General features: G+C 46.3%; 1 protein-coding gene across 4 annotated transcripts; it reads right to left on the bottom strand.

The window, feature by feature from the left end:
* Window positions 1-28882: 28882 nt before the first annotated feature.
* On the bottom strand, window positions 28883-88655 carry LOC121282078 (sodium- and chloride-dependent neutral and basic amino acid transporter B(0+)-like). 4 transcript variants are annotated; one of them, XM_041195511.1, is made up of 14 exons: window positions 88354-88649; window positions 87960-88113; window positions 84009-84140; window positions 74072-74239; window positions 56203-56341; window positions 50427-50559; window positions 46893-47033; window positions 45921-46149; window positions 44734-44859; window positions 44111-44229; window positions 40221-40320; window positions 34039-34148; window positions 33771-33941; window positions 28883-30024 (listed from the first exon to the last, which is right to left on the bottom strand). In XM_041195511.1, the coding sequence occupies exons 1-14, from the start codon at window positions 88420-88422 to the stop codon at window positions 29875-29877; spliced, it is 1941 nt and encodes a 646-aa protein (XP_041051445.1). In that variant the 5' UTR covers window positions 88423-88649; the 3' UTR covers window positions 28883-29874. The 4 variants fall into 4 exon arrangements, with proteins under 4 accessions (XP_041051445.1, XP_041051446.1, XP_041051447.1 ...); XM_041195512.1 differs by lacking the exon at window positions 74072-74239 and having other exon boundaries at window positions 88354-88655; XM_041195513.1 differs by lacking the exon at window positions 87960-88113 and having other exon boundaries at window positions 88354-88507.
* Window positions 88656-144179: the final 55524 nt, after the last annotated feature.

The raw sequence follows: 144179 nt of genomic DNA, 5'->3' as shown, positions 1-144179 counted from the left end.
ACACGTGCACACTGACACATGCACACCAACACAGACACACACATAGGCACACACACATACGCATTGACACACACACACCCACACTGACACATATACTAAGACACTGACACAAAAACACTGACACGCACACAGGGACCCACACACAGAGACATACACAGGGACACACAGGCACAATGACACAGGCATGCAATGACACATGCATGCACACGCAATGACACACACACACACACTGACACAGACACACTGACAGACATACAGGCACAGACACACACACTGAAACACACACACTGACACAAATACCCACTGACACTCACAGACACAGATGCACTCTGATAAACACATAGATACACACACAGGCACAGACACACACAAACACACTGACCCACACAGACACACACACACACATACACACTGCCACACACACTGACAGTGACAGACACACTGACACTGACACACTCAGACACACACACTGACACAATGTTGCACACGCACACACTGACACAAATGCACACTAACAAATGAGCACTGACACACGAGCACTGACACACACAGGCACACACACTCTGACATATATATACTCTGACACAAAGACACAGACACACACACAGGCACACACATGCACAGACATAGAAACAGATACACACTGACACAGTCAGACACATATGCACTGACACACTCAGACACACAGACTCACACTGACACACTCAGACACACACATAGACACAGATACACACAGACACAGATACACACTGACACACTGACAGACACAGACAATGTTACACACATACACACTGACACACACTGACACACACAAGCACTGACACATGTGTGCACTGACACATACGCGCACACACTGACACAGATTAAGATACACATTGACGCACACACACTGATACATGCACTGACAGACACACACACACTGACCCACACAGGCACACACACACACTCTGACACATACACACTCTGACACAAAGACACAGACACACACACACGCAGACACAAAAACAAATACACACTGATACACTCAGATACACCCACACTGACACACTCAGATACATACACACACAAACACAGAAACTCACTGTCCCAGATACACACTGACACATACACTGACAGTCACAGACAATGTTACACACATACACACTGACACACGTACACATTCACAAACACTCACAGTAACACACACACAATGACACACTGGCACACACTGACACAAATGCACACTGACACATGAGCACTGACACATGTGCACTGACACACATGTGCACGCATTAACACAGATTAAGGTACACATTGACACACACATACTGATACACACACAGGCACAGACACACACATTGACACACACACACAGGCACAGACACACACACACACACATACTGACCCAGATAGACAGACAGACAGACACACCCACACACTGACACAGATAAAGATACACACTGGTACACATGGAGGTACAGGTACACACTGACAAACACGCACTGACTCGCACAGACTCTCTGACACAATCACTCTGACACACTGACACACACACTGACACACACATCAACACTCACTCTGACACACACACAGGCACAGACACACACACTGACACACACACACACACACAAACACACTGACCCACACAGGCACAAACATACTGCCACACAGACATACGCACTGACACAAACACATACTCAGAGGCACAGACACACACATACACACTGACACACACACACAATGACCCACACAAACACACACACTGACACAAACACACTGAAACAAACACAATGACATACACACACATAGACACACATTCTGACACAGACACATATGCACACTGAGACACACACACACAGATACACACACACACTGACACACAGACACATACACACTGACACAGAAATACACACACACTGACACACGCACACACACTGAACCACACAGACACACACTGACACATGCACACTCACACAGACACACTGAAACAAACACAATGACACACACACATAGACACACACTCTGACACAGACACATATACACACTGAGAAACACACACACAGATACACACACACACTGACACACAGACACATTCACACTGACACACACTGTCACCCACACACTTACCTCCCCCACACACACATACACAAACACACACAGTGTCACACACTAACACACATACACACACTGACACACACACAAACATATTGACACAGAAACACACACACATACTGATAGGCACACACTGTCAGACACACACACACACACACACACACATAAACACACAATGAACCACACAGACACACACTGACACACACACAAAGACACTGACACAAAGACACTGGCACACACACAGGGACTCACACACAGGTATACACACAGGCACAATGACACAGGCACGCAATGACACAGGCATGCAATGACACATGCATGCACATGCAATAACACACACACACACTGACACAGATACACACTGACACACACTGTCACACGCACACTGAACCCCCACACAAACATACACAAACACACACAGTGTCACACACTAACACACATACACACACTGACACACACAAACACACTGACACAGAAACACACATACACACTGACACACACACACACACACTGACACACACACACACACAATGAACCACACAGACACACACTGACACATGCACAATGACACAGACACGCTGAAACAAACACAATGACACACACACACATAGACACACTCTCTGACACAGGCACATATGCACACACATATACAAAGACACACAGTGTCACACACTAACACACATACACACACTGACACACATACAAATACACTGACACACACACACACAATGAACCACACAGACACACACTGACACATGCACACTGACACAGACACACACATAGACACACACACATACACACTGAAAAACACACAAAGACACAGACACAAAGACACTGACACACACACAGGGACACCCAGGCATAATGACACAGGCAGGCAATGAACAGGCATGCACATGCAATGACACACACACACTGACACAGATACACACTGACACACACAGGCACACACAATCTGACACAGACACATATTCACACTGAGACACACACACACAGATACACATTCACACACAAACACTCACAGTGACACACACAATGACACGTACGCACACACTGACACAAATGCACACTGACACATGAGCACTGATACGTGCACTGACACATGTGCACACACTGACACAGATTAAGGTACACATTGACACACACACACTGATACATACACAGACACAGACCACAGACACACACACTGACACAGATTAAGGTATACACTGACACATACAGGCACAGATACACATTGACACACACACAGTTGTTTTGTGTGGGGTAGTCCTGTAATGAAAAAGAAAGCGTGCTAGCTTGGTTGCCAAGGAATTGCCAGTTAGCTGTTTCATGCCTGCCTTGAACATTTGAACCTCCCTTTCAGCCAGTCTGTTTGAGGAAGGGTGGTATGGCGCAGCTTTCACATGAGTGATACCATTGAGGCTGATAAACCGTTGAAACTCAGCACTTGTAAATGCCATGCCATTATCGGAAACAACTACTTCTGGCAGTGCGTGAATGGCAAAACTCTGACGTAGTTTCTCAATTGTAGCGGCTGATGTTGATGACTTCACCTCATATACGTCCAACCATTTTGAATGGGCATCGACAATGAGCAGAAACATTGTTCTCAGGAAAGGTCCAACGTAGTCGATGTGTAACCACACCCTGGGTCTACCTGGCCACTCCCATGGGTGTAATGGAGCTGTCACTGGCAACTGTTGCAGTTGCTGACATTGCACATAGTGCTTTACTAAACTCTCTATTTCACCATCCATCCCAGGCCACCATAAATAGCTGTGTGCTATGGACTTCATTCGGGAAATTACTGGATGGGCACTGTGTAATTCAATTAAAAGTGACTCCCTTCCCTTTGGAGGAACATCTCACTCATGCTCCCCACAATAAGATGCTCTCCTGGCTGGTTATTTCATGTCTCCTGTTGAAGTACGGTTTCATTTCATCAGATACGGGCTCTTGTGACCAGCCATACAGTACCTGTTCTCATACTTGAGATAGGACTGGGTCCCGACTTGTCCAGTCTCTGGTCTGTTGAGCACATACCGGCAAGGAGTCTGAGAAATTTAACAGTAAGACAAGTTACTGAGGAACTGGGACGTGTTCATCATTTTCTTGTAAAGACAAACGACTAAGGGCGTCGGTGTTTGTGATTTGATTGCCAGGCCCGCGTATGAAAGTGTATCTGTATGCTGCCAGAATTAAAGCCCTATTAGAATTTCTGTATCTTCTTTCTATGTGATTTCTTCTTTCTAGCACAGACTTTAATCTCGGCCTTCTTTTTGACTTCACTATTGGCCAGACTTCTCTCAGATGTAAGCTCAACTTGTTTGAGCTCAGTGGTTGAGTCTCCAAAAATGTCATTATCTGTCTGCTTCTTGGGAAATTCTGAGACTTTTGCTTCCAAAACCTCTTTGGCTTCATTTAGCTGATTCTTAAGCTCTTCCCTCTCTTTTTTGTATTTGTTTGCTGCCTCCTGGAAAATTGAACATTGTTGTGTCTTCTCTGCCAACTCATTCTTCAGTTTGTTCAGAGAGGTGTTGAATTCTTTCTGTTTCTCTTCATACTTTTCCAGAGTTACAAACTCTGGCCTGAGGGAATCTTGCAGTGTGTGAAGCTCTTTCAACAGGTTTTCTTTTTCCGTTTGATGGTTGCTTACCTCATCTCGAACTCTGTCATCAAACAGGGTCTCTTCTAGTTTCTTCTGTTGTTCTTCTAGGCTCTGGATTAAGACAGCCTATATTTCTTCAGGTTATTGAGTCCTTACACAATCCTTTTTCAAAACAGGAACATTTCCAGTTTCCTTTTGGAATCTTAGAGGCCAATCAAGGTTGATTTCCCTTAGCCAATTTCTCCCTAGAAAGCCTCACAATACCAAGACTGGCAGCTTTGCCGATTAGCTTCCATAATGGACAGTTACTCTGTTTATGCCTTTTACTTGAATGTCTTCACCCGTATATATTTTGAGCTTGGCAGCTATTTCCTCTAAACCTAATTGATGTTCACCAATATTCAAATATCTGAAGGTATGTTCCCCAATTACTGTGGAAGCTCTCATGTCCACTTCCATTCTAACAGGTTTGCCATTTACTTTCACTGTGACAAATATTGGTTCTGTCTTTCCAACTTTCAGATTAAATGACGAGTAAACGTCTCAGGCTCTTCTATATTGTAGACTTCATTGGACTTCATGTTTTGTTTACAAGCCTGCCTGAATCTTTCCTTGCATTGCCTCGTCATATATCCATTTCTATGACAATAGAACATTCGATTTTTTTAGACTTCCAATCACTAAAAGACTGATTGTTTCCACCTCTATTAAAAACATTCTTCAATTTTACTGTTAAGTTATTTTTCTTTATTCTTCGGCTAGCTGGGCTATTTCCCGCTTCTTGCATTTTTGCGCCTCTTTTGGCTGAAGTTTCCTGCCCAATATGGAGGATGGTGCCATTTTGCACACTCTGTATTGCTTGTGAATCTCTTACTGAGCTTTCCATGGCCAGCGCTATCTCTAGCGCCTTCTTGAAATCCAGATTCACTTTGGACAATAATTTTTTATGAATAGTGTCCTCTTTCACACCACACACTAAACGATCTCTGAGCGTGTCGTTCAGGGTCATACCAAGTTCACAATATTCTATTGGCTGCTTTAGGTTTGCCATGTAGCATGCAATTGTCTCACCCAGGTCTCTAATTCACTAAATAAACCTGAACCTCTACATCATGACTGAGGGTTTTGGCTGAAAATAGCCCTTCATGAGATCCACCAATTCATCAAATTCCTTTGAATCTGGGTGCTGTCAAACTTTGAATCAAGCTGTAGGTTTTGCACCCACAAGTAATTGAGAGGATTGCTCACCTCTTCTCTTCCCCCATAATCTCATTCACTTGAAAAAAGAATGTGAGGCTTTCCATGTAATGAAACCAATTGTCTGTGGCTGGTTCAAAATAATCAATTCTCCCAAATTATGGCATTTTGAAGGAGGATAACTTCTTCAATTCTAATGGAGCTCACTACTTACAATCACTGGGTGAGGTACAGTGCTGATTTCTTTTTAACTTGATTTCTTCTGTTCAATCCTGTTTTATCCTTGTTTCAGTTTGTGGTAGGTTGGCCGAGTTGTACTATTAATGATAGAGTTGATGAGCAGACCCTTCTTGGGTGGAAATTTTGAGTTTATTTGTAACATACTCAGCAGTAACTATACGTGTGCCTTCAACTCCAAATCTAATCTCTACACTGACTCCTGAGTAGCCCATGCTACTCGTCTATTGTTACTACAGATCATGTGATCTTGCCTAACAAATATTATTCTTAAAGGTACATTGCACACTAAATAAAACCACAATTACTACAGATGTGTTCTCCCTTAGTGGTGGTAACCAATGATAAATGGTCCATATATTGCAGCAAACATTCAGGTTATGAAAATCTCTTAATAAGAGTGACCATATGCTGTGGAAAGTCATAGTGCATTATGACAGCCTTGCAGAAGGCAAGTCCCCATATAAGCCTGACCCTCAAATATAAAGGCAATTTAATACTGGTCTTCTCATCGAACAGGGATGCTCAAGAAACTGTTAACAATTTCCAATGCTGGAAAACACACTGGATGGGATATACCATCCCCACACACTGCCGGGAACATCTGGTCGCACCAAAAGTCAATGGACTTTTGGCTGGGCCGCCGAATCCCCTGCAACAGGTCCCACTACGATGGGGCTGGAAAATCCCAGCCATTGAGTCCGGTGGGATTTAGAGCGGGAAAGTTTGAGTTTCCCACACTAATGGTGTGAATGCCGGCATGACAGAACTTCAATTCTCGACTGAAAATAGTCAGGGCTCCAGCTATAATTGGGGCTTTCAAGCATATTGGTGAAGTTGTGAACATGACTTTTCTAATAACACTGTGCTATAATAGAGATCGTATGATAGCAGGGACTGAAGGATGGCTGTGTTTCAAAATAGGGTACTGTTTGGTGAATAAATTCTGAGATCTGTGAACAGTCTTCTTGATATTTGTGAATCCACAGGCATGTTTTGATTCTGCAAAACTTTCTTGTACTTTTGCGTGATCGATCACAGGGATTAGATTTCACAGTCTGCCTTTTAAATCGTAGATACTGAATGGACATTTGAGATTGGTGGAACATCCAAACCAGAGACGGTCATTACTATTGTCAGTCAGGACACCATATTCTCCCAGCACATCATCGCTAAGATAACTCTCCATAGTATACATAACTACCAACAGACAGTACTTCACATAGCACAGGATCAACATTAACCTGACACTAGGAACTTCTGTCACCTTCTGGACAGATCCATCAAGACTGATTTAAAAGCAAACTTTCCCCTCCTACTACGGATGGCGATCATGGACATATAGGGCAGAATTTTGCCCTCGGATGGCGTGTGGGCCCCACCGGCTTGGTGGCGGGCGGGCAGCCGACCCCCGCCACTGAAACGGGGCCCGCCGCCATTTTAAGCGGGCAGGCCAATTACGGCCCACCCAGCAGCATCTCTGACGGAAAGCGCTATGTGCTTCTTGTGCAATTGGGGGGGAGGGATTCCCCATTTGTCAAAGTGCGCTCTTTCACGCATGCGTGCGAAAGAGAGCACTGCTCCCTGAGGCAAAGTCCTATCTCAGGGAGATCACTGACAGTGGAAAAAACTTTAAAAATAGAAACAATAAAAAATCATTAACATGTTCCCCTCATGTGACAATGTCACATGAGATGGAACATGCTAATAAAGACCACATAAACTTTATTAACTTTTTACAAAACAGACATGAAATTTCATCCCACCAGTGGATGAAGTTTCATGAATAATCTGGAGCCCGCTGGGGCTCCTGGCCTGCCCGCCAGCCTTAATGTTGGCCGGGCAGGTCTTTAAGTACTTTAACTAGCTTGTCAATGGCCTCAATTGGCCATTGACAGGTCGGCGGGCAGACAGCTGATTTCACTGTCTGCCCGCCTTCCTAAACATTTAAAGGGGCTAGAGTGATGTCAGGGATTCCTCCCAACATCATCCCGTGTCATTTTCCTCTCGGCAACCAGGCCCCGCCCCCAAATCGCCAAGGGGAAAATCCTGGCCATAGGTTTTGATAAGATTCTTCTGCTGCTGGCCCTGTTCTTGACAGCAAGACACAACTGGTTGGGTAAAGCCAGCAGGTCAGAACTCTGCTGCCAACTGCATCTTTCATTGTTGCCTCATCTCTCTCCATCATTCCCATGGTGGAAGGAGGGCAGGTGAGGGTGTCGTCATCAAATAAACTGGGCATCCAGCTGTGCCCATGGTCATGCCTAAGGTCTTAACATAGCTATTATTTTAGCAAAACTTTCCTTTAGTTTGTCAACTGCTTCCCTCATCAAAGGATCCCCAAGGTTGCACCTGCATTAGACACGACACGGAGCAGGAGATTCTTTTTGCTCTTTTGGCATCTCTCCTCTCCCTTCTATGCATTAATCCTTTGTCATGTATCCCTGTTTTTTTCATCTATTGCAAGCTACTATCTGTCATTAAGGTCCTTCTACTCCATTTCACTTTATCAGTTTCCTAAGTTGGGTGATGTTATCTCACACCATGAACTAAGCCTGTTTAGCACAGCGCAGGATTTGGTCCCAGATGCTGGACTTATCAACAAACATGCCCACAGAGTGTTTTGAAGAGTGCTTGTAACTGGACCAAGAAACTGCATTTTAATTGCTCCGCTTTATCAAAGCTGTGGGGCGACTTGCCCAAAACTCTGAGGTGGATATGCTGAGTGTGATTGTACAGCTCCACCAGACTATTGGAAAAAGGCTTTCATTGGGACCTTGCGCCAGTCATGTGTATGCCCCTATCTTGTCAATATTGTTAGTGCCTAATGTGCATTATTGCCCCAACGACATAAAGGCTATTGGTGTCCACTGCCATCAAGACAGGATGAACTGTGACCCTAACTCCTGGGTCAAGGATCACCCTAACAGCCAACAATCTTTTTAAAAAAAGGAACATTTTTAAATCCTCACCCTGCAATTTTGGGTGGATCTGATTCAATCCTGTTGTTCGTATCGATGGGATATTGACCAGCATTTGGAGACCCTAGCCCAGTGGGCATGGCCTCAGCCTCTTCCATACTGATGCAATTAGAATTATAGCCTCAACAATGGTATCTGGGACACCAATTGCCATACCCAGAATGATTGTTTCCATGTAAGAAACAACATTAACAGGCCACTCCCCCAGCAATGGGGTGTCCAGATAAATCCCAGAGCTATTATCATCCAGCTGTACTCGGCCCCCAACCCTCCCCCCTCAACTGCTTCCCACTCATTTACAGCCAAGACCACAGCATCGTGTGGCCTCAGCTTACCCAGTACCTCATAACTTTTTAACTTGCATATACAATGGCCAGCCTCCCATGTGGTCTGGCTAGTCATCTTGCTCATATCTTTGGACTAGGGTTTCTAACTCTTGGTTCCATTTCTTTCAATGTCAGGGCCCTAGCACTTGGGCAGCTGCCATCACAATCCTTGCCTGGAGTTGTATCAGTGTGCATTTGTGGTCACTCAACTTGTCCTCTAACTCATGGTGTTCTAATACCCATTATTCCCTTATCTTTATAAAAATGTCATTTAATTGTTCCTTCTTTTGCACTCTTGTCTCTGTGTTGTGTGCACAAATGGTTCGCTCTCTCAAACAGACACTTGCCTTTATCCAATTTAAACCTGCCCTGGGTATTTTGACCCTCGACCCAATTGAGGTACAAGTTCCCGTCCAAACTTGCAGGAAATTAGTCTAAGCCATTGATATAGCTTCTGGAACACTTTGTCTCTGGTACACACAGTCTGGTCAGCCATACTTAGTCCCCTATGCTCACCACTGGCAGGTCAAATGCAAAGATTCCATTTCGAAGCTTCTCAGTGATTGACCAGACGCCTAGGGACCCACTTATATTGAATAAGATTTTAAATTATTATCCTTCCTCTCCACAGCTGATTCATGAGAATGGTTCCAGGGATGAGAAACATCAGCTACGTGGATAGATTGGAGAATGGAATGATTGGGATGTTTTCCTTGGAGAAGAGAAGATTAAGAGAAAATTTAACCGAAGTGTTCAAAATCATGAGGGGTCTGGACAGAGAAGATAGAGAGAAACTGTTCCTTTTGACAGGAGGGTCGAGAACCAGTGGGCACTGATTTAAGGTGATGAAGCGGTGGCAACATGAGGAAATCATTTTTACCCAGTGAGTGGCAAGGCCCTGGAATGCACTGGTGGGGGCAGATTTATACATGGCTTTAATTTGGGAATTAGAGCATTATCTGAAGAGAAAGAAATTGCAGATCCATGGGGAAATGGCAGAGGAGTGAGTCCATGTGAGTTACTGTTGCAGACTGTGGCATGGGTACAATTGGCTGATTGGCTTTATTCTGCGCTGTAACCATTCTATAGTTCTATTCTAAGGTTGATCTGCCAATTTTATTAGAACTAGGGAATGTCAGAGTCAACTAACCTTTTAACCCCTTCACTCTCAAGTTCCAAACTCATTCATTAATAGTGACAGTGGTTGTACTCTATTCACATAAGCAACTTATGACAGATACATAGGCCTGAATTTTACCCTTGGTGGGCAGGCACAATCGGCAGACCCGTGATCGGTTGGGAAACAGGCCACAGCCCACGATCGGCCCTTGACCGCGATTTCATGCTGGCTGGCTAATTAAGGCCCACCCAGCATGAACGCATCTTCCTAATGGCCGGGAAGGGGCGGTGGGGGCGGGGGCCTGTCAGGCACGGGTCCAAGGGTGACCCAGGGGCTGATTTAAAAATGGCACAGGCAACTCCTCGAAGGTTGCCAGGGAAGAACATATTTGCAGCATGCTGAACACTGAAGTTGTGGCCTCATTTGCAGCTGGAGATGCCAGGCTGGAGGGGAAGTCGGGTGGGAGCTTGGCCCCCCTGTTTTCGGATGAATGTCTCAGGGTTATCCTGGAGGAGGTGGCTGCCCGGAGGGACACCCTTGCCCTAGAGATGGAAGGAGGAGGCCACTGCACCTACCAATAGGAGCTTGGGTGGAGGTGGCAGCCGAGGTCACCAGCCATGATGTGCAGCGCATATGGGTGCAGTGTTACAAAAGGCTTAATGACTTGCTGCGCCTGGGAGAGGTGAGTACCGAGTTGGCATGGATCAGTGTGCTAAAGTGTTAAAGGTTAGCTATCACCCCGTGGAGCTCAGGGGTGTTAGAGTCTGAGTGCCAACTGTCAAGGAAGCTGGTGCTGGCCCAGGAGGTGAGCCCTGGCTGCTTGGACTGAGTGCCTTGTGGCTTGAGGGTCATGACTCAGATGTGCCCTGCAAGGTGCTTCTCAGGTAGAGTTGGCCAGGTTGCGATGAGCTGCAAGTAGAGAGTGGACTAATCAATGCTCCTCTGTCCTTCCAGGACAAGACAAGCCATAACAACATTGAAAGGTCGCGGACAGGCAGAGGTTCTCCAAACCTCCTAATCTTATCTAGGTTTGAGCAGGATGCCTTGGAACTGGAGAGACGCCATGCACCTCGGTCAACTGACCGCGGAGAGGTCAGGGTATCAGGCAAAGTTAAGAGTGCAGTGCACAGAGGTGAGAGTTTCGGATGGTGCAGACATTCTTGTGTAGTCTCATCATTGATAGGATCCTCAAACCTGGAGTCCTCATTGATCATTGAAAGACGATAGCACCATGTTGCAGATCTCCATTGTCTCACCAGGGTGCCTGGCATGCACAGTGACAGCGTGATGACTTAAACTAATGACATGTTGTTGTTCTCCCCTAGATTTGCCAGCATGCACTCAATTGCAGGACCCCGAAGAGACACCCTTGACACCAGAAGGCTGCCGGGCTTCAGATCCACCTGCATCACACCCACTCTCTGAACCAGGCACCTGCAAAGATACCAGCACCTCAGTGGGCATCAGATATTTGGCTAGAATGTCAGAACACAGCTGTGAGGGCACTTCACATTCACTTTGAGGAGCAGGTGAAGGCAAAGAGTGCTCACTGCTCCGGCAGTTGGAGAACTGCTGAGGACCAGGGCAATGCTCAGTTGAAGGCAGATGATGGGCCTCTGGAGTCGTCCGTTAGGTGGCAGATGCTGGATGTGCGGGAGGATCTGGCACAGATCCATGAGGGTATGTGTGCCATGGTCTCCATTATGGAGGTGTTCCTGTGGAGTGTGAGCACTGCGTTGACCCTCATGGCCGAGCACACTGCCTCCTCCATTGAAGGAGTGGCAACTCTCATGGAGAAGCAGCTCCAGGAACAGAATCAAGGGCTCCTGGGCTTGTGCTCAGACCTGCAAGCTGTCACACAGACAATAGTCTCAGGTGGTCAGTGCCAGTGTGGGAGATGAGTGAGGCACCCAGTATCCCAGCTAGGTGCCCGTCCATCTATGGTGAGCAGGGAGGTTCAGAGCAACATCACATTGGCTCACAAGCTGCTTGTTGTCTCCGTGGGCCACTCTCAACTTCAGATCATGAATTCTCTCCTCCATCCTCACCCCCTTTTGATCCACTTTTTCCAAATAATTATTTTTAAAATTTTTATATATACATTTTCCCCATCTATTTCTGTTATTATTTTTAAATTTTATTTTGGTTCATTGTTTTATCCCTACCTTTTAGTCTATTTTGATCCTTGGTCCCACGCCATCCCCTCCCCTCACCACACCCCCACTATGGCTGTCTGTCACTTGCTCATCCTGCTTTCTACTCTTAATGTCACCATTAGCACCTCCTTTAGCCAGTATCACCACCATTAACACACCTTTGTCCTTTTGTTTATGACATCTTTTGCAATCTCTCCTTTCCCTCCACCTATCATTGGCCTTCTATCCAGCTTCATCTGTCCCACCTCCCTTAAACAGTATATATGTCACCACATTTCTACTTCTCTTTAGTTCTGAAGAAGTGTCATCTGGACTCGAAATGTTAACTCTTCCTCTCCACAGATGCTGTCAGACCTGCTGAGTTTTTCCAGCAATTTTTGTTTTTGACTTAATCATTGCTTTGCTGTGATTTGAGCTGTGATCCTGTAGCCTACTCGGACCATGTAGAGTCTCATGATCACTGGCTTCAACTGTTTTCCTATGCTCAGAGCCCTATCAGCTCATAAACAATCCAATACCAAGTTTGACTCAAACAAGGAAATCATGATGGCCTTGTTACCCAGCTATCTTATCCAGGACTCAAGGTATTACGGTTTCCTCTGTCTTCTATCTAGGCCTCTAAAATGTTCACACACATTTCCACATCTGCTTCAATTCCTGATGAAGTCTACCTTTAGGCCATTTGCAGTCAATAATACATTTGGTCAAAGAAAGCCCAGGCCTTAGTTTCCTGTCATGTCACCTCTCATTCACTTCTAACCAGGGCATATCACAAGCAGTGTTAAAAATGTAGTTCAGTAAAAAAAAATTTGGCATAAGCTTTATCATATTGTAACCAGTGAAAGCTTTAACTTTAAATGATCTGTAAATCATTTGAAAAAAGCAATGATCAGCGAAGTCACATATAATGCAATGAAAGAAGCGTCACAGTATTTAATTTAGCTCGAGTTAAATAGCATGAAAATCCAAAGGGTTCTCATACTGAATGTTCAGCAAGGAGAGGATCAGGTCTGGTTGAGGCTGACCCACAAGACCGGTTGCTTGAGTGAGGTACTGGAAATGCCCATACAATCATCTCAGAATAAGGGCTTGGCCATTTAGGTCGGAGGCGAGAAAACATTTCTTTACTCAAAGGGTTGTGGATCTTTGGAATTCTCTACCCCTGAGAGGTGTGAGGCTCAGTCATTGAGTTTATTCAAAGTACAATGACATACTTGAACTGGCGTTGGAAGTCCTTATATTGACTCTGAATGTGGAGTAAAGGGTTAAAATCAGAAGCACACATAATGCTGATGTAATAATGATGTCAGATTACGTGAATGAGAAATAAGAGCGAGCCGGAAGTAAGAGAAACTCCAGCCTTGTGCAGAGTTCCAAATGTGTAAATGCTATCTGTAAATAAAAAGTAATGGTTTGAAGAAACTACAGCCTCAAGCAGCATACTTTGGGAGAATAAGCAAGCCCCAAAGAACCACGTCTAGACCCTGACCACACAGAAAAACATGGTGGCTGCAGAAAGCGAGTAAACGACACAGTGAACTTTAAAAAGGAGCTACAGGGCTGCCAAGGAAAGAGATCCTCAAAAGAACAAAAGGAACAGATTCAGGACTCACCAAGATGTTGGAACATCGCTGAAGCAGCAGATGCAGGCTGTGACACAGACCCAGTGTCCCTAACACACTGAGCACAGACCTGAAGCAACAAGCAGCATCAGTGAAACAGGAACAATTCCAGGGCTCGGTAGAAGCATGGAACCCATGCTACCACTCCCAGAAGCATTTCAGAGAGCAGAAAGCTTGCACAGAACTAGAAAAACTGGAGAAAAAGGTTCACAAGGTACAGAACTGCTTCAGGCTTACATAAAAAAGATAAAAAAGACCAGGTCAGTGCACTACTTTATGCAGAAGGATCTAGTGCTGGTGACATGGTAACCAGGCGGGGGATTTATAAGAGTTCAACATATTATGAAGAAGTCCTGCAAGCTTTCAACTCATATTTCAGCATCTGTCAGAATGTAATAATTGACAGGACTAAATTTAACAAAAGAAAGGGATGTACAACTGTGGAAAAGTAGGCCACTTCAAAACTCTATGTCACTTGAAAACACTGACAATTTGTAAAAAGAGGGAGAAAATTGTAAAACACAACCACATACAAGAAGTGAAAGCACCACAAACAAAGGAAGTAGGCTTCCTAGGGGAACTAAATGTCACTGAAAATAAATGCTGGAGTATTAAACCCGAAGTGGATGGACACCCCACAGAGTTTAACTTAGAGATAGGAGCAGGGGTTTCTGTTGTATCAGATGAAGTCAAATGGTGCCAACAGATTACATTGCAACCCTCCTCATCCACTAAATTACAGAGTCCTGGTGGTACTAAATTAGAAGTTAAAGGCCAACTCATGGCAAAGCTGAAATATAAAGATAGAGAAATCCTTGAACCTCTCTGTCATTCAGAATCAAGAATGCTCTTGACTAAGCAGAAAGACATGTTTACATTTAAATTTAATCTATAAAGTGAATGAAGTTGCTGATGAGCATTTTTTTTATTTGTTCATGGGATGTGGGCATTGTTGGTTAAGTCAGCATTTATTGCCCATCCTCAATTGCCCTTGTTCAGAGGGCAATTAAAAGTCAATCACATAGCTGTGGCCAGGCCAGGTAAGGACAGCGGATTTCCTTCCCTAAAGGATATTAGTGAACCAGATGAGTTTTTACAGCAATCAGCAATGGTTTCATTGTCATCATCTGGCTTTTAATTCTAGGTTTTTATTGGATACAAATTTCACCATGTGCTATGGTAAATTTGAACTCAGGACCCCAGAGCATTATCCTGGGTCTCTGGAATACTAGTCCAGCGATAAAACCACTATGCAATTGCCCACATTCATTACAGCATTACATTCAAAAATTAATTTCCAAAATTGTTTCCAGGGCTAGGAAAATTAAAGACTGAGTGCCATATCACCCTACGAGCAGATGCAAAACCAATTTTCCTTTTTACATTGAGGAAAGTCCCTCACCCACTCTTGGACAAAGTCAAGGGTGAAATACAAAAGATGTAGCAGTGGGTTATCTCACAGGTCACCTTGCCAACAAAATGGTGTTCAGGTATGGTCACTGGCCCAAAGCCAAATGACTCTGTAAGAATCTGTGTGGATTTAACTCAACTAAACAAATCAGTAGAACGTGAGGTCCAGATGATGGCCTCAGTGGATGAGAGGCTTTTCAAACTAGCCAAGAGTACTTTACTTACCAAACTAGATACATATAGTGGATTTTGGTCTCTGATCAAAGAAGCCAGTTTGCTGACACATTTATAATACCATTTGGTCATTATTGTTTCAAAAGATTGCCCTTTGGAATAGCGTCCGCTCTACAAATTTTCCAGAGAATAATGTCTCACATTCTAGAATGCATGGATGGAGTAATATGCCTTTTGGTGACATATTTATCCATGGCCCCATGAGCGGAGAGCGTGATCACAATCAGAGCAGTCCTGAGAGACTTACAGGATGCAGGTGTAACATTAAATGAAAAATTTGAGTTCGCCAACCTATGATTAAGTTTCCACGTCACACAGTACAAGCTGCTGGAATCACAAAACAAAAGTAAGCAGAGGATTTCCACAACGCAAGAACACAATTGAGTTTCAAAGGTTCCACAGGATGGCCAAAGAAGTGGGCAAATTCCTACAAAATTTAGCAGAGGTCAACGGGCTCTTGAGACAGCTATGAAACAGGGTCAACAGTGGTGCTGAAATGTGGACCAGCAAGATGCTTTCGAAAGGATTAAACAACTTTTAATCTCTTCTGAAATCTTGGCGCATTACGACCCAGAATTACTGATCATAGTAGCATCAGATACATCAACTACAGGACTGGGGACAGTTTGATTTCAAGTGTAAAGAGATGGTAAGCATAGACCAGTCTACTATGCCTCAAGGTTACAAACAGAAATAGAGCAAAGATACTCGGCGATTGAGAAAGAAGCTTGTCAGCAATGTGGGGGTGCAAAAGATTCTTAGACTGTTATGGGATTGCATTTCAAAATCAAAACAGAGAATAAGACGCTAGTCACTCTTCTGAATATGAAAAAATTGCGAAGATGCTGCCCAGAATCCAGCAATTCAGGTTAAGATTAATGAGATATGACTCTATCATGGAGTATGTTCAAGGAAAGTATCAAACAACAACAGATACACTGTCAAAATTACCATCAGAAGGAACTGAGCCAGAAGGTTTACACTGCACTAAGGAGGTTGAAGCGTATATATGCCTAAACACTCAGCATTTACCAGCTACTGAAAAACAGTTGCAGGAAATAAAACTAAGCATAATAACAAAATGAAGAATGTCTCCAAATAAGAGAAGGATGGTCTGGAGGATTACCAGACTATATCCTCAAAAATCCAGTACTACGCCAGCACAAGTCAACAATGTCACTGTCAACAACGACTTACCGGTCTTCAACAAGAGAATAGTCATACCATGAGCACTTCAGCTTGATATTCTTCAAAGACATCACCAACGTCATTCAGGGAAAGTCAAATGTCATGCAAGAGCATAGCAATCAGTCTGGTGACCAGGCATTACTCATTCCATTGAAGAAATGATTTCTAACTGTCTTACCTGTGCAGTAAACAGTTTGGAGCACAAAGAATCACTATTACCTTCATCTTTTCCATCAAGGCTGTGGGAGTGCCTAGGAATGAACTTATTTGAATTTAAGGGGAAAACCTTCCTTATTGTCATTGATTAGACTTGGATAGACTTGGGTTGTTTCCGTTGGAGCCGAGAAGACTGAGGTGCAACCTGATCGAGGTGTACAAGATTAGGAGAGGCATGGACAGGGTGGATAGGGAGCAGCTGTTCCCCTAAGTTGAAGGGTCAGTCACAAGGGACATCAGTTCAAGGTGAGGGGAAGGAGTTTTAGGAGGGATGTAAGGAAAAGCTTTTTTATCCAGAGGGTGGTGATGGTCTGGAATGCGCTACCTGGGAGGGTGGTGGAGGTGGGGTGCCTCACATCCTTTAAAAAGTACCTGGATGAGCACTTGGCATTCAAGGCTATGGGCCAAGTGCTGATAAATGGGATTAGGTGTTCCTCACGTTTCAGTGCAGACTCGATGGGCCAAAGGACCTCTTCTGCACTGTGTGATTCTATGATTCTGTGATTACTATTCACAGCACATTGAAGTAAACAGATTGAATACTATCACAGCAGAAGCAGTCATTCAATCACTGAAAAGAATATTCAACACATGATATTGCGGACATTGTTGTGTCAGACAATGGGCCACAATTTGTGAATGAGCTATTCCAAAATTTCACAAACAAACTTTGTTCATGTAAACAGTTCTTCTCATCCTCAAGCAAATGGAAAAGCCGAGAGATTTACAAAAGAAAAATGAAGACCTTCATCTAGCTCTTCTGAGTTATTGATCCTCATTACTATAAAATTGTTTCTCACTATCAGAGTTATGAATTGGAAGGAAATTAAGAACACAGCTTCCATCTCTGACACAGAAACGTAAACCCAATATTACCAAGAATGACTATGAGAAGGTAAAAACATATGAGGAAGAACAGAGAATCAACTATATTCGGAAGTTTAATTACAGACATAGAGCATGAGAATTACCAGTGCTGAAGCCCAGGCAGAGAGTATGGGTCCGATACCAACAGAGGAAAGGTACAATCATTTAAAGAACTCCACAACCAAGGCCATATAGGATTGAGACAGACTAGGATATCATAAGGAGAAAACACAGTGCCTTAATATCCTCGGAAAGAAAGCCAATAGAAACTTGGGGTGGAATTTTACCTGCCTATTTGCAGCGGGTATGATTGGCGCGCATGGATGATATGGCGTGATCAGTTTCACGACAGCCAGACAATATGGTCTTGTTTTCCACCAACGGTCATCGGGAGTTCATTGTAATACGTCAGCATACCAATAAAAGGCCATCCCTCCGGGCTCTTGCACCCCTACTGATCATCTGTCCATGTTGGCAGGAAAGCACGTCGACGTGTTTCACAACAGCATGCTGGCGACATGCACTTGGTGGCCTTCACTTTGGGGGAACTGGAGGTGAGTGAACAGCAGCATTTGCCACAGCTCCCTAGGCTCGCCTGTTGCTTTGCAGGCTTCAGGGGTGCTGGGGGGCCAGGGTGAAGTGCTGCCCTTCACGGAGGTGACTGTTATCAGGGGGTGGGAGTGGTTTCTGGGGGCAACTGCTGCCTAGCCTCGGAGGCAATTGTCAGGGGGTGGGGATAGTTTCCGAGGGCAACTGCTGCCCAGCCTCGGATGCAACTGTTGTCGGGGGTGGGCAAAGGAAGTGGCCAAACACCAAAGTGCCACCAAGTGTCCCAGTCCTCCCCCTCCCTCCACTTCTCCCCACCACTGGCACAGACTGTGAGTCTGCCACCACTTTATTAGACCGCAGAGCAGATGGACTGCACATGTTGTACAACCTCCTCTCCAACCCTGGCCATGTAGCTGTCACTGCTGGAGCCGCTCACAGCCCCTTGCAATCTCAGCATCCCGGTTTGGACCAGGGTCTCCCATGTCGCAGGTTGACAGGGCAGCCATGCAGCGCACTCAACTTTGGCCATCTGAGGGGTGAGCAGGACTCTCTGAGAAACATTAAGGGGCAGTCACACAGGACCAGGAAAGGTGCTAAGTACAGCCATGATAACCACATCTCTCTCTCTCTTTCATGCTGCAGGAGGACCAGGTCAGGATCATGGATCCTGGTAACCTAGCAGTATGCCTGATGGCCTACAGAGAGCGGAGAAGATGGAGGAGAGAGTGACTGACGCTCTTGGCCGTGCAAAGGCAGGAGCAGCAACCTCATGATGAAGGGGCAGCTGGGGCTCCCGCACACGCTGCCCAGGAGTGACAGTGAGCCGTGGCTGTTCAGCGCCTAGCGACACCCAGGGTCTATAGACGCCACCTGCCATTCCTGCAGATGACTGAGAACCAGCGTCACTGATGACTGTGCATATCTAGGGACCTGGTGGCTCACATCTGCCACTTACAGCAGGACTTGGTGCCAAGGGGACATGGAAGGCATCCACTGCCAGTGGCTGTGAAAGTGACTGTGGCGCTCAATGTTTATGCCAGTGGCTCCTTCCAGGTCTCCACAGGTGACCTCTGTGGGATTTCACAATCCGTCACCCACAAATACATCCATGAGGTCACAGATGCCATCTTCTCCATGGCACACAACTTTGTGCATTTCACCCGGGACTGGGACAGCCAGGATGCAAGGGCCATTGGATTCACCCTGATCTCAGGATTCCCACAGGTGCAGGGTGCGATTAACTGTGCTCATGTGGCGCTCAGGTCTCCATTGCTACACTCAGTGGACTTCACTAACTTCAGGGGCTTCCACTCACTGAACGTGCAGCTGGTATGTGACCACCAGAAACGCATCCTGCAGGTATGCGCAGGGCTTCCAGGGAGTGTGCAGGACGCTCACATCCTCTGTCAGTGACAGGTTCTGGAGTCTTCCAGGGTCCACAGAGGCTGCAGGGTTGGCTCCTTGAGAACAAGGGCTACCTGCAGAGGCCATGGCTGATAACACCTGTGCAGCGGCCTCAGGCTGCAGCAGAGCGACGCTATAATGAGGCTCATGCAGCAGCTCGCAACTTGGTGGAGCAAACCATCGGGATGCTGAAGATGCAGTTCCGGTGTCTGGTGGAGCCCAGCAAGACAGTCTGCAGAGAATGTCATGCATTGTCATCATCTGCTGTGCCCTTTACATCTGGCGCTGCAACTGGTAGATGAGCTGGCTGAGGAGGAGCTGCACATCTCCTCTGAGGAGGAGGACCCCGACGGGGATGAGGCTGAGAGAGGTCCTCGGAGGCAACGATGACAGGAATGAAGCCCTCACACTGGCTAGGCAAGGCAGGCACGCTCAGGAGGCCCTCATAGGTGTCAGATTTGTGGAGGATGATGACAACATGCAGTGAGGTGACCCCATAGATCCTCACAGCGCATCTGTGAATGTTTGCCTTCAGTCTGGCTTATGGTAGTGCGAATACTCGCTGTGAGAATGCTCCTGTCATGGAGATGCAGTGGAGGCCCTAATAGTCGCTCAATCGCAGGAGGATGATGACAACATGAAGTGAGGACACTCCATAGATCTTCACATAGCCTCTGAGAATGTCTGACTCCTGTCTGGCCAAGGGCAGCTTGCCTGTGCTACTTGATCAGGGCCATCTCAGAGACGCAGCTATGAAACTTTAGAAGCATCTGATGCTGTGTCTGCCTTCAGCACCTCAACCCTTCAGGAGCTGGTGCAGAGCATCACTGGTCACAGATGCTGGTGTGATGGGAGCCAGCCCCACCTTAAAGGTGCTGAGAGCACACAGAGAGTATGAGAGAACTCTGCGGTGCCTGCCCACTACACTCTGGCAGCAATGACCAGCACTGCCGAGATGCAGGTATCAGTAATGTTTCCAGAGAGTGTGAGGCTGGACCATCATTGTGGTCTGAAGACAGCACAGAGCACAGGAAAGAGGCCCTGGACTGAGACACCTGCCTTTATCTTGTGCAGAAAGTTTCACATCTGAGTGACAAGAACACTGCTCATCAGAACAAGGAGCCATAGGCAGAGAGACATTCTTAGAAATTTATTGACAATAGTGAACAGCACATACAAATGATTAACACCTGTGCCCAGGCTGTGCAACTACATCTTCTTATCTTTCCTAACCCTGCCGCTATGTCTTGGTGCTCCTTTGACATGCACAGTGGAGGTGAAGGCTGCCTGTTGACTGCAACGCTCTGTCTGTGATGACTTTGGTGGATATCCTCTGGAGGGTTGAGACCTTGAGGCTCCCTGCCTGCTTTCGGGGCCCTGCTGTGTGGCAGTGGCACCCTTCTTGGCCTGTGAAGCTGGAGCTGCTGAGGTCACAGGAAGCGGGAAGTCGAATGGGCCAGACACCGTCGGAGTCGTCTGGGTGAATGAGCCTGGAGTATGCTCCTGCTGATCCTCCTCCCGGTGCCTGAGTGGCTCTGGCTGACTCTTCACAGGGGTAGCTGGAGTGAGATCGAGGTGCCCAGCACCCCTCTCGCATACACACTGTTGGAGGACAAAGATGGAGTTAAGCCCGCGCAGCAGTACAGGAGTGACATCCTGGGCCGAGGTCTCCATGGCTACTGCCGTCCTGCCAGTGTTGGCCTTGGTGCGTTGACATGCCAGCGCTAGTGCCTCAGCCTGAAGATGGACAGACTCCTCCATTATGCCTTGCAATCTAAGGAGTGTAGCCAATGATGTTCCCAAGCTTGCCTTTGCAGCTCCAGCAACTGAGGTTTGACCAAGTCCAGAGACTCGTGATCTAACTCGGACTCAGCAAATGTCTGGTCTCCAGCGGTCTTCAGAGTGCCAGAAACCTGGGAAGTCACTGCCGCCACCTGCTGAGGAGCAAACAGTCCAACGCATTCACCAGATTGTGATCCTGAGGCTACTCTAAAGCTAGAACCCACTGAGGTCTGTGTCTCTGAGCTGGTGGAGGGTGTGGGTGAGCGCTGTGATGGGGATTCAGGGAGGGTGCCTTCAGATTCCTCTTCAGATGTTTCTTCGAGGCTTGATTGGAGGCCCTGGGTCATGGATTCTGTAGGCTGTTTGGCAGATGTGCCTGCGAAAGCAAGGAGAGATAACTAGTCCGTGGCAGTGGCCTGTGAAACAGGTCACATCACTCACAGCATGGTTCTCTGATGGATGTTGCACTGCTGGATCCTCACTTGGTAGAGCAGCGCCGACCTCACCATCAGCACAGGACCGGTCCCGGTCATTGCCGACCAGCTGGATGGTTCTGTTTTCAAAGTCTGTGAGGACCTTGGTTTCAGGCATTCCACCACCGCTCTGCAACCTCTCCCTCTTGTTGTGTGCCAGCTTGTTCTGTATCAATAGAGATAGAGCAAGTGTAAGCAGGGCGCTTGCTGGGCCAGATGATAAGTATGCCTGGCATGTATGGGTGGTGAATGGTCCCATGGACGGGATGAGGACAATGAAGGTGTGTGTGAGAGAGTGAATGGTGATGTCCCTTGAACTGGCAGTGAGTGTAAGCCCTGTGGATGTATGATGGGTTTGTGAGTGTGTGAGTTGGGAGTGATGAAAAGAGTGAGTTACACTGGTAGAATGGAGGAGATCATTCATCCTCCTGCGGCACTGGGTGGTTGTGCTCTTCTGAAGGGCATTGGTGCTGACCACCCCTGCCACCACCTCCCCAGCTGGATTGGTCACATTGCTACCCATCCTGTGGCTAGAGCGGAGGTACAAGACATCCCGGTGGGCCTCCAAGGCACCCAGCTTGAGGGACACGTCATTGAAGCGGGGGACTGCAGTCTTTGTTCCTTTGTTGGCCATGTCTTCCGTGCAGCAGTGGTGAGCTGGAAGCAATGAGCACTGTGCTTGCTGCTGGACTTTAAACATGGTGCCTGGCGTGATGTGCCAGCGGGGTGATGGCGGGTGGGCGAAAGAAAGCCCGCCCGTCATGGAAACCGCGTGTTTCCCGGGAGTGCATAAATAACGAGGCGGGTTTGGGACAATATGGTGCGAAAATCCACCATCGCGGCTGGTGTGTAAAATGTTGTTTTACCTGCTCACTACCACACTTAGCGTAAATCTGGGAAAATTTGATCCTTGGACCTACTACTCAAATCCTGAAGAGAAAGAAGAAAGATAAAACTCTACTGCCACCCAGGAGAAGAACACATACATCAACAGAAGAGAATACTGAATATCCTTGACCTCAAAAGGAGATCAGAACAAGATCAGGGAGATTGGTCAAGGCACATCAGGGACTAAACCTGTGAAGTCTGAGACTTTCGGGGAGATGTGGGAGGATGTAAATACAATGGGGATAAAGACTTGGGAGCAGACGTAGTGTAAAGGCTTAACATCAGAATCATACATGATATTGATGTAATAATGATGTCAAATCACACTACTAAGAAGTAAGAGAGACCTGGAAGGAGGAGAAGCCCCAATCTCGTGTAGAGGTCTAAGTGTGTAAATACTAAATGTATAAATAAAGACTAATAGTTTTGAGAAACTACAGTCATAAGTAGCATTCTTGGTAGAATAGGAAATCCCAAAGAACCTCATCTACACCTTGATCAATTGTCCCACCCTCCCCTTAAATTTATATTTCACCTCTCTTCTATTTTTACTTAGTTCTGTTGAAGGGTCATTCAGACTCGAAACATTAACTGTGTTCCTGTCCGCAGATGCTGCCAGACCTGCTGAGTTTTTCCAGGTATTTTTGTTTTTGTTTCACACAACAGAGCACTGGGCTCCATAAAGCCTTATGGCATTAGGTTGATAGATTTTTGGATATAAAGAGTGTTAAAGGATATGGGGATAATGTGGAAAGGTGGAGTTGAGGGACAAGATCAGCCTGGTCTGGCTGAACAGTGGAGAAGGATCCAAGTGCCCAGTGGCCTTCTCTAGCTCCTATTTCTTATATTCCTATGTCAGGCCTATATTCATATTACAGATGTAATGGAATAAGATTCTGCTGCCACAAGCACACTGCCTCATTGCGGTCCAATTTTGTGCTGCCATGTCTGTTCTTAATCAAACTTATTTAACTTAGTACCACACAGCACGATGGAGAGTGCCCTCAGTGTGAAGATGGAACTTTATGTCTATGAGGCCTGTGTGGTGCTAACTCCTACCAATACCATCATAGGTGAATGCAGTTCAACAGATAGATTGTTGAAGATAAGATCAAGTAGGTTTTTTCCTTGTTTTGCTTGTTTTGATTCCCTCCCTAGCTGCAGGTCCGGTTTGACAGCTATGTTCTTCAAGACTCAGCTGGCTCAATCAATAGTGTTGCTACTGGGCAGAAAACAGAGACACTCTCACAGAAATCTCTTATAGCAGAAGATGCAAACACTTTCCAGGAAAAGGTCTTTTCTATTTAGTAGAAAAGAGAATTGGGAGCAGAAAAACTCTGTGGAAAAGGTAGCTTTAACAGAGCCAACTAAACTGTTTAATAGGGCTTATTAAAGATATCAGATAAAGGAGTATCTGGGAGTCTGTGCGGTTAGGACCACGGTAACTGGAGAGAGAAAGAGCCTTGCTGGTGATAATAAAACGTGGAAAACTTGGACAGAGTGAAGCGGTTGGCAAAGGTCCTTGGAACATTTGACCTGGTGTGTTGAGGAATCATGCAACTCTACTGGAAAGCTGGGTAGAACTTTGGGACTTTGATGCCATAAGCATGCCAGTAGTATTTGGGATATTGGTTTAAAACGGTATTTATTGAGTTAATTGAAGCTTTATTTGCCTGTTAGTTGATGTTTGAATTATGTTGAGTTTAATTTGATTGTTACAGTTCAAGTTTTAAAAAGTGAAATCTTGTCCATTAGATTCTTTCTGTTGAAGTCGTTTGCAGGTTCCTTTCTTTTAAAAGTTTATCAGCTTCCAGGGATTCATAAAATGTTTGAGGCTCATCCAGGATTGATATACTGAGATGATAAAACGGGTTCGCTAGAATTTTCCAGAATTTAAACAAGCAAGATTTCATATTTAAATTTGCTGTATTCAGTGGGAAATCAATATGGCTACTTAATATTGCTCAGGACTTTTTGGAGGGAAAGTGTTTGTCTTTTAGTGCCTTGAAACAGTTAATGAAAGATGATTTGCAGACTGCAACAGAGGAATTAGGGGTCAACTTAAAATTTGGAGCGAAGTAGGCAGAAATCATTGAGAAATTAGTTCCTCATTTGAAGCTTAAGGAGCAAAAAGAATTTTCCTGTTGGTGATCAAGTGAAATTGGCAAAAAAGATTGTATTAGAAATAGGGAGGATGAAGTTCGAAAGAGAAGAAACAAATAGAGAGAGATTTAGATCAAGGAAAGCTAAAACTTGGATTTGAAAGAGAAAGAGAAAAATTAGAAAGGGAAAACCTTGAATTCCAAAGAGAAAGGAAAATGAGAAAATTGAAGTGGACGAAAAGAAAAGGTTGGATTACATGAATGGGGAATGGTGATGAAAGATGACGATAACCCTCAGCCATTTCCTCACACTCCTGATTTTCAAAGAGTATTCACTTAGTACCTAAACTTAGTGAGGAAGGAGTGGAAATGCACTTTGTGTCATTTGAGAAAGTTGCCAAAGAACTAAGGCAGCCTAAAGGAGATCGGATTATGCTCCTACAGAGTGTTTTCATAGGAGATGCGTTGGAGCTGTACTCATCTCTTTAGGAAGAGCACTCAGGTGACTATGACAGATTAAAGAACGCTGTTCTCAATGCCTATGAGTTGGTACCAGATGCCTATAGACTGACATTTAGAAATCTGAAAAAAAAACAGAGTCAGACCTTTGAGAAATTTTCCAGAGAGAATAGAATGATGTTTGATAGGTGGTAGAGAGCAATTCTGCTTAATCAGGACTTTGGGAACCTTAGGGAAGTGATTCTGGTGGAAGAATTTAAAACAAATAGTGTCTCCCTGGGAATAAGGCCTCACCTAGACAAACATAAAATTCATAAAATAAAGGAAACTGCAGTTGTAGCAGGTGATTACGAATTGACTCATAAACATATTAGTTAATTAAAAAAAGGATTATCATACTTTCTTAGCTAAGCATTGCAATAACCTCACTAAATTTCATAAAGCAACCAAAGAGGATATTCCTCAGCACAAAGGGAGGCAGCGTTAAACATGCTTTACCTGGAAAAGAAAAATAAAAGGTCAGAACATGAAAAAGAACTTTAAAAAACTTAAAATGATCCTGAATTTAATCCAGATGAGGTGAACTCAGTCATTATGAGGGACAATTTGAATATTTGACTGGCTGAAGCTATTTTCAAGACATTGCAAACCTCCAAACAGGGGAGAAAATGGAAATCAGGAGTTAAGACCTGAGTGGAACAGTTTGTAGCTTGTTTTAAAAGATAAAAGCTCTGAAACTAGCACCAAAGAAAGCCTCATTGGTAATCTGGTGTCCAGCTTTAAAGAAAAGCTGGTGAAATTGCTGAATCTGAAGGTTAAGAAGCAATATGATGGGGAATTTCTTCTTAGGTTCTGATTCATAACAGCCAGTACCCAGAAACCAGATATATTACCGACAATCAGAAATATTGTTCATGATAAATTTAACCAGACCAAACAAATTGTGAAACCTTTGGACTCCTTACAAATGCAATCCCAGGTTCAAACTGTGCACAAGCCTTTTAAAAACATGAAAAATATAAAACTTAAGTGCAACACCTCACCAGGGATATGGATAAACTACAAAGATTATGCAAAATGAGAAGGGAGAGCTAATGAGAAGATTGAAAAAAAGTGAATCAACCAGTAGTAAAATAAACTCTTGTTTATTGGAAAACTAGGACTCTAAGAATATACTCAAGTGGAACTGTGAAGTGTAACTATTACATTCAATTGTTTATTGTTAAGCCTTATGGTATTGCAATTACAATATATTTAATGGTGAAATGTGACAAAAGGAAAACAATGTTACTTGTACAGTGTATATATAAGTTAGTTGTTAAAATGTTCTTAAGGAGGGGAGGTGCCATGAACACTAAACCTTGCAAGATTCTCATGGGCTGCATCTTAGCTTTGTCGGTCAGCTGTGCGAGAGCGGGCTGGGGCAGGCGCAGAACCAATCACTGCCTGCGATCGGCTGCACGCTGCCATTTTATGCGGACGGGTCAATTAAAGCCCGCCCAGCGTAATGCACGGCCATTAGCACTCATGTTACTTGTGCGGGCGGGGGGAGGAGGGAGAGCGGGGGCCTGCACTCTTTCGCACATGCAAAAGCACGGAGCTGCCTCAGGGAGATTAAGTTGGCAATGAAAATTTTGAATAAATGATCTAAAAAATTTTTTGAATATGTCCCCTCATGTAACAGTGCGCATTTCACAAAATGTATTTAATTATTTTATTAAACCTCATCCCGTCTGTGGATAAGGTTTCCTGAAAAATTCAAAGGCCGATTGGGCTCCTCGCCTGTCCGCCAACCTTAAGGTTGGGCGGGCAGCGCAGTTAATTAGCTAAATTACTTTCCTAATGGCCTTAATAGGCCTTTGACAGTTCGGCAGGTGTGCAGCCGAATGCAATATCGAAATGATACACGATGACTTTGGGAAGCACGCCTGACGTGATCTCATGTCATTTTGCCGTCGGTGTGTTGGGCCCAGCCCCATAGGCCGACGGCAATATTCTGGCCCATGTTTCGAAATGCCCCTTTAAATCCAAAGTGAAACCAAGTTGTTTATGGGAGAATAAATAAAAGTCGGACCTGGAAATGTTGAGATTAGACTTATGAGATTTGCTCATATGGTCCAGGTTGGTATGAAAATGAGAGCTAGCTAAAGAAAATGCAACAGACAACTATTTGGGATATTGCGTTAAAACTGGTGTTCTGCTACAGCTGGGCAGAAAGAAAGGACATTCTCAAAGAAATCTCTTGTAGTAGAAGAAGTGAACCTCTGACAGGAAAAAGGTCTTTTCTGTCAGTAGAAAAGGGGTTGGAGAGAAGGAGCAACTTCTCTGTGGAAAAGGCAGTTTTACTAGAGCCAACTAGGACGGTTTAAGGGGGTTTGTTAAAGAGGTCAGATGAAGGGGAATGTTGGCATATTTGCTGTCAGGACCTAGTTGACTGGAGGGGGAGAGGGTTCATCGAAGTATACCTTGCGGATAATAATCGTATATGGAAAACTCCGACCGAGTGGAGTGGTTGCCAAAGATCCATGGAAGATTGTACCCGGTGTGGTGAGGAGTTGTGGAATGCTGCTGGAAAGCTAGGAAGAACTTGAAGCCATATGTATGCAGGGAGCATTTGTGGTATCAGCTTGGAATGAAATTGGTTGCATTAATTGAAGTATTACTTGTCTGTTACTTGATGTTTGAAGTATGTCGATTTTCGTGCTATTCCTACAGCAAAGTTTTAAGAAGTGAAATCTTGTCCATTGGATTCTTTCTGTTGGGGTTGTTTTCGGATTCATTGGCCTCAATTTTCCCATCGGTGATTTGAGGGCGGGGCCCGCTCACCAAGGGGAAAATGACACAGAATGACATCAGGAGGAACCTCCGACCTCATCCCAGTCCCTTTAAATTTTTATGATGGCGAGCGGACAGCGAAATCAGCTGTAAGCCCGCCGACCTGTCAATGGCCAATTGAGGACATTGACAGAATAATTAAGATAATTAAAGACCCTACCCGTCCAAACTTAAGGCAGGAGCCCCAGCGGGCTTCTGATAATACATGAAACCTCATCCACTGGCGGGATAAGGTGTCATGTCCGTTTTTTAAAGGCCCAATAAAGTTTATGCCTTTTTTATTAACATGTCCCATCTCGTGTGACATTGTCACATGAGGGGGACATGTTAATAATTTTTAAATTTTTCTGTTTTTGACTTATCTTACATGTCAGCGCTCTCCCTGAGACAGGACTTTGCCTCAGGGAGCTGTGCAATCTTTTGTGTGCATGCACAAAAGAGCGCACTTTGACAGTTGGGGATACGGCCCCCTCATCCCCTCCGCACAGGAAGCGCATAGCGCTTTCTGTCGGGCAGGCTGCTGGGCGGGCCTTAATTGGCCCGCCTACTCAAAATGGCTGCGGGTCCCGTTTCAGTGGTGGGGGTTGGCTGTCTGCCCGCTGCCGAGCCGGTGGGGCCCACACACCCACCAAGGGCAAAATTCTGCCCATTATCTTTGGCTATCCTAACAGAGTGATGACTGGATTCTCAATATATCTGTGGGTTATTAACCTGTGTTGTGCAAAAGTTAATGTGTAAAATATACATAACTTAGTCATTCAACAGGCAAAGTGTGGGCAGTGACTTGACTTAAAGCTCTCAACTGGGTCATCTGTAACAAACATTTTCCAAATTACTTGCTTGTGATTCAATCACAATTTTTTTCAAAAGCTCATGTAGATCTAGTAAGCCAGGTCATTTTTAACAGCACTGTAATAGAGAGTGGTGTTTGCCATTATCGTGCAAAATCAATGTAAACCTCTAGAAGTGCATCAGAAATGTGATTCTCAGCAGAAAAATTCCATAATTTTCACTTTGAACTATTGTTCAGAATGAAAAATATTTACAATAAGATATTTGTCTTCATAGTTTTCCAGCCTCTAAAATTATTGTTTAAAAATGAATTGCAAGTTAAACAGAAACATATTCCCTAGAAATTTGATGTTATTTCATGTATATCGCGAAGTTGCACATTGCTGATTTTTTGTTCAGGGTAGTGCTGGTTGTTGTATCTTTGCCCTCTGTGTTGTTTCAAGTATGGACCCCAGTCTGGTGCTGATGTGCAAGCAGCCGTAATTCTCTGTGAAAAGAAAGGTAAGAGGTTTAATAGTTTGTGTTTGGTGTTTCTGGACTGTAGGTGGGCTGAATGCTGACAATCTTACGTTTCATGCCTTTTAAAGATGAATCCCAGTGTGAAACAAAACCAGAAAATGCTGGAAAAGCTCAGCAGGTCTAACAGCATCTGTGCAGAGAAAAAAAAGCATTAACGTTTCAAGTCCTTATGACTCTTCTTCATAAAGGCTCGAAACGTTGACTGTTTATTTCTAATTAATTTCTCAAAGGGGCCTCAAACAGGCTTGAGGCCACTGAATTGCATATGCTGCTATGTGGTCTTGTTTTTTGCTTCCCAGATGTTATTAATAATCACACTTTAAACGGTGAAAGATCAGAACTCTTATAAACAAGGGGGACTAGCTTGAACTGATCCTGTTACACATCACATCAGTCTCATGTGCAGCTATGAAATGTGGCCCCCTAGAACACTTGCACATAACAATTTAGTTCCTAGCTAATTGGTTCGTACATCTTTACAGGTATTTACAGATAATACAGCAATATTTAACATATATTGAAGCAGTCCATGACCAAATGGACAATATCCACAGATAAAAACAAAAAAACTGCGGATGCTGGAAATTCAAAACAAAAACAGAATTACCTGGAAAAACTCAGCAGATCTGGCAGCGTCGGCGGAGAAGAAGAGTTGACGTTTCGTGTCCTCATGACCCTTCGACAGAACTTGAGTTCGAGTCCAAGAAAGAGTTGAAATATAAGCTGGTTTAAGGTGTGTGGGGGGTGGGGGAGAGAGAGAGAGAGAGAGAGAGAGAGAAGTGGAGGGGGTTGGTGTCGTTGTAGGGACAAACAAGCAGTGATAGAGTGATAGTGTTGTTTGTGACATCTTTTGATGATCTGCTTCTATCACTGCTTGTTTGTCCCTACAACCACACCAACCCTCTCCACTTCTCTCTCTCTCTCTCTCTCTCTCTCTCTCTCCCCCCCGCCCCCCCCCACACACCTTAAACCAGCTTATATTTCAACTCTTTATTGGACTCGAACTCAAGTTCTGTCGAAGGGTCATGAGGACTCGAAATGTCACTCTTTTCTTCTCCGCCGATGCTGCCAGACCTGCTGAGTTTTTCCAGGTAATTCTGTTTTTGTTTTGGACAATATCCAGGTTTGGGCTGGCAAGTGGCAAATAACATTTGTGCCACACAAGTGTCAGGCAATGCCCATCTCCAACAAGAGAGAATCCAACCAACACCCCTTGAGGTTCAGTGGCATTACCATCACTGGATCCCCCACTAGCAGTATCCTAGGGATTACCATTGACAAGAAATTTAACTGGACTAGCCATATAAATACCATGAGCTTCAAGAGCAGGTCAGAGGCTAGGAATCCTGCGATGAGTAACTCAGCCCCTGACTCCCCAAAGCCTGTCCACGATCTACAAGGCACAAGTCAGGAGTGTGATAATTTCAGTTCTCCAAACCAGGCCACACTGGGATCCAAAGCAAAAAGCAAAATACTGCGGATGTTGGAAATCTAAAACAAAACTTGAAAATGCTGGAAAAACTCTGTGTGGCCTGGTTTGGGGAACTGAAATGATTTGGCATTGCTGCGTTGATTGGATTAGATTGTTGATTCAAAATGCTAATGTCTGCTGGATTTCAAAAGGAGTGGGTGCTGGTCATTCCCCATTGGTCTGGATCCATTTGTCTACAAATGGGTAAAAATCGGTAGCAGTTACCTCAGTCGTTAACACAAGAAATTGTATTCCCCTGTGCCCATTTTACAGGTGTCATGGGATGTCAAAGACTTCAATAATCAAGTGGTTTGTATACTCTCATTCTGTGCTGATTGGACTTCTCAGTAGGTGCCAAAGACGCACATCTGAAACTACTGAAAGGTCCGTTGCATTTTTTTTATTCATTAATGGAATGTGGGCTTCGTTGCCTAGGCCAGCATTTATTGCCCATCCCTAATTGCCCTTGAGAAGGTGGTGGTGAGCTGCCTTCTTGAACCACTGCAGTCCATGTGGTGTAGGTACACCCACAGTGCTGTTAGGAATGGATTTTGACCCAGCAAAAGTGAAGGAACAGCGATATATTTCCAAGTCAGGATGGTCAGTGACTTGGATGGGAGCTTCCAGGTGGTGGTGTTCCCATGTGTCTGCTGCCCTTGTCCTTCTAGATGGTAGTGGTCATGGGTTTGGAAGGTGCTGTCGAAGGAGCCTTGGTGAATTCCTGCAGTGCATCTTGTAGATGGTACACACTGCTGCTACAGTGTGTTGGTAATGGAAGGAGTGAATGTTTGTGGATGTGGCGCCAATCAAGTGGGCAGCTTTTTCCTGGATGGTGTCAAGCTTCTTGAGTGTTGTAGAAGCTGCACTCATCCAGGCAAGTGGGGAGTATTCCATCACACTCCTGACTTGTGCCTTGTAGATCATGGACAGGCTTTGGGGAGTCAGGAGGTGAGTTACTCGTCGCAGGATTCCTAGCCTCTGACCTGCTCTTGTAGCCCATGGTATTTCTATGGATAGTCCAGTTCAGTTTCTGGTCAATGGTAATCCCCAGGATGCTGCTAGTGGGGGATTCAGTGATGGTAATGCCATTGAATGTCAAGGGTTGCTGGTTGGATTCTCTCTTGTTGGAGATGGGCGTTGCCTGACACTTGTGTGGCACAAATGTTATTTGCCACTTGTCAGCCCAAACCTGGATATTGTCCATTTGGCCATGGACTGCTTCAATATATGTTATATATTGTTGTATTATCTGTACATATCGGTAAAGAGGTGGGAACCAGTTAGCTAGGGACTAAATTGTTATGTGCAATGTTCCAGGGGGCCACATTTCATGGCTGCATGGAGACTGATGCGATGTGTAACAGGATCAGTTCAAGCCAGTCCTCCTTGTTTACAAGAGTTTTGATCTTTCAAAGTTTAAAGTGTGATTATTAATAACATCTGGGAAGCAAAAAAACAACAAGACCACATAGCAGCATATACAATTTAGTGGCCTCAAGCCTGTTTGAGGCCCCTTTGAGAAATTAACTAATGACTACCTGCAGCATGTACCTTATATCCTAATAAGGCTGAGGACCAATTTGCCGCGGCCTAATTGCTGACCTCATTAGGCCAATGCAATGTGCACTGCAAAGGGATGGCAACCTGATAGGGATATAGGGATCAGATTGAAAAGTGGACTTGATGTCAAAGGTCAGCCATGATGATGTTGAATGGCAGAGGAGACTTGAGGGGCAAAATCATCTATTCCCACTCCTATTTCTTCTGCTCTCATTTTTTTTTATGAATGAGGCCCAATTCAATTTCTAGATCATAATTCTTTCACCTCGGGGACCACAACCTGTATGCAGACCAGACAACGAGAAGAATAATCTCCTTTGTTTCCCCACTGAGCTCCATGAGTCCTGAATTTACTTTGAAAACATTGATTGTCCTTGGTACTAAATTGATAATTTCACACCGCAAGAAACTCAAGAATGAGTGGCATGAAGCATATTCTTATTGCAATTGTCAGTTGTTGGGTGCTCTTCAACGATGAGGTCAAGGCACATTGTTAGAGCAAAAAACAGGGCACAGAACAAATGCTCTCCAGCTCTCTTTAACATATCTGAGTTATGAATGCCTGGCGTTGACACTGGTTCATAAATGGGAAAGTTCTCTGCCACTCTGCACTGATACCCTCCATCTTTAAGAATTCAAGCCTTACCACAAGACAGTTTGATAATATCAAGTTGTTCCTTTACCTGGCACAAGGTGGAGCCCTTAGCTCGGATAATTTTCATTATGGCTACAATGGGGATCCACATAATACAGAAGATTATCATACACCAGCCAAGTGCTATTGCCCAGACAGGGTACTCAACAGGTCCATATGTTGGTGAGGCAAATGTTGCTAAGGACCAGATTAAAATTACCTGGACGAAATGAATGCACAAAACGAGATCAGAAATGGAGACTATCCGCAGTGATTATTTTCAGTTTAAATCACTAAAAGATGTAACATCTCCTTACTGCCAGCAAACACGGAGAGATAAAAATCCAACACACTCTCCACCACAGCCAGAAGAACCAATTCTTTTCCCCAATCATCATCTCAATGTCCTTGATGAATCTGTTTACCCCTGTGAACAACAAGAAAGCAGAGACACAGTCATTTGGTTCGTCCAGTCTTCAGGGCAGCTTAACAAAAACAGAATTACCTGGAAAAACTCAGCAGCTCTGGCAGCATCGGCAGAGAAGAAAAGAATTGACGTTTTGAGTCCTCATGACCCTTCAACAGAACTGGGTGAATCCAAGGAGAGGGGTGAAATATAAGCTGGTCAGGGCAGCTTGTTTACTGTAGAAGCTCGTCTCATACTGGGTGGCACTAATGAACAGGTTAAATCAGAGAAAGGATCACTCAGGACTTCACTCAGGATGAATAAGCTGGCTATTTCAGGTCTTTAGATTACATACAAACATATGAAATAGAAACAGGAGTAGGCCATTCGGCCCCTCTTGCCCTCTCCACTATTCAATAAGATCACGGCTGATCTGTTTGTGTTTTGATTTCCACATTCCCAACTACCTCCCAATAACCTTTGATCCCCTTTCCTAACAAGAATCTACCTATCTCTGCCTTAAAAATATTCAATGGCCCCGCCTCCACCGCCTTTTGAGGCAGAGAGTTCCAAAGTCGCACAGCCCTCTGAGAGAAAAAAATCCTCCTTATCTCTGTCCTAAGAAGGCAATCCATAATTTTAAAACAGCGGCCCTTGTTCTGGACTCACCCACAAGAGTAAATGTCCTTACCACATCCACCTTGTCAAGGTCATTCAGGATCTTGTATACTTCAATAAAGCCACCCCCCACTCTTCTAAACTCCAATGGAAACAAGCCCAATCTGTCCAACCTTTCCTCATAAGGCTACCCACACATTCCAGGTATCAGTCTAGTAAACCTCCTTTGAACCATGTCTAATGCATTCACATCCTTCCTTAAGTAAGGAGACTAAAACTGCACACAATATTCGAGATGCGGTCTCACCAATGCCCTGTATAACCAAAGCAAACATCCTTACTTTTATAAAAGCAAAAAACTGTGGATGCTGGAAATCCGAAACAAAAACAGAAACACCTGGAAAAACTCAGTAGGTCTGACAGCTTCTGCGGAGAGGAACACAGTTAACGTTTCGAGTCCATATGACTGTTCTGGTGAAGAGTCATACGGACTCAAAACGTTAACTGTGTTCCTCTCCACAGATGCTGTCAGACCTGCTGAGTTTCTCCAGGTAATTTTGTTTTTGATCCTTAATTTTATGTTCAATTCCCCTTGTAATAAAAGATAGTATTCCATCAGCATTTTTGATTATGTGCTGTACCTGCATACTAACTTTTTGTGACTCATGCCGAGAACACCTAGATCCCTCTGCACCTTGGAATTCTGCAGTTGTTCTTCATTTAAGTAACACTCTGCTTTTTTAATCTTCCTGCCAAAGTGAACAACTTTACATTTCTCCACATTATACTCCATCCGCCAGATTTTTGCCAACCCACTCGACTGATCTATCCATCTGGAAACTCTCTATGTCTTCTTCACAACATACTTTCCTACCTATCTTTGTGTCACCTGCAAATTTAGTTCCCATGGCTTCGCTCCCCTCATCTAAGTCATTGATGTAAATTGTAAAAAGTTCAGGCTCGAGTACAGACCCTTGCGAGAATCCACTCATCACATCCTGTCAATCAGACAAACAACCATTTATGCATACTCTCTGTTTTCTGCCAGCCAGTCAATATTATATCCAGGCTAATATGTTACTCCCTTCACTATGAGCTTTTATTTTCTGTAATGACCTTTGTTGTGGCACCTTATCAAATACTTTCTGGAAATCCCAGTACAGTATGCCTACAGGCTCCCCTCTATCCACCACACATGTTAATTGTAGTAATTACAGCTCTATTTAGTGTGTAATGTATCTTTAAGAATTATACTTGTTAAGGAAGACACATGATCTGGAATAACCATTAGAAGAGTAGTGCAGACTACCTGAGCAGTCACTGTAGAGATGGAGTTGGAGTTGAAACCACACGTGTGGTTGCTGCTGATTATATTGTAAATAAACTTAAGGTTTCCACCCAAGAAGTGTCTGCAGATCAACTCTATTACCAATAGTACAACTCGGCCACCCTACAACAAACTGGCAAAGAGGATAAAACAGGATTGAACGGAAGAAATCAAATAGAAAGAAATCAACACTGGACCTCACCCAGTGATTATAAGCAGAGAGCTCTGTTAGAATTGAAAAAGTTATCCCCTCTCAAAATGCCACAATTTGGGAAAATAGAGCAACTGTCCATTATGGAAGCCAATCAGCACAGCTACCCATGATGGAGGTGGCAGGTGAAGGACCAAGCCTCCTGGGGTGAGACTGGTTAAAAGAGATTAAGTTAGAATGGTCGAAATGTTGAGAGCAAGTGAGCTACCAGAACTAATTAAAAAGTATGCTGCCATACTGAAGAATGAACTAGAAAAAATCCAGGGCCTGCAGGCCAAGACTCATATGAATCCAGAAGGAACCCCTTGCTTCACGAAGGTGAGATTGGTGCCATATCCACTGCGAGGAAAAGTCAACATTGAACTGAAGAAGCTAGAGAAAGTGGGAGTTATACAACTTCTTCAGTTCTCAGAATGGGCAGCACCCATAGTCCCTGTCCTTAAACCCAACCAAAGTGTCCGAATTTGTAGAGAGTACAAACTGACAGTTAACAAAGTAGCCAAACTGAACAGGTACTCCATTCCAAAAATTGAAGATCTGTATGCTAAGCTGACAGGAGGGACAATGTGCACAAAGCTTGATATGAGTCATGCTTATCAACAACTAGAATTGGATAATGCCTATCGGGGATTTGTCACAACTAATACCCACAAAGGGTTGTACCAATATATACGATTGCCTTTCGGTGTCTCTTTCACTTGTGCCACCTTTCCGGGAACAATGGAAAGCTTACTGCAGGGACTGCCCCAGGCTGTAGTCTATTTAGACAAAGTATTGGTGATGGGCTTCACTGAAAAGTAGCATTTGGCAAACTTAGAAGACGTCTTAAAACGTTTCTTGCAAGCTGGAGTGTGACCAAAAAAAGAAAAGTGCACATTCCAAGTGAGGGAGGTAATCTATTTGGGTCACCAGGTAGATTCAGGGCCTTTACCCAGTTGAAGAGAAAGTGAGAGCCACAAGAGAGGCACCTATGCCAAAGAATGCCTCAGAGCTCAAATCATTCTTTGGAATGATCAACAATTATGGGCGGTTCTTACCCAATTTTTCTACAGTCTTGGCCCCCCAGCATTCTCTACTCAAAAAGAACCAAGGTTGGTCTTGGGAGGTGCCCCAGAAAGAAGCTTTCATAAAGCTGAAAGAATTGTTGCACTCATCCAATCTATTAGTGCATTATGACCAGACGAAAGAATTGGTGTCGACATGTGACACATCTCCCTACAGAGTGGGAGCAGTGCTCTCTCATTGGATGGATGACAGCACGGAACAGCCAATAGGATTTGTATCAAGGACGCTTGTCACAGCGGAAAATGGATATTCACAGATAGAAAAAGAAAGCCTGTCCATCATCTTTAGTGTCAAGAAATTTCACCAGTACGTACACGGCTGCCATTTTACAATTGTTTCAGATCACAAACCATTGCTAGGGCTGTTTAGTGAGGAAAAGGCTGTACCACCCATAGCCTCAGCAAGAATACAACGATGGGCTTTAATTCTGACAGCGTACGAATACACTTTCGTACATAGGCCTGGCAAGCAAATTGCAAACAACGACACCCTTAGTCATTTGCCTTTACAAGAAAATTTTGAGCATGTCCCAGTTCCACAGGAACTTGTTTTACTGTTAAATTTCTTAGATTCCTCACCAGTGTGCACTTGACAGATTAGAGACTGGACAAGTCAGGACTCAGTCCAATCTCAAGCACAAGAACAACTGCAACATGGCTGGTCACAGGAGCCTGTATCTGATTAAATGAAACCACACTTTAACAGGAGACATGAAATAACCAGCCAGGAGAGCATCTTATTATGAGAAGGACAAAGGGAAGACAGCCACTTTTAATTAATCTACACAGTGCCCATCCAGGAATTTCCCTAAAAACCATAGCACGCAGCTATTTATGGTGGCCTGGGATGGATGGCGAAATAGAGAGTTTAGTAAAGCACCGTGTGCAATGTCAGCAACTGCAACAGTTGCCAGCGATAGCTCCATTACACCCATGGGAGTGGCCAGGTAGACCCTGGGTGCAGTTACACATTGACTACGTTGGACCATTCCTGAGAACAATGTTTCTGCTCATTGTCGATGCCCATTCAAAATGGTTCGATGTATATGAGGTGAATTCCAAAAATTGAAGATGTGTATGCCAAGCTGACTGGAGGGACAATGTACACAAAGCTTGATATGAGTCATGCTTATCAACAACTAGAATTGGATAATGCCTATCAGGGATTTGTCACAACTAATACCTACAAAGGGTTGTACCAAAATATACGATTGCCTTCCGGTGTCTCTTCCACTTACGCCACCTTTCCGGGAACAACGGAAAGCTTACTGCAGGGACTGCCCCAGGCTGTAGTCTATTTAGACAATGTATTGGTGACGGGCTTCACTGAAAAGGAACATTGGACACTACAATTGAGAAACTACGTCGGATTTGCCATTCACGAACTACCAGAAGTAGTCATTTCTGATAGCAGCACAGCATTTACCAGTGCTAAATTGCAACGGTTTATCAGCCTCAATGGTATCACTCATGTGAAAACTGCACCGCACCACCCTTCCTCAAATGGACTGGTTGAAAGGGCGGTTCAAATGTTCAAGACAGGGATAAAAAAGCTATTTGGTGATTCCTTGCGACCAAGCTAGCACACTTTCTTTTTCATTGCAGGACTACCCCTCACACAACAACAGGTGCCACACCTGTGGAATTAGTGATGAGACGCCGTCTCAGGAAGAGATTCAGTTTAGTAATGCCAAATTTACTGGGGAAGGTAGAAAGGATCAGGGAAACCAAAAACTAGTAACAACTGGCATAGTCACGAGAGGAAATTTACCGTGGGAGAGCCAGTATACGTGAATTACTTCAGGGAAGGACCAAAGCAGTTACCAGATAAAATAAGTGCAGTGACTGGACTTCTATCTTACCGTGTAGAGGGGGGAAGCCGGATCATCCATAAACATGTGGACCATTTAACGTAGAGAGAGACAAATCACCAAAATATGTTTCCACCAGTGACCATGGCCAGGTCTGCATTTCCTGTTGAGGATACTCAGCCCAGAACAGACATATCTGATATTTCTGTAAGAGTTGAGGATGCAGAACTACAAGTGTCCACCAAAGCACCTGATGTTCAGGCAACTCTGGGAAAGGAGGTTCCTGACAAAGAATCTGAAGTTGTAGAGCTGCGATGTTCCACACGTACCAGGAAACCATCTGAAAGACTGAACTTGTAAATTCCTTACCCAGTGTAAATATTATGTTGTCTTGAAAAATATATGTTTGTAAATATAATATGTATAGCCAAGTTAATGGGGGAATAATGTAGTAATTCTGGTTTTATTTAGTGTGTAATGTACCTTTAAGAATAATACTGGTTAAAGAAAATCACGTAATCTGTAGTAACCAATAGGAGAGTATCACAGGCTGCCTGAGCAGTCAGTGTAGAGATAGAGTTGGAGTTAAAAGCGCTCGTGTAATTACTGCTGAGTATAATTGTAAATAAACTTAAAGCTTCCACCCAAGAAGTATCAGCAGTTCAACTCTAATACTAATTGTACAACTCAGCCACCCTACAACATTACTCTTTCAATGAACACTAATAAATTGGTTAAACATGAGTTCCCTTTCATAAAACCGTGCTGACTCTTTGTGATTACCTTGAGCTTTTCTGAGTTCCAGCTATTACCCCTTTAATGACCGACTCTAACTCCTCCTCCATGACAGATATCAAGCTAACTGGACTATAGTTTTTTGTTTTCTGCCTCCCTCCATTCTTGATTAGCCTGTTTCATGTACAGAAAGTTTTTTTTTTGCCAGCCATCTTTGAAGCGAAGGACAGCCAAGACCACAACATAATTTGACCGCTTCTTTTGAAGAAATATTAAAACCAGTACTTCTTTTATTTATGGATTCCATTTTGTTTCTGTTCAGCTTACCATAGATCCAGCTAATACCGATGAACTCCAGACCACCAGTTATAAGGAGACCCCAACCAGCACAGAAATGATCAATTAAATTCACCCAGTAAATCCCAGCCTGAGAAGATAATGGGAAAGAAAAAAAGACTGTTCAAAATACAGCATGTTATAACATCCAAACTGAGCACTTTTACTTCATTAAAAATCAATTATAACTTGTATTCCAATGAAGTTCAACTTGAGGATCAGCACCTCATGTTTTGGCCAGACATTTTACAGCCTTCCCTAGATTCAGCATTGAGTTCAACATTTTCAGACTGCAACCAATGCCCCCATTTTGTTTCCTTTCTCTTTACTGGTTTTGATTTTAACTCATTTTTTTTCCTCAATCAACATCACAAAAAAAATTGTCCAGGAGTCTGGGGATAACTTCTCCTTCTTCAAAATAGTGCCATGGAATCTTTCCTGTTTACCTGAGAAAACAGACTGGGCCTCGAGTTAACATCTAATCTGAAATATGGCACCTCCAACAGCACTTCCTCAGCACTGCACTGGAGTGTCAGTCTAGATTGTGGTGCTCAAGCCCTAGAGTGGGACCTGAACCAGTACTTGCTGATTCAGAGGTGAGAGTGCTACCAACTGAGCTACTGCTGACACCAACCAATCGTACAACCAATGGATCTTAGGAACATAGGAAATAGGAGCAGAAGTAGGCCATTTGGTCCCTTGAGCCTGCTTCATCAATGACTTTCCTTCTATCATAAAGTCAAAAGTGAGGATGTTCAATGATAATTGCACAGTATTCAGTTCCGTGAGCAACTCCTCAGATACCAGCAGTCTGTCTCCATGTGCAGCAAGTCTTTGACAACATCAGGCTTGAGCTGATACAAGTGCCGGGCAATGGCTATGTCCATAAGAAAGAATATAACAACCTCTTCTTGACATACAATAGTAGTACCATTATAGATTCCCCCTCTATCAACATTCCTTGGGGTTACCATTGACCAAAAACTTAGCTGGACCAGTCATATAAATACTTTGGCTAAAAGAGCAGATCAGAAGCTGGGGAGTCCAGGCAGTAACCACCTCCTGACCCTCCCAAAAACCTGTCCAACATCTACAAGGCACAAGTCAGGAGTGTGATGGAATACTCTCCACTTGCCTGGAGGGGTGCAGCTCCAACAATACTCAAGACAAAACAGCCTTCTTAATTGGCACCCCTCCTTAAACATTCACTCCCTCCACCAGCGATGCACAGTGGCAGCAGTGTGTACCATCGACAAGATGCACTGCAGCAGCTTGACAAGATTTCTTCCACAGGACCTCCCAACCTGTGACCTCCACCAATTAGAAGGTTAAGAGCAGGTGCATGGGAAAGCTGCGACTTCCAAGTTCTCCTCCAATGTACAGACCATTCTGCCTTGGAAATATATCGCCATTCCTTCTTTGTCACTGGGTTAAAAACCTGGAACTCCCTCCCTAACAGCACTGTGGGTGTACCTACACCACATGGACTGCAGCGGTTCAAGAAGGCAGCTCACCACCACCTTCTCAAGGGCAAATAGGTATCAGCAATAAATGCTGGCCTAGCCAGTGATACCCACATTCAAGGAATAAATTTAAAAAATTGACTCCCTCTGCTCTGCAAAATTCCCATTTACTATGAAAGCTTAACATTCCTTGCAATTGGATGTTGGCCTCATAAATAATGATTCATCTTTTATCCGCTTTTCAAAATCACCTGACACACTATAACCACCAGTCAAACAGGTAGAATCATAATAATCATAGAATCACAGAAAGTTTACGCTACAGAAGGAGGCCACTCAGCCCATCATGCCTTGCCATCCAAAAAATGAGCCAACAAGCCATTTCCACTTTCCAGCTATAGTCCTGCAGGTTACATCACTTGTGGTGCATATCCAGACACCTTTGTAGTAAGTTGGTTTCTGCCTCTACTACCCTTTCAGACAGTGAGCTCTAAACTCCCACAACCCTCTGGGTGAAAAGTCTTTCCTCACCTCCCCTCTAATCTTTCTACCAATCATTTTAAATCTATGTCCCCTAGTCACTGACCCCACAGCTAAGGTTAATAGACCCTTCCCATCCAGTCTATCCAGGCCCCTCACAATTTTGTTCAAATCTCCCCTCAGCCTCATCTGTTCCAAGGAACAGCCTATCCGATCTTTCCTCATAGCAGCATTTTTCCACTTCTGGCAACATTCTTGTAAATCTCCTCTGTACCCTCTCTAATGGGATCCTTTCTGTAATAAGGTGACCAAAACTGCATGAGTACTCAAGTTGTGGCCTAACTAATGTTTTATATAGTTCCAGCAAAAACATCCATCAACAATTACCCTTTGTTTTCTGCCACTGAGCTAATTTTCTATCCAGCTTGCTACATTCCCCTGGATCCCATGGGCTTTTAAATTTTTAACCAGCCTGCCATGTGGAACCTTGTCAAAAGCCTTGCTAAAATCTATAGACCACAAGACCACATCAACTACACTACCCTCTTCAATCCTCCTCATTCCTAAAAAAAAACAATCAAATTAGTCAGACACGACCTTCTATCCCTTAACAAACCCATGCTGACCTTGATTAATCTGTATCTTTCTAAGTGGTGACTTGTCCTGTCTCTCAGAATTGATCCCAATAATTTGCCCACTAACGAGGTTAGATTGACTGGCCTTTAATTATTTGGTCTATCCCTTGCTCCCTTTTTAATCAAAGGTACAACATTTACAGTCCTCCAATCCTCTGGCACCTCACCTGTACAGAGTGAGGATTGGAAAATGATGGTCAAACCTTCCACAATTTCCTCCCTGGCTTCTTTTAACATCGTGGGGTACATTTCATCTGGCCCTGGTGATTTATCCACTTTCAAGAATGATAATCCCATTAATACTTCCTCTCGCCTTATGTTGATCACATTCAATACTTCACACTCCGTACACTCACAAAACTGCATTGCCCCCCTTTTTTGTGAAGACAGACGCGAAGTGTTCAGTAAGAACCATATCTGCATCTTCTGCCTCTACACATATGTTACCTTTTTAGTATTTTATGGGTGCAACTCCTCCCTTAATTATCCTCTTACTCTTATTGTATTGATCAAACATTTTTGGATTCACCTTGATTTTGCTTGCCAATATTCTTTTACACCCTCTCTTTATTTTCCTAAGCTCCTTGGCATCCAGGGGGCGCTACGTTTGGTTGACCCACCCTTTTACTTTGTGGGAACATGTTTACTCTAATCCCCTTGAACCTTCCCTTTAAATATCTCCCACTGCTTTGACATTGATTTACTTTCAAGTAGCTGTTTCCGGCCCACTTTTGCTAAATCACTCCTCAGCTTAGTGAAACTGGCCTTGTCCTAATTTAGAACTTTAACTCCTGTTCTATCCTTTTCCATAATGATGTTAAAAGTAACTGAATTATGATTACTCCCACCAAAATGCTTCCCCATTGCCACTCCTTCCATCTGCTCAGAATTTTTTGTTTTTGTCTCCTTTATTAGTTAACCTTGCTACTGCTATTAAACCTTACCAATACTAATGCATCTTACTAGTACTGATATACCCTACTAAATGCATTTATTTAATTAGTGAATTAGTTAAGATTTACAAAGCTAAAGTAATATAGTAGAAACTTGCACTTTCCTAGCTTAGAGACAAGGAAAGAAAAACTCACCATATACTGGAGACCAATAAAAAGGTTATATGATGCAGTTCCTCTTTGCCCCTGTGAACCAAATTCCAAACTCTATATTCTGTCTCTGTCTCACTCAGGTGTAGTCTCTTGTCCGTGCACCCCTTAAGTCTGTGCGGTTTGAATAACCTATCTCTCATATAGAGCCACTAAAATCTAATAATAGACATCTAAGGCTCTATTAAAAGGCTTCCTACCTGTGTTACGCAAACCAGGCCGAAGAGATATAACAGCAAACAAATGACACTTGTCAGATAATATCGTTTTGTTCGCAGGAGTGCAGGGAACTCATCCTGCAAGCTAGTCATAATTGTTTCTGGTGAAAAATAAAACATATTGAACTTTTATACCAACTGACCAGTTTGTGCTGAACCAAAGAAAACTCAAGTCTCGTTAAAGGCAGAAGGGGGTTGGTTGCTCTAAACAAGCATCCACACACCCTAGAAAGAAGGAAGGTAGAATTTGTATTTATATAGCATCTTTCACAACCTTGGGATATCCTGAAATGCTTCATCGCAATGATATGTAGCCACTGTTGTAAGCAGCACAATCTGTTCCCACAAATAGCAATGAGATGGCAAGTAGATAATTTGTGTAGTTTGTTGAGTGATAAATATTAACCAGGCCACTGGGAAGAACTTGCCCTTTGTGTTATGGGATATTTTATGTCCACTCAAGAGGGCAGATGAGGCCTTGGTTTAATGTTTTGTTTAAATGGTGGCTCAAGAGCTTGAGTTACTCCTAATCAAAATGATACTGCAAAACACAAGAAACTTCCTTTGATAAAGAGACTGGTGAACTGAAGTAATGTCACTCTTACCTACAGATGCAAATTGACTGTCGAGTCCCAGAGTGATCAGCATGAAGAAAAATAAAATGGACCATAAAGGCGACACTGGTAATTGTACAAGAGCGTCTGGGTAGGCGATGAAAGCCAACCCGAAACCTAAACAGTGGATACAATGGAAATCACACAATTAATGCAGTTTAAAAGAAATATGCTCTAAACTGAGGTCATTTATTTAATTGGCACAAACAAATCTCTCCAATCTTCTATTGTGGCATTGATCATTCTATAAGTAAGTTCCAGAGAGCAACCAAAATCCAACAGTTTCAAAGCCATTGTAAAAGAGTAATTGAAATGTAAGCCTCTATCTTTCAAACTGAGAGTGATTTAAAGAGGGATCTTACAGAGATCTGGAGTTAGTTTTCCATTGCCTCTTACCTAGTGCCGCACTCGAGTGTGACACCCAAAGTCTGCTGTTCCTGTCAAGCCCACATGTTGAGATTTTCTGTTCTGAAACATTAACATGATTGTGGGCGGACCAACATCCCCGCCACCACCCCACACTACCCGCACCCCCCAGTACCCCCATTCCCCCCAACTTTGTCTAGGGGCTAGTGCCAGCGAGAGGAGGAGAAGCTCAGCTATATCTCCAGGCTTCTCAGATGCCACTGTAGCCATGCCCACATCATAAGATGTCAACACTTTCACTTATTCAGAACAGAACAGTTGATGCAGCATGGTGAATCCAGCTGATTGCATTTTTTATTCTTTCACGGGATGTGAGCATTGGTGGCTAGATCAGCATTTTATTGCCCATCTCTAATTGCCCTTGAGAAAGGCATGTGTCATTATTCAAGTACCTCAATGGGTGGATTAGCATTGCAGCAATGAAGCAATGAAGTCCAGAAGAAGCTAACACCTTCATCTTTATGCTAAACTTTATAAATCCACAGCACAAAGCAGCTAGCTCAGGAATGTGATGCTGGATTGATGAAGTGTATGTCAACTAATTATTGCAAGGTCACTTGTTTATAATGACTGAATACATCAATGCCAATTTAATTACATGGCATTCAGGGATCTTTACTGATGTTTCAGAGATTGCAATTCCATTATTCCCCCATTTTTCTATGAAACTGCAAAAACTGGCGAGGACACTTTCATCTCTTCAGTTTGGAAACATTTTAACAGAAAAACAGTAAACTTCATTCTGCATTTACCTGACTGTGCAACTTCTGAAACAGGCCTGCCTTGTACATGAGCCATGTGTCCAAGGATGGAGAAGATGGTAAATCCAGCAAACACACTCGTAGCACAATTAACAACACAGACAATGATGGTATCTCGGTAACAGTTATTGTGGAATTTGTTGTAGGATGACAGTGTTGTTAAGCCTCCAAAAGCCACTGCGATAGAATAAAAAATTTGTGTTGCAGCATCTTTCCAGGCCTGATAAATAGAAAGTAGAATTCATCAGCAGTGGAAGATTTCAGTTGAACTCATTCGATAGATAAAACTATAGTAGCCATGAGGAACACAGGGTGAGCTGACTGAATGAAGTTCCCACTGGTCAACAGTATCTCCATTAAACAACCGGGCCATCATTCCATCTCCCTGTCTAGGACTTGCTGCTAAATTCCCTCCAGGAGCCTCAATGTTTTCCACTATCAGCCATGTTTTCTAGTGAGTGATTTGATTCTTTACTTGCAGCTTGTACACTGAAACCCAGTGACCTCCATTCTTTTACTGAAAGCAACAACAGTTAAGGAAGGTATTTTTTCATAGGTCATTACCTGTGCAGTGACCCATGGCATGGATTATAGAGTAAATTTAATCTTCACACATTGAAACCAACGGCGTGAAAATTGACCGGATCCTACAACTGATGGGCAGTTCACTCTGGCATGCTCCAACCAGACATCAAAGTTGAAAATCCCACCAAAAGCTTTTCGATATAAGACAAAAGCCCATATCTAAAGGGCAATAGGAACCAGCTAACAGTCAGTTCCCATTCCAATAGCTACTTTTCCACATTCTGCTGCCATCATGCTAAAATGAAATGGGATACATACAGGTTGATAGGATATATACCTGACAGTGTTGATTGACAAATTGTTTTAAAAAGAAAAATGTAAAACTCAAATGGTTTGACTGAGAAAAGTGAATGGAATTGATTATCATGATGTGTTTACCTCAGCATTAGCCAGTTTGGAGAAGTCTGACTGGCTTCCAATGTAGAAATCAATTCCTTTATCGGCTCCCTCCAGGGTAACACCTCGGATCAGGAGTATGGTCAGAACCACATAAGGGAATGTCGCGGTGAAATAAACCACCTGAACATGGAGAGGAACTTGTTAGATTTTCCTGTATTGCACCTGCAACATTTACAGTATTGAATCCAATTGAATTGTAAACAAACAGGATTGTAATAAAAGCAGTAGAATATAAAGGAGTAGTAAGTGTGCAAAGGGTATGTTTAACACTTTTCAGCATATTGTAACTGAATTTAAATATTATTGATATTTATTTGCAACTCATATTCATAAAACATAGGAATGTCTGGAACTGAAGAAGACTACCCTGACCCATTTGACCTGTGTCAAGGGCTTAGAAGCGTAATATCTAATGATCCCTCTCATATCCTCACTGAAGGTACTTCTGGAGATCTTGCCAAGTTTGCTGTTACAATCAGTCGATAATGTTTCCCATAGCTGCTCACTCAATACACTCACCACATTTTGTAAAGTAGATGCAACTAAACCCCTGTTCTAAACTTAAGGCTTCAGGTTAGCCCTCTTATTGTAGATTATGGGAGTATGTAAAACATAACAGGGGCAAAATAAAACTTTGACAGGAGCAGAAAGTACATGATATTAGATCAATCACCCGTTAGACAGCCCTGCTCAATGTCCCTGCCCTTTAAAATGGATGAAGTGGTAAGTTGGGTATATAACAGGTCGCCTTTTTGTCTTGCCAAAGTTGAACTTCAATCCAGTTGATATTTATTTTGCCTCGGCCATTGAGGATTTTGAAACAAAAAATAAAAATGCTCAAATACTCAGCAGTTCTGGCAACATCAATGGTGAGAGGAAGAGAATTAATGGGCTGGACTTTCCGCTGAGTCGGGTTGACACAGGAGCCCTTTAAAAATGGCCGACAGATTCCGAATCTGTGATTCCCAACCCCATTCCCAGGTTGCCTGGGTTTCAGGAGCACCTTTTAAGGTGAAGGCTGGTTCAGCTCAGAAGCCCACATCCGACACTCGTGACCTGGTCGGCTCCATTGTGGAAATAAGCATGTTCTACTCCTTTGCAATTTTCTTGGAGTCAGGCCAGGTTTTTAAAGAGTCATGGTTCACGGCCCCTCAGAGGAGTTATGAAGTAGAGTCAGCATGAGGGGACCTTTGAAAAGGTGAGTTCAAAAGGTCGTCCTCATGCCCCCCACTGCCAAGCTGTGCCCCTCCACTTACCCCCATGACTCCTCATTTCTATGCCAAGCAATGGCACTTCCATGCACATTAATCCACAAAAACTGCATAGAGCAATGAACCCTATAGTGGCAATAGGAAGTGAAAAGAAAAATAAAAACAAGTCATTTGTTCATTCATTCATTACTTTCCACTATGTTAAAAAAAATCATTTCACTACAAGGCAAGAAAATTGCCAATAATCCCAACCCTTTAAAGTTTCAATCACAGAAACTGTAAGCACATGAAACTTCTTAAACTTGTGTAAATAAACATTGTGAAATTGACAGCAGAGGTCAATCAAGCAATGTTTTCTCTGAGGCTCAGGTGTTTCAACACCTCAGCCAAGCATACATAATGAATAATAAAGTAATGAATAAATGACTTATTTTTTAAGCTTTCTTTTGCACATCCTATTGTCACCTTGTGGCTTCTTCCAACCTCTTCCCTGGATCGACTGGCCTGAGTCCAGCTCTCAGTCCAGCTCTCACCTGTTCCTCAGCAATGAAGATCCCTCCTTTGCAGGCACTTTCTTGCAAGGTGGGCGGTCCAGACCAGGAATTTTCCTGAATACCGGTACCTGCCTTGGTAATAAAAATTCAGGCCATTGAGCTAATGTTTCAGCTTTATGACCTTTCATCAAAGTTGCTTCAAGATCAGGTTGAACTTGACATCCCATCTCTTAATTTATTTGCCCCAGCTGCACCTTCAATTTGTAATACACATATAATAATGGGGCTGGGTCAGCACTTAAATAAACTCAGAGTCACTTCCTGAGGTTTATAAAACCCAAGATTCTGTCTGTCCTCTCTCCTGCTGCCACACACAGTGCTGATGGTTTCCGTCATCCACCCAGTAATACTCCCAGATTCCCTCCGCACAGGGACACCATTTAACTTATATTGCCATCACTTTATTATCCTTTCTCAATCCCACAATTTTAGATTTGTCTACAATTAATGTCCCTAATTACCAGGTACTTCTGTATTTGTTCTGTAGCTTGTGGCTGCTCCTAGTTTGGTACCATTTGCAAACCTGGAGCTTTTCTTACAGTCCCAATTACCATGACATTTCTTCTTATTAGTTAGTCCTTCAGGATTGAGGATGACTTGCTTCCACTCAATTTTGATGGGCTCTGAGATGGCTGATGAGTCCAATGTGCAATCTGTGGACTCTGCCATTTGTGGGGCAGGTGGTTCCTGAAGGGTAGGATGGATAAGTCATTGGGAAACTTGTGCGCTCCCTCTGATGCCTAGAGTTTGCCTCTGCACATTCCTAACAAAGTCTCTCTATGTGTTTGGTGCCTTCCTGAATGAGACTTCTCCATTTTGGTCAGTCACAAGCCAGGGGATCCCATGAGTTGGGATGTTGGAACTCTTCCGGAATACTTTGAGGCAATTCCTAAAGAATTTCTGTTGTCCTCCAGAGACTCTCTTGCCATGACTGAGTTCTGAGACATGACATGACATTTATGCACATTGTAAACAGCAACAGCCCCAGCACTAATCCAGAAATCCCGCTCCATGCTTATCCAGTTCCTTATTTGTGTTTTTTACCTGTCCCATTACCACCTCCTGTGTCTCACACCATCATCCCTTTTGCTATTAAAAGCTGTTGCCCTCCAACTCATCACAAACCTCTCCCTCTTGTTAGTTCCCTTCTTCTCTTTCCCTGCCTCTGTATTTAATTAAAAACTGCTGTTTCTCTGACTTTTCCCGTTCTGACAATAGTGATTTGACCTGAAATGCCAACTCTGTTTCTCACTCTACAGATGCTGTCAGGTCAGTTGAGCGTTTACTGTTTTTATTTTGGATTTCTAGCATGTGCAGTATTTTGCTTTTGTTCAGCTCTCTTGGACAAAGAGATGTATGCGAGATCTGGCAAACGATAATATCAAGGCTTATTTAAGGACCATTTCTTCATGCAGATTGGTAACTGGAATAGTCTTCTTGGTAGGAACGTGGAAGCTCTGAAATCATTTAGGGGGTAGTTAGACACTGTGACTATGGATTGTTAGAAGTAGATGGATTGAATGGCCTCAATCATCCTGAAATTGCGACATGCATGTTCAGCTCTGAAGAATTGCTGCAGTTCCTATAAGCAAAAACTTCAGGTCTGATCCGTGTGCATTGTGGGTTTCTGAGACTTCGGAACAAATTCCATTAACATCACTTAGGTAATAAACTAACTTACTTAAAAAACTATTTTTAAATTGTATATATTTTACAGCAAAAACCTGTACATTATTGCGTTCATTTACCTTTCCTGAAGATTTGATTCCTTTAGATAGCGCAATCCCTACTATCAGCCAGGCCAGAAGCAGACAGAGGGCTAAATACCAGACTATCTCCCCAGTCTCATCTATTGAACTGGTACGGTCCAAAGCCACTTTACTGAATAAAATAACAGGAAACATCTGAAGTAAGGACAATATTCATTAACATTGTTACTGGTACATCACAGAATCACACAATCACAGGATTTTAACAGGACAGAGGGAGGCCATTCGACCCATCGTGCCTGCACCAGCTCTCCAAATGAGTGTTATGACCTAGTGCCAATTGCCCTGCCTTTTCCCTGTACCCCTGTGCGTTGTTTCTATTCAAATAATCATCTAATGCCCTCTTGAATGCCTCGATTGAATCTGCCTCCACCACACTTCCAGGCAGTGCATTCCAGACCCAAACCACTCGTGTGAAAAAGTATTTTTCTCACATCACATTTGCTTCTTTTGCAAATCACTTTAAATCTGTGCCCTCTCATTCTTGATCCTTTTACGAGCGGGAACAGCTTCTCCTTATCTACTCTGTCCAGCTCCCTCATGATTTTGAACATCTCTATCAAATCCCCTCTTAGTCTTCTTCTCTCCAAGGAGAAGAATCCCAACCTCTCCAATCTATCTTTGTAACAGAATGCATACAGAGATGGTGGACAATACAGTGACCTTGGAAGTGGTGATTCTGATGCTCCAGGCATCATGTGTATGGGGTAGGCTTAATAGGTCAGCTGTTTATTTCCTGTCCATCATTTCTGTATGTTCATACATAGTATTTATTAGTCAATTAGTTGATAATTATTTGATCACCAATAGTTGTGACACAAATGAGCAAAAAGATAAACAAAGCAAAGTAAGCACTAGGCTTTATTTCGAAAGGAATAGACTTGAAAATTAGGGACATTGTGCCAAACCTGTATCGAACCTTGGTTCCACATTTAGAACACTGCATGCTGTACTGGTCATCATATTATAAAAATAGAGACATTGGAGACGGTGCGGAGAAGATTTACGAGGATGATACCAGAAATGTGTGGATATACATATAGATGAAGGATTGACAGGCTGGGTATCTTCTCTCTTGAAAAAGGAAGGCTGAGGGGTGACCTAATCACAGTCTTTAAAATGATGAAAGGTTTTGATAGACTGGTTACAGAGAGAATGTTTCCTCTTGTGGGGAAGAGCAGAACTGGAGGCCATCAATGTAAAAGTCACCAAGAAATCTGACAGGGAATTCAGAAGAAACTTCACCCAAAGAGTGGTGAGAACGTGGAACTCACCACCACAGATCTGTTATTGTTGTTTATGGTTTTAGATGTGGTAGGCATGGTCCTGAACTAACAGATAAAGCTGGAGGCAATATTGTTAGCAAACTAGCTTTTATTGAACATTAGGCTAACTATTTATAAGGTAGACTCTGCATGAGGCTGTACATAGACCTGTCTCTCTCCATGCTCTGTTACCATGTGATCCTCCGTCACTGATGAGGTAGACTATATATTTACATATTTGACATTAACCGCTTATACTACAGCAGGGAGTTGTTGAAACAAAAAGCATAGATGCATTTAAAGCAAAGCTAGACAAGCTTATGAAGGAGAGGGGAATAGATGGTAGAATTAGATGAGGAAAGATGGAAGGAACACAAACATCGGACTGGTGGGAAAAAAGTTTTGCTTGTTGAAGGCCAATCATCTCAGCTTCAGCACATCACTGCAGGGGTTCCTCAGGGTAGTACCCTAGGCTCAACTATATTCAGCTGTTTTATCAATGACTTTCCCTTCATCATCATGTCAGATGTGGAGCTGTTGGCTGATGACTGCTAACTCTGTTGCCTGTAACTTGACACACAACTAGTCCTATTCATTCAAGCTCCTGGGCTCCTTATTTCTATGTGTCTCAGTGTCAAATTCTATTTGAAAACTCTCCTGTGAAGCAGTAGGGAAGTTGTACTGTTTTAAAGGTGCGATATAAATGTAAACTGTTGTTAATCCTCAGCTCCATTTGCGACTCCTCAGATACTGAAGCATTCCATAACCACAAGTAACAAGACCCTGGACAACTTCCGGGCTTGGGCTGACATGTGACATGTAACATTTATGCCACAGAAGTGTCAGGCAATGATTATCCCAAAAAGGGAAGAACCTTCTTTGACATTCAATGGCATTACCATAATTAAATACCCCACCATCAACATCTCAGGGGTCACCATTGACCAGCAACTAAACTTAACCAGCCAAAAATGCCATGGCTCCAAATGGAGGTCCGAGGCTGGATATTCCGTGATAAATGACTCACCGCCCAATTTCCCAAAGACTCTCCATGACTTAGAAAGCACAGATTTCAGTCATGTGATGGGATACTCTCCACTTGCCTGAATGTGCTATTAAGAGTAATGACATTTAAGATACTTGATACCATCAAGGATAAATCAGTCCGCTTGATTGACACCCCATCCACCACATTAAGCAATCACTCCCTTCACCTCTGGCACAGTGTGGCTGTTATGTCTATTATCTACAGAATGCAGTGCAGCAACCTATCAAAGCTTTTTTAGCAGAAACTTCCAAACCTTTGTTCCTTACCACCTAGGAGTTAGCAGGTACATGGGCACAACATCATCACTAAGTCACATACCATTCCAACTCGGACATAAATCACCATTCAGTCATTGTCACTGGATCAAAATCCTGGAATTCCCTACCATCAGCACCATGAGAGAACCTCCAACACAGTGACTGCAGTGGATATGAGGAAGGGCCACCACGTTCTTGAGGGCAACTTGTGATGGGCAATAGATGCTGGCCTTGCCATCAACTCCCACATGCTGAAACTGAATTAAAAAGGATCCTCAGCTGCAGTTCGGATGCACTGTTTACAGCAAGCATGTCTGTGTTCGTGTGATTTGCCCACCAAATGTGATGGTCAGTCTAACGTAGTTGCTTTTATATGCAATATAATGGAATATCAATCCAATTAAGCTGAATAATATTCCCAATTTTTAAATATTTGTTCAGTGGATGTGGGCATCGCTGTCTAGGCCAGCATTTATTGTCCATCCCTAAGTGCCCTTGAGAAGGTGGTGGTGAGCTGCCTTCTTGAACTGCTGTAGTCCCTGTGGTGTAGGTGCACCCCCCAATGCTGTTAGGGAGGGAGATCCAGGATTTTGACCCAGCAATAGTGAAGGAAGGGTGATATATTTCTAAGTCAGGATGGTGAGCAGCTTAGAGGGGAATTTCCAGGTGGTAGTATTCGCATGCGTCTGGTGCCCTTGTCCTTCGAGATGGTAGTGGCATTGGTTTGGAAGGTGTTGTCTGAAGAATCTTGGTGAGTTCCAACAATGCATCTTGTAACTGATACACACTGCTGCTACTGTGGTGGAGGAAGTGGATTTTGGAGGTAGTGGTTGTGGTGCCAATCAAACAGGCCCCATTGCCCTGGACGGTGTCAAACTTCTTGAGTGTTGTTGGAGCTGAACTCATCCAGACAAGTGGGGAATATTCCATCACATTCCTGATTTATGTCTTGTAGATGGTGGACAGGCTTTGGCGAGTCAGGAGGTGAGTTACTCACTGCATGATTTGTAGCCTCTGGCCTACTCTTATTGCCACAGTATTTATATGGCTGGTCCAGTTCAGTTCCTGGTCAATGGTAACCCCCAGCGAAAATGTCAAAGGATGATGTTTAGATTGTCTTTTGTTGGAAATGGGCATTGCTGGACACTGGTTTGGCACGAATGTTACTTGTCACTTGTCAGCCCAAGCCTGGATATTGTCCAGGTCTTGCTGCATTTGGACGTGGACTGCTTCAGTATCCGAGGAGTTGCGAATGGTGTTAAACATTGTGCAAATATCCCCACTTGTCACCTTATGTTGGAAAGAAGGACATTGATGAGCAGCTGAACATGGTTGGGCTGAGGACACTACCCTGAGAAACTCCTGCAGTGATGTCCTTGAACTGAGATGATTAACGTCCAACAACCACAACCATTTTCCTTTGTGCTGGTATGACTCCAACCAGTGGAGAATTTCCCCCCTGATTCCCATTGACTCCAGTTTTGCTAGGACTCCTTGATGCCACACTCAATCAAATGCTGCAGTCACTTGCACCTCACCTGAGGGGTAATATTCTGTTAAGATCATGAACAACAGTTTCAGGTCAGCCTTGTAGCCTGAACAAGTAAAGAGCACCACCCCTTTAAAGAGTTTAATCTGAAAAAAGATACACTGTAGATCATAGCATTTAAGTTGATCCAAAAGGTGACTCAATTTCTTCAGCCACAAATATCATATTTTGCATATACTCAGTGTCTAAGATTCCCCTCCATTCAGCTATAATATGCTATTAGACATTAGTCATCAGCCTCAATTTTTCACCCCACAAATGCATGTTTTATTTACTGGTACTGTATAGCCGGGTGCAAGTGATCAAGCGGGCGACACTGGTTATGTTGCAAAGGTGATTGGGAGTTTAAGGCATGCCCACTCAGAGCAGATGCCATGCGGCAAATATGGTGATGACCCACACCCACGGCGGTTTTTCAGTTTTATACTCAGCATAAAAGTGTTTTTGAAGGGACTTTTTTGAAGTTTGAAAGGTCGTCTTATACACGTGCATCTATGGTAAAAATGCTAGGAATGTAGATGAAAATTTGTTGACTTTCCCCTAACTCTACCCAAATGATTTGTTCTGAAATGGAGGTGATAGAAGTATACAGAGTATAAAATACAAGGAACAGTGCAGCAAGCTGACAATGATAGAGTGCCACAAGTCCACCTCCGTTTGCACACTGGAATCTCCTACCACACCAGGCATCTTTATTTGGTGCTTGGCAAACATTTCACTTGCATTGCCACACATTAATGAAATGAGAGCACTGTTTTTCTTGGGGTGATTGACACACTGGGCTAATTTTTACAGACCTTTGGGGAGGGGCTTAGAGATAGAAAGGCTGGCAAAGTGGTGTGGGAAGGCATCGGGGCTAGGGGAGATGCCCACCATGCCATTCTGCCAGCAGTGGGAAAGGTGGCAGATGATCCATCCACCCAACAGAACAACTTAAATGGCTTCTTGCCACCTCTGCTGGCATTTGGCATTGTAGCAGCAGCAAGGGAGCCCTCTATCTGACTGGCTCCCAGATCCCATTTACCTGTTTGCAAGAGCCCCTGTCCATTGCTGTGCTTTCTGCCTCCAGGTGCAGCCTGAGTAGCGGCCACCACTCCCAGTGGCATTGCTGAGGCTGCTAAGCTGTTCACCCTCTGATTGATTGGCAGCTCTTGGGCACTTACTTGGCTGTCACTGATAAGATGTGACCCCGGGTTACGCTGCATCCCCAGTGCTGCCAGCGGGACCCCTGACAAATCATGACCTGTCTTTCTGAAGTGAGGACAGGATGTGTCCAGCATGTGTCAACATTTGCCATGTGCTCTTCATTCACAAAGCTCACAGAAATCACAGCTGTCTCTGCACAGAGAAATGGAACGCTTAAGATGTTAATAGCAAATCAAATTTCTGGTTGAAAATTTTTAATGATCTAAAGTGAAAAGATACTATAGGACCACCTGGTCACCAAATTGTGTCTTTACAGACCCTGTTGTGGTGTTATTTTGGAAAAGATGTATGATCTAAATAGTAGCTCTATCTAAATCAAACAGCTTTTCACTCATTAAACAGCACATTCACCCAACTAACCTTCCCAAGAGGAAGCTACTGGTACAGCTGTGCAGGTTATAGGTGCCGCTATCTGTAGTAATTTACTTACTCCCAGTATTGCTCACTTGGACCCTGGTGAGCAACATCGATTTCTGATCCAATTGGACAAGTTCCATTGTTTACATGCAGCCATGTTGTGTTCACGATTTCAAAATATCCATCACCCAGAGTGAGATTGCAGAGCGGATCTAGAAAATGTGGAATGTGTTTTAGAATTACATTGCATTGGTAGTCCTCTCACTATGCCCATCAAAGGCTGACTTGCAAAGCACTAGCCCATCTTCAACCTCCCATTCCTCTCCAAAGTCCTTGAACATGTTGTTTCCTCAAAATCCCTGCCCATCTTTCCTGGAACTCCAACTTTGAATCCATCCAGTCAGACTTCCGCCCCTGCCACAGTATCGAAAGAGCTCTTATCGAAGTCCTATGTGACTGCGGCAAAGATAAACTTTCCCTCCTCACCCTGTCCGTAGCCTTTGACATGGTTGACCACACTATCCTCCTCAATATTTCTCCCCACTTTCATCTAGCTGTGGTGAACTGCTCTCACATGTTTCCATTCTTAACTATCTAATTGTAACCATAGAATCACTTGAAAAATTTTCTCTGCCTGCAGCTGCCTATTACCTCTGGTGTTCCCCCAGGAATCTATCATTGTCCCATCCTATTCCTCACAAACATGCTGTTTCACATGTATGCTGATGGCACCCAGCCCTACCTCACCATCACCTCTCTCGACTCCTCCACTGTTGCTAAATTATCAGACTGCTTATCTGACATCCAGCACTGGACAAGCTGGAGGAAATTTCCTCCAATTATATATCAGGAAGACTGAAGATTGTTTCCAATCCCCACTGCAAACTCCATTCCCTAGCCACTGACGCCATCCTTGGTGTCACATTTGACTCTGAGATGAATTGCTGACCAGATATTCAAGCCATTGCTAAGATCGACTATTTCCACCTCCGTAACATCGCTGAACTTCGGCCCTGTCTCTGCTCAAATGTGCTGAAACTGTCATTCCTGCCTTTGTTACCTCTAGACCTGACTATTCGAATTCACTCCTAGCTGGCCTTCCACATTCTACCCTCTGTACACTTGAGGTCATTCAAAACCCTGCTACACAGTCCTTAACTCGCTTTGTCCCACTTAGTCCCGTATAGACCTTAGTCTCGTTTTCCTATCACCCCTATGCATGCTGGCTTACATTGGCTCCTGGTCAGGCAATGACTTAATTTTAAAACGCTCATCCTTGTTTTCAAATCACTCCATGGACTCGCCCCTGCTTATTTATGTAATCTTCTCCAGCTCCACAACTCTTTGAGATAACTGCTCCTCTAATTCTGGCCCCTTGCGCATCCCCAATTTTAATTGCTCCACCATTGGTGGCTGTGCCTTCAGTTGCTTCAGCACCAAGCTTTGGAATTCCCTCCTACACTTCTCTGCCTCTATACCATGATTTCCACATTTAAGATATTCCTTGAAACCTACCTCTTTGGCTAAGCTTTTGGTCAGTTGACCTAATATATTCTTGTAGTAATTATGGTTTTATTTTCTGTGTAATGTACCTTTAAGAATAATGCTTGTTAGGAAAGATCACATGATCTTTAGTAACCAATAAGAGAGTAGTGTGTGCTACCTCCGCAGTCAGTGTAGAGTTAGAGTTGGAGTTGAAAGCACACGTGTAGTCGCTGCTGGATATATTATAAATAAACTTAAGAAATGTTTGCAGTTCAGCTCTATCATTAATAATACAACTTGGCCACCCTTATAACAAATTGGCAATGAGGATAGAACAGGATTGAACAGAAGAAATCAATTTAAAAAGAAATCAGCACTGTATCTCACCCAGTGATTGTAATTAGCGAGCTCCATTAGAATTGAAGAAGTTATCCTCTTTCAAAATGCCACAATTTGGGAGAATTGATCCTTTTGAACCAGCCACAGACAATTGGCCTCATTACATAGAAAGCCTCGCATTCTTTTTTCAAGCGAATGAGATTATGGAGGAAGAGAAGAGGTGAGTGATCCTCTTGAGTTCTTGTGGGAGCAAAACATGGAGTCTGATTCGAAGTTTGATGACACCCAGTGCCCAAGGTTGGAACAATTTTGATGAATTGGTGAACCTCGTGAAGGGCCACTTTCAACCCAAGCCCTCAGTCACGATGTAGAGGTTCAGGCTTAATTCACAAAATAGAGCCCTGGGTGAGACAATTGCATGGCATGTGGCAAATTTGAAGCAGCTAACGGAACATTGTGAGTTCAGTCCAATCTGAACGACCCGCTCAGAGATTGTTTAGTGTGTAGTGTGAAAGAGGACATTATTCAGAAAAGATTATTGTCCGAAGTGAACCTGGATTTCATAGACGCTAGAGATAGCGCTGGCCGTGGAAAGTGCTGTAAGAGATTCACAAACAATACAGGATGCGTAAAATGGCGCCAAATTCCACATCGGGCGGGAAACTTCAAGCGAAAGTGGCGTAAAAAAGTGAGACTCTGCCGAGAATTGGGAAACAGCCCCCGCTAGCTGAAGAATAAAGAAAAACAACTTAGCAGCAAAACCGAAGAATAATTTTAATAGAGGGGGAAACAATTAGTCTTTTAGCGATTGGCATTTTAAAAAAATCGAATGCTACTATTGTCATAGAAAAGAACATATAATGATGCAGTGCAAGGAAAGATTCAAGCAGGCTCGTAAACAAAAGAAGAAGCCCAATGAAACCAACAATGCAGAAGAGTCTGAAACAACAAATTCAGACATTTACTCATTGTTTAATCTGAAAGTCAGAAAGACAGAACCAATATTTGTCACAGTGAAAGTAAATGGCAAACCTGTTAGAATGGAAGTGGACTTGGGAGCTTCCACTACAGTAATTGGGGAACATACCTTCAGATATTTGAATATTAGTGGAAAACAATTAAGTTTAGAAGAAACAGCTGCCAAGCTAAAAACATATATGGGTGAAGACATTCAAGTAAAAGGCATAAGTAGAGTAACTGTCCATTATGCAAGCCAATTGGCAAAGCTACCCATGATGGAGGTGGCAGGTGAAGGGCCAAGCCTCCTGGGGTGAAATTGGTTAAAGGAGATTAAGTTAGAATGGGCTGAAATTTTCCAGTTGAGAGTAAGTGGGCTACCAGAGCTACTTAGAAAGTACACCACCGTCTTCAAGGACAAACTTGGGAAAACCCAGGGCCTGCAGGCCAAGATACATGTCGATCCAGAAGCAACCCCTCGATTCATGAGGGTGAGACTGGTGCCATATGCCCTGAGAGAAAAAGTCAACATTGAACTGAACAGACTGGAGAAACTGAGCGTTATACATCCAGTTCAGTTCACAGAATGGGCAGCACCTATAGTCCCCATCCTTAAGCCCGAACAAAGTGACCAAATTTGTGGAGACAACAAACTGACGGTTAATAAAGTAGCTAAGCTGGACAGCTACCCCATTCCAAAAATCTAATTACCAAGCTGGCAGCGGGGAGAATGTACACAAAGCTTGTCATGAGTTATGCTTTTCAATAACTAGAATTGGATAATGCCTCCTGGGAATTTACCACAATTAATAGCCACAAAGCATTGTACCAATATGCACAATTGCTTTTCATTGTCTCCTCAGCTTGTGCCATCTTTCAGAGAACAATAGAAAGCTTACTGCAGGGACTGCCCCAGGATGTGGTCTATTTAGACGATGTATTGGTGACAGGATTCACTAAAAAAGAACATTTAGCAAACTTAGAAGAAGTCTTAAATCATTTTGTGCAAGCTGGAGTGAGTTTAAAAAAAGAAAAGCACACACTCCAAGCGAGGGAGGTGATCTATTTGGGTCACCGGGTAGATTCACAAGGCCTCTACCTGGTTGAGGAGAAAGTAAGAGCCATGAGAGAGGCATCTGCACCAAAGAACACCTCAGAGCTCAAATCATTCCTAAGAATGATCAACTATTATGGGCAGTTCTTACCCAATTTGTCTACAGTGCTGGTACCCTGCATTTTCTACTTAAAAAGAGCCAACATTGGTCTTGGGAGTTGCCCCACAAAGAAGCTTTCATTAAGGTGAAGCAATTGTTGCACTCATCCAATGTATTAGTGCATTATAACCAGACGAAAGAATTGGTGTTGACATGTGACACATCTGCCTACAGAGTAGGAGCAGTGCTCTCTCCTCAGATGGATGACAAAGTGGTACAGCCAATAGGTTATGTATCAAGAATGCTCACCACAGTGGAAAAGGTATACTCACAGATAGAAAAAGAAAGCCTGTCCACCATCTTTGGTGTCAAGAAATTTCACCAGTACGTACATGGCCACTATTTTACAGTTGTTTCAGATCACAAACCATTGCTGAGGTTGTTTGGTGAGGACAATGTTATATCATCCACACCCTCAGCAAGAATACAATGATGGGCTTCAAATCTGGCAGCATACATCAGTTCAAATGTTCAAGGCAGGCATGAACAAGCTAACTGGCGATTCCTTGGCAACCAAGTTAGCACGCTTTCTTTTTCATTACAGGACCCCCCCTCACACAACAACAGGCATCACACCTGCGGAGTTACTGTTGAAATGCTGTCTCAGGGCAAGATTGACCTTAATAATGCTGAATTTAGAGGGGAAGGTGGAAAGGAGTCAGGGAAGCCAGAAAACTAGACACGACTGGCATAGTCATGAGAGGAAATTTACCGTGGGAGAGCCGGTATACGTGAAAAACTGCAGGAAAGGACCAAAGTGGTTACTGGGTGAAATAAGTGCGGTGACTGGACCTCCATCTTACCACATGGAGGTGGAAGGCTGGATCATCCATAAACATGTGGATCATTTAAGGAAGACAGAGACAAATCTACTAGATATGGTTCCACCAGTGATCATGACTGGATCTGTGTTTCCTGTTGCTGAAACTCAACCCAGGACAGACATGTCTAATGTTCCTGTAAGAGTGGAGGATACAGAACTACAAGTGCCCACCGAAGCACCTGATGTTCAGGGAACTCTGGAAAAGGAGATTCTTGACAAAGAATCTGAAGTTGTAGAGCTGCAATGTTCCACACATACCAGGAAACCACCTGAAAGACTGAACTTGTAAATTCCTTACCCAGTGTAAATATTATTTTGTCTTGAAAAATATGTGCTTGTAAATTTAATATGTATAGCGATTTAAAGGGGTAGGAATGTAGTAATTATAGTTTTATTTAGTGTGTAATATATCTTTAAGAATAATACATGTTAGGAAAGATCACATGATCTGTAGTAACCAATAGGACAGTAACGCAGGCTACTTCTGCAGTCAGTGATGAGATAGAGTTGGAGTGTATTTGTTGCTGGGAATATTGTAAATAAACTTACAGTTTCCACCCAGTAAGTGTCTGCAGATCAACTCTGTCATTAATGATGCAACTCGGCCACCGTTACAACACTCCCTATGTGGGTATGAGTGTCATATTTTGTTTTAAAATGCTCCTGTGAAAAGCCATAAGGCATGTCATTATATTACAGGCACTAGGTAAATATAAGTTATTGTTGTTTTCCAATGCCAGGCTGGAAATCAGTGAATTTATTGGCAACATGACTTAACAAATGCTATTACTCTGGCTGTCTCCTGAGGAGAAACTCCTCAAGTTGTTTATTTTAACAAGAATGTTGGCCTAGATGTAAAATGTAAAACTCTCTTTGGTGCTCAAATGATGCATTCTTTGGCTCAATGTTGATTTCTTTCAGAAAATAACAGTTTTGGGATCCATTACATCCATTATTTAGGACATGCCATTGTGTAAGTGTAGCATTCTTATGAGGAAATGTTGACTTTGGACTTGCGATTCCCAAAGTTCTCCACCACGAGGGTTTTCCTCATCTCATGCCTTTTGTTGTGGACTCATTAATAGAGATTAAATAAACAACTCCAGCATCATTGTAGATCCTGAGGGGCCTTGACAGGGTGGATCTGGAGAGGGTGTTTCCTCTGGTGGGAGTATTAGAACTAGGGGTCACTGTTTAAAAATAAGGCATTACTCATTTAAGACAGAGATGAGTAGATTGTTTTTCTCTCAGAGGGCTGTGAGCATTTGGAACTCTCTTCCTCAAAAGGCAGTGGAAGCAGAGTCTTTGAATATTTTTAAAGCAGAGCTGGATAGATTCTTGATTAACAAGGGTGTGAAAGGTTTTCAGGGGTAGGCAGGAATGTGGGTTTGAGATTATAGTCAGGTCAGCCGTGATCTTATTGAATGGTTGAGCAGGCTCGAGGGGCTGACTGGTCTACTCCTGCTCCTAATTCGTATGTTCGTATGTACGTTCGGGTGTAACATGTGCCTGCCAGGATAATGAAATGCAAATTACCATGTTTTTTTTTCTCTGTCTAGTATTCCTATATCTCTATGTTATTGACAGATGTATTTTCAGCTAAAAATTGCTGGAATGCAGAGAGCTGCGAACTTGTTATCACAATATTACTACTGCATTCCTTCAGATTTCAGCTTCCCATACTTTTGCAATCATATCTCACAGTTTACTGACTTTTAAGCAGCCTGTGCTGAAGGACCCATTTGGGTGTGAAGCACTTTGCACTTTCCACGCACTCTGATGCTGGACGAGGAATTGCGGTCTCCTGACCTAAGATTGAGCCATGCAGGCGGGCAATGGATTTGCTAAGTGAAAACTCTGCTATGTGTTGCTATTACACAATTGCATTTTTGTGGTTGGGCACAGCAAGTGCTTTGAGAGTCATTCAGCATACACACTGTTGTAATTGAAGAAAAGATTTGTTGTGGCCTGCCCTAATTGTCACTTCTTTCCCCATCGCCCTCTCCTTGGTTTTATTATTTAATATTTACTTTCACTTATGTTAACATTTTTATTTTTAAAAAACTTAACATTCTAAAGCTGTCAGTTTGCTCTAGGTTGGTTAGGTAGAAACAGAAATTTACAGAACAGTGGAGGCCTTTCGGCCCATCATATCGGTACATGCTGAAAAGGAAGTGATACAGTCTAACACCATTATCCAGCTCTTGGTCTTTGGCGCTGTAGATTACAGCACTTCAGGAGTGTATCCAGCATTGACTAAGTGCAATGCAAGTTTCTGCCTGTACCAGCCTTTCAGGCAGCGAGTTCCAGAACTCTGGGTGAAAGAATTTCTTCTCAACTCACCTCTAATCCCTCTGCCCATTACATTAAATCTATGCTCCCCGGTTATTGACCGCCCTTCCTATCCACTCAACCTAGGCCCCTCATAATTTTATACATCTTAGTTATATATCCAATCAGTCTCCTCTGTTCCAAAGAATACAACCCCAGACTTTCCAGTCTTTGCTCATAAAATTATCCAATCCTGTCAACATCATTGTAAATCTCCTCAGTATCCACTCTTGTGAGAAAACATCCTTCCCATAATGTGGTAAGCAGAACTGTACATAGTACATGAGCTGGGGTCTAACTAAGGGTCTCAGTAGGCACTCATGGATAGCCCATCCAGGATACAGGGGTCCCAGGAGCCTTCTCCATGCCTCCTCTTCTTCCCCCTCCTTCTTAAAACAGCTGCTCCTCTCTGCAGTCTTTGCTCCATCTCTCTGTTATCATACAGACCAAGAGAAACTAGAGCAGTACTACACAAACAAATTTCTCCCTCTTATACTTTTATACCATGCTAAATCTAATCAAATTATAATTAATGTAAATAAAATGCTACCTTTTCTCCCCACCTGTTCAGTTTTATATCTTAAAACTAAATCCAGAACTGCCACTCCTCTTGTTGGGTTTGTTACTGCTGCTGCTGTTTGTAGCTACTCCTACCAGGAAATCTACTGTCATTGTATGTCACACTCGTCTGTCTTATGCCATCTTCACACATCCACTGTAGCTCATCTGCAACTGCTCTGTGACATCTGTTGTGAAATCAATTCATTCTGTGTCCCTGGGCACTAAATTAGCAGCCTATGGAGATTGAAGCATTTAAGGTATAGGATGTCCCAATTCTTGTTACATTGGTTCCTACCTAATAAAAAGGGTGGGACCCTCATGGAGTGCTGTGATAGGTCATCAGATCAGTTCAAGGGTCAGTGAACAGGAGTTCAGAGGCAGTCAGTTTGGGGGGGGTCAGCCAGCGAGTGTCATTTTTTATATTAATTCATGAGATGTGGGTGTTGCTGGTTAGGCCAGCATTTATGTCCCATCCTTAAATGCCCTTGAGAAAGTGGTGGTGAGCTGCCTTCTTAAATGGCTGCAGACCATATGGTGTAGGTACAAGATCAGCACTGTTAGGAAGGGAGTTCCAGATTTTGACCCAGCAACAGTAATGGAATGGCGATGTATTTCCAAGTCAGGATGGTGAGTGACTTGGAGGGGAACTTCCAGTTGGTGATGTTCCGATGCATCTGCTGCCCTTTTCCTTCTAAAGGTAGTGGTCCTGGGTTTGGAAGGTACTGTGGAAGGAGCCTTGGTGAATTTCTGCAGTGCATCTTGTGATGGTACACACTTCTGCCACTGTGCGTCGGTGGTGGAGGGAATGAATGCTTATGGATGGAGTGCCAATCAAGTGGGCTCCTTTGTCCTGGAGGGTGTTGAGCTTCTTGAGTGTTGTTGGAACTACACTTATCCAGGCAACTGGGGAGTATTCCATCACACTCCTGACTTGTGCCTTGTAGATGGTGGAGGAGTCAGGAGGTGAGTTACTCATCGCAGGATTCCTAGCCTCTTACCTAATTGTATTGCCACAGTATTTATATGGCTAGTCCAGATAAAATTTTGGCAATAGTAGATGGTCAATGGTTTCTGGTCAAGTGTCACAGAGGCAGGGACAGGCAGTGGACCCAAAAATGGACAAAGCTAGGGGACAGAAATAGTTCCCTTTAAGTGAAGGTAAAAGGAAAAAGCAGAGAAACAAGTTAGAGAAAGTGGTGCAGGGAGCAGACTATAAGTAACGAGAGACACTGGGGCAAAGGTATCCCTTTGGAGCAATGGTGCTCTGCTTGGCATGGCTATAGACCTGAAAGTGTGCTTGGAAGGTGAAGCTTGAGTGTGCTCGGAAATCCAGGGGAAAGGAGTCTCGGAGGCAAAATTGAAACCCTATGAAGCGGGCCATTGTTGATGTGTCAGAATGGGAGCGGCTTTTGGAAAGAATTCCAAGGAGTGACTTTTAAATGTGGAGGTTGGAAACCCCTATGAGAAAGACAAAGTTTCAGTGAAATTAGTTGGCTCTCAAAGTGACAAATGTCTAGGTGGGTTATTGAGAAATCCATGGAATCGTGTTTGATCACATCCGTCAGCTACTGCGTAGTGTGGTGTGTCTGACCACAGTTCGCCTGTTAATTCACATGTACTTTTTACTTACTCTGAATGTTAGAGTATAAGAGAGATATTGTAAATTGTTGTAAATTCTGAAATTGTATAGAGTCATAGAGGTCTACAGCACAGATAAAGGCCCTTTGGCCCATTGAGCCTGCGCCAGTCAAACAAGTACCTAACTATTCTAATCCCATTTTCCATAACTAGGCCCACAGCCCTGCATGCCATGGCATCACAAGTGCACATCCAAATACTTCTTAAATGTTATGAGGATTTCTGCCTCCAACACCCTTTCAGGCAGTGAGTTCAAAATTCCCACCACCCTCTGGGTGAAAAAAATCTTCCTCACATCCCCTCTAAACCTCCTGTCCCTTATCTTAAATCTATGCCCCCTGGTTATTGATCCCTCCACCAAGGGGAAAAGTTCCTTCCTGCCTACCCTATCTATGCCCCTCATAATTTTATGCACATATACATTTTCTTGTAAAGGCAAACGGCTAAGGGTATCAACATTTGCAATTTGATTGCTAGGCCTATGTACAAAAGTGTATTTGTTTGCTGCCCGGATTAAAGCCCATTGTTGTATTCTTGTTAAGGTGTTCTTAATACATAATCTATTGGCCTTTCCATGCCGTCATCCATCCGATGAGAGGGAACTGCTCCCACTCCATAGGGAGGTGAGTCACATGTCAACACCAATTCTTTCGTCTGGTCATAACGCACTAATAGATTGGATGACTGCAACAATTGTTTCACCTTTCTGAAAGTTTCTTTCTGGGGCATCTTCCAAGACTAATGTTGGTTCTTTTTGAGTAGAGAAGGCAGGGGCGGGTGGGGGGGGTGGGGGGGGCAGCACTGTAAACAAATTGGTAAGAACCGCCCATAATAATTGATCATTCCAAGGAATGATTTGAGTTCTGAGGCATTCTTTGGTGCAGGTGCTTCCCTCATGGCTCTCACTTTCTCCTCAACTGGGTGGAGGCCCTGTGAATCTACCCCGGTGACCCAAATAGATCACCTCCCCCACCTGGAATATGCACTTTTCTTTTTTTTTAGACACGCTCCAGCTTGCAAGAAATGTCCTAAGACTTCTAAGTTTGCCAAATGTTCTTTTTCAGTGAATCTTGTCACCAACATATCATCTAAATAAACTACAGCCTAGGGCGGTCCCGGCAATAAGCTTTCCATTATTCTCTGAAAGATGGTGCAAGCTGAGGAGACACTGAAAGGCAATCGTGTATATCGGTACAACCCTTTGTGAGCATTAATTGTGACAAATTCCCAGGAGGCATTATCCAACTCCAATTGTTGATAAGCACGACTCATGTCAAGCTTTGTGTATGATGTCCCTCCTGACAGCTTGGCACACAGATCTTCAATTTTTGGAATGGGGTAGCTGTCCAGCTTAGCTACTTTATTAACTGTCAGTTTGTACTCTCCACAAATTCGGACGCTTTGGTCAGGTTTATGGACGGGGACTATGGATGCTGCCCATTCTGAGAACTGCACAGGTTGTATAACGCCCAGTTTCTCTAGTCTGTTGAGTTCAGTGTTGACTTTTTCTTGCAGTGCATATGGCACCAGTCTCCTCTTCTTGAAGTGAGGGGTTGCTTCCAGACCCACATGAATCTTGGCCTGCAGGCCCTGGATTTTCCCCAGTTCGTCCTTGAAGACAGTGGCATAGTTTCTAAGTAGCTCTTGTAGCCCAACTGCTCACAACTGGAAAATTTCAGCCCATTCTAACTTAATCTCCTTTAACCAATTTCACCCTAAGAGGCTTGGTCCTTCACCTGCTACCACTATCATGGGTAGCTTTGCCAATTGGCTTCCATGATAGACATTTACTCTGCTTATGCCTTTTACTTGAATGTGCTCACCTACGTATGTTTTGAGCTTTGCTGGTTTCTCTTTTAAACTTAATTGTTCAGATATCTGAAGGTATGTTCCCGAAGCTCCCATGTCCACTTCCATTCTAACAGGTTTGCCATTTACTTTCACTGTGACAAATATTGGTTTTGTCTTTCCAATTTTTAGATTAAACAATGAGTAAATGTCTGAATTTGTTGTTTCAGACTCTTCTACATTGTAAATTTCATTGGGCTTCTTTTACAAGCCTGCTTGAATCTTTCCTTGCGCTGCCTCATAATATGCCAATTTCTGTGACAACAGTAGCATTCGATTTTTTTAAACTGCCAATCACTAAAAGACTGCTTGTTTCCACCTCTATTAAAATTATTCTTTGATTTTGCTACTATTTTTCTTTATTTTTTGGATGGTGGGGGCTGTTTCCCACTTCTCAGCAGAGTCTTGCATTTTTGCGTCCAGTTCGACTGAGGTTTCCCAGCCATTTTGCGCTTTATTGCTTTTGAATCTCTTACTAAGCTTTCCATGGCCAGTGCTATCTCTAGTGTTTTCCTGAAATCCAAATTCACTTCAGACAATAATCTTTTCTGAATAGTGTTTTCTTTCACTCCACAAACTAAACGATCTCCCAGCATGTCGTTTAGAGTCATGCTGAATTCACAATGTTCCGTTAGCTGCTTAAAATTTGCCATGTAACATACATTTGTCTTTCCCGGGGCTCTATTTCATGAATTAAACTGAAACCTCTATATCGTGACTGAGGGCTTTGGTTGAAAATGACCATTCACAAGGTTCACCAATTCATCGAAATTTTTTTGAATCTGGGGCACTGGGTGTCATCAAACTTCAAATCAGACTGTAGGTTTTGCTCCCACAAGTACTCAAGAGGATCACTCACCTCTTCTGTTCTCCCGTAATCTAGTCCATTCAAAAAAAGAATGTGAGGTGTTCTATGTAATGAGACCAATCATTTGTGGCCGGCTAAAAAGGATCAATTCTCCTAAATTGTGGCATTTTGAGAGAGAATTACTTCTTCAATTCTAGCCGATCTTGCTACTGACAATCATTGAGTGAGGTACAGTGCTGATTTCATGTTAACTTGATTCCTTCTGTTCAATCCTATTTTATCCTCATCACCAGTTTGTTGTAAGGGTGTTCAAGTTGCTATTATTAATGATAGAGTTGATCTGGCATCACTTCTTGAGTGGAAACATTAATTTTATTTACAATATACACAGCAGAAACTACATGTGTGCTTTCTACTCCAACCCTTCTCTGTCGAAGGGTCATGAGGACTTGATACGTCAACTCTTTTCTTCACCGCCGATGCTGCCAGACCTGCTGAGTTTTTCCAGGTAATTCTGTTTTTGTTTTCTATCTCTACACTGACTGCTGAGGTAGCCCGTGCTACTCTCCTTTTGGTTACTACAGATCATGTGATCTTTCCTAACAAGTATTATTCTTAAAGGTACACAACACACTAAATAAAACCACATATAAAGAAAGAGGGTGGCAACGTGAGCATGGGACTCTATAAGGATGCGACTAGAGAATTGATAGCAGAGAAACAGGGAAATGGCAAGTAATTTAAACCAATATTGGTCTTCACAGTGGAGGACACTATAAACATCCCAAAGATATCAGATAAGCAAGGAGTTAATGGGAGGAAAGATCTTGTAACAGTCTCTATCATGAGGGACAAAGTATTTGACAAACAAATAAGACTAAAGGCAGACAACTCGCCAGGACCTGAGGCCTGCATCCAAGGGTTTTAAAGAAAGTGGCTGCAGAGATAGTGAAGGCATTGGTCAAAATATTCCAGAACTCACTGGACTCCTGCAGGGTTCCAGCAGATTGGAAATCTGTTAATGTGACACCCCTGTTCAAGAAGGGAGGGAGACAAAAAACAGGAAACATAGGATCAAACAGAGTCAACATGATTTTGTGAAAGGGAAAATCATGTTTGACAAATTATGATAGAGTTCTTTCAGGATATAACAAACAGAGTTGATAAAGGGGAACCAGCAGACGGTAAAGTTTATTTTTGTTTGTTCAAAGCTCATGAATTTTGTGGCTTTATCCACTTAGTAATTATCTTGAATCTCAAATTTCATCTACTTTAAACAAAACATTACTGGTCAGTAACCAGACCTCCCCTCCATGTCCTGGGGTCTGACCAAGGATCGTAATAAATCCGCCATGTAATTATGCCTAGGGTCGACCCCTCTTTCTACTCCCTCCACTTTGCCCTCTAGAAGAGGTCTCTGCAGCGTTTCAGCTCCAATCAAATGGCTGGAATACTGACATTTTCTTTTCTGGATGTCACTTTTTAGAGTTCTTATTGCTCTTATAATTTCAGGCTCCTCTTCATTGGTCTTATAGTCTGTATATGGAATCTTAAGTATACATCTTAGCATCCAAGCTACAAAGGCCCTTATTCCCTTCCACAGATCTTTATTTATTGGGCTTGCTACATACTGCCAACAATAAGTTTCACTGAATGCGTTCTAAGAATTCTGTACCCTCGATACCTTTTACACGATTTGTCCCAGTTAATATCAGGACAGTTGAAATCTCTTCCTATTGCTGCCATGTCAATGCCCCCGGTACCCAATGTGTGCATTGCAGACAGATGACCAAGATCTCAGAGTAAACTCGTCAGACTGCCCATGGCTAGCAGCTCCTTTCCTTTTTAAACAAAGCTGCTTGCCGTCTGAGCTTAGGAAATTTGAATGTTTATTTTGGTACAGGCTGTGTTAAATCAGATCATTCGTTCCTGGTGACTGTAACGAGAATCTCATGAGGCACTATATTCAGGCAACACAAGTGAAGCTAGCTATTTAAATTATTATCAGCATTTTCCCACTTATTTAGAGGAAGAATGGGACATTGTCTACTGAAATAGTTATCATAGAAGCAGAGAACACCTCAGCAAAGTTTCTCTTACTTTGTCCAAAGTCCCACATCCCTGGTACCATTCCAGTAGATATCCTTGTCCTCCACAAGGCCTTGACATCCTTGGTAAAATTTGGTGATCTGAATTGGCCGGAAATGTCCTGCTGGGGCCTAAACAGCATTTCATGAATGTTTAAAATAAATTCCCTGGTTTGCTACTTTTTGACCAGGATTTTACATCCCTCTGGAAGTGGGATGGCAGGTGTGGTGGGGTGTAAAATTGGATGGCATAGCAGGGGGGTGGGGGCGGGGGGGGGAGGGGGGAGGTGAGCAATGAGCTGTTGCCTACCCACCTCAGCTGGAATTATACCAGGACCAGGTATTGGGTGGCCCGCAGCCTGCCCACCCTGGGGCCATTGTTGCTCTTAAACGGCAAATTAATGGCGAGGCCACCTCCATGTGCTCTTGCTGGGGTCTGCCTGACTAGGCCTGGTGAAGCCACCCTGAATCACCTTGGTTTCTGGCCTCCATTGTTGCTCCCCGTGGGCGACTGCTGCAGTCTCAACAGTAAGCACTGCTCCCCCCAGTGGCTGTGCCAGTCCTGGAGAGCTTCCGGCCATCTGGTTGGCCAACAAATCCAGGAGGAGGGACATTTTCCCACATGGGGACGGAAGTCGAAGGGTCATGAGGACTTGATACGTCAACTCTTTTCTTCACCGCCGATGCTGCCAGACCTGCTGAGTTTTTCCAGGTAATTCTGTTTTTGTTTTCTATCTCTACACTGACTGCTGAGGTAGCCCGTGCTACTCTCCTTTTGGTTACTACAGATCATGTGATCTTTCCTAACAAGTATTATTCTTAAAGGTACACAACACACTAAATAAAACCACATATAAAGAAAGAGGGTGGCAACGTGAGCATGGGACTCTATAAGGATGCGACTAGAGAATTGATAGCAGAGAAACAGGGAAATGGCAAGTAATTTAAACCAATATTGGTCTTCACAGTGGAGGACACTATAAACATCCCAAAGATATCAGATAAGCAAGGAGTTAATGGGAGGAAAGATCTTGTAACAGTCTCTATCATGAGGGACAAAGTATTTGACAAACAAATAAGACTAAAGGCAGACAACTCGCCAGGACCTGAGGCCTGCATCCAAGGGTTTTAAAGAAAGTGGCTGCAGAGATAGTGAAGGCATTGGTCAAAATATTCCAGAACTCACTGGACTCCTGCAGGGTTCCAGCAGATTGGAAATCTGTTAATGTGACACCCCTGTTCAAGAAGGGAGGGAGACAAAAAACAGGAAACATAGGATCAAACAGAGTCAACATGATTTTGTGAAAGGGAAAATCATGTTTGACAAATTATGATAGAGTTCTTTCAGGATATAACAAACAGAGTTGATAAAGGGGAACCAGCAGACGGTAAAGTTTATTTTTGTTTGTTCAAAGCTCATGAATTTTGTGGCTTTATCCACTTAGTAATTATCTTGAATCTCAAATTTCATCTACTTTAAACAAAACATTACTGGTCAGTAACCAGACCTCCCCTCCATGTCCTGGGGTCTGACCAAGGATCGTAATAAATCCGCCATGTAATTATGCCTAGGGTCGACCCCTCTTTCTACTCCCTCCACTTTGCCCTCTAGAAGAGGTCTCTGCAGCGTTTCAGCTCCAATCAAATGGCTGGAATACTGACATTTTCTTTTCTGGATGTCACTTTTTAGAGTTCTTATTGCTCTTATAATTTCAGGCTCCTCTTCATTGGTCTTATAGTCTGTATATGGAATCTTAAGTATACATCTTAGCATCCAAGCTACAAAGGCCCTTATTCCCTTCCACAGATCTTTATTTATTGGGCTTGCTACATACTGCCAACAATAAGTTTCACTGAATGCGTTCTAAGAATTCTGTACCCTCGATACCTTTTACACGATTTGTCCCAGTTAATATCAGGACAGTTGAAATCTCTTCCTATTGCTGCCATGTCAATGCCCCTGGTACCCAATGTGTGCATTGCAGACAGATGACCAAGATCTCAGAGTAAACTCGTCAGACTGCCCATGGCTAGCAGCTCCTTTCCTTTTTAAACAAAGCTGCTTGCCGTCTGAGCTTAGGAAATTTGAATGTTTATTTTGGTACAGGCTGTGTTAAATCAGATCATTCGTTCCTGGTGACTGTAACGAGAATCTCATGAGGCACTATATTCAGGCAACACAAGTGAAGCTAGCTATTTAAATTATTATCAGCATTTTCCCACTTATTTAGAGGAAGAATGGGACATTGTCTACTGAAATAGTTATCATAGAAGCAGAGAACACCTCAGCAAAGTTTCTCTTACTTTGTCCAAAGTCCCACATCCCTGGTACCATTCCAGTAGATATCCTTGTCCTCCACAAGGCCTTGACATCCTTGGTAAAATTTGGTGATCTGAATTGGCCGGAAATGTCCTGCTGGGGCCTAAACAGCATTTCATGAATGTTTAAAATAAATTCCCTGGTTTGCTACTTTTTGACCAGGATTTTACATCCCTCTGGAAGTGGGATGGCAGGTGTGGTGGGGTGTAAAATTGGATGGCATAGCAGGGGGGTGGGGGCGGGGGGGGGAGGGGGGAGGTGAGCAATGAGCTGTTGCCTACCCACCTCAGCTGGAATTATACCAGGACCAGGTATTGGGTGGCCCGCAGCCTGCCCACCCTGGGGCCATTGTTGCTCTTAAACGGCAAATTAATGGCGAGGCCACCTCCATGTGCTCTTGCTGGGGTCTGCCTGACTAGGCCTGGTGAAGCCACCCTGAATCACCTTGGTTTCTGGCCTCCATTGTTGCTCCCCGTGGGCGACTGCTGCAGTCTCAACAGTAAGCACTGCTCCCCCCAGTGGCTGTGCCAGTCCTGGAGAGCTTCCGGCCATCTGGTTGGCCAACAAATCCAGGAGGAGGGACATTTTCCCACATGGGGACGGAAGCCATAACATTAACCTTTTAACAGCCCAACGACCATTAAAATTGATCATGGTTTCTCAGTCCTGCTGGGGTGTTCTTGCCTCTGACTTTTAAGCTGGGGGTGGGGACACCACTTAGCTAAGATTCTAGCCTATGCCTCCATTTATAAAGCACAAGATCCTATAAGTTTTTTTTTAAACAGCTATATCAAATCTTGCTGCCATCTTGTGTAGGTGAATCCCAGAACCCTCTATCATTGCGGTCCCTTCAAAATTGTAATCGTGGTGTGTTACAGTTCACTCAGGGAGTTGGACCTGCTATGGCAACTTGCACTTTTACACATATGCTGTGGTAAGGATCTATGGATAGTGATGGTGGAGGCTCCAACTTTCTTTCCATCACATGGCTGACCAGGAATTTCTCCCACTCTCACTGCCTGTTGTTGGCATATGTCAGAGGGATTTGCAAGTTGGTTCTCAATCTTCGGCCAAATTATGAATGCAGTTTCCTTGGCCATCAAGCCGTGTGATAGGCCTTGAACCTGGAGCTTCTGGCTCAGAGGCAGGGAAGTACCTACTGTGCCACCGGACTTCCCTTTCAAACTTTATCAGGTAGTTTACAATGCCTCTCCTCACTCCTTCCTTCAACATGCATCACTTCTACCTTTGTCCTCTTGAAGTTACTTGCTATTTACTTGTTGCATTTCCAGGTTTTGTGTCATCTGCAAACTTTCAGGCTTTTTGCTGTACACCCAAGTCTAAGTCTTATAAAATATAGGCATATTTATAAATAATATCTATATCAAAAAGAGCAGTTGCTCTCATTCTGATCCCTGGGAGACACCATTGTCTACTTGCCTCCACTCTGATAAATGACTGTCCACCACTACTCTCTGCTCTCTGTCTCATACCCAGAAAACAAAAGTTCACAAAACAAAAGGCACACTACCTTTGGGAGTCCTGCTGCATTTTTCATCTGCACCCCACCAACTGAAGCAGTCTGCCCATGGCAGGGGAGATTGGAAGGAAGCGAACAAGTAGTACAGGCTGTAGGCGATGATGCAGTTGTAGTAAATGGTCACAAATGTTGACACAAGGACCATAGCGATCCCCACACCTTCAAATGGATTGAGAAAGAGAACCTTGTGTTAGAATATTCTAATCAATATTAGAGGGGTGAACTTCTCATCTCTGGCTTCAATTATGATCTTAACTCAGGACTTCCCAAACTTTCTTCCTGGTGTGACCCTATTTAATGCCCCTGACTTTGCGTGACCCAAGTGGGAAAATTCAGGTTAAGGAGAGTTGTTGAGCGGGAATTAGGCTATGGCCAGCATTAGAAAAAAACACAAGGAGTTAAAAGGGTCTCGCAGCTGTCTGAGTCAGTCCGAGCTCCTTGGCAGCCTCACTGCTTCAACCTCGTGACCCCAAAATTTCATCTCACAACTCCGCTGGGAGTCATGGCCCACAACTTGGGAAGTCCTGTCTTAACTAGCTTGTGGAACCACATCTACAGGTTATGGCAGCCTCTTGCCCCTGGCATTAGTAGGCATTGCTCACGAGTGAGTCCACGCGGTGAATGCCAGCAAGCTAGTCAGATAGGCAAGGTCACCAGCTGCAGATGAGCTGGTGGTTTGGTGCTTCCTGGTCACATGATCAGAAGGTTGGCTCAAATGAAGACAACCCATTGGATCTCCTCGTTCTATCCCCCAACATCTTACCATGGCAAATTCTAAAATACTTCTTCTCCTGGGTGTACAATAATACAAGCTCAGAATTTATCCTGGACCATTTTTTGATCAAGCTGGTTGCTTTAATTGCTGATTAGGGCACACCACACCTTTTCCAATTAAGTGAAGGGTATATGGTATGTTCTCTGCCCATTTCTTGTATTTTACAATTGGTTCCTACAACTGGGTTTGCATACTTAAGCAGCCTCATGCCTAATTGACTATTGCATCAGGCAGGCAGTGTCCAGAAGGAGTACAGTTGCGGTGCCCTCTAATGTTCAATTGTTGCCCACCAGCTTTACAAGTTCAAAATGGGTGGTTGAGAGCTGATATTCCCCCTCACATTATCTCAAATAATTGACTTATCACCTTGTGGAGCAAAACAATCATAAACCTATAGTAACTATGCTTTTAGTGTAAAAGAAGATCACATGATCTCCTGTAACCAACAGAGGAGTAGCGTGGGCTACCTCTTGTAGTCAGTGGTCTGTAGTTCGAGTCAGGAGTATGGAGATAAGGTTTGACGTAGACGTACACATGAGTAGCTGCTGAGTACCTTGTAAATAAACAGAATGTGTTCCACCTAAGAAGTGTCTGCTGATCAACTCCGTCTATAGCACCAACTCGGCCATCCCAGAACAAGCGTGCAACTGGGATTCACAAGTCCCAACAGAAACCAATATCAGCTTTAATAATGGAAATACAGAGAGTTCTCCCAATATTGGGTCCAATACCTGGATAAATTTGAAATGAGAGAAGAAAAGATTTCCCTTGCTATGTCTATCTCTTCATTGTGTGTACCTGTATTTGTAAAATGTAGCATAAAGTGTTAACAGATGGGATAACTGTATGAGGTAGATGATGATGTACTACTGACATTAGTCAGTCAAGCGTTAGATACTCGAGAGAGAGATTGGAATATGCAAAGGAGCAACATGCCTACTCTGTAACCTGTTTAAATGAAGTACTAATGAACAAGTGTTAAGTAGATACCAGAGTATATATACAGTTTGTCTAAGAACCAAGTCCCATACCTAGAATTCAAGACAGAAGGACCAAATCTCAGAACATTATGATAGCAATGGAGCCATTAATGTAAAAAGTACATTGGGCAGAATTTTCAGTTCAACGGGCAGGCGTGATCGGTGGGCCCGGGATTGGCCGGGAAACGAGCTGCCACTCGCGATCGGCCCCCGACCACGATTTCACGCTAGCAGCCCAGTTAAGGCCTGCTCTGCATGAAATGCAGCTCCCCATTGGCTGGGAAGGGACCTGTGGTGACCCGACGGCCGGCTTTATAATGGCACAGGCAGCTCCTTGAAGGCTGCCATGGAAGAACATATCCTCTGTCTCTTGTTATTCAACGTGATGGAGTCAAGTGCAGCTGGAGACACAAGGCAGGAGGGCACTTGGCCCCCCTGGCTTTTCGGATAAGTGCCTCAAGGACTTCCTGAAGGCCTGGAGGAGGTGGCTGCCAGGAGGGACACCTTTGTCCCCAGAGATGGGAGAAGGAGGTCACCGCACCTCACCAAGAGGGCATGGGAGGAGGTGGCAGCGCTGGTCAGCAGCCATGACGTGGTGCAATGCACATGGGTGCAGTGCTGGAAGAAGTTCAATGACCTGCTGCGCTCAGGGAGCATGAGTATCATATTGGCATGGGTCAGTGTGCAGTATTGTTAAGAGCTGGCCATCACCCCTATGTACGTCAGGGGTGCTAGAGTCTGAGTGCCAGCTGTCAATGATGCTGGAGCTGGCCAAGGGGGTGAGCCCTGGCTGCTTGGACTGAGTGCTTTGCGGCTTGAGGGCTGCGACTCGATGCACCCTGCTCCTCAGGTGGGGTTTGCCAGGCTGCAATGGCACTGCAGATAGAGAATGGACTAATCAATGCCCTTCTGTCCTTTCAGGAGAAGACGAGTCATAACCAAGCAGAGAGGGCACGTACAGGTAGAAGCTCACCAGGTTCGAGCAGGATGCCCGAGGGCCAGAGAGCTGGTACGCTCCAAGAGCAAAGGGGCGTGGAGAAGTGAGGGTGTCAGACAAAGGTAAAAGCACAGTGCACAGAGATGAGAATTTTGGATTGTGCAGCCGTTCTAGTGTAGTCTCTTCAATGATGTGAGCCTCGAACCTGAAGTCCACATTGATCGTTGAAAGATGATGGCACCGTGATGCCGATCTCCATTATCTCACCAGGGTGCCTGACATGCACAGTGACTGTGTGATGACTTTAAATAATGACATGTCCTTGTTCTCCCTTAGATTCACCAGTGTGCACTCAATTGCAGGACCCCGAAGGGCCACCCCTGATGCCAGAGGGCCGCCAGGCTTCATCAGCACCTGCGCCACACCCACTCTCTGAACCAGGCACCAGCGCAGATACCAGTGCCTCGGTGGATGTTAGACCAATGGCTAAAATGTTGGTGCACAATGGTGAGGGCACTTCACACTTGCTTGAGGTGCAGATGGAGGCAGAAAGTGCCCAGGGCGCTGGCACTCGGAGGGCTGTTGGAGACCAGGGCGATGCTCAGTCAAAGGTTGATGATGAGCCTCTGGAGTCATCCATTAGGCAGCAGAGGCTGGATGTTCAGTGAAATATGTGGGAGGATCTGGTGATGATCTGTGAGGGTCTGTCTCCCATGGTCTCCATTGTGGAGGAGTTTCTGTGCAGTGTGAGCACTGCGTTGACCCTCATGGCTGAGCGCACTGCCTCCTCTATTGAGAGAATGGTGACTGTCATGGAGAGGCAGCTCCAGGAAAAGAATCAGGGGTTCCTGGGGTTGCACTCGGTCCTGCAAGCCCTCACACAGGCACTGACCTCAGGTGGTCAGTGCCAGTGTGGGAGATGGATGAGGCACCCAGTATCCAAGCTTGGTGCCCGTCCATCAGTGGCAAGCAGGGAGGTCCAGAGCAACCTCATGTTGGTGCATGAGTTGCTTGTCATCTCTGTGGGCCCCTCTCAGGGCACTTTGGATGACAGCAACAGCTCCTCCACCCCTCTGCCAGTGACTGTGTCATCTGACAAGGCTGCAAGACTGGGGAGATACCAGTCACGGCACTGGCTGCTCCCTCCCAGACGGGCCCAGCACAGGTTCCATGGGCCAAAGGACGCCTGCCAAGGTGATCAAGGCCAACAGGACAGCAGAGTGAGCAGGCTGTCTCCAATGCCGGTGCCAGTGAGGGGGGAGTACCTAGGTGTGGCACTCGTAAATGTAAGTTTAAGGCACCATGAACACAAGAGCAACAGGTCACGGGTGATCTTCTGTCCTGTTATGTTTGGTTGATATGTCTGCTGGTGTGGACATCAACATCAGTAATGGTAATGGCATTATGCATTCAATGTGACAATAACATTAAATTTGCTTTGGTTGTGATGGACTGAGTACGCTTCAGCTGTTTTTTTTCTGGTGCAGGGTACACCGATATCTAATGCTGGACGTGAGTGGCTCTGAGCTTTATTGCAGAGGCACTGAGTGGACTTTGGGTTCAAAGGAAGGGTCATTTCAGACATCCAGGATGGAGGTGGCAGCCCTGGCATGAAGTGGAAATAGATCTTTGGTAGCCTAGCTGAAGGAACGTTGGATTAAGGCATCCTTGGTGTCCCTGCCTCCCTGGAGGTTACTGAGATCTGTCTCCATGCCCTAGGCATTCTCCTCACCGTGCTCTTCTCATCAGTACTCACTACTGGACTCATCCTCTGTGGCCTGTGCAGCTGTGTCAAGATCCTCTTCCTCCAGTGGGTCCCCCCTTGCCAGTGCCAGATTGTAGACAGCGCAGCATGCAACCACTATCAGTAACAGCCACTCTGGAGAGTATTGTAGTGCTCCCTCTGAATGGTTCAGGCATCAGATGTGCATCTTGAGAAGACCTGTGGTCCTCTCTACCACCACCCTCGTGGAGGCATGATTTCTATTATAGTGCTGCTCTGCCTATGTTCTTGGGTGACGGAGACGTATCATAACCCACTTCTTCAATGAATAGTCCTTGTCACCCAGCAGCCATCCATCCAGCCGGGCTGGAGCACTGAAGAGACTTGGCATCTGGGAGTGTCTCGGGATGTAGGTGTCGTAGGAGCTGCCTGGGTACCTTGCACAGACTTGCAGAATCTGTATCCTGTGGTCACACACTATCTGCATGTTCATGGAGTGGAAGCTCTTCCTGTTGACAAAGGCACCCGGCTGACCCACTGTTGCCTTGATAGCCACACGTGTGCAGTCGATGGTACCCTGGACACGGGGGAACCCAGCAATCACTGCAAAGACTCTGACTTGCTCAGCCTGGCTAGCCTTGTCCGTACTGTAAAGAATAAATGTCAGGACCTGCCTGAACAGAGCATCTGTTACCAGCTTGATGCAACTGTGGACAGCTGATTGGGACACTCCTCACAGATTTGCCCACTGACGACTGGAAAGAGCCAGAGGCATGGAGGTTGAGGGCCACTGTGACATTCAGAGTCACTGGCATGGGGTGTCCACCCACACAGTCGGAGCTGATTTCAGGCCCAACCATCTGACAAATGGAGGTCACTGTCTCTGTTGAGAAGCGGAGCCTCCTTCAGTATTGCACCTCAGACATATTGAGGTAGCTGCATCGCTGCCTGCAAACCCTGGCAGCAGGATAGCGGTGCCTTCTGCGGCCCCTTCCGCCTCAGACTTCCTGCTGGCCCTCCGTCCATTGTGCCTGCGCCTCTCCTCCCACAGGTCACTCCCCTGGAGGCTGAATAGGGACACGTGGCCTCCTCTCCTTTCTGCCCCTCTCTTCCTCCTCAGAGGAGCTGCCTCCAGCGGAGACCACAATCTCCTAACCAGGGTAAGGGAAGGCTGTCTGATATCTGGAAGGGTCCACATGGTCTGAATCCTCAGGAGCCTTGAAGACACCAATAAGTCCTGAAATAAAGGCTGGAAATGCTAGCAACGAACAGAGATGAAGCTGCCAAGTACCAATAGGAACCAATAGCAAACTATCTCCAAGACCCCTCACTACTCACATTGACAATGCTGCACGCCTTTTTATCCCACTCTTGGGTGAGGTTTAGCAAATCGGCGGCTTCCTGCCTGCCTGGTTTGCCAGTGTGATGAGCACAAAATCCCACGGGTAGCATAAAATCTAGCTTAATTGCCTTTTTAATGGCTTTAACTGGCCTCGTAATTGATGGTGGGCGCGGCTTCAACTCCCGCACACGCCCACCAAGCAAAATATCACGCGAGTGCATGATGACGTCGGGATGCTTGCCTGACACCATTAAACGCTATTTTATGCTAGAGCAGGTCGGGCGGGTGCCCGCCCTCTCAGTGAAAAATTTTGCCCATTGGTGTTATTGAAGGAAACTTTGTGAGCAGCTTGTAAAAAGTTGGCAGAAGAAGGGGGCACACTGGAGAGAGGTAATGATGACTGTACCTGGTGAACAGTCCCTGGTCTTGCTCCGCCCATTTGGCTGCTTCAAGGGTCCACAGAGAGCCCAGAATGGGAGTTATAGAAATGTCATTTTCTCCAGTACTGACCAGCATCAGGTCTTCACAAGAAGGAGCCAAATCTTCAAGTTAGTTCCTTCCTTTATGCAGTAGGTTCAGTAGCAGATTACATCCTCCTAAGGCAAGGGGTGCAAGAGTCCACTGCAGACTTTAAGTCCTGTCTTAAAGACTTTGACGCCTATTTGAGCCCGAAGCAAAACTTAGTAATTGAACAAGCATGTCTTAATCAGCAGTCAAAATGACCTGGGGAAATCGATTGAATTATTTCTAACCAACCTATATCACTCAGCTAGTTCTTGCAGGTACCAGGTGCTGATGGACGACCTAATCTATGATCTCATAGTCATGGGTGTCCAGGACGCGAAACTCTCTGACTTTCTGCAGGTTAAAGATTACCTGAAGTTGGATCAAGTGGTCCAGTACGCGAGGTAGGTTGAGCTGAGAGCATTTAATCGGGCTATAATTTGGGGCAACTCCGAGGCTTTACATAATGCCGTAGGCCCATGGGCAGTAGCCCTCGGTCACAAGAAAGCCCATCAAACCAAGCAAAACAGTGGGAAACTCCACGCTGGCAGCCATTTTGAGATTCTTGCATTGTGGCATGAAAACCCAGCATAGAGGCCAAGACTATCCAGCAGGGGGCACTGAAAGCTTCCAGTACGGCAAAAACCAAACATTTCAAGTGTTTCTGCAAATCCAACAATTTTAATTGAAATCAAAGGTCAGAAAGTATTTATGAAACACACTCCTTCCAAGAAGTGGAAAATCAAGAAAAAGACAAAATTTTGGAGTTCCCCGGGAGAGTAGATAGTCTTAATCGGGACTATTGGTCAGTTAAAGTGCAAGTTCAAGGCTTCTATACTACTTTTAAAATTGATACTGAAGCTGCTGTTAACATATTAGCAGATGACCTCAACTGGCTTCAGCCAATGATCCTTCATCTATCAGACATCAAGGTCCAGGCGGCATAGGCCTCCCAATTAAAGGCAAGATTATTGCTCCACTTAGTTACAAAGGGTGACAGACTATTGATTCTCTTTATGTTCTTTATAATCACCGTACATCCCTATTGAGCGGTGATATTGGCATACTTCTAGGAATCGTTGAAAAACCATGTGACGCCCATCATTTGAATGACTCATTGCCTTTTATGCAACGATCTTCAATTTTTTATTGAGAATCAGTGGAAATTCAGCCTTCGGAAGCTGAGGAAGTTTATACACTCAGCAGTAGGTTCCTTTCTTTCACAGAGGCATCACCCACTACACCCAGGGCAGAGATTGAAATTATGAATTTCTCAGTTCTTCACAAAGTAAGGCCAGAGGTGGAGGATACAGAAGGAGCTACAGCAGATGGTGAGCATCCACATGAAGAGCTGCGGAACCTGATTTGGCTCTTCCTAGAGAGTGATGAGGTAGAATCCCTTGCAGCACTGTGTGATCCCTTGGAAGTTGAGGTCCTAGAGAATGATTCATCTTTCTGTCTTTCCCATTAATGGATGCAGCTTATGTAGCCTCTGTTGTCTTTTTAGAGGATACAGCTGCATTTTTAGTGGCTGAGCAGCATTCCGATCTTAGTTCCACTGAATCTACCGATGTATTGCTTACCTTATCTCCTGTTGTCCATGAAGTGTCTTCCACAGAGAAAGCCTTGCCTGAATCCAGGTCAGAGTCCATTGAGGATCACACTGTTAGAGAGCTGGGACCTTCCCAGGGTGAAAGTCCATTGTCACCCATACTTCAGCCCCAGTTGGAAATGTTCTTCCCCCCAGAGCTAGAGGTCAGCACAGAGACTGCAGCAGAATCTTTAGCACTCCTGAAGCTGCAGAATCCTGAACAGCAACCATGAGTTAATTGTCTACAGGAAATTCCTCTCATTACAGAAGGTGACGCTGTCTTGTCTCCATATTTCCAGTAATTCTTCCCATTGCCCATGGTGGAGCAACATCTCACTGAGAGAAGTGTGGATCTCTTATCACTGCCTACAGAAGGTAGACAGTCCTCCTGAAATATCACTGGGGAATCATCATTTCTTTTCCTGAAGTTGATTGTTTTCTCCTTCATCGTCTAAGTTCATTGATATCACAGATCTTCAATGTATTTTCAGTCTTTGATACAGCAGTGGATGATACAGCTGTGACAGTCTTCCTGGAGCTGAAGGTCATTCCTCTTCTGAAGTTTCTTCCCAGAGTCCTTTGAGGGAACAAAAAGCTTCTCAGAGTTCCCTGAGCTCTTCTCTTCTAGTCCCAGAGAGTCCACAGGTCAATTCTCTTCAATTTTCTCCTTTGGATTAGTCTTTCAGTGAAAACTCTTCATTGTCCTTACAGTTCAGTCATCCAGCAACCTGCACTCAGTTTCCCAGCTATGCTGACAGCAATGCTGCTGAAGTGTTGTCCTATTCTGTAGATGATGATGTTCTACCAAATGCAGAAGAAATCTCTAATGCCTCCAAGACTGAGGGCTGAGAGTACTGAGGGAAATCAAATCCCCCAGGACTGTGGCTTGGGGAGGGGAAGAGTAGGAGTTGGAGTTAGGTATAATCTGTAGCTGTAAAAAAGGGAGCTACAGAATTGTAATGTAAATAGTTAAAGACATGGTTTAATGTTGTTAAAAAGGATGGTACACTGGGGGGAGGTGTAGTATAAAGGGTTAATAGATGAGATATGTATGACATTGACATGTCTCTCAAGATAGAGAGGTTGGAATCATACGTAGGAGCAATGTGCCTACTCTGTAACCTGTTTAGATGTAGTACTAATCAACTAGAGTTAAGCAGATACCAGAGTATGTCTACAGTCTGTCTTAGAACCAAGCTCCATGCCCAGATCCCAAAGTAGAAGGACCCATCTCATAACTGTAAATAATAGATTAGAAAGGCTAACCTCAGCTGCCTGATAAGGAAAATATTTTCAGAACATTAATGATCCAGGATTTGCTGGAGTGGGGCATCTCAAAGCAGACTTCATTTATCAGACATTTCACCTGCACCCTTCAGCTTTAAAGCTTTTGCGCTGTACATTGCTGGAAGTATGAGTTGATGATGGTGCCACTAGGGTACCAAGGCATTTGAGACCTTGGTGAATGCTGGGGCCAACAATATAGCTCCTTACTCAATGAGATTTAAGCATTGAGAATGAAACAAAATGATGGAAAAGGAAATAGGATAAACTATAGTCAAATTAGGTAAAGAAAGAGAAATAAAGTGAGGGAACAAAAGGCTGGTTGAAGAATGAAAGAAAAATAAGACAGAAAGGAAAAGGAAGAAAAGTAAAAATATTAAATTTTAAAAATCTCTAGGAACAATTTATTAGCTACAAGAATGAGGCTCTGCAGCATGAAATGTTTCCTATTTGGGTCGGAGAGGGTGAGTGGCATTGCAGGACATAAATATCCTTTTTAAAGCAGTAATTAACTTTCTGTGGCTATTTTAGTGAACAATTAATGTGCAAATGCAGCAATTTCTCAAAACTCACAACATGGCTGAGGGCAAGCCATTGGTTCATGCAACTTGTGGTGATTTGTAATACATGGGGTTTCTCTTTTTCACTGAAAACTGCTGAATGGTTTCCACATTAAATACCCTCTGCGCATTAGACTTGTTTTTCTGCCAGCAAACTCTGGGTCAATATGCCTTAAGCACCATTACTCATTTAAACTGTTGCTGAGCTTGTGTTGCTGAATTGAGCATTAACCTTTCAGGATTGGTACGGCTTTCCACACTGCAACAGGTCCACGACTAGCAAACTGCCCAAAAGCACATTCGAGGAAAAACAGAGGCATCCCTGCAAATATCAACATGATGACGTAGGGGATGAGAAAGGCACCTGAAAAATAGAACAAAGGAAATTGAAACAGAACGTTTCCATTTTGGGCTGACCAAATTTGTTTGTGTAAATTTGGTGTGGAAACTAGGAAGCCCATTTCAATACAGTTTGTCTTTGTCTTTTGATCCCATTATAGAGTATTCCTTTCTTTCTCCCTTCTCCCTCCCCCCAACCCCCACCCCTGCCACAACATAGACATCACCTTAAACTATTCAATTGTTTCTTGACTTTGAACAGGGTCTAATCCTCTTGCATTAGTCTCACTGGTGGGTCTGAAGTCCACAAAGCACAATCACTATGACCAAGTGACTTTAAAGGAATTTTAGAGTTGATTGGAAGCGGAATAGGGTGAGAGCTTCCCAAAAGGAACTTTTTATGTGGATTTGATAGTGGGCGTAGCACTAGTATTGCAGCACTGCATTGTGCCATGCCCACAGGTTTACCTCACTTCAAAGGTTATGTTGTAGCATCAAAAAGGGCACCAACAAGTTAAAAACAAAAAAGATCCAAATGCGGAGAACCCTGAAAGGCAAAGAAGGAAAATTTAAACAGGCAGCAACACAGGTTCCCAAACATTAACTGAAATTTAAGAACATCGTTAGACCTGGATTTAATTGAAAATAAGATTGATTTGGTACAGGTACAAACTTCCCTGAGTTGTAGTCACCTTGACAAAGCCTCTATTATTATACTTGGAATTGCTCCAGTTGGGATTTGATCCAATACCCAGAGAGGACAAAGCCACAGAAAGAGTCTTTCAGTTGCACTCTTAATGAAATGACCAGGTAGCTAATCGGATTTTCTGTAAACTAGTTTGTAGGATTCAAATTGTTTTCTTTCCCTTTCCAATGTCATTATGATGACTCATCAGAATGACCGATTATAAGATCTTATTAGGGGCCAAAGTTTTCTGTAATTTACAATTACTTGAAGATGCTAAGGAGTGGAATAAGAGAAAGCAACAGAAGACTATCCTTAGCACAGCTCTAAGGATTGCAGTGTGCCAATCCTTTCTTAGTATGTACTCCCTTTACCTCTCCTATGCCACCCTCCCACTAATTCCATTGTAAAGTGTCTGCCAGAGACCCATAACTTAACCTGGATGACAATAAATCTAATTTTTATTCATGGACATCTTGGAAAGCCTTCAAAGCATAGCCTGGCTAGGCCATATGAAGGCCTTCTTAAATACTGAGCTCTTTGCACAATTCCATTCCTGTAGAGCTAAGAGTGAATGCTCCACATCAGATGTAGAATTCCTAATTTAAAGAAGGCGATGTTTTGGATATGTCACAACAATGAACGTTGACAGAAGTGAAAAGTACAAAGGAGTTTTGTAACCTGTGCCATGGGTTCAGAAGGCATTATCAGACATTGCAATGGGATCAGATGCAGTGGGTGGCATGGCGGTGCTATAGGAAACACAGATTATGATGCATTTTATCAAAACAGAGTCAGCAATCTGGTAATGGTAGACGGACATTGAATGAGAAATCTCATGCTCATAAGGAGGACTATGACGACATGTGCCTCCTGACTCATGAAACCCTGCATGGCTGTCAACTATGTGATATGCGCTGAGGATGATGAGGAAAGCCATATTGTTCTCTGTGTTTATGCCAAATGAATTATTGCAAATCCAAGTTTGCCATAGATATCTTCTCAGGCTTAGTGATGTCAGTCTCTCCTGTACACAGTCTGAATATTTTATTCTGTAAGCATTGACTCACACTGTCCCATATCTATATTTATGATGTTAATGTGCAACAATATTGCCCTTGTGTGACTTTAATCGTAAGTTTGTATCTTTTGAGATATGTAGTTCAATTTCCTCAAACACTTGCTGAGGTAAAGCTTGATACAAACTGTTATTTAGAGCAATAGTCAAATTCACTTAGGTCAATTGATACAACATATTTTTGCATCATAATTCAATATTACGCACCGCACTTCTCCAAATTGTTGTGCAATCCTACTTGGTTTAATTTTGCCTCCAGTATTCCTGGCTTTATGAGTCACTCTAAAACTCTGTTTAAGCCTATATTGCCCTGAATCCTTCCCCTTTTAAAAAGCATCTTTCTTTTCATCTTAACCAGTGCAAAGGGTTTTCTAACACAGTGGACATGAGCATTTTTCCATAATCTAGGCAAGTTAATGATCAGTTTATGTTTTATTCTCTGAAGAAAACACTCAGCATATGCAACCACTTTTTAGAAAAAAATCTCATGAGAACATAATTTGCTTAAAGTAATAATTTGTTTATACTTCATCCATGTTTTTGGCACTTGGACAACTGATGTTGTATTTTCTGCACAATTAAATAATGAACAGACGGCATTCTATATTAAATGTCGTTTTCTCATTGCCATAAATAAAACACTTCAAACCTGAGCACTCTTACAAGTTCATGAGCACTTCAGTAACAATGAATAATAAAAATAAATTTTTCGATGAAATATTTCATTTCATTTTCAAGTTAAACATTAACCAATACTCAACAGCGCAGGTAGCTGAACACCGTGGGTTGGTGGAGTTTGAATTCGTTCTTGCAATGTGTATGTACGTTTTGTGTGAAGGACAATAAAAAATGGCTATAAAAGGTGTAATCAAATTTAGATTTTACACAATCTGATCTGACACTTCAGTGTAGCTAGTACAAAGGGAGAACTGCACCATTGGACATGCTGTGCTTGGGATGAGATGTTAAACTGATATCCTGGTTGCCCTCTGATGTAAAAGACTCCATGGCACTCTCTGAAGAAGAGCAGTGGCGTATTGCTGGATTCCTTGCCAATGTTTATCCCTCGGCCGGCATCACTGAAAGAGGCAGTTTCAAAGGCTATTGGGGTGGCAGGCGGGAATATGGAGTTGAGGCCACAATCAGATCAGCCATGATCTTATCGAATGGTGGAGCAGGATCGAGCAGCCAAATGACCTACCCCTGCTCCTAATTCATATGTTTGTATGCAGATAATCTACTTTTTTTTAAATCTCATTGCTTTTTTTGTTACCTTGTCATGCACAAATTGGCTTCTGCCTTTTCCTGCAACAGCAACAATGCTTCAAAAAAGCTGATCAACTCTGAAGTGTTTGAGATGTTCTCAGGTTGTGAAAGGTGCCATATAAATCCAAGTCTTTTTTGTTAAATGTTGATGCTTTTATGCCATTAAGTTAAAAATGGCTTTTGCAACAACAACATGAACTTATATTGTGTTTTTGACAGAGTAAAACTCCCCAAGATCAAAGTTCGTTCCACTTTGGAATCAGTTTTAATCTTGATATACATTCCAAGGTTATCATTGATCTGGAGTGCTTCTGCAAAACACTTCAAATGAAAACCAGCTTTGTGTGCAACCACAAATATTTAAATTTCAAGCAAGACTGTGCCAAAGATATTCCCACTTTGTGCAATATATTTCTAATTGACATTGGGTGTTGTTTTCCTCTTTAGCTCAACACGTTGCTCAATTAAGTTGGTAAAGATCACTCTTTCAAATGATTCAAAGATAGTGAAAAGTAATAAATCAGAAAGGATTATCTCAATTCAAAGGAGCTGTTGCAATAATTTCTTCAAATCAGTGAATTCCCCTATGTCTCCCAGCTCATTGGCCTCACCCACTTACCCAGCTAAAGTCAGCAATAGAATCCATTAGCAACAACCACTTCACTGTACAATTAATCATCCCTGACATGAACATTTTTCAACACTGTACATTTGCCCAACGATTCCCTTAAATTCTGGTGGTCTTACATTCATCACTCAAGTATTCACTTTATTTCCATTTTCTCAGCCCTATATTTTGGATTTCACTACAGTACCTCCTCCATTTCTGTAAGCCAGGTAAGGGAATCTCCAGACATTGCCCAGACCCACAGCATAACCGATCATTGAGAGCAAGTAGTCAGCCTTCGAGGACCAGTTGCCTCGCTCGACATTCTCGTCGCTCTCACCCACATGTTCATTGGTGACAGCCTGGGGGAGAGAGAGGAAATGGCTGATTCTGAAATCAGACTTTCTTAGACTAGAACTCAAACAAAAAGTACAGTTTTCACCCACTACAGGAACACTGTGTTGTTCTCCATTTAGATAGTTTGAAAACACCCTGAACCCCACAGAGTGACTCTGCAATTCACAACAACCAAAATCCCCAAATCATCAGCACCTCTCAGAGTTTTACATGAGCTCACTGTCAGGTTTTGATAAAATACTCACCGTGTCCTCTGGAGAGTGTGTTTGATGGTCACTCTGTGAGAATGCCAGAGCTAATTTTCTCTTGCCCATTTTTAAACAATGATGAACAATTCTTCTATATCTTGTCCTAAAGTCTTCAAACTTTTGTGGGGCTGCAGAACGCTGCTTAAGGACAATTTAGCTTCTCACCAGTTAATGACTCCTCCACAGTCAGAAGCGAAGTTCTTTATGCAATTTTAAAGGGGTGTAACTCTGTTTAATTAGGTCATACTGACACCCAAGCTCCCAGAACTTCCACTGTTAATAGATTGATCTGCTATACGAATTGGTTGCTTTTGCAGATTATATGTTTCTTTTCATCTATTATTAATTCTATGATCATAATGTACAGCTACAGGTTTGACAATGGAGACATGTCAATAGTGTTATGATAGTAAAGCTCTGCACCTGCCCACTTACAAAGAGCAGTAAGTTCTTGTTAACATTTGAAACTTGAAGGCAGCTGATTAACATAGCTGAGCTCTTGCGTAAACCTAACCTCAAAAACAGCTCAATCAATGAGGCATTGTCACAAGTTAGTTAGGTTGATCATCTTTCTCCTCCAAATACTCTCATGCTAAGTACTAAACGTCAACTGATGTCAGTTCAGCTCCACCTATATTGCATAATGGAAACGTAGTATTAACTGGTACAGGGTTTAAGTACTGGAGTCTGATAATTACTGGGAACAATATTATCAGGACATCCAGTATCAATCTCCTTTCTCCACCATCATACAGGAAGCACTAAACTATGTGAACCAAACAGCCTCCTTTTAAATAGAGGAGAGAGGAATTTGACTGAAATTGAGGGGAGACCAAATTGAGGTCTTCAAAATGATAAAGGAGGATAGACAAAGAAAAAATCTGTCCTCCAATGAGGGCACAAGGGTGTTCACATTAAAACTGGAGTCAGTCCATTTAAAGGTGAAATCAGGGAGTACGTTCTTACACAGAGGGTGGGATTATCCAGTCCTGCCAGCGGCAGGCAACATGGTGGACAGACCAGGAGTCCGGCCAAAAGTCAGTTTCCCACAGGCCTAAGAATAGTTTGAAATTTTCCGCTCCCGACTTTCATGGCGGGCCAGGTGCCCTGCCACACCATTTCGGGAACCACATTTGCATGCATATGAATACTCATTAAAACTCAGCTTGTCAGAATCATGTCCCTCATCCTCCCGATCATCCAGATCAAATGGCCATGCCAGCAGCTAATCAGACCGGCATGATTCACAACTGCATTTTAGTGATGTGCACCTGGCAGACTGCACTTCACTCACAGCCTCAAGGCGTGTGCACATAGTGCTCGCCTACCTTTCACTGCGCTGTGGTCACTGCTGCTCCAATCCCGTGCCAGGGCTGCTCAGGCAAGACCAGCAAGAAGGCAAGAGGGAGCTCAGAGCCAAGGTTTCTCATGCAAGACCAGCAGGAATGCAGGGGGGCATGGGGTTGGAAGACCAAAGCTTGACTGGGTGGGGTGTGAGAAAGGATAGAGGCAAGGGAAGGAGCTGGAAGGCAAAGGCTTGACTGGTGAGGGCTGGCGGAAGGATGCACAGAGGCACACGACTTGTGGGGTGAGTGTGGCCAATTAGATAGAAAGCATAGACAGTCCTCAGGATTTGCACCACAATGTACTTGGCATGCCTGTCCCGGTCCCTGTCTAGGGAAGTGGAGGTCCTGCCTGTGTGGTGTCAGTTGTGCCCAGCAAGGTGCACAGGCATGGTCAGTCCCTCATACATGTTGGCCCTGGAGATTGGTGGCTTAATACTGGGGCACAGATGGCATAGTCACAGTCAGGGGAGGTATCTGCAGCTTGTATATAGGAACAAATAATGTAGTGAGGGAGAGGGGGTGTGGGTGCAGCTTGTGGGGGCGGGGTGGTCGATGGACTCCTGGGGGCATCTCAATAATCACACTGCAATATGCCTCAAGATAGGAAGGGGTCAGGTCTGCATGGGGCATGAGGACAAAAGCATCCATTGGTTTGTTGGGGAAGACAGGGATATCAATGATAATCACCATGGGCTCCAGGATTAGAGGGGGAGGAAGGAGAGTGATCGGATGGAGGGAAACATGTACAAAGCGAGGGACTTTGACAATCTTGTAATATAACCTCAGTATCATCATTTTTCCAGCTGATCCAATGACACAGTTGAAAAATGAGCTATGAAAAACATCACCAGGGGAGGGCCCTCAGGGCTAATGGGGAGAGTTGACTACTGCACTTTTGTGCCAATTGAAGGGGCTCCAAATAACTTTCACTTCATCGACTGGAGAGGAAGGACAGTTGAGAAATGTTAGGAATAGTCAAATACCAAATGAAACATTGCGGCCTCTTAACTCATATTGTGCACTCTTGCGGGAGCCTATTCCTGATTGGGGCCATTTTTGGTTTGGCTTCCGAAGGCCCTATGTCCCTCTCTGTAGGAGATTGCATGGGTCAGAAGGGTCCAATTGTAAAAGGGCAATGGCTGAAATGCATATGCCTAATGGCCCAAGGACCTCTAAACTTCGCAGCTACCAGGTTCAGGCTTTGTATGCACAACCCACCAATATTGCTGTTACATTAGTGAATGTTGGGGCTGCTGTGTAATCCGAAGGATTCAGTCTGACAGTGCCCTGATAGAGGCTCCTATTGCCTGGCAGAACTCAGTCAGAACCAAGCCCCTGTGTGAAGCCCTGTCACACCTGTGGCATTTATGGGGGTGCTGGGGGGAGGAGCGTGTACCAGGGCGGAGTATCAGTCATCCTTAAGGCAGTGCTACTGCTGCAAGGGATGATTGGGGATGGAATGGTTGGGATAAGTGCAACCCCCAGACTTCCCAATGACTCCCTAGTTTGCGACTGGAAGGTGACCATTACAGCCCCATGTTCAATCATGTATTTGTTCATTGTTTCTGCAGAGATGAGCAGGAGTGCATCATGGATCGAGCAGCCAATCTAGCATTCATCCTGGCAATCAAGCAACTGAGGAGGAGGAGAAGGAGGGCCTGTCGCCTTTGGGCTGGGCAAAGGGAAGATCCTTGCCCTGAGGAACAAAGGTCAGAGAGGCCCCATCAAGATCCAGAAGCTAGGGCTGACAGACACATTCCACAGAGGTGTTTGATATGACTAAGGGTGTATTGAAGGCACTTCTCATACCTACAGATGAGTGAGAGACAGTGTCGTAAACACCTTCGCTTTTCTAGGGATGTGGTGGCTCATATCTGCCATATTCTCTGAGAGGATCTGATGCTGCAAGGCCTGGGAGGCCACCTATTGCCAGTGGCTCTCAAAGTGACTGCCGGTCTGAACTTTTTTGTGAGTGCCTCATTCCAGGGCTCCACAGGGGACCTCTGTGGAATATCACAAGTATCTGCTCATAAATGCATCTGAGAGGTTGCTGCTGTCCTATTTAGCAAGACGCACAATTATGTCCAGTTGTGCCTGGATGAAGCCAGCCAGGCTGCCAGAGCAGTGGAATTTGCAGGGATCTCTGGATTCCCACAGGTGCAGGGTGCCATGTGGCTTAAGAGCTCCCTGTGAACAACCAGTACAATTCATCAACAGGAAAGTGTCCCACTCTCTTAACCTGCAGCTGGTCTGCAACTGCCAAAAGCAGATCATGCAGATATGTGCAAGATAGACTGGAAGCTCCCATGACTGCTGCATCTTGAGTCACTCACAGGTGCCACAGATATTCATGGCCCCTCATCCAGGGTTGGCCCCTTGGTGAAAAAGCTACCTGCAAAAGACGTGGCTGATGACTCTCCTGTAACTCCTGTGGCTGTAACTCTCCTCTCAAGAACTTTATGGCTGATGATGCCTGTTTGGCAGCCATAAAGCCCTTGAGTGGAGAGTTATAACACTGCTCATTCTTCAACATGCTCCTATATTGAGCAGACCATTGGCATGTTGAAGATCTGTTTTTGATGTCTTGACAGGTCAGGCAGCGCATTCCAGTACTCTCTCCAGAGGGTCTCACTCATCATCGTGACTCCTGGTGCACTGAGCAACCTGGCACTTCAAAGGGGGAGATAACTTGACAGAACTAGAGGTGGAAGAGCTGCATTTCTCCTCTGATGAAGAGGACTATAAGAGGGCTGAGTTCGATAAGGGCGAGGAAGCTGAGGCTCCAGTAAAGAGGCCATAAAATGGGCTAGACAAGGCAGGTGTGCACGTGAGATGTTTATAGCCACTAGGTCCATGAGGATGCTGCTGATTAGCTGATAGGAGCCTCTTTCACCACCTACTGCAGCCTTCAAGAGGCAGGAGCAGCACTGCAATCCTCAGTGCACTTGTGGCAGTATGTCTGCAGTGTTGCAATGTGCCTCAAGGAGGACAGTCACCATTCAGTTGTTTTCACCTTGATGTCTGAGGGCTAATCTAATTCCGCACTGCAGTATCTCTGCTGAGGCAATTGTTTATACAAGACAAGTGTTAACACTTCATCATACTGAGTCACCAGCATGAGATCAATCTTCATGATGCAATCATCTGCAGCTCTCAGTCATGGGTGTGAGCCTGGAATTCAGCTCACCATTCAGTGGACCATGAAAACTTCAGCTGCATCATGGTCTGATCCTAAAAATATTGACACTCCAGTTAGGCATTGAATGGAGAGGTAGTGGGATAGTGGTATTGTCACTCCACTAGTGATCCAGGGACCCAGTTTAAAGCTCTGGGGGCCTCGGTTCGAATCCCACCATGGCAGATGGTGAAATTTGAATCCAATATGGAATTAAAAGTTTTATGATGATCATGAAACTATTGTTGATTGTTGTTAAAAACCCACTAATGTCCTTTAGGAAGGAAACCTGCCATCCTTACCTGGTTTGGCTTACAGCAATGTAGTTGACTCTTAAATGCCCTCTGAACAAGAGCATTTAGGGATGGGCAATATATGCTGGTCAAGCCAGTGATCCAAAAATTCTAATCTAATCTTTGATAACAAAGAGCACACAATATGTATTGGAGTTTCACTCTGATGCCATTTGAGACCTTCACATGTTCATTCTAACAGTCTGTCATACCTACACAGAAACCAGGCACACCGATGCCATTGTAATGAGCATATTACCCATGATGGCTGACCATCTGAGAGGTGGCACAGGGTTAATATAAGGAGATGCTAGCCAGGCCTTCTAGCCCAGTGCAGCATCCTCCCATGACAAAGTCCGGCATCTGTGCCTTTACACATACTTCCAATCATGCATAGTTTCAGCCCTCTACCAGTAATCGCAAGGCTCAACATGTGTCAATGAGGTCCATAGCTCTGCATCATGCAGGTGGAAAAGTGGGGACCAATGCTGGGATGATGTTTAGATGTACAAGTGGACTTCAGGATAACACTGCAGGCTTCCAGGAGCAAGTGAGAGCCCTGAGTTTTGTTGCATATATAAACCATACTCAAGGCTGATGGACATTATATGGAGGCGAATGAAAGAATCATCGACAGATTCACTGCAATGTGTATCACCATTCAATCCTCTAAGATCCACATTGAGCACTCTTTGGTGCAGAAGCATCAGGAAACTAAACCAGCCTGCAGCTTTTAATCTCATGAAGTAACACTTCGTGACCCTCTGAAGTAGGTCTCAGAGGTGCCCTGCCCAACCACTAAGTTCTTCAGGCCAGAGGCGTCACTCATGCCCCTATTGCATAGAGAACAGTCAGGAATCATAATGAGATGATGCAGACACCACAGACTGAGGCACATGATGAGACATCTGTGAGGTGGCGGAGGCACCTTTGACACTTGACTGACCACGGAGCATATCAGCAGATAGAAGAGATGTACACTAGATGAGAAGTTGACAGTAACAAATTCTATTTACATATATGCACATTATATACAGATTGTGAACACCCATGCTACCTTTCTGCTCTTAGTCTTTCTTAATTTTTCTTACCCTCCTGCTACATCATGTAGGATCCCCAACATCCGCAGCAGAGGTGGAAGCTGCCTGCTGACTGCTACGCCCTGTTGTCTATGATGGCCTTGACGGGTGTCCTCTGGAGGGCTGAGGCCTGGAGGACTCCAGCCTGCTTTGAGTCTCCTGCTGTAGGGCAGGTGTATCCTTCACGGCCTGTGGAGGTAGAGCTGATGGGGTCACAGGCAGAGGGGATTGGGACTGGCTGGACACACTTGGAGTCACCTGGGTGGATGGCTGCAGGGTGTCCAGCTTACTGTCCTCCTCCCTATGGGTGGTTGAGGGCCCCTTGAGTAGAAGGGGCACCTGGAGTGAGGTTGAGGTGCCTCGCTGCCCCCCTCCCGCCTAGCAACTAAGGGTCCCACATATGCCTAGAGCAATGGGTACAGGTCCTGGTGTGTATCGGGTGCAAAGTCCTGGACCAAGGTCTTTATAGCATCACCATCCTCCCAATGTTGACCACAGTGCACTGGCATTTTGGCACAATGACATCAGGCTGAACTTGGATGGACTCCGCCCCTCCATTCTAATCTGTTGACTGCCTCTGACCATCCTGCCTTTGGAGCTCTAACACTTCCCTGAAGGCTGAGTCCAGATGCTCCTCATCGGGCTCATACTCAGCAGGAGCCTGGCCTCCAGCAGCACCCCCCAACCCATCAGTGTCGGTGACCTTGGCTGTCCCTGCCTCCGCCTGCTGTGGACCCGAATCTGTGCTGTGCTCACCAGATGGTGACCCTGAGCCTGCTCTAGAACTAGATCCCACCAAGTCATGTGTCTCTGTGCTGGTGGAGGATGCGGGTGAATGCTGTGATGGCTCTACATTTAGTGGGTCCTCAGGATCTCATCTGAAGCGGTCTGGGTTCTGGAGCTGATTGGCTGGCTACTGGTGGCCCTCTTCCTCCTCCTGCTGGTGCCTGTTAAAGAGAGAAGAGATAATGGTCTGAATCTTGTGTTCATCGGGTGCACACAATCGGCGGGCCCGGGAGCAGACGTGAAATTCACTTCCCACCGCGATCGGCCCCCAAACGCAATTTCACGCTGGCTGGCCAATTAACCGGCAGCCAGAATGAAACACGCACTGAGAAAGGCTCGGTGCTGCCAGGGGCGGCAGGAAGAGGGCGGGCTCTTAGAAAAGTGAAGGTGCAGGTGGGTGCTCATGGCGAGCTCCCTGAAGGCAGACAGCTGATGTGGAGCTGCCTCAGGGACCTGCAGGCCTGGACAGATTAAATGGCAAGAAAAAAATGCAGCAAACTGTGTCTATGCAGCACATTCAAGCACCTAACAGCAGAGCTCAATAAAACATCAGCCCCTAGGTATCTTTGTTTATTATATTTCACTCCAGGCATTCCATCCTGTCCTGGATTGAGGTTGTAGCAAAAACGTGAAGCCCTCCAAGCCGATTAGCCTGTCTGCCAACCATAAAAGTGGATGGGCCACGTAAAACCGCTTACAATTGACTCTTTAATGGGCTTAATTGTCAATGGGTGAGCTTCCGACTGCCACATGCGCACCAAACGAAATATTGAGCGAGTGTACGATGATGTCAGGATACAAGCCTGGTGTCTTCTCGCATGATTTCATGCTCTGTCAGGTCAGGTGCGTGCCTGCTCAATAGAGGTAAAATTCTGGCCCATGAGTCATTGGCTGCATAGTCACCAACATTACAAAGCACTCACAGTTTCCGAGGGGCTGTTAATGGGTCCTCACTGGCTTGGGAGATGCAGATACCACCCTCAATGCGGGCACAGTTCCAGCCTTTGCCAACAAACTCTGCCATCTGCTCCTCAAATCTATTGAGTGGCCTGAGCTTGGGCATCTCACCTCCATTTTGGGATCTCTCCCTGTTGTTGAGGGTGATCTTCTCCTGAATAAAGATGTATGGACAGACTGTGAGCAGGATGGGTGCCAAAGCAAATGATAAGCATGTGTGTGTGTGTGTGGAGTGGACCTCTAAAAGGGCTGAAGTTGCGAGCTGTACAGGATGTGACAAGAGATGAAGATGTTATAATGTGTGTGAGAGAGTGAGTGGTGATGTCCCTTGTGCTGGTAGTGTGTGAGATTCCTGTGGACTGTAACCCTGAGAATGCCTGATGGGCTTGTGAGAGTGTGTGCTAAGAGTGAGGAGAAAGTGGACTTACCCTGGTGGAGCGGATGAGATCATTCATCCTCTTCCTGCACTGGATGACGGTTCTCCTCTGTAGGCTGTTAGTGCTGATTGCACTGGTGACCTGCTCACAATCTGGCAAGGTGAGTTTGGTGGACCCCACCCAGCTCCCACTGCGCAGGGAAAATATGTCCCGCGGTCTTCCACTGCCTGGAGGAGTGCTCCCAGTGCACTGTCACTAAACTTCAGAGCAGCATACTTTGCTCCCTTAGGAGCCATTCTACCGGTCAACACGACAAACCCTGGGCTGCAGAGAGCAATGAAGGCGTGGGTGCAGTTTAAAAATGGTGCCCAAAAATATTAGCCGATGAGGTAACAGTCGGACGGGATACAATATGCTTCATGTTCATGTGTATTTAATGAGCTGAAAAGCAGACAATCTGGTGCGCAAACCCACCATGATGGCTGGTGGCTTCACACCACCTTTCCGTCCTGCCACCGTGCTTAATCTCTGGAGCAGAAAATTCTTCCCAAAGGGTGGTGGAAATCTTGAACTTGTGACCCAAAGGCTGTGGATACTGGATCAATTAATATTTATAAGACTTGAGATCAATAGACTTTTGTTGTAATAGTGTTATCAAGCGATAGAGAGCAGAGGCAGGCAAATGTAACTAAATGATCAGCTATGAGCTAATTGAATGGGTGAACAGCCTCAAGGGGCTGAATGGCCTACACCTCATCCTATAGTGTGTTGGCAATTTATCGAATAATCTTGCTTGTAGTAACTTTTAGGCTTCTATTCCCTCAGGTTCCTATTTAACATATATGTCTACACAATGCTGATCTATGAACACTATTTCCCCTATTGACTTCTCAGTTCAGCCAACGTCCTTCTCTATGGACTTTTTCCTATCTGTTATCTCCTCTACTCTTTTTAAAGCTGTTACCATGGTTTTAAGTGTTCTTCACTTTAGATGTCAGTCTTCTTAATCGTTCCATCATGTTTGAAAGATTCCCATTGGATTGGTCAAAGCAATGGGTCCAAAAGTCGTCGATGTTGTGAAATGTTTCAGTCATGGTGCCTTTTTATTTATTTGGTGGATGCAATTTGTGGGTATTAAGCTGTTGTTTATGAACTTCCCATTGTGAGATAGGATTATGCAGAGATTTCTACGTACCAAATGCTGACAACTCTCAAATGGCTTTGCTAATGTTTGCTGAATTTCCCTGTCAGATACTCTCCATGAATAGTTTGTTTAGATTTATATCCCATTATGTAAGTTAATTGTGACGATAGTGTTGTATTATAATTGAATGTCTAATATGTAAAATTGCCACATTCTTGCCAAAGGCACTGATAACATTGTATATTATAGTCAATTCATTGGTGCAATGGTCCCAGTGTGCAGCTGCCTTTAAATTGAGAATGGGTTGGAGCATTAACACGACTTCACTACTTTAATTCATTAATGATACTGTGATTATAATGTACAGTTACAGGTTTAACAATGGAGACATGCCATTGTATTATAATAGTAAAGCTCTGCATCTGTCCACTTGGAAGGAACAGTAAGTTCTTATTAACATTTGAATCTTGAAGGCAGCTGATTAACATAACTGAGCACTTGCTTAAAGTTAATTAATCTCAAAAAGAGCTCAATCATTGGGACTTTGAGACCAGTTACAGTTAGGTGGATCATCTAGCTCCCCCAAACACCCTCATGCTAAGTACTAAATATCAACTGATGCCAGTTCCGCTGCTCCCTAACCATCATGTGGAGGAGCTGTAGCTCAATCGGTTAGCACCTCTGCCTCTGAGCCTGCACACTCTGGGTTCAATTTCCACTCCGTGACTTGATGACCAAGGAATGTTCAGCCTACAAGTCCTTCCAATGCTTCCTCACTATTCCTCAAAGCAAAAAGAGTGTGTGAAACATAACCAACCTGGTGAACTCTTTGGAAGCACTGGATGGGTTAATTTATTGAAATATTTTCTTATCTCTCCCTCTTATCCTTTAAAGCTCTCCCTGAAGCTCACTTCTCTGATCAAGTTTTTAGACAAACCCTAACTCCCAATGTCTCCTACATTGGCTTGTTGTCCATTTTTGGCTGATTCTGCTTGTTAAAGGTGCAAATCAAATGAACATTGCTGTTGATACAATAAGTACTGGGTGTTATGTGAAGGTGTAAATTAAAAATAAAAATAATTTGTGGTATAATGTCCTGCCTTCCTGTTTTCTAACTTGACCTCTGATAACTTCTACATTTAATGGTGTATCGTTTAGGGGAGACTGAAAAAAGAGAGAGATGAAGCAGTTTTTGTCTAGAAATGTCATCAGAATAAGTAGGCAATCTGAGTGAGCAGAATGGAGTTTGATTGTTCTCATCTTCTTAACCCTGTATGTCAGAGGCACTGTTGGCAGTGATGTACAATGCAGCAGCTGTAATCATCCTGAATACTAGTATGTTACCATAGTTTATTTGGAGCTAAAAATTTGATTGCTCCCACTTTCTGGTGTGCAGGTCACGGATTGTGCCTAGGATGCGCCTGGTCCCTTTGGGGCAGGCAATGCACAAATGTCAGGTCACCTTCTTATTTGAATGATTGTAATGATCAGCCATGTACTACCCATGCAATTGGATGCTTAACTGAAGTCACAACAATGTGTGAGGCTAGCATGAATTCCAACTCTGTCTGTACCTCTTATAGTCAACCTATCTCTCTTAAGGGATATCACTGCCTATATTGCAACTGGCTAGAAGGGAGAATGATACTACATGGGGCACCACAGTAAAAGGGATGATTACAGGTTCTTGGATGCCACACTAGGGACCTCAATCCAGGAGGTCAGCAGGAGTTGTTCCAGGAGGCCCTCAAAGAACTCCAAGGATATAAATTGGAAGGAAAGGCTGTCAATTTCCAGAGTCTTGCCCAATGACTTGGCGGCAATGTCCCAAGAATCTCAGTGACCTCACGTGGGTGGACAAGGTCAGTCAATGCATTTCCAAATGAATTTCCTACCCACCTCACCATTATTCTCTCATGTTGTTTAATGTACCATGCACACAAACTATTCTCCCATCAGCAGCCCCAGCAGTCAGGAATCAGGCTTAACATTCAGACGATCCACCTCACCCTCACACACTCATCAATGATGCCAACCTCACACCTACCTCTCCAGCTTCCACAGACCTTCAGCTATTCAGCCACAGCAGGCACATCACCCAAATATATTGCAGCACACTCACTGATGTTCTTCCTCCTCTCTTTCAGGATAGGATTGCCCATAACTGCAGGGACCAGGGAAGAACCAGAGGGGGGCAGGCACGTTTGCAATACCTGAGCTAACTGTGGTCACTATCATGGGGTCAGCTGTGACTGAGGCCTTTGCATCCTGTGCCTCTGTGAAGATTCAGGATGACAAATTTTCCTGCCTTATGCACTTTCTCAATCCCACCTCACCCGTCATCCTACTACCTAGCATGAAGGGGAAACTGCAGATGGTGTCACCATGGACCTCTCATTTTCCAGATCCACACTCTCTTACCCTAACCCTCCCCTCCTGGTCTCCTTCTTTCAAATACCAAAGAACTATTGCGTGCCAGCAAGTGTAGCCTCAAGATTAGGGATAACAGTGCACCAAATCACTGATGAAGAGGAATGGTCCCTTGATGTGACACCAGTCACCAATTCAGATACTGGCCCTGTGTGTACTTAGAGGCTAGCATAGGGGTTGGATCTGCACAAGTCAGTTGCTGGGCTGCAGGCAGGGCCATACATTTTGCTGCTTCTCGGAGGTCAGGGTCACAGGTGAGTTCTGCTCTAAGGGACTCAAATGAGGACTTCAAAGGGGTGGCATACAGGAGAATACTGATGAGCATGCACACCATGATTAAGAAGCATGATGATGATACAATTGGTCATGTGGTTGATAGTGAAGAAGACAATCAGGAAGATATCAATGGGCAGAAAGGTGGCAAACAGAATTCAATTCTGAGAAATGTGGGGTAATGTATTTGGGAAGGACAAATAAAGTGAGGAAATGCACAAGAAATGATAGGATACTGGAAAGTGTAGAGGTGCAGAAGGACCTTGGAATGCATGTCTACCGATGTCTAAAGGTGGCAGAATAGATAGGCAAGGTGAGTAAGAATAGGGTATACTTTCCTTTATTAGCCCAAGCATAAGAGCATCAGGTTAGTTGGACACGACTCTTCTTTAGCAAATCCATGCTGACTGTCCTTCATTAATTCTTGTCTTTCTAAATGACAATTTATACAGTCTCTCAGAGTGTTTCCAATAATTTTCCCACCAGCACATCCATGCCAGTGTCCTTCCAAACAGGCCATGCAGGAGGTGACCAGAAGTTTTTATCCCCAATTCTGAGGAGCTTTTGTTTCCAAAGTGCTGGCTCCTGGAGCCAAATTTTGCAGTCTAGCTGTTTTAAGAAGTGCTGTCATTTTGGGGTGATAGTTATGAGCTCATATTTATCAGTTTGAATCCAAGTTAGTCAATCAGCACATTACATAGCAAGGAAGCTACACTAGACCTGTATAAAACTCTAGTTAGGCCTCAGCTAGAGTACTGTGTACAGCTCTGTTCATCACATTACTGGAAGGATGTGATCGGACTAGCGGGGGTACAGAGGAAATTTACAAGGATGTTGCCAGGGATGGAGAATGTTAGCTATGAGGAAGGATTAGGTAGGCTGGAGTTTTCTTTGGAACAGATGAGGCAGAGGGAAGATTCAATTGAGGTGTATAAAATTATGAGAGGCCAAATTAGGATGGATAGGAAGGACCTGGTTCACTTAGCTTAGAATTAAAGTACCTGGCTGAAGGATTAGAGGGCAGTTGAAGAGAATTGTTTCTGTGCAGAGGGTGACGAGAGTCTGGAATGCACTGCCTGAAAAAGTGGTAGAGGCAGAAACCCTCATCACATTTAAAACAATACTTAGACATGAACCTGAAGGCCTAGGTGCTGTGAAGTGGGATTAGGCCAGATCACTTTGTTCCATGCTTTCTATGTTTCAACAACCCATGCCAAGGTGATACTGTCCAAAGCTGGGCCCTCAAGGCCCAGAGCTGCTTGAGGTCACTATCCAAGACCATCTGCAACCTGCCCCACAGTATGCCAGCAGCCTCTCACCAGTCAGGCTGCAGCCACTGGGGTAGCTGTTTAGGAGCACTAGGCCAGGCAAAGACAAATGCAAGATGAGGTGACCTACAAAGAGTTATTTGTGAATAGTTAATTGTTGTATATATTGTCGGGTGTGTTGTTGCATACAATGTTTTTGCAGAGGTTTTTTTTTGTTGCTGTCTTTTATTGCAGGCTTTTGACCAAGAGGATGTTGTGCTGGGATGTGGCAAATGAATTAAAAGATGGGGAATTGGAGCAATTGTGACAATGTGATATCATCCTAAAGGAACTACAGTCTCAGTAGGGATTCATGGACAACTCATCTGGAGTGCAAGGGTCCCAACTGCTTCCTCTTTGCCTGCTCTTCATCGTCCTCCTCCCTCAATAGCACATAGTTTCCCCTCTCTGCAACCTCAGCTTACTCTCACTGTCTTGTTGCAAACTAAGAGGCACTGCAGCTAGAGCCCCCGTAACTGTATCAACCTTTGAGTGGACATGGCACAAAATCTCTCTGACCTACCTGTCAGGTTGCAGCGATATGACCCTTCCCAAACCAGTCAGTCTCCAAAACCCCTGCAAGAACATACCCTAGTCCTTCCACAAACGGGGCAAGAGCAAAAGAGCAAACGCAAGTCTGCAAGTTGGATGGTTGGCTTCTGAATTAATGCATGTGGGGGTCCCTCGGGCAGCATGCTCAGCTGGGAGTGTCTAAGACTGGACTTGTGCTGTCCAAGTTTGTAGAATGTGTGACCAATCAGTTTGCAGGGCTGTCTGACGTCATGATCAGCCCAGTGAAAGCTTCCAGCACATGTATGGCACATCCATGCCAGCACCCTTCCAAACATGCTAGGCAGGAAATGACCAGAAGTGTTGTACCCACCATTTTGAGGATCTCTGGTTTCCATAGTGCTGGCTCTAGCAGCACTATGGAACCGAACTTTGCTGTTTTAAGAAGAATTGTCATTTTGGAGTGGTTGCTACAAGATCACATTTAATACATTAAATCCAGTTTAATCAATCAGCACACAACAACTTCAACACTAAAGCCATAAGTTAAAAGGCTCTGCCTAACCAAAAATGTAATTTCTGTTTGATGAATTCACTTATCATTGAAAGAACATAGTGAAGAAATGGTATAAAATAGCATTGTGGTTGACATTAATCACACTATAGTTACCACATAATTAGTTTGAAAACAGGATTAAATAATGTGTAGACAGAATAATTCCAACTGATAAGAGAGGCTCGAGCAAAGATGCCTGATAACAAGGACAAAAATGGAAATAAGAGCAAAAAAGTAGCCTCTGTGAACAATGCTGCGCACTGATTATTATCCATATAACTGCAAGAGCAATGTACACACAGTCACAGTGTCAAATTAAAGGAATAAGGGGAGATTCAATACCATATGCCACATATTAACTGAGATTTAAGGAATCCACTGCAGGAAAACTGATTAAAAAAAGGTCAGAGTCCTATGGGATAAAATGAGATTTGATTCATTCAGCCACTATAATAAAGTAGGCGAATTTTAATGAGTGAAACAATGAAATAGCACTCTCTAACCACTGCAAAAATCCCAGGATCCTTAGTAAACCAAGGTGCATTTCAAGTTATTTAGTCACGGTGACCCTCTTCTACCTGGGGAGAATTCTAAATTACATTGCGAGAAGCTTCTACTTATTGTTCATGGCAAGTTAACTAAGCTAAAAAGGAAAAACAGAAAATAGGGTTAATCACATCCTTTTGGGTTACAATCCCTCAACATTGAACCAATGGCAAAAATGTTAATGGCTCTGAATTTCCTGGGATGTTCTGCTGCTGTTGCAGTTGGATTGATGTCCTTAAATGGCAGAGAGGACAATTTTTCCTGAGTCAGGGACAAATGCTGCAAGGGCCTGATTTAAGCCCATTTTATCTTCAAGAACATTGCACTAGCAGCACTCTTGCATTGGGCTTAGACAACCAGATTCCTTAATGGTTCAGATTTTGCAGTTAGTGGCAAAGTGAGCAATCTCCAGAGTCCAGGAATCATAATGTCATCAATCAAGCTAAGCAGCCATTGCAAAATTCTCACAGAGAGCAAATCAGGAATGAAAACCCTCTGTTTATCCTTTGTTCTTCAATTATTTCATAGAGAGAAAAATAAAGATTGAGATTAAGGTAGGAGTTGAAATATTTTAAACAAACTTTTAAAAATAGCTTATTTTAAAAAATACATGGATCTATGGATTTTTAAAATCATACCGGAGAATTTTGACGTTCCAAAAACATTAAATTAGTTTCTCAGGACTAAAGTGGTTGTTCAGTAGTAATTGTGAACTAGTACACTATTGAAGGCCCAGTTACAACTCATTAGAGAAGACATAACATTTTCAAGAGTTTTAACAGTGAGGAAAACGGTGTAGAAGAGGGAGTTCACATCAACTCATGTGAACTTGAAAGATTTCCATGGGGCAGAATATTGCTGTCGGTGTGCGGACCATAAAATGATGCGAGATGATGTTGGGCGTGTGTCCCGATGCCATCGCACATCATTTAGATATTTTGTTCAGCGGGCAAGCACCAGAGGCAGCTGTGCACCTGCAGAACTGTCAACAGCCTATTAAGGCCATTAAAAAAGTTATTAACCTTATTAACAATGCTGCCCATCCAAATTTAAGGTTGGCGGGCAGGCAAAGTGCTCAAGTGGCCTTCACATTTTTCAGGAAACCTCATCCACGGGCAGAATAAGGTTTCCTGAAGGCTTTATAAAATTATTAAATAAAATTTGCTAAATTCACAAACATGTCCCAGCTCATGTGACACTATCACATGAGGGGACATGTTAAAATAATTTTTTAGTTTATTTATAACAACATTTTTTAATCAACTTAATCTCCCTGACGCAGCTCCGTGCCTCAGGGAGATGACCCCGAATCACCCTACTCCTCCCTGCTCGCACAGGTAGCGCTGAGTGCTATCGGCCGTGCATTTAATTGGCCTGCCCACATAAAATGGCAGCGCGCAGCCGATCGCGGGTGGCAATCAACACCACACCCGCACACGCCAATTCCCAAACAGCCCGCCCACCAACTGAAAAATTTACCCCCATTTGTGGAGACTTCAACAGCACACACAGTGGAGGAATGGGAAATCACTGATAGCAACTTCTGGATTTCTATGTTTAACTACACATCTGCAGACCCAGATTTTACAGCGTAATGAAGGAAAATGCTGACAGTTTCACAGTCCTTACAACAATGAAATCAGGCCACACAGGATTCTGACTTTTTTTTTAAACCAGTATTTCATGCAATGGATTCCTTAAGTCTCAGTTAATATGTGGCATATAGTATTGAAGCTCCCTTTATTCCTTTGATTTGACACTGTGACTATGTGTACATTGCTCTTGCAGTTATATGGATAATAATCAGTGTGCAGCATTGTTCCCAAAGGCTCTTTTTTGCTCTTATTTCCATTATTGTTCTTGATTTCTGGAATCTTTGCTCAAGCCTTTATTATCAGTTGGAATTATTCTGTCTACCAATGTTTTAGTCCTATTTTTATGCTAATTATGTGGTAATTATTGTATGATTAATGTCAAACTGCTATACTATTTTATTCCACTCTTTCACCATGTCCTTTTGATAAGCGAAATCATCAAACAGAAATTAAATTTTTGCTTAGGCAGAGCCTTTTAATTTATGGCCTAGTGTTGTTTCTAAGAGCCTGATGACTGATGCAGTTTAGCCCTCAAAGTGTCCAACTAGACAATAAGCAGCAGCCTTTACTGTCTCAATATTTGTCATGTGTAGTTTGAAGGGTTAATAGAATTGATGTGCTAATCTATGAGGTATATGATGATGTAGCACTGACACCAGGCAGTCATATACTCAGTACTCTGGGGCAGAAGTTTCCCCCCAGTGGTGGGAGGGTTGTGCAGGGGCAGGGGCAGGGGAGGGTGTGAACCCAATCGGCGCCCCCGCTTGGGACGCACTGCCATTTTACGTGTGCGGGCCAATTAAGGCCCACCCAGCATGTCGCATGCCCAGAAGTGCTGAGTACTCCCTCTGTAAACGTTGGAAGGATTCCCAGAGTCGGGGCATGCACACAAAAGAGCGCAGAAATCTCGCTGAGGCATGGAGCTGCCTCAGGGAGACTAAGTTCGGAATGAAAATTTGTATCAAAGACAGAAAAAAATTATTTAGATAGGTCCCCTCATGTGACAGCGTCCCATAAACTGGGACATATTTAATAAATGTTTGAAATTTTAAAATTTAATTAATAAACCCTTCATGAAAGCTCATCCCGCCCGTGGATGAGGTTTCATGATAAACGTGAAGGCAGCCTGGGCTCTTGGCCTGCCCACCAATATTAAGGTTGCAGGGGCAGCATTCTTAACCACTTTAATTACTTTCTTAATGGCCTTAACAGGCCTTTGACAGTTCGGCGGGCATGCAGCTGACTCAGCTGGAAATCTAAATGGCGCGCAGTGATGTCGGGGCGCCCACCTGATGTCACCGCATGTCATTTTACTCGTCGGTGAGCGGGCCCTACCCCCACTCACCGACCCAAAAATTCCTCCCCAGGTAGCAGGCAAGTGGCCATGAGGGGAGATTTGCCTTCCCTGTAACCCACTACGTCCATACTGTAAATGGTGTAAATAAACTAGTTTTTAAATAAACACCCTGACGTGCCTACAGCTCTTCCTCATTAGAATCCTGACTTAGCACATATTACAACAACTTGGACCACATTTCTGCTTGTTTAAATCCATTTATTTATAAGAATGATGTATAAATAAACCAGTAGCAAATACAGGAGTCAAAAAACCTATCATTTCAAGTCATGAACTGCATGTCTATAGAGGAGAAGTAGCAATCGACAAGCAATAGACTTGTTGATATAACATATCATGGTATCCCTGGGATGGTCTGCAGTATTCTAGGACCCCTGGAAAAAAAACCAGGTACAGCGGCGACAGAATGTAACTTGTGCCCCGAAACAGGCACAAACTTGGTGGAACAGCCACATGGGGGTGAAATGGCCTGAACCACTTTGGGGCTTGGGCTTCTTTTGAATGGTGCCAACAAGCTGTGGGCACCGGAAGGGTACCCCTGCTGCACTATGCCAGTTGTGTGAAGCCAGGGCAATCAGCTGGTAACAACAGGGGGGCTGCAATCAATTTTATGGAGCTGGAAGAACATTCCTACTTCTCCTGGTCCCACAAAACTCCTCTCCTTTACAAAACAAAAATCCCAGGGCTTTCCTAAAGCATCCATCAAGGACCCCTAGTTAGGCTGCTCACAGCCTAACTAGCAAAGGAGTGCGTGGGACATGCTCTGCCCACTTGTACTTGAAGATCACCAACAGTTCTCCACCCCAATCCCTGAATCCTCCTTATCGATAGCGCTTCAATTTACAAATAGCGGATATACTGGTATTGTTAAGTCTCTCGGTAGGATCAAATTGGTTTTTGTATCGTTCCCCTCTGTGTCTTATCAAGAATGGACCCCAATCGGGAGCTGGTTTCAAACCTGCAATAGCTTTCTGTGAAGACAAAATTGAACTGGTCAATGATTTTTGTTGTTATTATCTCACGGTTATGTTAAGTGACACTAAATCTGAATGCACTGCAGTAATAGTGACCTTCCTTGCCTGTTGCGATGACTCAAATTATTTTATACCTTCTACTGATCATGGATTATCCATTTTCCCCAAAAAGGCAATAGTGACATTCATCAAATCAGTTGCAATACTTCTCTTCCAACGTGACAGGCTACTTCCCCATCCCAAAACAGCAGCATCCTTCCCCATCCCAACACAGCAGCATCCTTCCCCATCCCAAAACAGCACCTTCTGTCCACAGCCCAACACAGCAGCATCCTTCTGCATCCCATCACAGCAGCATCCTTCCCCATCCCAACATAGCAACATCCTTCCCCATCCCTACACAGCACCTTCTGTCCCCATCCCAACACAGCAGCATCTTTCCGCTTCAAAACACAGAAGCGTCCTTCTCCATCCCAACAAATCAGCATCCTACCCATCCCAAAACAGCTGCATTCTTGTCCATCCCAACACGGCAGAATCCATCCCCTTCCCAAAACAAGAGCATCCGCCCCCATCCCAACAAAGCAGCATCCTTCCCCATCCCAACACAGCACCTTCTGTCCCCATCCCCACAAAGCAGCATCTTTATCCTTCCCAACACAGCAGCATCCTTCTCCATCCCAACACATCAGCATCATTCCCCATCCCAACACAGCAGCATTCTTCTCCATCCCAACACAGCAGCATCCTTCTCCATTCCAACACAGCAGCATCCTTCCCATCCCAACACAGCAGCATCCTTCCTCATGCCAACAATGCACCTTCTATACCCACCCAACACAGCAGCATACTTCCCCATCCAAACACAGCAGCATCCTTCCTCTTCCCAACAAAGCAGCAACCATCACCTTCCCAAGACAGCAGCATCCTTCCCTATCCCAACACAGTAGCATGCTTCCCAATGCCAACACAGCAGCATCCTTCACCGTCCCACCACAGTAGCATCCATCTCCATCCCAACACAGCAGCATCCTTCTCCATCCCAACACAGCGGCTTCCTTCCCCATCCCAAGATAGCAGCATCCTTCTCAATCCCAACACAGCAGCATCCTTCCTCATCCCAACAGAGCAGCATCATTCCCCATCACAACACAGAAGCATCCTACTCCATCCCAACACAGCAGCATCTTTCAGCATCCCATCACAGCAGCATCTTTCCCTATCCCAACACAGGAGCATCCTTCTGCTTCCCAACACTGCAGTATCATTCTCCATCTCAACACAGCATCATCCTTCCCCAACCCAACAGAGCAGCATCCTTCCCCATCCCAACACAGCAGCATCCATCTCCATCCCAAAACAGCACCTTCTGTCCACAGCCCAACACAGCAGCATCCTTCCCCATCCCAACAGAGCAGCATCCTTCTCCATCCCAACACAGCAGCATCCTTCTCCATCCCAACACATCAGCATTCTTCTCTAACCCAAAACAGCAGCATCCTTTCCCAACCTAACACAGAAGCATCCTTCCCCATCTCAACACAGCAGTATCCTTCTCCATCCCAACACAGCAGCATCCTTCCCCATCCCAACACAGCAGCATCCTTCCTCATGCCAACAATGCACCTTCTATACACATCCCAACACAGCAGCATCCTTCCCCATCCAAACACAGCAGCATCCGTCACCGTCCCAACACAGCAGCATCCTTCCTCTTCCCAACACAGCAGCAACCGTCCCCTTACCAAGACAGCAGCATCCTTCCCTATCCCAACACAGTAGCATCCTACCCAATGCCAACACAGCAGCATCCTTCACCGTCCCACCACAGCAGCATCCATCTCCATCCCAACACAGCAGCATCATTCTCCATCCCAACACAGCGGCATCCTTCCCCATCCCAACACAGCAGCATCCTTCTCCATCCCAAGAGAGCAGCATCATTCCCAGCCCAAGTCAGCAGCATCCTGCTCAATCCCAACACAGCAGCAGGCTTCCTCATGCCAACACAGCAGCATCCATCTCCATCCCAACACGGCAACATCCTTCCCCATCCCGAAACAGAAGCATCCGTCCCCATCCCAACACAGCAGCATGCTTCCCCATCCCAACACAGCACCTTCTGTCCCCATCCCAATACAGCAGCATCCTTCTGCATCCCAATAAAGCATCATCCTTCCCCAACCCAACATAGAAGCATCCTTCCCCATACCAACACAGCACCTTCTGTCCCCATCCCAACACAGCAGCATCTTTCCCCTTCCCAACACAGCAGCATCCTTCTCCATCCCAACACATCAGCATCCTTCCCCATCCCAACACAGCAGCATTCTTCGCCATCCCAACACAGCAGCATCCTTCCCCTTTTCAACACAGCAGCATCCTTCCCATCCCAACAAAGAAGCAGCCGTCCCCATCGTAACACAGCAGCATCCTTCCCAATCCCAACACAGCAGCATCCTTCCCCATCCCAAGACAGCAGCTTCCCTACCCTTCCCAACACAGCAGCATCCTTCCCCAACCCAACACAGCAGCATCCTTCCCCATCCCAACACAGCAGCTACCTTCCCCATTCCAACACAGCAGCATCCTTCCCCATTACAACACATCAGCATCCTTCCTCATCCCAACACAGCAGCATCTTTTCCCACCCCAACACGGCAGCATCCTTCCACATCCCAAAGCAGCAGCATCCTTCCCCATTTCAACACAGCAGCATCCATCCACATTCCAACACAGCAGCATCCTTCCCCATTACAACACATCAGCATCTTTCCTCATCCCAACACAGCAGCATCTTTTCCCATCCCAACAAGGAAGCATCCTTCCACATCCCAAAGCAGCAGCATCCTTCTCCATCCCAACACAGCGGCTTCCTTCCCCCTCCCAAGATAGCAGCATCCTTCACAATCCCAACACAGCAGCATCCTTCCTCATCCCAACAGAGCAGCATCATTCCAAATCACAACACAGAAGCATCCTACTCCATCCCAACACAGCAGCATCTTTCAGCTTCCCAGCACAGCAGCATCTTTCCCCATCCCAACACAGCAGCATCCTTCCCCATCCCAATGCAGCAGCATCCTTCCCAATCCCAACACAGCACCTTGTATCCCATTCCCAAAACAGCAGCATCCTTCCCCTTTCAAACATAAAACCTTCTGTCCCCATCCCAACACAGTAGCATCCTTCCCCATCCCAACATTGCAGCATCCTTCCCCATCCCTACGCAGCACCTTCTGTCCCCATCCCAAAACAGCAACATCCTTCCCCAACGCAACACAGAAGCATCCTTTCCCTACCCAACACAGCAGCATCATTCCCCTTCCAAAAGCAGCAAAATCCCTCCCCTTCCCAAAACAGCACCATCCCTCCTCTTCCCAACACAGCAGCATCTTTCCATATCACAACACAGCAGCATCCTTCACCGTCCCAACAATGCAGCATCCATCTCCATCCCAACACAGCAGCATCCTTCAACATCCCAAAGCAGCAGCATCCTTCCTCATCTCAACACAGCAGCATCCTTCCCCATTCCAACACAGCAGCATCCTTCCCCATTACAACACATCAGCATCTTTCCTCATCCCAACACAGCAGCATCTTTTCCCATCCCAACAAGGCAGCATCCTTCCACATCCCAAAGCAGCAGCATCCTTCTCCATCCCAACACAGCGGCTTCCTTCCCCATCCCAAGATAGCAGAATCCTTCTCAATCCCAACACAGCAGCATCCTTCCCAATCCCAACACAGCACCTTGTATCCCATTACCAAAACAGCAGCATCCTTCCCCTTTCAAACATAGCACCTTCTGTCCCCATCCCAACACAGTAGCATCCTTCCCCATCCCAACATTGCAGCATCCTTCCCCATCCCTACGCAGCACCTTCTGTCCCCATCCCAACATAGCAACATCCTTCCCCAACGCAACACAGAAGCATCCTTTCCCTATCCAACACAGCAGCATCATTCACCTTCCAAAAGCAGCAAAATCCCTCCCCTTCCCAAAACAGCACCATCCCTCCTCTTCCCAATACAGCAGCATCCTTCGCCATCCCAACACGGCAGCATCAATCCCCATCCCGAAACAAGAGCATCCGTCCCCATCACAAAAAAGCAGCATTCTTCCCCATCCCAACACAGCACCTTATTTACCCATCCCCACACAGCAGCATCTTTCTCCTTCCCAAAACAGCAGCATCCTTCTCCATCCCAACACATCAGCATCCTTCCCCATCCCAACACAGCAGCATTTGTCTCCATCTGAACTCAGCAGCATCCATCCCCTTCCCAACACAGCAGCATCCATCTCCATCCCAACACTGCCGCATCCTTCCAAAACCCAACACAGAAACATCCTTCCCCATCTCAACACAGCAGCATCCTTCTCCATCCCAACACAGCAGCATCGCTCCCCATCCCAACACAGCAGCAACCTTCTCCATCCCAAGACAGCAGCATCCATCTCCATCCCAACAGCAGCTTCCTTCTCCATGCCAACACAGCGGCATCCTTCGTCATCCCAACACAGAAGCATCCTTCTCCATCCAAAGACAGCAGCATCCTTCCCCATCCCAAGACAGCAGCATCCTGCTCTGTCCCAACACAGCAGCATGCTTCCTCATGCCAACACAGCAGCATCCTTCTCCATCCCAAAACAGTAGCATCTTTCCCCTTCCCAACACAGCAGCATCATTCTCCATCCCAACAAATCAGCAACCTACCCATCCCAAAACAGCAGCATCCTTCTCCATCCCAACACTGCAGCATGCTTCCCATCCCAGCACAGAAGCATGCTTCCCCATCTCAACACAGCAGCATCCTTCCCCATCCCAACACAGCAGCATCCTTCCCCATCCCAACACAGCATCATCCTTACCCATCCCAAGACAGCAGCATACGTCCCCATCCCAACACAGCAGCATACTTCCTCTTCCCAACACAGCAGCAACCATCCCAATCCCAACAAAGCAGCATCCTTCACCATCCCATCACAGCAGCATCCATCTCCATGCCAACACAGCAGCATCATTCCCGATCCCAACACAGCGGCATCCTTCCCCATCCCAACACAGCAGCATCCTTCTCCATCCCAAGACAGCGGCATCCTTCCCCATCCCAAGACAGCAGCAGTCTTCTCAATCCCAGCACAGCAGCATCCTCCCACATCACAGAACAGCAGATTCCTTCTCCATCCCAACACAGCAGCATCCTTCTGCATCCCAACACTGCAGTATCATTCTTGATCCCAACACAGCATCATCCTTCTCCATCTCAACACAGCAGCATCCTTCTCCATCCCAACACAGCAGCATCCTTCTCCATCTCAACACAGCAGCATCCTTCTCCATCCCAAAAGATCAGCATTCTTCTCCAACCCAACACAGCAGCATCCTTCCGCTTCCCAAGACAGTAGCATCCTTCTCAATCCCAACACATCAGCATTCTTTTCTAACCCATCACAGCAGCATCCTTTCCCAACCTAACACAGAAGCATCCTTCCCCATCTCAACACATTAGCATCCTTCTCCATCCCAACACATCAGCATTCTTCTCTAACCCAAAACAGCAGCATCCTTTCCCAACCTAACACAGAAGCATCCTTCCCCATCTCAACACAGCAGTATCCTTCTCCATCCCAACACAGCAGCATCCTTCCCCATCCCAACACAGCAGCATCCTTCCTCATGCCAACAATGCACCTTCTATACACATCCCAACTCAGCAGCATCCTTCCCCATCCAAACACAGCAGCATCCGTCACCGTCCCAAACAGAAGCATCCTTCCTCTTCCAAACACAGCAGCAACCGTCCCCTTACCAAGACAGCAGCATCCTTCCCTATCCCAACACAGTAGCATCCTACCCAATGCCAACACAGCAGCATCCTTCACCGTCCCACCACAGCAGCATCCATCTCCATCCCAACACAGCAGCATCATTCTCCATCCCAACACAGCGGCATCCTTCCCCATCCCAACACAGCAGCATCCTTCTCCATCCCAAGAGAGCAGCATCATTCCCAGCCCAAGTCAGCAGCATCCTGCTCAATCCCAACACAGCAGCAGGCTTCCTCATGCCAACACAGCAGCATCCATCTCCATACCAACACGGCAACATCCTTCCCCATCCCGAAACAGAAGCATCCGTCCCCATCCCAACACAGCAGCATCCTTCCCCATCCCAACACAGCACCTTCTGTCCCCATCCCAACACAGCAGCATCCTTCTGCATCCCAATAAAGCATCATCCTTCCCCAACCCAACATAGCAGCATCCTTCCCCATACCAACACAGCACCTTCTGTCCCCATCCCAACACAACAGCATGTTTCCCCTTCCCAACACAGCAGCATCCTTCTCCACCCCAACACATCAGCATCCTTCCCCATCCCAACACAGCAGCATTCTTCGCCATCCCAACACAGCAGCATCCCTCCCCTTTTCAACACAGCAGCATCCTTCCCATCCCAACAAAGAAGGAGCCGTCCCCATCGTTACACAGCAGCATCCTTCCCAATCCCAACACAGCAGCATCCTTCCCCATCCCGAGACAGCAGCTTCCCTACCCTTCCCAACACAGCAGCATCCTTCCCCATCCCAACACAGCAACATCCTGCCCCATCCCAACACAGCAGCTACCTTCCCCATTCCAACACAGCAGCATCCTTCCCCATTACAACACATCAGCATCCTTCCCCATTACAACACATCAGCATCTTTCCTCATCCCAACACAGCAGCATCTTTTCCCATCCCAACAAGGAAGCATCCTTCCACATCCCAAAGCAGCAGCATCCTTCTCCATCCCAACACAGCGGCTTCCTTCCCCATCCCAAGATAGCAGCATCCTTCAAAATCCCAACACAGCAGCATCCTTCCTCATCCCAACAGAGCGGCATCATTCCCCATCACAACACAGAAGCATCCTACTCCATCCCAACACAGCAGCATCTTTCAGCTTCCCAGCACAGCAGCATCTTTCCCCATCCCAACACAGCAGCATCCTTCTCCATCCCAATGCAGCAGCATCCTTCCCAATCCCAACACAGCACCTTGTATCCCATTCCCAAAACAGCAGCATCCTTCCCCTTTCAAACATAAAACCTTCTGTCCCCATCCCAACACAGTAGCATCCTTCCCCATCCCAACATTGCAGCATCCTTCCCCATCCCTACGCAGCACCTTCTGTCCCCATCCCAACACAGCAACATCCTTCCCCAACGCAACACAGAAGCATCCTTTCCCTACCCAACACAGCAGCATCATTCCCCTTCCAAAAGCAGCAAAATCCCTCCCCTTCCCAAAACAGCACCATCCCTCCTCTTCCCAACACAGCAGCATTCTTCCCTATCACAACACAGCAGCATCCTTCACCGTCCCAACAATGCAGCATCCATCTCCATCCCAACACGGCAGCATCCTTCAAAATCCCAAAGCAGCAGCATCCTTCCTCATCTCAACACAGCAGCATCCTTCCCCATTCCAACACAGCAGCATCCTTCCCCATTACAACACATCAGCATCTTTCCTCATCCCAACACAGCAGCATCTTTTCCCATCCCAACAAGGCAGCATCCTTCCACATCCCACAGCAGCAGCATCCTTCTCCATCCCAACACAGCGGCTTCCTTCCCCATCCCAAGATCGCAGCATCCTTCTCAATCCCAACACAGCAGCATCCTTCCTCATCCCAAGAGAGCAGCATCATTCCCCATCAAAACACAGAAGCATCCTACTCCATCCCAACACAGCAGCATCTTTCAGCTTCCCAGCACAGCAGCATCTTTCCCCATCCCAACACAGCAGCATCCTTCCCCATCTCAATGCAGCAGCATCCTTCCCAATCCCAACACAGCACCTTGTATCCCATTACCAAAACAGCAGCATCCTTCCCCTTTCAAACATAGCACCTTCTGTCCCCATCCCAACACAGCAGCATCCTTCCCCATCTCAATGCAGCAGCATCTTTCCCAATCCCAACACAGCACCTTGTATCCCATTACCAAAACAGCAGCATCCTTCCCCTTTCAAACATAGCACCTTCTGTCCCCATCCCAACACAGTAGCATCCTTCCCCATCCCAACATTGCAGCATCCTTCCCCATCGCTACGCAGCACCTTCTGTCCCCATCCCAACATAGCAACATCCTTCCCCAACGCAACACAGAAGCATCCTTTCCCTATCCAACACAGCAGCATCATTCACCTTCCAAAAGCAGCAAAATCCCTCCCCTTCCCAAAACAGCACCATCCCTCCTCTTCCCAATACAGCAGCATCCTTCGCCATCCCAACACGGCAGCATCAATCCCCATCCCAAAACAAGAGCATCCGTCCCCATCACAAAAAAGCAGCATTCTTCCCCATCCCAACACAGCACCTTCTTTCCCCATCCCCACACAGCAGCATCTTTCTCCTTCCCAACACAGCAGCATCCTTCTCCATCCCAACACATCATCATCCTTCCCCATCCCAACACAGCAGCATTCTTCTCCATCTGAACTCAGCAGCATCCATCCCCTTCCCAACACAGCAGCATCCATCTCCATCCCAACACTGCCGCATCCTTCCCCATCCCAACACAGAAGCATCCTTCACCATCTCAACACAGCAGCATCCTTCTCCATCCCAACACAGCAGCATCGTTCCCCATCCCAACACAGCAGCAACCTTCTCCATCCCAAGACAGCAGCATCCATCTCCATCCCAACAGCAGCTTCCTTCTCCATGCCAACACAGCGGCATCCTTCGTCATCCCAACACAGAAGCATCCTTCTCCATCCAAAGACAGCAGCATCCTTCCCCATCCCAAGACAGCAGCATCCTGCTCTGTCCCAACACAGCAGCATGCTTCCTCATACCAACACAGCAGCATCCTTCTCCATCCCAAAACAGTAGCATCTTTCCCCTTCCCAACACAGCAGCATCATTCTCCATCCCAACAAATCAGCAACCTACCCATCCCAAAACAGCAGCATCCTTCTCCATCCCAACACTGCAGCATGCTTCCCATCCCAGCACAGAAGCATGCTTCCCCATCTCAACACAGCAGTATCCTTCCCCATCCCAACACAGCAGCATCCTTCCCCATCCCAACACAGCATCATCCTTACCCATCCCAAGACAGCAGCATACGTCCCCATCCCAACACAGCAGCATACTTCCTCTTCCCAACACAGCAGCAACCATCCCATTCCCAACAAAGCAGCATCCTTCACCATCCCATCACAGCAGCATCCATCTCCATGCCAACACAGCAGCATCATTCCCGATCCCAACACAGCAGCATCCTTCCCCATCCCAACACAGCAGCATCCTTCTCCATCCCAAGACAGCGGCGTCCTTCCCCATCCCAAGACAGCAGCATCCTTCTCAATCCCAGCACAGCAGCATCCTTCTGCATCCCAACACTGCAGTATCATTCTCGATCCCAACACAGCATCATCCTTCTCCATCTCAACACAGCAGCATCCTTCTCCATCCAAAAAGATCAGCATTCTTCTCCAACCCAACACAGCAGCATCCTTCCGCTTCCCAAGACAGTAGCACCCTTCTCAATCCCAACACATCAGCATTCTTGTCTAACCCAACACAGCAGCATCCTTTCCCAACCTAACACAGAAGCATCCTTCCCCATCTCAACACAGCAGCATCCTTCTCCATCCCAACACAGCAGCATCCCTCCCCATCCCAACACAGCAGCATCCTTCCTCATGCCAACAATGCACCTTCTATACCCATCCCAACACAGCAGCATCCTTCCCCATCCAAACACAGCAGCATCCGTCCCCTCCCAACACAGCAGCATCCTTCCTCTTCCCAACACAGCAGCAACCGTCGCCTTCCCAATACAGCAGCATCCTTCCCTGTCCCAACACAGTAGCATCCTTCCCAATGCCAACACAGCAGCATCCTTCACCGTCCCACCACAGCAGCATCCATCTCCATCCCAACACAGCAGCATCATTCTCCATCCCAACACAGCGGAATCCTTACCCATGCCAACACAGCAGCATCCTTCTCCATCCCAAGAGAGCAGCATCCTTCCCAACCCATGTCAGCAGCATCCTGCTCAATCCCAACACAGCAGCAGTCTTCCTCATGCCAACACAGCTGCATCCATCTCCATCCCAACACGGCAACATCCTTCCCCATCCCGAAACAGAAGCATCCGTCCCCATCCCAACACAGCAGCATCCTTCCCCATCCCAACACAGCACCTTCTGTCCCCATCCCAACACAGCAGCATCCTTCTGCATCCCAATAAAGCATCATCCTTCCCCAACCCAACATAGCAGCATCCTTCCCCATCCCAACACAGAACCTTCTGTCCCCATCCCAACACAGCAGCGTCTTTCCCCTTCCCAACACAGCAGCATCCTTCCCATCCCAAAAAAGAAGCATCCGTTCCCATTGTAACACAGCAGCATTCTTTCCCAACCCAACACAGCAGCATCCTTCCCCATCCCAAGACAGCAGCTTCCCTACCCTTCCCAACACAGCAGCATCCTTTCCCATCTCAACACAGCAGCATCCTTCCCCATCCCTACACAGCAGCTACCTTCCCCATTCCAACACAGCAGCATCCTTCCCCATTACAACACATCAGCATCCTTCCTCATCCCAACACAGCAGCATTCTTCCCCATCACAACACAGCAGATTCCTTCTCCATCCCAACACAGCAGCATCCTCCTGCTTCCCAACACTGCAGTATCATTCTCCAACCCAACACAGCATCATCCTTCCCCAACCCAACAGAGCAGCATCCTTCCCCATCCCAACACAGCAGCATCCTTCCCCATCCCAAAACAGCACCTTCTGTCCACAGCCGAACACAGCAGCATCCTTCTGCATCACAATAAAGCATCATCCTTCCCCAACCCAACACAGCAGCATCCTTCCCCATCCCAAGACAGCAGCTTCCCTAACCTTCCCAACACAGAAGCATCCTTCCCCATCCCAACACAGCAGCATCCTTCCCCATCCCAACACAGCAGCATCCTTCCCCATTACAACACATCATCATCCTTCCTCATCCCAACACAGCAGCATCTTTTCCCATCCCGACAAGGCAGCATCCTTCCACATTCCAAAGCAGCAGCATCCTTCCCCATCTCAACACAGCAGCATCCTTCCCCATTCCAACACAGCAGCATCCTTCCCCATTACAACACATCAGCATCTTTCCTCATCCCAACACAGCAGCATCTTTTCCCATCCCAACAAGGCAGCATCCTTCCACAACCCAAAGCAGCAGCATCCTTCTCCATCCCAACACAGCGGCTTCCTTCCCCATCCCAAGATAGCAGCATCCTTCTCAATCCCAACACAGCTGCATCCTTCCTCTTCCCAACAGAGCTGCATCCTTCCCCATCACAATACAGAAGCATCCTACTCCATCCCAACACAGCAGCGTCTTTCAGCTTCCCTGCACAGCAGCGTCTTTCCCCATCCTAACACAGCAGCATCGTTCCCCATCCCAACACAGCAGTATCCTTTCCCTATACAACACAGCAGCATCCTTCTCCATCCCAACACAGCAGCATCCTTCCCCATCCCAACACAGCAGCATCCTTCCCCATGCCAACAAAGCACCTTCTATCCCCAACCCAACACAGTAGCATCCTTCTCCATCCCAACACAGCAGCATCCTTCCCCATCCCAACACAGCAGCATCCTTCCTCATTCCAACACAGCAGCATTCTTCCCCATCACAACCAGCAGATTCCTTCTCCATCCCAACACAGCAGCATCCTTCTGCTTCCCAACACTGCAGTATCATTCTCCAACCCAACACAGCATCATCCTTCCCCAACCCAACAGAGCAGCATCCTTCCCCATCCCAACACAGCAGCATCCTTCCCCATCCCAAAACAGCACCTTCTGTACACAGCCGAAAACAGCAGCATCCTTCTGCATCCCAATAAAGCATCATCCTTCCCCAAACCAACACAGCAGCATCCTTATCTATCCCAACACATCAGCATCCTTCCCCATCCCAACACAGCAGCATTCTTCGCCATCCCAACACAGCAGCATCCTTCCACTTTTCAACACAGCAGCATCCTTCACATCCCAACACAGAAGCATCCGTCCCCATCGTAACACGGCAGCATCCTTCCCCAACCCAACACAGCAGCATCCTTCCCCATCCCAAGACAGCAGCTTCCTTACCCTTCCCAACACAGAAGCATCCTTCCCCATCCCAACACAGCAGCATCCTTCCCCATCCCAACACAGCAGCTACCTTCCCCAATCCAACACAGCAGCATCCTTCCCCATTACAACACATCATCATCCTTCCTCATCCCAACACAGCAGCATCTTTTCCCATCCCAACAAGGCAGCATCCTTCCACATTCCAAAGCAGCAGCATCCTTCCCCATCTCAACACAGCAGCATCCTTCCCCATCCCAACACAGATGCATCCTTCCCCATCTCAACACAGCAGCATCCTTCTCCATCCCAACACAGCAGCATCGTTCCCCATTCCAACACAGCAGCAACCTTCTCCATCCCAAGACAGCAGCATCCATCTCCATCCCAACAGCAGCTTCCTTCTCCATGCCAACACAGCGGCATCCTTCGTCATCCCAACACAGAAGCATCCTTCTCCATCCAAAGACAGCAGCATCCTTCCCCATCCCAAGACAGCAGCATCCTGCTCTGTACCAACACAGCAGCAGGCTTCCTCATGCCAACACAGCAGCATCCTTCTCCATCCCAAAACAGTAGCATCTTTCCCCTTCCCAACACAGCAGCATCATTCTCCATCCCAACAAATCAGCAACCTACCCATCCCAAAACAGCAGCATCCTTCTCCATCCCAACACTGCAGCATGCTTCCCATCCCAGCACAGAAGCATGCTTCCCCATCTCAACACAGCAGCATCCTTCCCCATCCCAACACAGCAGCATCCTTCCCCATCCCAACACAGCATCATCCTTACCCATCCCAAGACAGCAGCATACGTCCCCATCCCAACACAGCAGCATACTTCCTCTTCCCAACACAGCAGCAACCATCCCAATCCCAACAAAGCAGCATCCTTCACCATCCCATCACAGCAGCATCCATCCCCATGCCAACACAGCAGCATCATTCCCGATCCCAACACAGCGGCATCCTTCCCCATCCCAACACAGCAGCATCCTTCTCCATCCCAAGACAGCGGCGTCCTTCCCCATCCCAAGACAGCAGCATTCTTCTCAATCCCAGCACAGCAGCATACTTCTGCATCCCAACACTGCAGTATCATTCTCGATCCCAACACAGCATCATCCTTCTCCATCTCAACACAGCAGCATCCTTCTCCATCCCAACACAGCAGCATCCTTCTCCATCTCAACACAGCAGCATCCTTCTCCATCCAAAAAGATCAGCATTTTTCTCCAACCCAACACAGCAGCATCCTTCCGCTTCCCAAGACAGTAGCATCCTTCTCAATCCCAACACATCAGCATTCTTGTCTAACCCAACACAGCAGCATCCTTTCCCAACCTAACACAGAAGCATCCTTCCCCATCTCAACACAGCAGCATCCTTCTCCATCCCAACACAGCAGCATCCCTCCCCATCCCAACACAGCAGCATCCTTCCTCATGCCAACAATGCACCTTCTATACCCATCCCAACACAGCAGCATCCTTCCCCATCCAAACACAGCAGCATCCGTCCCCATCCCAACACAGCAGCATCCTTCGTCTTCCCAACACAGCAGCAACCGTCGCCTTCCCAAGACAGCAGCATCCTTCCCTGTCCCAACACAGTAGCATCCTTCCCTTTGCCAACACAGCAGCATCCTTCACCGTCCCACCACAGCAGCATCCATCTCCATCCCAACACAGCAGCATCATTCTCCATCCCAACACAGCGGAATCCTTACCCATGCCAACACAGCAGCATCCTTCTCCATCTCAAAACAGCAGCATCCTTCCCCATTCCAACACAGCAGCATCCTTCCCCATTACAACACATCAGCATCTTTCCTCATCCCAACACAGCAGCATCTTTACCCATCCCAACAAGGCAGCATCCTTCCACATCCCAAAACAGCAGCATCCTTCTCCATCCCAACAGAGCGGCTTCCTTCCCCATCCCAAGATAGCAGCATCCTTCTCAATCCCAACACAGCAGCATCCTTCCTCTTCCCAACAGAGCTGCATCCTTTCCCATCACAACACAGAAGCATCCTACTCCATCCCAACACAGCAGCATCTTTCAGCTTCCCAGCACAGCAGCATCTTTCCCCATCCCAACACAGCAGCATCGTTCCCCATCCCAACACAGCAGTATCCTTTCCCTACACAACACAGCAGCATCATTCTCCATCCCAACACAGCAGCATCCTTCCCCATCCCAACACAGCAGCATCCTTCCCCATCCCAACACAGCGGCTTCCTTCCCCATCCCAAGATAGCAGTATCCTTCTCAATCCCAACACAGCAGCATCCTGCCTCATCCCAACAGAGCAGCATCCTTCCCCATCACAACACAGAATCATCCTACTCCATCCCAACACAGCAGCGTCTTTCAGCTTCCCAGCACAGCAGCATCTTTCCCCATCCCAACACAGCAGCATCCTTCCCCATCCCAATGCAGCAGCATCCTTCCCAATCCCAACACAGCACCTTGTATCCCATTCCCAAAACAGCAGCATCCTTCCCCTTTCAAACATAGCACCTTCTGTCCCCATCCCAACACAGTAGCATCTTTCCCCATCCCAACATTGCAGCATCCTTCCCCATCCCTACGCAGCACCTTCTGTCCCCATCCCAACACAGCAACATCCTTCCCCAACGCAACACAGAAGCATCCTTTCCCTACCCAACACAGCAGCATCCTTCCGCTTCCAAAAGCAGCAAAATCCCTCCCCTTCCCAAAACAGCAGCATCCCTCCTCTTCCCAACACAGCAGCATCCTTCCCAATCACAACACAGCAGCATCCTTCACCGTCCCAACAATGCAGCATCCATCTCCATCCCAACACAGCAGCATCCTTCTCCATCCCAACACAGCGGCTTCCTTCCCCATCCCAACACAGCAGCATCCTTCTCCATCCCACGACAGCAGCACCCTTCCCCATCCCAAGACAGCAGCATCCTGCTCAATCCCAACACAGCAGCATGCTTCCTCATGCCAACACAGCAGCATCCTTCTCCATCCCAACACAGCAGCATCATTCTCCATCCCCACAAATCAGCATCCTACCCATCCCAAAACAGCAGCATCCTTCTCCATCCCAACACTGCAGCTTGCTTCCCATCCCAACACAGAAGCATCCTTCACCATCTCAACACAGCAGCATCCTTCCCCATCCCAACGCAGCATCTTCCTTCCCATCCCAAGACAGCAGCATCCGTCCCCATCCCAACACAGCAGCATACTTCCTCTTCCCAACACAGCAGCAACCGTCCCCTTCCAAAGACAGCAGCATCCTTCCCAATCCCAACACAGCAGCATCCTTCACCATCCCAACACAGCAGCATCCATCTCCATGCCAACACAGAAGCATCATTCCACATCCCAACACAGCGGCATCCTTCCCCATCCCAACACAGCAGCATCCTTCTCCATCCCAAGACAGCGGCATCCTTCTCCATCCCAACACAGCAGAATCATTCTCAATCCCAACACAGCAGCATCCTTCCTCATCCCAACACAGCAGCATTCTTCCCCATCACAACACAGCAGATTCCATCTCCATCCCAACACAGCAGCATCCTTCTGCTTCCCAACACTACAGTATCATTCTCCATCCCAACACAGCATCATCCTTCCCCAACCCAACAGAGCAGCATCCTTCCCCATCCCAACACAGCAGCATCCTTCCCCATCCCAAAACAGCACCTTCTGTCCACAGCCCAACACAGCAGCATCCTTCTGCATCCCATCACAGCAGCATCCTTCTGCATCCCAACATAGCAACATCCTTCCCCATCCCTAAACAGCACCTTCTGTCCCCATCCCAACACAGCAGCATCCCTCTCCATCCCAACAAATCAGCATCCTTCCCATCCCAAAACAGCTGCATTCTTGTCCATCCCAACACAGCAGCATCCTTCCAATTCCCAACACAGCATCATCCTTCTCCATCCCAACACTGCAGCATCCTTCCCATCCCAACACAGAAGCATCCTTTCCCATGTCAACACAGCAGCATCCTTCCCCATCCCAACACAGCAGCATCCTTCTCCATCGCAACACAGAAGCATCAGTCCCCATCCCAACACAGCAGCATACTTCCTCTTCCCAACACAGCAGCAACCATCCTCTTCCCAACACAGCAGCATCCTTCCCTATCCCAACACAGGAGCATCCTTCTGCTTCCCAACACTGCAGCATGCTTCCCATCCCAACACAGAAGCATCCTTCCCCATCTCAACACAGCAGCATCCTTCCCCATCCCAACACAGCAGCATCCTTCCCCATCCCAACGCAGCATCTTCCTTCCCATCCCAAGACAGCAGCATCCGTCCCCATCCCAACACAGCAGCATACTTCCTCTTCCCAACACAGCAGCAACCGTCCCCTTCCAAAGACAGCAGCATCCTTCCCAATCCCAACACAGCAGCATCCTTCACCATCCCAACACAGCAGCATCCATCTCCATGCCAACACAGAAGCATCATTCCCCATCCCAACACAGCGGCATCCTTCCCCATCCCAACACAGCAGCATCCTTCTCCATCCCAAGACAGCGGCGTCCTTCTCCATCCCAACACAGCAGAATCATTCTCAATCCCAACACAGCAGCCTCCTTCCTCATCCCAACAAAGCAGCATTCTTCCCCATCACAACACAGCAGATTCCATCTCCATCCCAACACAGCAGCATCCTTCTGCTTCCCAACACTGCAGTATCATTCTCCATCCCAACACAGCATCATCCTTCCCCAACCCAACAGAGCAGCATCCTTCCCCATCCCAACACAGCAGCATCCTTCCCCATCCCAAAACAGCACCTTCTGTCCACAGCCCAACACAGCAGCATCCTTCTGCATCCCATCACAGCAGCATCCTTCCCCATCCCAACATAGCAACATCCTTCCCCATCCCTAAACAGCACCTTCTGTCCCCATCCCAACACAGCAGCATCCCTCTCCATCCCAACAAATCAGCATCCTACCCATCGCAAAACAGCTGGATTCTTGTCCATCCCAACACAGCAGCATCCTTCCAATTCCCAACACAGCATCATCCTTCTCCATCCCAACACTGCAGCATCCTTCCCATCCCAACACAGAAGCATCCTTCCCCATCTCAACACAGCAGCATCCTTCTCCATCCCAACACAGCAGCCTCGTTCCCCATCCCAACACAGCAGCAACCTTCTCCATCCCAAGACAGCAGCATCCATCTCCATCCCAACAGCAGCTTCCTTCTCCATGCCAACACAGCGGCATCCTTCGTCATCCCAACACAGAAGCATCCTTCTCCATCCAAAGACAGCAGCATCCTTCCACATCCCAAGACAGCAGCATCCTGCTCTGTACCAACACAGCAGCAGGCTTCCTCATGCCAACACAGCAGCATCCTTCTCCATCCCAAAACAGTAGCATCTTTCCCCTTCCCAACACAGCAGCATCATTCTCCATCCCAACAAATCAGCAACCTACCCATCCCAAAACAGCAGCATCCTTCTCCATCCCAACACTGCAGCATGCTTCCCATCCCAGCACAGAAGCATGCTTCCCCATCTCAACACAGCAGCATCCTTCCCCATCCCAACACAGCAGCATCCTTCCCCATCCCAACACAGCATCATCCTTACCCATCCCAAGACAGCAGCATACGTCCCCATCCCAACACAGCAGCATACTTCCTCTTCCCAACACAGCAGCAACCATCCCAATCCCAACAAAGCAGCATCCTTCACCATCCCATCACAGCAGCATCCATCTCCATGCCAACACAGCAGCATCATTCCCGATCCCAACACAGCAGCATCCTTCCCCATCCCAACACAGCAGCATCCTTCTCCATCCCAAGACAGCGGCGTCCTTCCCCATCCCAAGACAGCAGCATTCTTCTCAATCCCAGCACAGCAGCATACTTCTGCATCCCAACACTGCAGTATCATTCTCGATCCCAACACAGCATCATCCTTCTCCATCTCAACACAGCAGCATCCTTCTCCATCCCAACACAGCAGCATCCTTCTCCATCTCAACACAGCAGCATCCTTCTCCATCCAAAAAGATCAGCATTTTTCTCCAACCCAACACAGCAGCATCCTTCCGCTTCCCAAGACAGTAGCATCCTTCTCAATCCCAACACATCAGCATTCTTGTCTAACCCAACACAGCAGCATCCTTTCCCAACCTAACACAGAAGCATCCTTCCCCATCTCAACACAGCAGCATCCTTCTCCATCCCAACACAGCAGCATCCCTCCCCATCCCAACACAGCAGCATCCTTCCTCATGCCAACAATGCACCTTCTATACCCATCCCAACACAGCAGCATCCTTCCCCATCCAAACACAGCAGCATCCGTCCCCATCCCAACACAGCAGCATCCTTCGTCTTCCCAACACAGCAGCAACCGTCGCCTTCCCAAGACAGCAGCATCCTTCCCTGTCCCAACACAGTAGCATCCTTCCCTTTGCCAACACAGCAGCATCCTTCACCGTCCCACCACAGCAGCATCCATCTCCATCCCAACACAGCAGCATCATTCTCCATCCCAACACAGCGGAATCCTTACCCATGCCAACACAGCAGCATCCTTCTCCATCTCAAAACAGCAGCATCCTTCCCCATTCCAACACAGCAGCATCCTTCCCCATTACAACACATCAGCATCTTTCCTCATCCCAACACAGCAGCATCTTTTCCCATCCCAACAAGGCAGCATCCTTCCACATCCCAAAGCAGCAGCATCCTTCTCCATCCCAACAGAGCGGCTTCCTTCCCCATCCCAAGATAGCAGCATCCTTCTCAATCCCAACACAGCAGCATCCTTCCTCTTCCCAACAGAGCTGCATCCTTTCCCATCACAACACAGAAGCATCCTACTCCATCCCAACACAGCAGCATCTTTCAGCTTCCCAGCACAGCAGCATCTTTCCCCATCCCAACACAGCAGCATCGTTCCCCATCCCAACACAGCAGTATCCTTTCCCTACACAACACAGCAGCATCATTCTCCATCCCAACACAGCAGCATCCTTCCCCATCCCAACACAGCAGCATCCTTCCCCATGCCAACAAAGCACCTTCTATCCCCAACCCAACACAGTAGCATCCTTCTCCATCCCAACACAGCAGCATCCTTCCCCATCCCAACACAGCGGCTTCCTTCCCCATCCCAAGATAGCAGTATCCTTCTCAATCCCAACACAGCAGCATCCTGCCTCATCCCAACAGAGCAGCATCCTTCCCCATCACAACACAGAAGCATCCTACTCCATCCCAACACAGCAGCGTCTTTCAGCTTCCCAGCACAGCAGCATCTTTCCCCATCCCAACACAGCAGCATCCTTCCCCATCCCAATGCAGCAGCATCCTTCCCAATCCCAACACAGCACCTTGTATCCCATTCCCAAAACAGCAGCATCCTTCCCCTTTCAAACATAGCACCTTCTGTCCCCATCCCAACACAGTAGCATCTTTCCCCATCCCAACATTGCAGCATCCTTCCCCATCCCTACGCAGCACCTTCTGTCCCCATCCCAACACAGCAACATCCTTCCCCAACGCAACACAGAAGCATCCTTTCCCTACCCAACACAGCAGCATCCTTCCGCTTCCAAAAGCAGCAAAATCCCTCCCCTTCCCAAAACAGCAGCATCCCTCCTCTTCCCAACACAGCAGCATCCTTCCCCATCTCAACACAGCAGCATCCTTCCCCATCCCAACACAGCAGCATCCTTCCCCATCCCAACACAGCATCATCCTTACCCATCCCAAGACAGCAGCATACGTCCCCATCCCAACACAGCAGCATACTTCCTCTTCCCAACACAGCAGCAACCATCCCAATCCCAACAAAGCAGCATCCTTCACCATCCCATCACAGCAGCATCCATCTCCATGCCAACACAGCAGCATCATTCCCGATCCCAACACAGCGGCATCCTTCCCCATCCCAACACAGCAGCATCCTTCTCCATCCCAAGACAGCGGCGTCCTTCCCCATCCCAAGACAGCAGCATTCTTCTCAATCCCAGCACAGCAGCATACTTCTGCATCCCAACACTGCAGTATCATTCTCGATCCCAACACAGCATCATCCTTCTCCATCTCAACACAGCAGCATCCTTCTCCATCCCAACACAGCAGCATCCTTCTCCATCTCAACACAGCAGCATCCTTCTCCATCCAAAAAGATCAGCATTTTTCTCCAACCCAACACAGCAGCATCCTTCCGCTTCCCAAGACAGTAGCATCCTTCTCAATCCCAACACATCAGCATTCTTGTCTAACCCAACACAGCAGCATCCTTTCCCAACCTAACACAGAAGCATCCTTCCCCATCTCAACACAGCAGCATCCTTCTCCATCCCAACACAGCAGCATCCCTCCCCATCCCAACACAGCAGCATCCTTCCTCATGCCAACAATGCACCTTCTATACCCATCCCAACACAGCAGCATCCTTCCCCATCCAAACACAGCAGCATCCGTCCCCATCCCAACACAGCAGCATCCTTCGTCTTCCCAACACAGCAGCAACCGTCGCCTTCCCAAGACAGCAGCATCCTTCCCTGTCCCAACACAGTAGCATCCTTCCCTTTGCCAACACAGCAGCATCCTTCACCGTCCCACCACAGCAGCATCCATCTCCATCCCAACACAGCAGCATCATTCTCCATCCCAACACAGCGGAATCCTTACCCATGCCAACACAGCAGCATCCTTCTCCATCTCAAAACAGCAGCATCCTTCCCCATTCCAACACAGCAGCATCCTTCCCCATTACAACACATCAGCATCTTTCCTCATCCCAACACAGCAGCATCTTTTCCCATCCCAACAAGGCAGCATCCTTCCACATCCCAAAGCAGCAGCATCCTTCTCCATCCCAACAGAGCGGCTTCCTTCCCCATCCCAAGATAGCAGCATCCTTCTCAATCCCAACACAGCAGCATCCTTCCTCTTCCCAACAGAGCTGCATCCTTTCCCATCACAACACAGAAGCATCCTACTCCATCCCAACACAGCAGCATCTTTCAGCTTCCCAGCACAGCAGCATCTTTCCCCATCCCAACACAGCAGCATCGTTCCCCATCCCAACACAGCAGTATCCTTTCCCTACACAACACAGCAGCATCATTCTCCATCCCAACACAGCAGCATCCTTCCCCATCCCAACACAGCAGCATCCTTCCCCATGCCAACAAAGCACCTTCTATCCCCAACCCAACACAGTAGCATCCTTCTCCATCCCAACACAGCAGCATCCTTCCCCATCCCAACACAGCGGCTTCCTTCCCCATCCCAAGATAGCAGTATCCTTCTCAATCCCAACACAGCAGCATCCTGCCTCATCCCAACAGAGCAGCATCCTTCCCCATCACAACACAGAAGCATCCTACTCCATCCCAACACAGCAGCGTCTTTCAGCTTCCCAGCACAGCAGCATCTTTCCCCATCCCAACACAGCAGCATCCTTCCCCATCCCAATGCAGCAGCATCCTTCCCAATCCCAACACAGCACCTTGTATCCCATTCCCAAAACAGCAGCATCCTTCCCCTTTCAAACATAGCACCTTCTGTCCCCATCCCAACACAGTAGCATCTTTCCCCATCCCAACATTGCAGCATCCTTCCCCATCCCTACGCAGCACCTTCTGTCCCCATCCCAACACAGCAACATCCTTCCCCAACGCAACACAGAAGCATCCTTTCCCTACCCAACACAGCAGCATCCTTCCGCTTCCAAAAGCAGCAAAATCCCTCCCCTTCCCAAAACAGCAGCATCCCTCCTCTTCCCAACACAGCAGCATCCTTCCCAATCACAACACAGCAGCATCCTTCACCGTCCCAACAATGCAGCATCCATCTCCATCCCAACACAGCAGCATCCTTCTCCATCCCAACACAGCGGCTTCCTTCCCCATCCCAACACAGCAGCATCCTTCTCCATCCCACGACAGCAGCACCCTTCCCCATCCCAAGACAGCAGCATCCTGCTCAATCCCAACACAGCAGCATGCTTCCTCATGCCAACACAGCAGCATCCTTCTCCATCCCAACACAGCAGCATCATTCTCCATCCCCACAAATCAGCATCCTACCCATCCCAAAACAGCAGCATCCTTCTCCATCCCAACACTGCAGCTTGCTTCCCATCCCAACACAGAAGCATCCTTCACCATCTCAACACAGCAGCATCCTTCCCCATCCCAACACAGCAGCATCCTTCCCCATCCCAACGCAGCATCTTCCTTCCCATCCCAAGACAGCAGCATCCGTCCCCATCCCAACACAGCAGCATACTTCCTCTTCCCAACACAGCAGCAACCGTCCCCTTCCAAAGACAGCAGCATCCTTCCCAATCCCAACACAGCAGCATCCTTCACCATCCCAACACAGCAGCATCCATCTCCATGCCAACACAGAAGCATCATTCCCCATCCCAACACAGCGGCATCCTTCCCCATCCCAACACAGCAGCATCCTTCTCCATCCCAAGACTGCGGCATCCTTCTCCATCCCAACACAGCAGAATCATTCTCAATCCCAACACAGCAGCATCCTTCCTCATCCCAACACAGCAGCATTCTTCCCCATCACAACACAGCAGATTCCATCTCCATCCCAACACAGCAGCATCCTTCTGCTTCCCAACACTACAGTATCATTCTCCATCCCAACACAGCATCATCCTTCCCCAACCCAACAGAGCAGCATCCTTCCCCATCCCAACACAGCAGCATCCTTCCCCATCCCAAAACAGCACCTTCTGTCCACAGCCCAACACAGCAGCATCCTTCTGCATCCCATCACAGCAGCATCCTTCTGCATCCCAACATAGCAACATCCTTCCCCATCCCTAAACAGCACCTTCTGTCCCCATCCCAACACAGCAGCATCCCTCTCCATCCCAACAAATCAGCATCCTACCCATCCCAAAACAGCTGCATTCTTGTCCATCCCAACACAGCAGCATCCTTCCAATTCCCAACACAGCATCATCCTTCTCCATCCCAACACTGCAGCATCCTTCCCATCCCAACACAGAAGCATCCTTTCCCATGTCAACACAGCAGCATCCTTCCCCATCCCAACAATGCAGCATCCATCTCCATCCCAACACAGCAGCATCCTTCTCCATCCCAACACAGCAGCATACTTCCTCTTCCCAACACAGCAGCAACCATCCTCTTCCCAACACAGCAGCATCCTTCCCCATCCCAAGACAGCAGCATCCTGCTCAATCCCAACACAGCAGCATGCTTCCTCATGCCAACACAGCAGCATCCTTCTCCATCCCAACACAGCAGCATTTTTCCCCTTCCCAACACAGCAGCATCATTCTCCATCCCCACAAATCAGCATCCTACCCATCCCAAAACAGCAGCATCCTTCTCCATCCCAACACTGCAGCTTGCTTCCCATCCCAACACAGAAGCATCCTTCCCCATCTCAACACAGCAGCATCCTTCCCCATCCCAACACAGCAGCATCCTTCCCCATCCCAACGCAGCATCTTCCTTCCCATCCCAAGACAGCAGCATCCGTCCCCATCCCAACACAGCAGCATACTTCCTCTTCCCAACACAGCAGCAACCGTCCCCTTCCAAAGACAGCAGCATCATTCCCAATCCCAACACAGCAGCATCCTTCACCATCCCAACACAGCAGCATCCATCTCCATGCCAACACAGAAGCATCATTCCCCATCCCAACACAGCGGCATCCTTCCCCATCCCAACACAGCAGCATCCTTCTCCATCCCAAGACAGCGGCGTCCTTCTCCATCCCAACACAGCAGAATCATTCTCAATCCCAACACAGCAGCATCCTTCCTCATCCCAACACAGCAGCATTCGTCCCCATCACAACACAGCAGATTCCATCTCCATCCCAACACAGCAGCATCCTTCTGCTTCCCAACACTGCAGTATCATTCTCCATCCCAACACAGCATCATCCTTCCCCAACCCAACAGAGCAGCATCCTTCCCCATCCCAACACAGCAGCATCCTTCTCCATCTCAAAACAGCACCTTCTGTCCACAGCCCAACACAGCAGCATCCTTCTGCATCCCATCACAGCAGCATCCTTCTGCATCCCAACATAGCAACATCCTTCCCCATCCCTAAACAGCACCTTCTGTCCCCATCTCAACACAGCAGCATCCCTCTCCATCCCAACAAATCAGCATCCTACCCATCCCAAAACAGCTGCATTCTTGTCCATCCCAACACAGCAGCATCCTTCCAATTCCCAACACAGCATCATCCTTCTCCATCCCAACACTGCAGCATCCTTCCCATCCCAACACAGAAGCATCCTTTCCCATGTCAACACAGCAGCATCCTTCCCCATCCCAACACAGCAGCATCCTTCTCCATCGCAACACAGAAGCATCAGTCCCCATCCCAACACAGCAGCATACTTCCTCTTCCCAACACAGCAGCAACCATCCTCTTCCCAACACAGCAGCATCCTTCCCTATCCCAACACAGGAGCATTCTTCTGCTTCCCGACACTGCAGCATGCTTCCCATCCCAACACAGAAGCATCCTTCCCCATCTCAACACAGCAGCATCCTTCCCCATCCCAACACAGCAGCATCCTTCCCCATCCCAACGCAGCATCTTCCTTCCCATCCCAAGACAGCAGCATCCGTCCCCATCCCAACACAGCAGCATACTTCCTCTTCCCAACACAGCAGCAACCGTCCCCTTCCAAAGACAGCAGCATCCTTCCCAATCCCAACACAGCAGCATCCTTCACCATCCCAACACAGCAGCATCCATCTCCATGCCAACACAGAAGCATCATTCCCCATCCCAACACAGCGGCATCCTTCCCCATCCCAACACAGCAGCATCCTTCTCCATCCCAAGACAGCGGCATCCTTCTCCATCCCAACACAGCAGAATCATTCTCAATCCCAACACAGCAGCATTCTTCCCCATCACAACACAGCAGATTCCATCTCCATCCCAACACAGCAGCATCCTTCTGCTTCCCAACACTACAGTATCATTCTCCATCCCAACACAGCATCATCCTTCCCCAACCCAACAGAGCAGCATCCTTCCCCATCCCAACACAGCAGCATCCTTCCCCATCCCAAAACAGCACCTTCTGTCCACAGCCCAACACAGCAGCATCCTTCTGCATCCCATCACAGCAGCATCCTTCTGCATCCCAACATAGCAACATCCTTCCCCATCCCTAAACAGCACCTTCTGTCCCCATCCCAACACAGCAGCATCCCTCTCCATCCCAACAAATCAGCATCCTACCCATCCCAAAACAGCTGCATTCTTGTCCATCCCAACACAGCAGCATCCTTCCAATTCCCAACACAGCATCATCCTTCTCCATCCCAACACTGCAGCATCCTTCCCATCCCAACACAGAAGCATCCTTTCCCATGTCAACACAGCAGCATCCTTCCCCATCCCAACACAGCAGCATCCTTCTCCATCGCAACACAGAAGCATCAGTCCCCATCCCAACACAGCAGCATACTTCCTCTTCCCAACACAGCAGCAACCATCCTCTTCCCAACACAGCAGCATCCTTCCCTATCCCAACACAGGAGCATCCTTCTGCTTCCCAACACTGCAGCATGCTTCCCATCCCAACACAGAAGCATCCTTCCCCATCTCAACACAGCAGCATCCTTCCCCATCCCAACACAGCAGCATCCTTCCCCATCCCAACGCAGCATCTTCCTTCCCATCCCAAGACAGCAGCATCCGTCCCCATCCCAACACAGCAGCATACTTCCTCTTCCCAACACAGCAGCAACCGTCCCCTTCCAAAGACAGCAGCATCCTTCCCAATCCCAACACAGCAGCATCCTTCACCATCCCAACACAGCAGCATCCATCTCCATGCCAACACAGAAGCATCATTCCCCATCCCAACACAGCGGCATGCTTCCTCATGCCAACACAGCAGCATCCTTCTCCATCCCAACACAGCAGCATTTTTCCCCTTCCCAACACAGCAGCATCATTCTCCATCCCCACAAATCAGCATCCTACCCATCCCAAAACAGCAGCATCCTTCTCCATCCCAACACTGCAGCTTGCTTCCCATCCCAACACAGAAGCATCCTTCCCCATCTCAACACAGCAGCATCCTTCCCCATCCCAACACAGCAGCATCCTTCCCCATCCCAACGCAGCATCTTCCTTCCCATCCCAAGACAGCAGCATCCGTCCCCATCCCAACACAGCAGCATCCTTCGTCTTCCCAACACAGCAGCAACCGTCGCCTTCCCAAGACAGCAGCATCCTTCCCTGTCCCAACACAGTAGCATCCTTCCCAATGCCAACACAGCAGCATCCTTCACCGTCCCACCACAGCAGCATCCATCTCCATCCCAACACAGCAGCATCATTCTCCATCCCAACACAGCGGAATCCTTACCCATGCCAACACAGCAGCATCCTACTCCATCTCAAAACAGCAGCATCCTTCCCCATTCCAACACAGCAGCATCCTTCCCCATTACAACACATCAGCATCTTTCCTCATCCCAACACAGCAGCATCTTTTCCCATCCCAACAAGGCAGCATCCTTCCACATCCCAAAGCAGCAGCATCCTTCTCCATCCCAACACAGCGGCTTCCTTCCCCATCCCAAGATAGCAGCATCCTTCTCAATCCCAACACAGCAGCATCCTTCCTCTTCCCAACAGAGCTGCATCCTTCCCCATCACAACACAGAAGCATCCTACTCCATCCCAACACAGCAGCATCTTTCAGCTTCCCAGCACAGCAGCATCTTTCCCCATCCCAACACAGCAGCATCGTTCCCCATCCCAACACAGCAGTATCCTTTCCCTACACAACACAGCAGCATCATTCTCCATCCCAACACAGCAGCATCCTTCCCCATCCCAACACAGCAGCATCCTTCCCCATGCCAACAAAGCACCTTCTATCCCCAACCCAACACAGTAGCATCATTCTCCATCCCAACACAGCAGCATCCTTCCCCATCCCAACACAGCGGCTTCCTTCCCCATCCCAAGATGGCAGCATCCTTCTCAATCCCAACACAGCAGCATCCTGCCTCATCCCAACAGAGCAGCATCCTTCCCCATCACAACACAGAAGCATCCTACTCCATCCCAACACAGCAGCGTCTTTCAGCTTCCCAGCACAGAAGCATCTTTCCCCATCCCAACACAGCAGCATCCTTCCCCATCCCAATGCAGCAGCATCCTTCCCAATCCCAACACAGCACCTTGTATCCCATTCCCAAAACAGCAGCATCCTTCCCCTTCCAAACATAGCACCTTCTGTCCCCATCCCAACACAGTAGCATCTTTCGCCATCCCAACATTGCAGCATCCTTCCCCATCCCTACGCAGCACCTTCTGTCCCCATCCCAACACAGCAACATCGTTCCCCAACGCAATACAGAAGCATCCTTTCCCTACCCAACACAGCAGCATCCTTCCGCTTCCAAAAGCAGCAAAATCCCTCCCCTTCCCAAAACAGCAGCATCCCTCCTCTTCCCAACACAGCAGCATCCTTCCCAATCACAACACAGCAGCATCCTTCACCGTCCCAACAATGCAGCATCCATCTCCATCCCAACACAGCAGCATCCTTCTCCATCCCAACACAGCGGCTTCCTTCCCCATCCCAACACAGCAGCATCCTTCTCCATCCCACGACAGCAGCATCCTTCCCCATCCCAAGACAGCAGCATCCTGCTCAATCCCAACACAGCAGCATGCTTCCTCATGCCAACACAGCAGCATCCTTCTCCATCCCAACACAGCAGCATTTTTCCCCTTCCCAACACAGCAGCATCATTCTCCATCCCCACAAATCAGCATCCTACCCATCCCAAAACAGCAGCATCCTTCTCCATCCCAACACTGCAGCTTGCTTCCCATCCCAACACAGAAGCATCCTTCCCCATCTCAACACAGCAGCATCCTTCCCCATCCCAACACAGCAGCATCCTTCCCCATCCCAACGCAGCATCTTCCTTCCCATCCCAAGACAGCAGCATCCGTCCCCATCCCAACACAGCAGCATACTTCCTCTTCCCAACACAGCAGCAACCGTCCCCTTCCAAAGACAGCAGCATCATTCCCAATCCCAACACAGCAGCATCCTTCACCATCCCAACACAGCAGCATCCATCTCCATGCCAACACAGAAGCATCATTCCCCATCCCAACACAGCGGCATCCTTCCCCATCCCAACACAGCAGCATCCTTCTCCATCCCAAGACAGCGGCGTCCTTCTCCATCCCAACACAGCAGAATCATTCTCAATCCCAACACAGCAGCATCCTTCCTCATCCCAACACAGCAGCATTCGTCCCCATCACAACACAGCAGATTCCATCTCCATCCCAACACAGCAGCATCCTTCTGCTTCCCAACACTGCAGTATCATTCTCCATCCCAACACAGCATCATCCTTCCCCAACCCAACAGAGCAGCATCCTTCCCCATCCCAACACAGCAGCATCCTTCTCCATCCCAAAACAGCACCTTCTGTCCACAGCCCAACACAGCAGCATCCTTCTGCATCCCATCACAGCAGCATCCTTCTGCATCCCAACATAGCAACATCCTTCCCCATCCCTAAACAGCACCTTCTGTCCCCATCTCAACACAGCAGCATCCCTCTCCATCCCAACAAATCAGCATCCTACCCATCCCAAAACAGCTGCATTCTTGTCCATCCCAACACAGCAGCATCCTTCCAATTCCCAACACAGCATCATCCTTCTCCATCCCAACACTGCAGCATCCTTCCCATCCCAACACAGAAGCATCCTTTCCCATGTCAACACAGCAGCATCCTTCCCCATCCCAACACAGCAGCATCCTTCTCCATCGCAACACAGAAGCATCAGTCCCCATCCCAACACAGCAGCATACTTCCTCTTCCCAACACAGCAGCAACCATCCTCTTCCCAACACAGCAGCATCCTTCCCTATCCCAACACAGGAGCATTCTTCTGCTTCCCGACACTGCAGCATGCTTCCCATCCCAACACAGAAGCATCCTTCCCCATCTCAACACAGCAGCATCCTTCCCCATCCCAACACAGCAGCATCCTTCCCCATCCCAACGCAGCATCTTCCTTCCCATCCCAAGACAGCAGCATCCGTCCCCATCCCAACACAGCAGCATACTTCCTCTTCCCAACACAGCAGCAACCGTCCCCTTCCAAAGACAGCAGCATCCTTCCCAATCCCAACACAGCAGCATCCTTCACCATCCCAACACAGCAGCATCCATCTCCATGCCAACACAGAAGCATCATTCCCCATCCCAACACAGCGGCATCCTTCCCCATCCCAACACAGAAGCATCCTTCTCCATCCCAAGACAGCGGCGTCCTTCTCCATCCCAACACAGCAGAATCATTCTCAATCCCAACACAGCAGCCTCCTTCCTCATCCCAACACAGCAGCATTCTTCCCCATCACAACACAGCAGATTCCATCTCCATCCCAACACAGCAGCATCCTTCTGCTTCCCAACACAGCAGCATCCTTCTCCATCGCAACACAGAAGCATCAGTCCCCATCCCAACACAGCAGCATACTTCCTCTTCCCAACACAGCAGCAACCATCCTCTTCCCAACACAGCAGCATCCTTCCCTATCCCAACACAGGAGCATCCTTCTGCTTCCCAACACTGCAGTATCATTCTCCATCTCAACACAGCATCATCATTCCCCAACCCAACAAAGCAGCATCCTTCCTCATCCCAACACAGCAGCATCCATCTCCATCCCAAAACAGCACCTTCTGTCCACAGCCCAACACAGCAGCATCCTTCTCCATCCCAACACAGCAGTGTCCTTCTCCATCCCAACACAGCAGCATCCTTCTCCATCCCAACACATCAGCATTCTTCTCTAACCCAAAACAGCAGCATCCTTTCCCAACCTAACACAGAAGCATCCTTCCCCATCTCAACACAGCAGTATCCTTCTCCATCCCAACACCGCAGCATCCTTCCCCATCCAAACACAGCAGAATCCGTCACCGTCCCAACACAGCAGCATCCTTCCTCTTCCCAACACAGCAGCAACCGTCCCCTTACCAAGACAGCAGCATCCTTCCCTATCCCAACACAGTAGCATCCTACCCAATGCCAACACAGCAACATCCTTCACCGTCCCACCACAGCAGCATCCATCTCCATCCCAACACAGCAGCATCATTCTCCATCCCAACACAGCGGCATCCTTCCCCATCCCAACACAGCAGCAACATTCTCCATCCCAAGAGAGCAGCATCCTTCCCAGCCCATGTCAGCAGCATCCTGCTCAATCCCAACACAGCAGCAGGCTTCCTCATGCCAACACAGCAGCATCCATCTCCATCCCAACACGGCAACATCCTTCCCCATCCTGAAACAGAAGCATCCGTCCCCATTCCAACACAGCAGCATCCTTCCCCATCCCAACACAGCACCTTCTGTCCCCAGCCAACACAGCAGCATCCTTCTGCATCCCAATAAAGCATCATCCTTCCCCAACCCAACATAGCAGCATCCTTCCCCATCCCATCTCAGCACCCTCTGTCCCCATCCCAACACATCAGCATCTTTCCCCTTCCCAACACAGCAGCATCCTTCTCCATCCCAACAGATCAGCATCCTTCCCCATCCCAACACAGCAGCATTCTTCGCCATCCCAACACAGCAGCATCCTTCCCCTTTTCAACACAGCAGCATACTTCCCATCCCAACAAAGAAGCATCCGTCCCCATCGTAACACAGCAGCATCCTTCCCAATCCCAACACAGCAGCATCCTTCCCCATCCCAAGACAGCAGCTTCCCTACCCTTCCCAACACAGCAGCATCCTTCCCCATCCCAGCACAGCAGCATCCTTCCCCATCCCAACACAGCAGCTACCTTCCCCATTCCAACACAGCAGCATCCTTCCCCATTACAACACATCAGCATCCTTCCTCATCCCAACACAGCAGCATCTTTTCCCATCCCAACAAGGCAGCATCCTTCCACATCCCAAAGCAGCAGCATCCTTCCCCATTTCAACACAGCAGCATTCTTCCCCATTCCAACACAGCAGCATCCTTCCCCATTACAACACATCAGCATCTTTCCTCATCCCAACACAGCAGCATCTTTTCCCATCCCAACAAGGAATCATCCTTCCACATCCCAAAGCAGCAGCATCCTTCTCCATCCCAACACCGCGGCTTCCTTCCCCATCCCAAGATAGCAGCATCCTTCACAATCCCAACACAGCAGCATCCTTCCTCATCCCAACAGAGCAGCATCATTCCCCATCACAACACAGAAGCATCCTACTCCATCCCAACACAGCAGCATCTTTCAGCTTCCCAGCACAGCAGCATCTTTCCCCATCCCAACACAGCAGCATCCTTCCCCATCCCAATGCAGCAGCATCCTTCCCAATCCCAACACAGCACCTTGTATCCCATTCCCAAAACAGCAGCATCCTTCCCCTTTCAAACATAAAACCTTCTGTCCCCATCCCAACACAGTAGCATCCTTCCCCATCCCAACATTGCAGCATCCTTCCCCATCCCTACGCAGCACCTTCTGTCCCCATCCCAACACAGCAACATCCTTCCCCAACGCAACACAGAAGCATCCTTTCCCTACCCAACACAGCAGCATCATTCCCCTTCCAAAAGCAGCAAAATCCCTCCCCTTCCCAAAACAGCACCATCCCTCCTCTTCCCAACACAGCAGCATCCTTCCCTATCACAACACAGCAGCATCCTTCACCGTCCCAACAATGCAGCATCCATCTCCATCCCAACACAGCAGCATCCTTCAACATCCCAAAGCAGCAGCATCCTTCCCCATCTCAACACAGCAGCATCCTTCACCGTCCCAACAATGCAGCATCCATCTCCATCCCAACACAACAGCATCCTTAAACATCCCAAAGCAGCAGCATCCTTCCCCATTACAACACATCAGCATCTTTCCTCATCCCAACACAGCAGCATCTTTTCCCATCCCAACAAGGCAGCATCCTTCCACATCCCAAAGCAGCAGCATCCTTCTCCATCCCAACACAGCGGCTTCCTTCCCCATCCCAAGATAGCAGCATCCTTCTCAATCCCAACACAGCAGCATCCTTCCTCATCCCAACACAGCAGCATTCTTCCCCATCACAACACAGCAGATTCCATCTCCATCCCAACACAGCAGCATCCTTCTGCTTCCCAACACTGCAGTATCATTCTCCATCCCAACACAGCATCATCCTTCCCCAACCCAACAGAGCAGCATCCTTCCCCATCCCAACACAGCAGCATCCTTCCCCATCCCAAAACAGCACCTTCTGTCCACAGCCCAACACAGCAGCATCCTTCTGCATCCCATCACAGCAGCATCCTTCCCCATCCCAACATAGCAACATCCTTCCCCATCCCTAAACAGCACCTTCTGTCCCCATCCCAACACAGCAGCATCCCTCTCCATCCCAACAAATCAGCATCCTACCCATCGCAAAACAGCTGGATTCTTGTCCATCCCAACACAGCAGCATCCTTCCAATTCCCAACACAGCATCATCCTTCTCCATCCCAACACTGCAGCATCCTTCCCATCCCAACACAGAAGCATCCTTCCCCATCTCAACACAGCAGCATCCTTCTCCATCCCAACACAGCAGCCTCGTTCCCCATCCCAACACAGCAGCAACCTTCTCCATCCCAAGACAGCAGCATCCATCTCCATCCCAACAGCAGCTTCCTTCTCCATGCCAACACAGCGGCATCCTTCATCATCCCAACACAGAAGCATCCTTCTCCATCCAAAGACAGCAGCATCCTTCCCCATCCCAAGACAGCAGCATCCTGCTCTGTACCAACACAGCAGCAGGCTTCCTCATGCCAACACAGCAGCATCCTTCTCCATCCCAAAACAGTAGCATCTTTCCCCTTCCCAACACAGCAGCATCATTCTCCATCCCAACAAATCAGCAACCTACCCATCCCAAAACAGCAGCATCCTTCTCCATCCCAACACTGCAGCATGCTTCCCATCCCAGCACAGAAGCATGCTTCCCCATCTCAACACAGCAGCATCCTTCCCCATCCCAACACAGCAGCATCCTTCCCCATCCCAACACAGCATCATCCTTACCCATCCCAAGACAGCAGCATACGTCCCCATCCCAACACAGCAGCATACTTCCTCTTCCCAACACAGCAGCAACCATCCCAATCCCAACAAAGCAGCATCCTTCACCATCCCATCACAGCAGCATCCATCTCCATGCCAACACAGCAGCATCATTCCCGATCCCAACACAGCGGCATCCTTCCCCATCCCAACACAGCAGCATCCTTCTCCATCCCAAGACAGCGGCGTCCTTCCCCATCCCAAGACAGCAGCATCCTTCTCAATCCCAGCACAGCAGCATCCTTCTGCATCCCAACACTGCAGTATCATTCTCGATCCCAACACAGCATCATCCTTCTCCATCTCAACACAGCAGCATCCTTCTCCATCCCAACACAGCAGCATCCTTCTCCATCTCAACACAGCAGCATCCTTCTCCATCCAAAAAGATCAGCATTCTTCTCCAACCCAACACAGCAGCATCCTTCCGCTTCCCAAGACAGTAGCATCCTTCTCAATCCCAACACATCAGCATTCTTGTCTAACCCAACACAGCAGCATCCTTTCCCAACCTAACACAGAAGCATCCTTCCCCATCTCAACACAGCAGCATCCTTCTCCATCCCAACACAGCAGCATCCCTCCCCATCCCAACACAGCAGCATCCTTCCTCATGCCAACAATGCACCTTCTATACCCATCCCAACACAGCAGCATCCTTCCCCATCCAAACACAGCAGCATCCGTCCCCATCCCAACACAGCAGCATCCTTCGTCTTCCCAACACAGCAGCAACCGTCGCCTTCCCAAGACAGCAGCATCCTTCCCTGTCCCAACACAGTAGCATCCTTCCCAATGCCAACACAGCAGCATCCTTCACCGTCCCACCACAGCAGCATCCATCTCCATCCCAACACAGCAGCATCATTCTCCATCCCAACACAGCGGAATCCTTACCCATGCCAACACAGCAGCATCCTACTCCATCTCAAAACAGCAGCATCCTTCCCCATTCCAACACAGCAGCATCCTTCCCCATTACAACACATCAGCATCTTTCCTCATCCCAACACAGCAGCATCTTTTCCCATCCCAACAAGGCAGCATCCTTCCACATCCCAAAGCAGCAGCATCCTTCTCCATCCCAACACAGCGGCTTCCTTCCCCATCCCAAGATAGCAGCATCCTTCTCAATCCCAACACAGCAGCATCCTTCCTCTTCCCAACAGAGCTGCATCCTTCCCCATCACAACACAGAAGCATCCTACTCCATCCCAACACAGCAGCATCTTTCAGCTTCCCAGCACAGCAGCATCTTTCCCCATCCCAACACAGCAGCATCGTTCCCCATCCCAACACAGCAGTATCCTTTCCCTACACAACACAGCAGCATCATTCTCCATCCCAACACAGCAGCATCCTTCCCCATCCCAACACAGCAGCATCCTTCCCCATGCCAACAAAGCACCTTCTATCCCCAACCCAACACAGTAGCATCATTCTCCATCCCAACACAGCAGCATCCTTCCCCATCCCAACACAGCGGCTTCCTTCCCCATCCCAAGATAGCAGCATCCTTCTCAATCCCAACACAGCAGCATCCTGCCTCATCCCAACAGAGCAGCATCCTTCCCCATCACAACACAGAAGCATCCTACTCCATCCCAACACAGCAGCGTCTTTCAGCTTCCCAGCACAGAAGCATCTTTCCCCATCCCAACACAGCAGCATCCTTCCCCATCCCAATGCAGCAGCATCCTTCCCAATCCCAACACAGCACCTTGTATCCCATTCCCAAAACAGCAGCATCCTTCCCCTTTCAAACATAGCACCTTCTGTCCCCATCCCAACACAGTAGCATCTTTCGCCATCCCAACATTGCAGCATCCTTCCCCATCCCTACGCAGCACCTTCTGTCCCCATCCCAACACAGCAACATCGTTCCCCAACGCAATACAGAAGCATCCTTTCCCTACCCAACACAGCAGCATCCTTCCGCTTCCAAAAGCAGCAAAATCCCTCCCCTTCCCAAAACAGCAGCATCTCTCCTCTTCCCAACACAGCAGCATCCTTCCCAATCACAACACAGCAGCATCCTTCACCGTCCCAACAATGCAGCATCCATCTCCATCCCAACACAGCAGCATCCTTCTCCATCCCAACACAGCGGCTTCCTTCCCCATCCCAACACAGCAGCATCCTTCTCCATCCCACGACAGCAGCATCCTTCCCCATCCCAAGACAGCAGCATCCTGCTCAATCCCAACACAGCAGCATGCTTCCTCATGCCAACACAGCAGCATCCTTCTCCATCCCAACACAGCAGCATTTTTCCCCTTCCCAACACAGCAGCATCATTCTCCATCCCCACAAATCAGCATCCTACCCATCCCAAAACAGCAGCATCCTTCTCCATCCCAACACTGCAGCTTGCTTCCCATCCCAACACAGAAGCATCCTTCCCCATCTCAACACAGCAGCATCCTTCCCCATCCCAACACAGCAGCATCCTTCCCCATCCCAACGCAGCATCTTCCTTCCCATCCCAAGACAGCAGCATCCGTCCCCATCCCAACACAGCAGCATACTTCCTCTTCCCAACACAGCAGCAACCGTCCCCTTCCAAAGACAGCAGCATCATTCCCAATCCCAACACAGCAGCATCCTTCACCATCCCAACACAGCAGCATCCATCTCCATGCCAACACAGAAGCATCATTCCCCATCCCAACACAGCGGCATCCTTCCCCATCCCAACACAGCAGCATCCTTCTCCATCCCAAGACAGCGGCGTCCTTCTCCATCCCAACACAGCAGAATCATTCTCAATCCCAACACAGCAGCATCCTTCCTCATCCCAACACAGCAGCATTCGTCCCCATCACAACACAGCAGATTCCATCTCCATCCCAACACAGCAGCATCCTTCTGCTTCCCAACACTGCAGTATCATTCTCCATCCCAACACAGCATCATCCTTCCCCAACCCAACAGAGCAGCATCCTTCCCCATCCCAACACAGCAGCATCCTTCTCCATCCCAAAACAGCACCTTCTGTCCACAGCCCAACACAGCAGCATCCTTCTGCATCCCATCACAGCAGCATCCTTCTGCATCCCAACATAGCAACATCCTTCCCCATCCCTAAACAGCACCTTCTGTCCCCATCTCAACACAGCAGCATCCCTCTCCATCCCAACAAATCAGCATCCTACCCATCCCAAAACAGCTGCATTCTTGTCCATCCCAACACAGCAGCATCCTTCCAATTCCCAACACAGCATCATCCTTCTCCATCCCAACACTGCAGCATCCTTCCCATCCCAACACAGAAGCATCCTTTCCCATGTCAACACAGCAGCATCCTTCCCCATCCCAACACAGCAGCATCCTTCTCCATCGCAACACAGAAGCATCAGTCCCCATCCCAACACAGCAGCATACTTCCTCTTCCCAACACAGCAGCAACCATCCTCTTCCCAACACAGCAGCATCCTTCCCTATCCCAACACAGGAGCATTCTTCTGCTTCCCGACACTGCAGCATGCTTCCCATCCCAACACAGAAGCATCCTTCCCCATCTCAACACAGCAGCATCCTTCCCCATCCCAACACAGCAGCATCCTTCCCCATCCCAACGCAGCATCTTCCTTCCCATCCCAAGACAGCAGCATCCGTCCCCATCCCAACACAGCAGCATACTTCCTCTTCCCAACACAGCAGCAACCGTCCCCTTCCAAAGACAGCAGCATCCTTCCCAATCCCAACACAGCAGCATCCTTCACCATCCCAACACAGCAGCATCCATCTCCATGCCAACACAGAAGCATCATTCCCCATCCCAACACAGCGGC

Source organism: Carcharodon carcharias, chromosome 9, assembly GCF_017639515.1.
Source record: "Carcharodon carcharias isolate sCarCar2 chromosome 9, sCarCar2.pri, whole genome shotgun sequence".
Lineage (NCBI taxonomy): Eukaryota > Metazoa > Chordata > Chondrichthyes > Lamniformes > Lamnidae > Carcharodon > Carcharodon carcharias.
The sequence above is the reverse complement of the archived record's forward strand: the minus strand, read 5'-3'. Positions and strand labels throughout refer to the sequence as shown.

Excerpts from the sequence above, each read along its gene's own strand:
- LOC121282078 (XM_041195511.1), bottom strand. The coding sequence starts at position 88,422 with ATGGGCAAGAGAAAATTAGCTCTGGCATTCTCACAGAGTGACCATCAA. Across the intron at positions 74,240-84,008 it reads AGCCGTACCAATCCTGAAAG|GTGTGGGGATCGCTATGGTC; the intron begins GTTAATGCTCAA and ends ATCCATTTGAAG. Across the intron at positions 56,342-74,071 it reads ATGCAGCAGGACTCCCAAAG|ATCCGCTCTGCAATCTCACT; the intron begins GTAGTGTGCCTT and ends CACATTTTCTAG.